The 144,179-nt window shown below is 35.3% G+C and overlaps 1 protein-coding gene across 5 annotated transcripts; it reads left to right on the top strand.

Moving 5' to 3' along the window:
* The first annotated feature begins 41,680 nt into the window (after window positions 1-41,680).
* LOC149550028 (transcription factor RF2b-like) lies at window positions 41,681-117,684 on the top strand. 5 transcript variants are annotated; one of them, XM_089793194.1, is made up of 6 exons: window positions 41,695-42,239; window positions 42,782-43,563; window positions 44,662-44,794; window positions 86,229-86,273; window positions 86,424-86,508; window positions 116,680-117,684. In XM_089793194.1, exons 2-6 carry the CDS (start codon window positions 43,034-43,036, stop codon window positions 117,030-117,032), a joined length of 1,146 nt encoding a protein of 381 aa, XP_089649320.1. In that variant the 5' UTR covers window positions 41,695-42,239; window positions 42,782-43,033; the 3' UTR covers window positions 117,033-117,684. The 5 variants fall into 5 exon arrangements, with proteins under 5 accessions (XP_089649322.1, XP_089649320.1, XP_089649323.1 ...); XM_089793193.1 differs by having other exon boundaries at window positions 41,772-42,183; XM_089793195.1 differs by having other exon boundaries at window positions 41,908-42,046.
* Window positions 117,685-144,179: the final 26,495 nt, after the last annotated feature.

Here is a 144,179-nt window from a genome sequence, read left to right as displayed (position 1 = left end):
AGAGTAGCCATGTCAAGAGACCTTTGGGAACCATGTTTTATTTATTGTAATCAAGACCAAGGGATCAACTAGATAGGATAGCAATGGGATAGAGCAGTAATAATAAAGCTCAAGATGGAGGCTATGAGTGAATGAGAAAGCACAATAGAGAATCTTACAGTTAAGATAGCCAATATGCAAAGATAGCTCAACATTGCCAAGATCAAAGAGAGAAGAGGCAATAGATGGATAATGGAAGAATTACGCATGATGCCCGTTTACCAAGTTTTCATCATGGTACTTATCCAAGGTGCCACAAGAAGTAGTTTTCACCATAGGATGAATTTTATTTCTCTTTACTTTTGCTACCAAGGTGCTACAAGAAGTGGTTTTCACCAAGGCACATTCTCTCTCTCTCTCTCTCTCTCTCTCTCTCTCTCTCTCTCTCTCTCTCTCTCTCTCTCTCTCTCTCTCTCGCTCTCTCTCTCTCTCTCTCTCTCTCTCTCTCTCCTCTCTCTCTCTCTCTCTCTCTCTCTCATTTTTATCTTCTTTCTTTTTTTGAATTTTTTTAAAGAAAGAAGGCAAGTTTTTAAGATAATGCTCCTTGAAAAGATAAACCATGATATGCCAAGGATTCAATGATATGCTCAAAGATATTGATAGGGAAAGGAAGATAGAAGAGAAAAATGGAGGATAAGGTTTTATGCAAAGCGAGTGAGATTGGAAAGTGGAAATGAAGGAAAGATCAATGTCAACACACACCTTGAAGGGTGGTGAGAGGATGGAGAAAATGTGAAAGAAGGAATACGTTAAGGAATATGGTGAGTGAATAGAAGAGGTTGTAGTTTAGGTGCATGGAATGGAAGAATGCTTTTGGAAGAAGATGAAGTGGAAGTATTTGAAAGCTTGAATGTCAACTTCACTTGTTTCTCAACATTAGACTCTTCCAAGAGAGACTTTGGAATCCGTATAGCTGTAGGCTTTTCATTTCTCTTTGATGATTTAGAGAGAATATCTTCAATGATGGATTATGGAACCCATACTTGTTTTGTAGTTTTCTTCTTAGATATATCTTTTGACTTTATGACTCTATGTCAATTAGAGGAGACATGGTGATCTTTTTTAGATGGATTCTTGTATTTCTTCTTTTTCTTGTATTGAACATTCAAGTTACTTCCAAAGACTTGGGACTTGTGGAAGGAGGATATGACTGGTTTAGATGGATAAATGGGTGAAAGTTCATCAAGGATGAGTGTCTTTGTTGATCTTGAGGTGCGATGAGAGAGATAGGGGATGAGCTAGTAGTGAAAGTAGGAGATGGAGGAACATACGGTCCTAATATGGATGGAAGGTTGGAAGGCTTTAGCTTAGATGGATAATGACTGAGGATAGACTTAGGAGATGCAAATGGATAGTGGAAAGGGATATCAACATCTTTAGAGTGAGCAACAAGCTCAAAGCCATCAATAGACTTACAAGTAGCTTTGATAGGAGCAACATCTTTAGTAGGAGCATTTAAAGCTTGAGCATATGTTTGAAGTAGATTTTGAAAAGTGGAACAAGAGGGGAAACTTTGATCTTGACAAGTGTCTTTAGATAGCATATGCATGGAAATTTTTTCATAATTTCCAGTAAGCTCAATTATAGTGTCATCGTCATACTTAGGAGGTGGAAGGATGACATTTTGGAGGATATGAGCAAGTGGTTGATCTTGATCTTTATCCTTTGGAGAGTCCTCTTGACATGAAGCCACTTCTAAGGACAAGGGGGAATGTAGAGAGAGCAGAGAATTAGCAGAAGCATGAGAAGAAAGCATAGAGTCGCATGAAGGTTGAGAATTTTTAGCTTTAGTAGCATGGAAAATGTTTGTAGCCAAATGTAGATTAGCTTAGTTCTCTTTTAGAGGTAACCCTTGAGGATAGGAATAGCTAGTGTGGAAAGCATTTGTTTCTTTGTTTGATGGAAGCATGTTGGGAAGCTTTGAAGCTTCAGGAGACACATTAATGTTGGAAGAAGCAGAGGTATCAATGAAACCACTACTAAACATAGGTTCATCAATATGATCTTGCTCAAGAGAAGTATCCTCATCATAGGAGTCATTAGAAATATCAACAATCCCATCATCAATAAGATCTTGGACTCTATGTTTCAACTCAATACAATCTAAAGTACTATGCTTATTATTTTGATGATAAGCACAATAGATATCCAAGAATGGGTTTCCATATGAGCTAGACTTAGGTAGCATGAGGAGCTCATTAGCAAGGGGGTATTTGCAAGATGTTATGATAAGAATATTCCAAGGGAGTAAAATTCCTCTCAAGAGTATGTCTAGAATCATTTTGTTGTTTCTCAAGTGAATAACATGCATCTATGTCTTCATCGTTGTCTTAGTTAAAGAATGGATTTTCATGAAAGTTTGGAATAGGCTCAAAGGGGACATCATTGTCTTTCTCTCTAAAGAGGTCTTTATATCTAGCAGATGAACACAATTGATGTTTTGGAGTAAAGCATGTAGACATAGAAGAAGATGATGCAAGAGAAGAGGGTGTATGCACATGCAAAAGCCTTAAGAAGAATTCATGAGAGAATTCCCTTCTCTCCTCTAGATTTTTATCCCTAGAGAGACTAGCATAAGTCCCTAGTATGTTCTCATTAGGTCCCTAGAGAGACTAGCATAAGCAAGATTATTGATCCCTTCTATTTTGTTGCGTTGAGTATACAACTATTGAAACTTCTTAGCAACAACAAGCAACTTAGGATCATCAAGAGGTATTTGTAGTCTAGTATCAAAAGAATAGAAGCCCATAGTGGTGGATAAAATATCAATTGTAACAAGGGATAAAAGGAGCTATTAGGTTACACAAGGTATCTTGATGTCCAAACTAGAAAGGGAGAGTGTTCATTTATCAAGTAAAGGTAGCAATGAGTGGTGGCTTGTCAAGCAAAGTGTCCAAGCATCTTATGACACTAGCGATTCAAGTCAAGAGCAAGGCAATAAGCCAAATAGCCATGTAGGAAAATTGATAGATAAGTAAGGACAAGTGAACAACTATCCTAATCAAAGAGTGTAGTCAAGAGATCAAGGTGACCGTTTCAGCCTAAATGAAGGTCCCAATATGTTGACATAGACCAAGAAGGTGGAAAAGACCCAGAGAAGTTAGACCAAAGAATCATTTTAAGCAAGTTCAAGCACTAGAGACATAGCAAAGAAAACCCACATGTTGAGACTCCCTCTAGTAAGCAATAATAAAAAAATGTTTTGACTTCAAGTGTTTTGAGATCAAGTTCATCAGCAACTTTGAGAGACAAACAGTAGTCAACAAGTATTTGGTTTGAAAACTGTAGGGGTAATTACATGTGACAATCAGTTGAACAAGGGACAAAGCAACCTTGCCAACATGCAGTTATGATATTTGAAAACAATGCAAGCCTATGAATGTGATCGTTGTGTTTGATGTTCAAGAACATTTACACGGGTCATTCACAATCGAAAACACATGCCAAGAAGATCTACCTAAAGGTCACGGCTCATTACTCAACAACTTGGCCCACGCTAAGTGCCCTCAAGGGATACAAATGGTCAGTGTAAAATCTTGGGGAGATCTGAGTAACCCACCAGGATCAACCTTGCACCAAGAAGTTGAGCAGATAAATAGGGTAGCTACTAGCCTAGGGTGTTTAGAAAGGATTTTCATTCATAGCACTCCTCTTTTCCTTGATATAAGACCCCTCACACTAGGTTAGACAAATGCTATGTCTACCAAAGTTTTGTGTCCTTGATAGCCTTGAGTTTATAGTGGGTTGGAATAGCCGGGTTCACTTGTCTCCACTTGGGTCATTCCTCTTGGTTGCCCAAGAGTAGGACCACTAAAGGATTTTAACTATAACATATTGGATCCACTTTTAAGGGTCAATATTTTTGATTCACCTCAAGGGTGAAGAGCATACTCTCCTATCTTGATTGTTTCTCCCAAACACACCAAAAAGATTCAATTATCCCCTTGCTTTTGAAAATTCAAAGGTGGGTCAAGATTTATGATTCACCACAAGGGTGAAGAGCATACTCTCCTATCACCAAAGAACCTCAATCATAGGTTTAATGTGCCTAGAAAATGAAAACAACTAGTAGAGTGTCACACATGAAAGTAAATTAACCCTCCTAACTTAGGCTAGATTTCAAAAATGAATGCCACAATTTAAGCAAAGACCAAAAGTTTAGGTGTACCTTGTTCGAAGCTAGCAAAGGCTAGGTGCATTTTTAAGGGTCTTCACCTTGTTTGCTTTTTTTTTGTCTTTGATGTGTGTTTTGCAAGAAATATTTAGCAAATTTGTTTAAGAGTTTTTCTTTGGCATGCATTCCCTTTTTTATTTATTTGCTTTGTGCTTGATGAGCAAGTAATGAGAAAATCCCTACAAAACAACATGGGTTAGGGCATAGTTACCAAATAAGAGTGGAAACACAAAGTGGTTAGTTTCCTCAAACATTAAAGTTATCCCTTTTCACCAAGTCTATGCAAGGAATTGCAAGCTAATCACAAAATGATCTCTTTTTCACTCTTTGTTTTTGACTAGTCAACAAGATTTGATTTATTTCTTATGATTTCGGATTCAAAAATAGAAGCAAAAAGAAGAGACCCCTACTAAAAATGAGAGAGGTTTCTAAAAATGTAAGAATTTCAGTTGTATCTACTCATTTGCTCATGTGGGACCCACTTTGTCAAAACAAACTATTTTTAGTAAATCGACTATTTGAGCATTGATATGACAAAGAAATTGAAAATTCAAAGAGACAACCCCCTCTATAATTTGCAGACCTATCCAAAAATGTAGAGTTTTTTTTAAAATTCATTGATTTGCACCCGAATCTGCATTTTGTGAAAAATAAAGAAATCATTACAAATCATGCAAATCAATGTGAATAAGTCTAAATTTCAGATTGGATTCTCTCTAGACCATCATCACTCCCCAAAAAAAATTTAGACTCGTATCACAAACGGTTTGGAAGATATTAGTTAATCTTTCAAATTCCTCTTGTTTTGATCCTCAACGAACCTACTCAAGAGTTGGTCTTAATAAAAAAATGAGAATCAAGCACAAAACCAATTGATTAGATCTAATGAGTTGCTATAAAAATCATAAATGAGAATGCAACTAACATTTAAACAAGAAAAATGGAGCTAGAAACTTGGTTTCTGCCCCATGGTGGGTGCCAAAAATGTACACTATATTTGTGTCACACTCTAAACCCTTCTATCCAAGGTATTCCATGAGATTGGAATGCTTAGATGCTGGCTTAGAGATCCCTATACATAGAGTGCAAGGATACATAAAATAACATGAAATGGGCTCTCAATTGAGCTTTAGAAATGCAACCCTTGCTAGTAAACCACGTAATGGGAGATTCCAAAGACAAGATGCAAGTATGAAAATATCCACAAGGAACTCCTCAAGGATAAAATGCAAAATGTAAACTAAACTAGTATGGATATGCAAGATGCAACTAGATTAAACAATATGAGAGTATTACAAATCCAACTAATTACTATGTGAGCTAAATTATTGCAAAATGAAAGCTAAACTATATGGATCTGTGCTAAAATTCTTATGGATGATAGAATGAGACAAGGAATAGAAATCCTCCACAAGCTCTTGAGAATTCAAATGAGAGACCAGCAACATAACAATATTCAAGAGTGTGTGTATTTTGCATATGAGGAGAGAGCCCTCTTTTTAAATAAAATTGGATGGTTGAGATCAAAAGACAAGAAATGCTTAATCAAGGGTGGAGAATAATCCTTACCTAATCTTTGACATTAAAATTTCCTTAGTCAAAATAAAAGGCTCCACTCATAGAAAATTATGCATTTTTGTAGAAAATGATTTTGTTTTGTCAAAATGGGAGGCTCTTTACACATGAAAAATTACACCTTCATGTGTAGACAAAATTTTTGTCAAAATAGGAGGCTCTACACATGGAAAATTACACCTCCATGTGTAGATAAAATATTTTGTCAAAATAAGAGGCTCTACACATGGAAAATGACACTTTCATGTGTAGATAAAATTATTTAGTCAAAATAGAAGGCTCATTTGTAGACAAAAATGCATTTCTTTTATTTATGAAAAAAGAAATGTGTGGATGGATTTTTGAGAATTATATTTGAATTAAAAGGGAGCACATTATTTTAGTCAAATATGTGTTTAGAATATGATGGTCAAACTTATAGGTTAAAATCAAATAAATTTATTTTACCTTATTTTTGAGAATTTGTGATCAAACATTTGATAACATTAGCAAGAAATGCTAGAAGGGGGTTTATGGTCTAGGTAACCATTTTTAGGTGATTACACATACATTTTACTACAACTCCTAACAGGGATTCAAAGTCTCCTAATAGGGACTCTATATACTAAATGTTGCAATGGACTCCTAATAGGTCCATCCTCTAACAAGGAATATTTATATTAGTACATTATCCTGTGGGCATCATTCCCACTAGAATTTTCCCTCTTATCAAGGGTATCCCTAGTTGACATATCTGGTATTTGGTGTAATTGTCTATTTGCATGTTTTAATTGTTGGATAATTGATTCACAACCCCCCCCCCCCCCCCCACCAAATTATCTTGGTGGAGTATCCTTTCTAAAAAGTATAAGCCCTTGTGTTGTGCCTACTATTTTAGCACCTTAAAAGGGGGGAACTTGGAGACTTTGTACTAATTCAAGAATTATTAATAGGATCACCATTAGGTATGGGTTTGTAATACCTGGGATTAAAGACCTAATGGATTGTTTAGGGGAAGCAAGGTACTTTACCAAGATAGATATCAAAAGTGGTTATCACCATATTAGGCTAAGGGAAGGGTATGAATAGAAAACAACCTTTAAGACCACATAAGGTTTGTATGAATGTCTTGTAATGCCATTTGGATTATCAAATGTTGCCTCAACTTTTATGAGGCTTATGAACGAGGTATTGAAGGACTACATTAGTAAGTTTTTTGTTTTTCTATTTAGATGAGATATTGATTTTCAGTAAAACTAGGAAGGGTCATATCAAACATTTTCAAATTGTTTTCAAGAAATTGCATGAGGAAAAGCTAAAGATAAATTTGAAGAAGTGTGACTTCAAGGAGCAAGAGCTACTATACCTTTGATTTTTTTTTGTCTCAAGGTAACCTCAAGATGGATCAAAGTAAAGTGGATGCCATCCTAAATTGGCCTACTCCCAAAGTTGCAATGGAGGCGAGAAGTTTTCATGGTTTGGCCCAATATTATAGGAAGTTTACTAAACATTTTAGTGCTATTTGTTCTCTCAAGCAAATAATGGGTTTGAAACACTCGAGAAGAGGATAGCTACTTAGCCTATTCTCAATCTTCCTAGTTTTGACAAGTTATTCACAGTGTAGTGTGATGCTAGCAATGAAGCTATTGGGGTAGTCCTAAGACAAGAAGGGAGGCAAGTAGCTTTTCATAGTGAGAAGCTAAATGATGAAAAGAGGAAGTACTCTTCATATGATTTAGATTTATATGGAAAGTAGAGGCATTACTCGATTCTAAAGGAGTTTGTGGTATATTTAGATAATCAAGCCCTCAGTTTCCTTAACTCCCAAGATAAGCTCAGTAGCAAGCATATGAAGTGGGTGGAATACCTACAATATTACACTCTCAACATCAAGCATAAGAAAGGAGTGCAAAACAAGGTAGCTGATCAATTAAGCAGAAGACTCCTCATAATACAAGAGGTTAATTTGCAAAGCATTGGTATTGATAGCTTCAAGGACCTATATGCTAATGATGAATATTTTGTAGACATCTATAAGGTATGCAAGGAATACAAAACAATTTCTGTTAGGAATAAGGTGTCTCAACCTTGGATGATTCCTAATCTTATTAATTGCTTTGTAAATGTATTTTTTGCAAATAATGTAATTAAGTGTGAGTGTACATGTCTAGTTGGCATGTTTATGTGTCACTCCACTTGCATGTGTTGGCATCTTGAACTATGACAGATTCCTATGATAGATTCCTATGACAAATTCCTATGATGGATTCCTATGATGCGTAAGAGCTATCTTTGGAATATTTAATTATGTGTAATGAAATCATGACTGAAACAGTTATGATAAATTCCTATGACACATAAGAGCTATCTTTGGAAGATTTCCTACTAATGGAAAGCACATTATATAAGTACTTTGAGGGCTTTAGATAGTTGTGAGTGTGAATAGTGTAATGTTGGTAGCTACTAGATAAGTCTTCTATGTCATGAAAGAGCTTGCACTACAAGTGTGTTGTAACCTTTGAGTTGAAGATAATACATTGTGCTGGTTTTGGAGGGGTGGGGTTGTTTTATTGGAAGGTTTTTCAACACTGACATATCTTTGTGTTTGTTTTTTCTTTCTCTATGTATTTTCTGTATTCATGGTTGACTATAATATTGTTGTTTTCATAATATCAAATCTAAAATTGTAAGGATTTTAAATAGAATTTGGACAATACTTTCCTTAAGAGATTAGTGTAGGAAGTTGTTTCCACACCTTAGTTTCCTTACAAGTGGTATCAGAGCTTGATCAACTTTTGATCCTAGTTGTTGGGTGGGGTTTTTTGAGCTAATCTCAAGTTTAAGTGGGAGTTTTGTGTAGAGAATTCTTAATCTTATTTGAAAATTGAGATGGCTAGTTCATCATACAGAAAAATGGAGGTGGAGAAATTTAATGGCAGTGATTTTGAGTTATGGAAACTCAAGATGGAAGACTTGCTTGAAGATAGTGATCTATGGGAGGTAACTTCACATGATGTGAGACCTACAACAATATCTCAAGCAGATTGGGATCTCAAGGATCAGAAAGTTAAGGGTCTCATTAGACTCTGTCTAGCTAATTCAGTTCTCTGAAATGTTCTTGATGAGAAGACTGCAAACAGTTTGTGGACATGGCTTGGGTCTGTGTATTAGGCCAAATCTCTGGTGAACAAGTTGCTCTTGAGGAAGAAGTTGTATTCTCTAAGAATAGAGGAAGGGGAATCTATTATAGATCATCTAAATGCTTTTAATTTATTGATTGCACAATTGACATCATTTGGTGTCAAGATAGAGGAGAAGGATCAATGTATGACCCTGTTATGTTCTTTTCCAGATTTATGGGACCATCTTGTGATGGCTCTTGGAAGTACTTCAGTAACTTTCACAATGGATGATGTGGTGTCTTCACTATTATCTGAGGAGATGAGGAGAAAGTCATCAAATTCAGCTAATGAAGCTCTTACTATTCATAGTAGATCCAATGATAGGGGCAAGAAAAATGACAACAAGTTTGGAAACGGTAGATCCAAATCCCATGGAAAATTAAAGACTCCTGGAAAGTCCAAGGTGAAATGTTGAAACTGTGATAAGATTGGGCACTTTTGTAAAGACTCTAAAGAACCAAAGAAGAAGAAGAAGGCCTTAGATTTAGGTTTAGAAAATTTTTAAGAAGATGGTGATGCTCTCATTACAGTCTTAGTAGTGCATACATCTGATGATGTGTGGTTAATAGAATTGGGTACTTCTTTCCACATGACCTCTCATCGAAGCTAGTTCTCAAAGTATGAAGTTTTTGATGGTGGAAAGGTGTACTAGGGTGATGATTCTCACCTAAAGATAGTTGGGTGAGGATGGGTTACTATCAGATTCCTTGATGGATGATTAAAGGGGATCAACAAGGTAATGCACATCCCTAGTTTGGCACGAAACCTATTATCTGTAAGTATGTTAAATGATGTAAGTGTGCAAGTTGTTTTAAGATGGATGTAAGATGATGAGAGGAGCTATGGTTCTTGCTAAGGGTACTAGGAGAGTTACTCTATTTCAGCTTGATGCATGCATTTCTTAGTGCAATAGTTCTTTTGTTTCAAAGAAGAGAGCAGCTATCACTTCATCCCCACCATCTGAACAAATAGTAGAGAAGACTATGGTTATTGGTTCCGATGGTAGTGTAATGTGTGTACCTAAGGGTGCAAACACATTGGAAGGAAAGCTTCTTGTAGAAATGACAATGTTGTGGCATATGAGATTTGGTCACATTAGTGAGAAGGATCTCAAAACCCTGAAGAACAAGAACCTCATTGAGGGGTTAAATGATTGTAATCTCAAGTTTGACTTCTGTGAACATTGTGTCTATAGTAAACAAAATCATGTTCAATTTTACTCTAGTTCTCACAAATCTTCTGATATTTTGGATCTTATTAATTCCAATGTATTTGGTCTTGTAAAAGTTCCTTCAATCTCCAAGTTTGTATTTTTTTTATCTTTGATATATGATTACAATAGAAGGATATAGATTTATTTCCTAAAAATTAAGACACAAGTCCTTAGTCAATTCAAGGAATTTAAAGTCCTTGTAGAGAATCAAACTAGTAAGAAGATTAAGTGTGTGAGAACTAACAATGGTGGTGAGTTTTGCTCAATAGAGTTTGAATAGTTCTATAAAGAACAAGGTATTGAGAGGCATAAGACAACTCCTTATATCCCACAACAAAATGGAGCTATAGAAAGAATGAACAGGACACTGATGGAGAAGGCTAGGAGTATGCTTAGTGGAGCTGGTCTTGTTCAAGGTTTTGGGCTGAAGTTGTGGCCACTGCTTGCTATCTGGTTAACAGATCTCCTACATTAGCTTTTGTTGGTAAGACAACCATGGAGGTGTGGTCTAGTAAGAAGCCTTCAATTAGACATCTTTGTGTTTTTGGTTGTGAAGTTTATGCACATGTTCTAAAGGAGAAAAGATCTAATTTGGAAAACAAAGTTGTCAAGTGTATTTTCATCGGATATGGTGTTGGTATGAAAGGATACAAGCTTTGAGATTCTGTGACTAGTAAGGTGTTGTATAGAAGAAATTTTATTTTTAGAGAGCTAACATCTTGTCCTATTGTGCTACAACCAGATGAAAAAGAAAAGAGGGAAGATATTGTTCAATTGCCTCCTACCCCTGAGAATATTGAAGAAAAGGACCATATTGGGTCTAATGATGAGGAGAGCTCTAGTAGCTTTGATAGTTTAGAAGAAGAGGAAAAGCAACCTCAACCTCAACCCTTAAGGAGATCCACGAGAGTAAGAAAGCAACTAGAAAGGTTTGGTTATTCTATGTTAGATTCCAGTTGTGCTTTTGCCTTGATTACTAACACTAAAGAGCCCAGATCTATGACAAAGGCTTTGGGTATGGAAGATGTAGGTTCCTCAATTGAGGCCATGGATGATGAGATGAATTCATTGGATTAAAAAAAAAAACTTGGGACCTTGTATCTTTGCTTAAAAGAGAAAAACCTATTGGTAGAAAATGGGTGTTCAAGAAGAAATTCTATGCAGATGGCAGTATTGAAAGGTACAAAGCTAGATTGGTTGTGAAGGGGTATTCACAAGTAGAGGAAAATATATTATGTTGAAATATTCTCTCCTATTGCAAAGTTGACATCCATTAGATTTATGTTATCTCTTGCTACATCATATAATTTAGAGATAGAATAGATGGATGTGAAGACAACTTTCCTTCATGGTGATTTGGAGGAAGATATTTATATGTCACAACCTGAGCACTACATTGTTAAAGGTAAAGAATCTTTGGTTTGCAGATTAAAGAAGTCTCTATATGGTTTGAAACAATCTCCTGGGATGGGGTACCTTGAGTTTGATGCCTTTGTGTTGTCAATTGGATTTGTGAGATCGAAATCACATCATTGTGTTTACTTTAGAGTTGAAAATGATTGCCTTCTTATTGTTGCATTATATGTTGATGCTATGTTGCTATTTGGGAAGGGTAAGGGTATGATTTCTAATTTTAAATCTCAGTTGTCAACAAAGTTTGAGATGAAAGATCTTGGGGTAGAAAGGTACATCTTGGGTATGGAAATCAATAGAGATAGGTCTGATAGAAAACTTTGGTTGAGTCAGAGTAAGTATGAAGTTTGTGTTGGAAAGGTTCAACATGGTAGATTGTAGACCATTGTGTGTTCCTATTTCTATGGGAACCAAATTATATGTAGATGATTTTCCAAAATCTCCTAGTGAGGTAGAGGACATGAGTAGAGTACCTTATGCTAGTGCAGTTGGAAGTCTTATGTCTGTTATGGTCTGTACTAGACCAAACATTGTCCAAGTAGTGGGAGTTATGAGCCAATTTATGGCTAATCTTGTATGGGTACATTGGGATATAGTTAGGCAAGTGTTCATATATTTGAGGGGTACATCAGATTACTCCATTTGTTATCATGGTAACTCTTCTGGAGCTCTGCATTCAGTTTGTATTTTTGGGTTTGTAGATTCAAATTGGGCAGGTGATATTGGTAGTAGGAGATCCACCAATGCTTATGTGTTCACTATGTTTGGTAGTGTCATCAGTTGGACAAGTAAGCAACAACCTATGGTTGCTTTGTCTACTATAGAAGCTGAGTACATGGCTACTACTCATGCTTGTAAGGAAGCCATTTGGCTTAGGAGATTGTGTTATGATATTTGTGTTCATGCAGGATAGATTACTATTTGTTGTGACAGTCAAAGTGCTATTTTTCCTCGTAAAGCATCCAACTTTCCATGCCAGAACAAAGCACATTAATGTGCAGTTTCACTTTGTGAGAGATATGGTGGAAGATGGAAAGGTAAATTTGGAGAAGGTAGATACTATAAAGAATGTTATAGATGCATTGACAAAACTAGTGGGCACAAAGAAGTTTAGATGGTGTTTGAAGTCTATGGGCCTTTCGGCCTATAGCGGTTAGTCCTTATTATGTTCATGTTGCTCTTACAATGTGTTCAACAAGTGGGAGAATGTTAGGAATAAGGTGTCTCAACCTTGGATAATTCCTATTCTTATTATTTGTTTTTTAAATGTATTTTTTGCAAATAATGTAATTAAGTGTGAGTATACATGTCTAGTTGGCATGTTGATGTGTCACTCCACTTGCATGTGTCAACATCTTGAACTATGATAGATTCCTATGGAGGATTCCTATGACACATAAGAGCTATCTTTGGAATATTTAATTTTGTAAAGAAATCATGACTAAAATGGTTACGAAAAATTCCTATGATGCATAAGAGCTATCTTTGGAAGATGCCCTAATAATGGAAAGCACATTATATAATTGCACATTTGTTCTTCAAAGAGGTGGTAAGAATCCATGGCTTACCTCTAAGTATTGTTTTAATAAAAAACACAAAGTTCATGACCCGTTTTTAGAAAACCCTGTGGCATAAGCTAGGAACAAATATGTCTTTTGGATCTTCCTACCATCCTCAGACAGCTGGTCAAACTGATTTAATAAATAGGAGTCTTGGAAACTTGCTAAGGTGTCTTACCAAGGAATATGGATAGGTTTGGGATCAACTTATTGGATAGGCTGAATATGCATACAATGATACAATCAACATGTCAACTAGTAAAATCCCATTTGAAAAAAGTTTATGGGTTGATTCCTAGAGGAGTATTTGAACTAAGGGATCTAAAAGATGATATAAAAGGTAGTGAATATGTTGAGGATTTTTTCCAATCCATGAGGGAAGTCCATGAAATAATGGCAAAGACCTTAACTAAAAATGCTTAGAAACTCAAGAATAAGGTGGATGATAGTAAAAGAGATGTACAATTCCAAGTTGGGGATCTTGTGATGGTTCATCTACAAAAAGCACAGTTGCAAAAGGGACTTCCTCATAAATTTCAGATCAGAAGGTTGGGACCTTGCCCAATACTAGCCAAGTATGGAAATAATGCATACAAGGTGGAACTTCCTAAAGACATCAAGTTATCAACAATTTTCAATGTTGCTGATATGATTAGGTAAAAAGGCCCTACTCTAGATGTTGATTAGATGCTTAAGGAGGTCATCTAAGATGTAGAAGACTTGAACTTAACTCCTCCACACCTAAGATAGTTGAGAGGTGCTTGACTCAAAAGTTTACAAGCAAACTTGGACAAAGACTTATTGGGAACATCTTCTAAAAGGGCATGGAAAAGATGATGTGGAGCCTACTTGGATCAAGGAAGCATACTTCAATAAGTTGGGCATAGACTCCAGCTTACTCAATCTAAGAATGGCTTGAACTCTTTGTTTTCAAGGGAGTATGATGGAGGAGCACCTAGGTTAACTCTTAGTCCTAGTTCTTTATTTTTTGTTTTGGCTTGTATTGACCTTAGCCAAGTTATTTGGGTGTGTTTAGACCTTAGAAGATCATGTGTATTTGGTCCTAGATGGATTTGACTAGGCTTAATCTATTCTAGAGGTTTTTTCTTACCTTGTATTTTCATTGTTGGGAAGCAAGATTAGGGTTATAGGTCTTATAGCCTAGAAGTTTGTGGAAAGAGTGGTTTTGAGCTTAATTTGTCCCCTATGGTATTTTTACATTTTCTTGCATAGGTTGGGGGGTCATACATTGTTATTTGATGCAAAGTTGGGAAAGTTGTCAAAAAGATGTCAATTGTTGCAAAAGTTGTCAACTAGGCCAATTTGATCCAAATTAGATAAGTTAATGTTCTAAAGGCCAAATTAGGCTTAGACACCATGAAGAGACCATCATAGGCTTATTTTGAAGTTTCCAAGAGTTAGATGCAAAAGATGCTAGGAGTTGCAAAAAGTTGTAAGATATTTTGAAAAGTTGCATGACAATATTTGACAAGGAAGTTGCATAGCACAAGGATGGATAATCTGAGTTGTGATTCTGGATTACAACACTTGGTTTGAAACCTATAGTATTTTTAATTCTAATGCAAATAACACAATTTTAGTACAACAAATTATGCAAGCCAAAAGTGGTTCCTTTCATTCAGAACTCGAGTTTATACAATGTTTGATGAGTCTAAAGGGTCACCAACATCACTTCAAAAAGAAATGGATATTTTACATATTGTTTATTACATAATAAAATAATAAATCTATTTCAAAACTATTTCAAATTTTGTGTCTACTTATAGAGATCATAACTTTCAACACATAGCTCGAAAATGTACGATTCTTACACTGTTGAAAAGGTAATCAATTTGTCTATCTCCATATTTCAAGAGACAAACCTCTTGGAGACCTTCAAGGTCTAAAAATGATCTAAAGGCCTTTGAAAATGAAAAATACTAAAACATAGAAAATTCTGGAAAAAACATTTTCCCATTTCTTCTTTTGTCGACCTCCTATAGATCATCATGGACCATTTTTTGATCAACGGAGTTGATATTTATAGTAATTGTCTAAAAACTCTTTTAAAACCTTTAAAACCATGAAGGAGACCCATTAAAATGGTTGGAAGTTGTAATTAGTGAAGTTTAAAAACTGAAGGCTACAAATTGTTGTTCCAAATTTAACAGCTTTTGAGTATTTTATTTCAGGAGTGTTTTATGTTTTTGTTGGGTCCTTGAATTTAATGTTATTATATTGAATTTTTTTGTAGATTGTAAGTTGATAGGAGTTCACTCAGTTGTAGTTCAAAAATCTTTTGTTTTTAGCCAGTCTGTTGTTCCTATCTTGACAGTTTTGTGGAAAATGGTTTCCCTATAAACCCTCATCGTGGAATCATCATGGACTTGAGGGATATGAAAGTGGAGTCTCTATAGTTTATATATAAAGGGAGGAGTTTGAACAAACCAATTTTCTATTTTTCAAGTGATGCCCTAGGCAAGCTTTTAATGCATGGCTAGGCGATCACAATGCTAGCAAGTCGATTTTGATGGATTGGATGTGTCAAAAAGTTCATATAAGAGTTGTAGAAGAAGGAGGGATGTATGAGGAAGTTATTTGTGGAAGGAGATGTTTACAAGGAAATAATTTCTATGCATTTCATTAGACCCTAGTGAATATTAATAGGAAATGCTTGAATCCCTTATTTTTAGGCATAAATATAGCATTGTGGTGTACTGAAAGGTTGGGGGTTAGAGACCTTTGAAATATTAAAGTAATTCTAAAAGGGTGTCCATATTTTAGCTTATTTTTCCATCCTATTAAGATAAATTTGGATTTATAGTCCAAAAACCACGTTTGGAGGCCTAATTCAACTAGGCTTAAATTTGGTAATTTTGTCAAATTTGAAGGAATCAAAAGGGATAACTATGGATTTTGGGCCAAAAGTATACTAGGAGCCTAATATCCCTCAAGTTAAATACCCCACTCCATGTTGAAGGTAGAATGACTAAGTTTGATGATTGAGAGGTTGAAGGGCAAGGGAAGATGTCTCTAGGAAGGGAGTAACTTGTAAAAACATTGGCATCCTCTTGAGTTACGGTGACAAAGGGGAACTCTAATAGGCTAGAAAAGAAGCCTAGGTGAGTCCCTAAAGAAGAAATAGGCTAGAAGTAATCCAATTTACATCACAATCCCTATGCTAGGCTCCCTTATGTCTAGCCAAAGTTGGAGCCTTCTCTTGGTTATCCCTCTAAAAAGGAATTCTAACTATAGATAGAATTAGGAGAATTGGATTTTAAGGGCCTTCTAGATGCCCCTTATGCAAATTGGCAATGGACGTTACTAACCATATCCTTTTGAATTGATCATATGCATATTCTATCTAGTATTGGTTGTGTAATAAAATGAACTATAAACTAGCCTTTCCTAATTTAATTTTATCCTTCTTACAATCCTGGCCTAAGATGAATTTTGGCAGCATCTTTGATGGTTTATGGATCATATCCCCTTATATCATTCTATGGGAATTGTGCAAGGAAAGAAATAAGAGAATCTTTAAAATTTTGAGTATGTCTTATGGCTTACTATCAAAATAGAGGTTTCCATCAATGAATTTGAATTGCAAAATCACAAGTCACAATGGGATAACAATGACAATGTCTCCTTGGGATGATAAGATGAGAAATCAATTACCATGATTAAAACTTCCCCCTTTTTATGGTAGGGGAGGTAAGGAGAGTAATGAGAAAAGAGCTCAATGTGTTTGGTCCCCTCCTGTAGAGAATCAGGTCAAACTAAACTTTAATAGTGCTTCTAGAGGCAATCCAGGGATATCAGGTATTGGATGTTGTATTAGAAATCACCATAGACATTTTTTTGTAAAATGTTCAAAATCAATGGGAAAGTCTACTAACAATGAAGCAAAAGTAAGAGCCCTCATAGAGGACCTTTGGATTTTCTCTAATTTGAACCTTAATCAGGTAGAAACTGAGGGTGATTTGGCCATAGTGATTAATTTTTTCAAAAATCAATCAATGCCTAACTAGAAAGTGAATACTTTACTAACCAAAGCTTTGGAGTTAGCAAAAAAAAAATTAAAAAGATAATAATTAATCATAAATAGAGAGAGAGAGAGAGTGAAATAGTATTGTAGGCACTTTAGCTAATATGGGGAAGATTGTATTAGTGAAACTATCATCTTCCCCCATCCATACTCACCTTAATCTCCAATGTCTAAAAATATTAATTAAAATTAAAATTTAACCACCTTTGAATTTTATTAAATGATAGTAATATAAAGAGTCAGTCCTTGGATTGATACATCAAGTGTACTTTCTCTAACATTTAATTCCCACTTAGGCCTTAGCTAGGGTGGCATGTCCTTGTTGTGCAATATTCTTTCCTTTCCATGTGCAAGTCTTAAATGCTCATTTTGTCTCAGACAAAGATGACATTCATTTCTATTTTTCATTCCCTATTAATAAGAGAATGTTGGCTTTTTTCTACATGTTGAAAGCCATGGACACTCCCATAAATCTGACTACCCTATCCTGACTCATGGCTTTGATAACCTAATTAAGTTGGATAGGATAAGGCAATTTGTGCACGTAAGAAATAAGATTATTTGGAGAGTACTACTCCAATGCCTAGGCACTCAATATAAAAAACTGACCTAGTAGATTTCACTCCTATGCAAACATAGTCACCATGTTCATAACAATAGCTAGGCATCTCTATGCTAACAATGCCCTTATTGCTAGTCTCTATTGAGAACTATTCAAAAATGAGTTATTGGGGGGTCTAGACACAATCCTTAAGAACATTTGAGGGGATGTTACAATTTTATTGGTAGCTAACTACAATGTGCTATATATTAGGGGGGATCCAGTTCCCATGTATCCCGTTGTCTTAACAGAAGATCCAGTGAGATTCTGGGAGGATATAGAGGTCTATGAATGAAACTTTCAATTCCTTCTCTTCTTGTTTGTCATATTGAAACCTATTGAGGAAGATTGGCTAGAAAGGTACATCAAGGAGGAAGGTATTTTGCATGAATACTCTTTACGTGCTACCATTGAAGACCTGCATGCAACCTTTAGGGAGGAGTAGTGGATAAATTTTTTTTATCTTTGGAAACTTTTTGTTTTATCACTAGTTTTTTTAATTTTAAATGAAAATTTCATATATATCTACTCAATTTTTTGATAAATTTTCAAATAATAATATGAGCATATTTACAAAGTATGTGAAGTATGAACAAATATATATTTACTTAATTTTGTGATAAATATTGTTGATAACAAAATGAACATATTTTAAGGTATTGGAAATGCTTCAAAGCAAAAGTATCATTAAATCTCTACGTGACTTTAATATTTTGGAAAGATTATCATGTTTATTTTAGTGGTTGAAATTAGGCTTAGGATGATTCCTCTTTACAATTTGAATATGTCAGACAGGTCTCTTTGACTTAACTAGGATTGGGTGTGCTTTAATTTTTTTTAGAAGGATATTTCTGTAGGTGCGTGGGGACAAATAGATCTTGAGAAGTAGAAGTTCTAGGTCATTTTAATTAAGACTTAATTTTTCCTTAATAATCATACCCTATTTAATATTCATTTAATTTTAAGCCTGTATAGATTAGTTTTCATTTAAAGCATACAACTAAGTCTTGTAAAAACATCATTTCTCTAAATAATGCTCTAGTCATTTTCCTCAATAAGAATAGGTTGGTTGCATAATGTTAGGATTGTTGATATTACAAAGTCTCTTTCTTTAGTGAGTGAACTTATTGTATGTTTTTATTGAGTAAAATCTTTTAGAATGAGTGGTTGGTCATTATCATTATGTCAATCGATAGATAAAGGCTCATCCTATGAGGGTGTTCTGGGGAGAGGGACATGTTTAAATTAAAAGAAAATGACCTTCATTCACAAAATCTCCTAAGCAATTTAAGATTGCTAGATACACTTCACTCTAAATTTAGATTCAATTTTTTTTTTAAAGATTAACCACAAAATCTTTAAAAAAATAATTTTTGGATTTTTTGGCTAAATTTTTCAATGTGAGAAGGAAAGTCAAGGGAATTACTAATTATATTTGATACAAGTTAAACTTGATAAATAGATATTTACCTATGGATTCCTCTCGGTGGATAATGCTCAAATAATGGAAGGATCTAACAAATAGCTTTTCTATTTGCAATTTCTCTAAGTTAGGATTTAATTTGTTACTCTAATAATCTATCTAGTTTGGAGAAAGGGTTGTTGTGGTTGTTACTTGATAGGTTTTTCAACTATGGATATATCTTAAGATCAAAAGATAGTTTGATTTGCTCAACAAGGCTGCAAAAATCTTAGAAGACCATATAAAAGATGTCAATTAGGGGTTAATGTCCTTGTTGAATATAAAAATTATGTAATTTCTCTACTAAGAGAACTTTGACTTTGCTAAGAGAACTTTGTAACATTACTTCTGTATGTACCCAAATCTAATTAAAAACTATGTATTTCTTTATAAAATGTAGAAGGGGGTATACCATCTTCAAGTTCCTTTACAGGGCATTTGTATTCGAAACAAGACTTCACTCTTGGGTTACACCAAGGATTTTATTAACTCCATTTTTTTTCCCTTTGGTTTCTCCACTTGAACATGATACTTTGTAAATATTTTTGAATTAATAAAAAGTGGGCACTTGCCTCTTATTTATAAAAAAAAGATACACAATAATATGTCTAGTTGTTTACTCAAATATATATTAACAAAGAATTTAATTTTATTATTTAAAAATGATGATTAAAATAATATCATTGAATTAGTTTACAGAATAAAAATCATGGAAAATTATTGCACTTCAAATGTGATAGAAAAGTGAGACTCACAGAATAGTGATAATGACAATGATAAAATTTTGGTATCTCATTAAAAATGTTACCATAAAATTTTGAAGTTATAATTTTGTAGTTTAGGGCTGAGATATTGGCAAAAAAATGTGACAAAAATGTATGGATTTCAACTTGTGAGAGATTGGAACTAACAAAGGCAGAAAGATAGAAAACTATGTGCACAAGTTGGAAGATATTAAAGAAAAATATATAGAAAAAGACATTAGGTAGCAATACCATAGCCAAAGATCAAAATGGACATATGCAAGCAAATTCTAGTCCTAGCAACTAGTAATAATCACAGTGAATCAAATTAGATGAAAGGCACATGAAACATCTATTTATGAGAGGAGCTAAGTGTTGGAGACTACAATTGGACCAATTGTTATGTTGTCATTGATGTCAAACCTTACTGGTAAGACATTTGCTAACAATGTAGAGTGCCATATCTTTTGATTGATGAAGAGCATTTGTAAAGAGAGATAAAAAGATGAACTAGTAAAGTTATTGAGTAAAGATGAGCGAGTATGATGGAATTACAATACATCAATTAGTATTTTACATTTTAATGTGTTGTTGTTGGTATCTCTAACTATCATTCTCTATTAGTGTCAAACACTTAGTCATATATTAGGCAGAGTCAGAAGATCATCACTGCGACCAAGCTACTCTATATAGGTCAAGTCATATAAAGACTTGTAAATAAACATGTATATGCCAAGCTCTATAAGAGTTGAGAGAGTCTTTGGTCACTGAGAATTATCAATTTAAGCCAAGACTAATGATTGCTAAGCAATTCAAACACATCAATGTCGAGTTACACAAAAGGTGCCAAGAATAGTCGAGATCAAGCATCGACAATGTAACAATGAATGTTGAGTACCAAAGATAGTAAGTGTCGAGTAACGTAGAATTGACATTCAAGTCAATAATGATGCAAACTTTGAGGTAAACCATTTTAGGCCAACATGGACAAGATATTTAGTACTTGTAGAGGTTGTTACAAAGTTTATTGCATGTTTTATGACATGGATCACATATCCCTATGTGTTGCAATCAACCAATCAAATGAAGAGGTGAAATAAGGAAGCATCTAGAAAAATATTAAAGAAATATTTAAATAGAGCAGATCAAAACCCTATTTGATATGATGATGGTGAAAATATGTGAGCAAGCTATTCATGCAATCACTGAGTAGATCAAGTGTGAAAGTGTGAACATTGCAAAGAAGGAAAAGAGTTGAGTTTTATTATTACAAAACGGAGGAAGCAACCTTATCAAGAAGTGGCGAATAGTAAAGCTATATCATATTAGAGATTAGATCATATTGAAGAGAGGAGATCCAAAACCAACTTTTTAGAGAAGACCAAGGATCAAGTACTGAATCAGTTTTAACAGATTGATCAGGGATAATCTCTTAAAAGAGTTATCTTAACATATCTTTGTAAATCTCTTAACCGAGTCCTTACTTTATTATAAGTGAAAAATCCTCTCACAAGGTAAGACCTAACAGCTTTAACAACCTTTAACAATAGATCATCAAAAGTGATCAACATGTAATCCTAACAGACTAACTTTATTACTGCAGTATTGAAGATTTGTGGGTGTCATCCCCACCCTAGTTTTACCTTCACCTTGGAGGGTTTCTAGGTAGTTAAATCTTTGTCTTATGTGCTCAAATTTCATGCATGTGATTGATATATTAGATCTACTTGTTACTACAATTTGATTTTACAAGTTATGTTATGTCTGCATTAGATATGAGATGGAAAATGTGGTGAATGCACTAAAGTTGCCAGAAAAGTTAAAAGTGTTACAAATTTTGATTCACCGCCCTCGCCCACCTGACCCCTCCCACCCCCACCCCCAACTCTCAGTATCCTAGTTTCCCAATTAAGGCTTCTAACAATTGGTATCAGAGCAAAGGTTCTCTTATAAAAGTCTAACAGCCTGGGAGTTCAAATCATGGAAATGGAGGCTTATAAATTGGGAAAAGTTATTGACAATCAGATGATTGACATCCAACTCATACTGCAACAACTTGAGATAGCAAGACAAGAACTTGTGAAATCTATAAAAAGGATAAAGGAGTTGACCATTCAACTAAATGAGTTGAATTATGAAGAAGTTGATACGCATGGCCTATTTGAAACTGGAAACTTAAGTGAGATTGATGCAATTGTTGCAGATCTACTAGAAAAGAATGATATGAAGTCAGAAAGGGAACATGAGATTCAGTCAGTGAGGCTATGTGAAGTGATCGAACAAAAGAAGAAAGTTGAGGAAGACAAGGTTTTCACTAAGGAAGACAAAAGGCAAATGACAATTAGACTTGAAGAAAGGTCATCTGATGTGCAAAATCTTACAAATGCTCAACTAGACATGATGAATCAATTGATGCTTGAAAATCAGGAGTTGAACAATAAGGACATGGATATAGAAAATTTGAGATCACAGAAGGACTTATTGAAGAATGAACCAAAGACTGAGAAATAAATTGTGGAAAAATTCAACAAGCCTAATGAAGTAATGAAATACTTTGAAGAACTAATGAGATCATCTAGTAGCAATTTTGGATCAGGTCATGCAAAGCAACATTCATCTACCAAGCAAGGTGAATAATCCAAGATTGGAGAATTGAGAAATGCGAAGTCAAAAGGCAAGCCAAAAATCATGTTATCACTTTGGAAAACTTGGTCACACTGCAAACATCTGCAGAAGCAAAAATTGTATACAAAACACTAAACCTAAGTTTATTGGTTATTGTTTTTACTGCAAGATGCAAGGACATTAAATACATGAGCGTAGATTAAGAATGAAGAATGCATCTACTATACCTAGATTTGAAGGCTATTTTTATAATTATCAAAAGTTTGGAGATAGAGCATATGGATGTAGATCAAAGACAAAGCCCTATCAGACTAACAAAAGGCAGAATTATGCACCTAACAATGTATGTTCCAAATGTCACAAGTTTGGACATTCAAGCAAAAACTATAGGATCCAAGTGCCAACATCAAATCACAATCACACCAAGGGTAAAGGAAAAGTGGGCATTGAAAAAACAAGGAAGGAGATGAAATAAACCTGGAAGAAAAAGGTAGAAGATGGAAACAGTGGAACAAATGGAGTTGAGATCACCCAATCCAACGGGGGAGGTGATCATATAATCTCAAACTAGTCAAGAAAGGTATGTAAGAAACTACACATTAAATGATATATCTTACATTGGTTCTAAACATAAAATGAGCTAGAGTTTATATTTGCATTAGTAAAGATGCATAAGAATAGATCTATGAAAAGACTAGTGCAAAATAATCATTTACATAGTTAGTGCCAAACATTAGGAAAAAAAATTATATATTGACCAGGAATTGCAATATGGACAAAGTACTTCAGATGCTAGACTAGAGTATAGGCTGAGTTAGATGGAATAGACCTAGCTATATAGTGAAGACCTAGTTCAAAAGATAAAAATTCGACAAAGACAGTTGGATTCCACCCTACTAGTGACCACAACATTAATAAGGACCCTAATTCAAGTAAAATGAACTATATATTGAAATTTTAAGACATTGTTTCACACCTTACATACATAATTCGAGAGCACAGAGTAATTTGAGCAATTTGCAAAAGAGATCTTAAGGTGATTAAGAGCAAATTTAGAACAAAAAATTCATCGAGTGAAGATTTGAGTTGTCCTAAGTTATTTAGATAAAATAAGTTTCAAACCCTAATAGAGAAAAATGACAACTTCATCATCCATAAGAAAGAGTCAAGGAATAGAGGTAAGCAACATCTAATTGGTGAGGAGTGACGCTTGTCCTCCACTTAAATTTCATGTTATTCTTGAGATTGTGATGAAAGATGACTCAATGGGTGCATTATATTTGATACCACCTAAAGTAATCATGATCCATGATGTATGAACTTTTTAAATGTGTAAGACTGGAGAATTTGGTGACTATGGGATTTAAGAGGCATATGAAACACTGTGCGATAAAGGGATTCTGAAGGATGAACTCAAAATTGTTGAGAGGAAAGGGCTAACTCATGCCCTATACTTTCCAAGGAACTTTAAAATCGAATGGATCAATGTTGTACTGAGCAAGATCCATGATATGAAGTTATGGCTATATAATAGACTAATTGAGATAACCAAGAAAATGATTTACAAGGTTATAGGCTATCCCCCTCTAAACAAGAAAAAAGACCATGCAATGTCTAATTCATGAAGAGATTGAGGCAAATACATAGGCTGAGTGGAATGGATGAGGGTTTTCCATCTCAAACATCACTAATCCATTGATTGAATTTGTAGTGAGTAATTTCTCACAAATTCTATCAATCAAGTAGACTAAACAGTGTGATGTGTATGGCAGTCAACCAGGCGTGGAAGATATTCATGAAAGATCGTGAATATGATCTTGCCAAGTTGCAGAAACTTCAATTGGCAGAAAACCTAATATCCACTAGGAAAGTAAATAATTCTATGTGTAAGTTTGGATTGCTTATTATGTGTATTTTCTTTTATATTCAGAAGTATTTTCATGGCATTGACAATATTATTTGGGAACAAAATAAACTAATGAAAAGACAAATCAGTGAATACATAACTCAGTTAGGAGAAAATTTTGAAAATGTCATAGACACATATTTTGAAGAATTTAAACATAGAATAAAGGTAAGGATGAGAATACCATAAGCCTTGGCAATGAAATACTTTAGTGATGTATTCTTTTTAGTGGAGACAAATAACACATTTTTGCAGGTAGTGAAGCCAAGGAAGCCATAACTAAAAGCATTTGACTATGAAATTGATAGTGATACAATAAGTGCAAATATTATTGCATTACTTAAAGATGAAATTGATACTGAAGCTAAAACTTTTGGAAAGTATGAAGAAGCTAAGGTAATAATTACTATTGATATCAAAATAGCTTCTAAGGAGAAGAAAAGAAAGAAAATGATTAAAGACCTAGAGGAAAAACTAGGCACACAAGGCAAAGACAAGGAACCTTCGTAGTTCACACAAGGTCTTGGAGAAGATGAAGAGAAAGATATTGGTGATGAAAAAGAGGAAGAAGAAGAAGGAAATCAAGGTAAAGCCCTAGTTGTTATTACACTACCCACCAAGAAGGTTAAATCTGTTAATTCTAAAGCAAATAAAGTTACAAAGAAGACAGTGGTGGTGCCTCTCTCTCCTCCACCACCAACCAAACCAAGGACCAAGGTAGCAATAGTGAGTGTCAGGCCATCTGCAAGAAAAGGAGTAGTAAAGATTACTAAACAAAGTGGCTCAAGTGTAGAGAAGAAGAAATCACAAGCATTTGTGAGCCAACCAAAGAAAAGAATATTAGAAAAGAAGCAAGAAATTGAAGAAGATGATGCATAGAGAACAGAATCAGATGAACTAGCTGTAATACTTGGAGGAGCAAACAATATTGATAAGATATGTGTCAATCTATGAAGCTTTGTAGACTTATCCAGTTTTAGATTTGTAAAATATGACACAGTGGATACTGCTAATAGAATTGGAGTTGAGGAGGCCATGGTAGATATGATAGAAAATAATAAATTGGGTCCTAATGAAGCAGAGAAGAATATTCCTATTGATTTACATAATAGACTTGATAGGAGATGGCAACATGCATTGACAATAGAGAAAGACATTAGAGAAGACACATTAGCCAAGGTTATGCTTGATTTATCAAAGGATCAAAAGGATTTTTTTTGGAGAAGTATAGGAACCATTTTATTCCTAAGTTCAGAATCTTTATGATTTTACAAAATAAGATTGAAGCTGTAGTTCAGCTAAATGAGTTACTATGGAAAAAAAAATTTGTTCTTGTCACTAAAGAAGTGACACAAGAGAAAGAAATTGAGATAGTAAGCATCCAAGATGATCAAAGCAATGAAGTGAGTTCAGGTATGTCGAGTCTACAAGGCAATATTTCACCTATTCATGCCAACACTCCTGACATTGTAGTTATCAAGAAAGAGAAGCCCGCATATGCAAAGAAAGATAAGCAATAGGTAGAGGAAACAAATAAAGACACAAGTATAGACATTTCTACCAAAGGTCAAGCAGGACCAAATGTGTTCGAACCTCAAATTGAGGAAAATGAGGAGGAATTTAAAGTAGTTTTGAGTGCTACTATTTTTGTTTCAAGCAAGACTAAGTGGTGATACCCCCTCACCAACTCCAAAAGCAGTGCTAAGCAACAACACTCTGTCCCCAAGTAAAGATAAAGTAATAAAGGATAGCTCTCCAAATATTCAAGTTAGTCTAAATGAAGTTATTGAGATGCCAAAATGGGATTTGGAAAATCTTACTCTTGAACAAACAATTTTGATGCAAGAATTTTTTGTGAAAAAGAAGAAATAGGAAGAGATGAGAAGGGAGCAACAACAGAAGCAAGTGTTGCATGATATAAAAGACATTTTTATTGATGCTTTTGATATACAAAATTTTGATGGGCAAGCCCCATTCATTTCTTAGCTTGTACATATTATTGAACAATAAATGCTGGAGACATTGAAGCAAATAAAAAGTCGATGGTAGGGTCAACCAAGAAATTTGAGAATAAGGTTGTGGAGAAAGTCTCAAAAACCATTGTTGAGCAAAAACTTGAATTACAAGAACATGTATAGAATACAAAGGAACTCTTACAAAATGTACAATATTTGTTTAACATTTTGTGTGATGTGCTAAGATTCACCAATGATCTTTAGACAAACATCTAGCGGATTCAAGTTGACATGCAGCAAACAAGTAACACCATTTCATAGTCAGCTGAATCTAGATCAAGACATTACAATAAATTATTGTTGTTTTCTCAAGGCAAATTGGTCGAGCTTTAGACAACTAATAGTAGCACAAGGTCAAAATTGATCTCTATCCAATTTATGTTGATACCTCAGTTGGAGGTCATGCAACATGAATTGAAGTCAACACAATATCTTATTCAAGAAGATCACAATCTTTCAATTGTTGATAGTTTGATTGATTTGGAAACTAGATTGGAGTTGAAGAATTACATTTTGGAATCAGCTAGAACCACTTGGGATCATGCACTTGCTATGATTAACTAAGTTCACAAACCATTCATTGAGAAATATGGTTTGATTCCACCTATTCAACCCCAACATTAACCATATCTGACAAAAATAAGGAGGAATGTAATGATGATTACATATTTTGAATGGACAATCAGAGTTAGAATTCAGAAGACAAACATGGTGGGACACTGAAACAATCAAACTACTTAGAGTCATATACATATATATGTATTGTTGCATTGTTATATTGTTTATTCATTCGACAAAAGTCAAAAGTTTTGTAGTTCCATAAGAACTAAGTCCTAGGCTTAGGGGGAGTACTCTTATTATAATTGTAACAATGTAATCATAAGAAAGTGTTTTTGCCATTAATGTCAAAGGGGGAGATTGTTGGTATCTCTAGCTATTGTTTTTTATTAGTTTCAAACACTTAGTCATATACTAGGCAAAGTTAGAAGGTCATTACTATGATCGAGATACTTGATATAGGTCGAGTCATATAAAGAATTGTAAATAAACATGTATATGTCGAGCTCTGTAAGAGCTGAGTTGTTGTGATGTGGAGCCTAATTAGACTCAAAGGTTTATTTGGTGTGGTTTTCTCCTGATACTATTTCTATAAGGGTTTGCGGGAAGTGTCCCCAAGATGGGGTCAAGGGGTAGTGCCCCTGCAGGATCTTGGGGCAGTGCCCCAAGTGCGCTCCCTGTCGCAGTATAGGGTGGGGTCGAGGGGCAACGCCCCCACAAGGGTTTTCAGGGGTAATGCCCCCAAAGTCAAAAATGCCCCTATATTGTAAAAGGTGTTAGTTGATATTTTTCCTATTGGATGACTTATTCTAGCCCTAATTCTGTAAGCAACAAAAAAATTGTATAAAAAGGCGTAGGGTTAGGGATTTCATAATGTAATGGTGATATTGTAGCTTCTTATGATGATATTGAGCTGTAAGGGGTTGCGAATTGTAATCACTAGATAATAATAATATTGGATTTGTTGTTGGTGGATGTAGCCCAAGGATTGGGTGTACCACATTAAAACTTGGTTTCTTGTGTTCTCTTTTATGCAATCTACTATTTTTTGGTATTGGTTATATTTGCATGTAATTGTTATTTCTGTCTGAGGTTAATTTATGGTATTGATTATATTTGCATGTAACTGTTATTTCTGTTTGAGGTTAATCCTAACATGAGCAAGTCTTTGGTTGTTGAGTATGTTTAGTATAAGTTGAGCTTAATGATTGTTGAGCAGTCCGAACACATTGATGTCAAGTTACAAAGAAGGTGTTGAGCTTAGTAGAGATTGGGCATCAACAACGTAAACAATGAATGCTGAGTATCAAAGACAATAAGTGTCGAGTAACACATTATTAAAATTCAAGTCAGGAATGATATAAACTTTGAGATAAACCATTTTGGGCCAAAATGGACAATATATTTAATACTTATATAGGTTGTTACATAGGTTATTACACATTTTATGACATGGATCACATATCCCTATGTGTTGTGATCAACTAATCAGATGAAGAGGAAAAATATAGAAGAATCTGGAAAACTCTTTAAGAAATCTTTAAATAGAGTAGATCAAAACCCTATATGGTATGATGATAGTGAAAAGATGCGAGCAATCTATTCATGTGATCATTGAGCAAATCAAGTGTGAAAGTGCAAACATTGCAAAGAAGGCAAAAGAGTTGAGTTTTGTTATTGTAGAACAAAGGAAGAAACCTTATCAAGTAGTAAAGGATAGCATAGCTATATCAAATCAAAGATCATATCAAATTGAAGAGAGGAGATCCAAAACTAGCTTTTCAAAGAAGACTAAGGATCAGGTACTGAATCAATTTTAATAGATTGAGTCAGGGATAATCTCTTAATAGAGTGGTCTTAATAGGTCTTTGTAAATCTCTTAACTGAGTCCCTACTTTATTGTAAGTGCAAAATTCTCTCACAAGGTAAGACCTAACAGTCTTAACCACCTTTAACAGGGCAGACCCCTCACAGGATATATCATCAAAAGTGATCAACATTGTAATCCTAACATATTAACTTTATTACTGTAGTAGTGAAGATTTGTGGGTATCATCCCCACCCCAATTTTACCTTCACCTTGGAGGGTTTTTGGGTAATTAAATCTTTATGTTATGTGCTTACATTTCATGCATATGATTGATAGATTAGATCTACATGTTACTACAATTTGATTTTACAAGTTATGTTATGCATGCATTAGATATGAGATGACAAATGTGGTGAACGCACTAAAGTTGTAAGAAAAGTTAAAAGTGTTACAAATCTTGATTTGCCCCCCCCTTAGTATCTTAGTTTCTCAATTAAGACTTCTAATAGTTGTTTGATCATTATATTAAGTGAAGAAGACAATTGAGTTGAAGTGTAAAAGAGATGCTTGATGAAAAACAAAATGCAGACTAAAACACTAAGCTTAATTGAGTGAATGTTTATAAGGTCAATGAAGAAGTCAAATTATAAGATTACAAAACTTAAGAGATAACTGAGCAAAAAATATCTGTTGAGTGATGGTAATGACTGAGCAAAGTAAAGAGAAGATAATTGTAGTAGCGACCAAACATTGTGAAGGCTGAACGAGACAAGAACAGTAGAGATATAGCTACTTAGTGATGACCAAGATGAAGAACATAGTAATGACCAAATGTCAACATTTTATCATTTTGTGAAAGAATTAAGATTTGAGGCCAACATAGTTAAATTAATGAATTGGGAAAAATGCATAAATGATAAGGATTAATGAGTTAGCATATTTAATGCATGAATTGAGTTTGTCCAATGATATAAAGTGAGGATTTAATGTGAAGTTTCTAGAAGTTTCAAGAAAGAAGAGGAAGGACTAAATGATGGACAAATTCAATGAATATGATCAAACCCTAAGATCTCTGATGATGTTTAAGCAACAAAAGATTAAAGCTATCTATTTAAGAAGACACGAGATGTTTTATGGTTGTTGATTGAGGAATTTATGAAGGATAAGTGAAGAACAAAGTAGCAGAGGAAAAGTGAGAAGTTGTGATAGAGTGATTGCTTGAAGGGTTGCCAAGTAGATTAGAGATTGAGAATGTGATAAAGTCTAATCAATGAACTAGAAATGAGTTGAATGGAGATTTGAATTTGCAAAATGAGTTGTATTTTATTAGATCAAACATAGTTGTTACCTTCTAACCATTGTGATAATAAAACCTTTAATCAAGGTTGATCTAATATTCATATTGTAAATCTCATAATCAAGGTGACATTCTAACGGAATGATCTAAAGACTCTACCAAGGCCACTCTTAATAGGGTGATTAAATCCTTTAATAGGGTCAAGCCTAACAATGTGTTTTGTAACCTTTAACGAGGTGCAATGCTTGCCCCTAGTTTACATTTTGTTATTATTGTCGAACTCTTTTAGGCCAATTTATGCTTGATGATTAGTAGCATTTTCTTCAGATTATTAGATATTGTTTCACACTTGGTTGATTTTATGATAAGACTACTTGGTACTAGTGACTTCATGTATGCATGATTATACCTTGATGATGATTATTACAATGATTTCAGATATTTGATGATGTTAGTTAGATAAATTATATTACGCATTTTCTTATGTATACTTATCCCATACTGAATGTGTATGGTTTGTGTGTATATTTTCTTTATGTATGATGTTTCTGATGCATTTAAGGAAGGAAGTCGTAGTCACCTGCTAGTCAGGATCTACACGATGCACCACTTCTTACCATTCCCTATTTAGTTTAGAATATATGTGTTTGTACATGCATGGATTTTATGCAAATTGCAAGTACCGAGTATCGACTTCCCTAAATTGCTAGGATAAGCGTACCTTATCGCAATATCTCAATGGCAAGAGAGAGGAGATAAATTCTTGAGTCCAAATCCTAACCTTTAAACCCATTTGTCTTAAAGGATTAAGACAAGTATCTAAGATGATTACCCTTCCAAATGCATCATATGATGTAAATTCGTGATTACAACCCTAGAGTTTGATCTTGTATGTGGTATTTTATGATGAGTTTTCATATTTTGTCTTATAGGTCTTTGGTGATTTTTCTATTAATTAAGTCAAATTAAAAGATTAATTAATGATTTAATTCAATGGAAAATTATTATGGTATTTTTAATATTTAATTATATTTGATTAATTGGAAAATTAATCAAATAAAAATAATTAAATTTAAAGAGAAAACTATGATCTAGTTTGAGAGCATAATAATATTTATTTAATTTAATAATAATATATTTAAGAGATCATTTTTAAATAAATGTTGAATATTATTACTTAAGTTATTAAATATTTTATCAATTAACGCTTTGAAAATAAATTAAAGAGTGAATTTTTTTTTATATTAAAGATATTTAAAATTACATAAAGTATGCATGAAATTTCGAAAAAAGATAGTAAAGAGTTAAAAAGTTGTGATCAAGGAGTTCCCTTAGGTGATCACATAATTAGTGCCCCAAATTTAGGAGAGAACTCCTTATTAGCATTTGAAGGTCCATTTTCTAAGGATCGAAAATTTTGGATGAGGAAAATTTTCAGATAGAAGGTTTTGAGAGAAGAGATTTCTCTTATAATCTTTGTGTGTTTGCGAATTAGCATCAAAACCAGGTAGATACTTGTGTTTTGTTCACCCAATTAATCATGTAATTTAATACTCCTATTTTCTTTGTGTCTGTGAATTGTTTATCAAAATTTTATTGTGACAAATCTTTCAATATTTTTATTTTGAAATTACTGGCATGCATATTGATTTCTTCTGTATACATGAGGAGTAAAAATATAATTAAAACCCTGGTTCTATAGATTCAAAGTTGTAAATTAAACTACGAAGGGTTTTGAAAGAAATGTAAATTTGATTAGTTTGTCATATTTTTTCCTATTAAAGTATTGATAGAAATTTTGTGTGTATATATATATATATATATATATATATATGTATGTATGTATGTATGTATGTATGTATGTATGTACATACATACATATATATATGTACATACATACATACATATATGTACATACATACATATATGTATATGTGTGTGTGTGTGTGTGTGTGTGTGTATTGAAAATTTGATTAGTTTGTCATATTTTTTCTATTAGAGTATTGATAAAATTTATATATATATATATATATATATATATACATATATATGTGTATATACATATGTATATGTATATATATGTACATATGTATATGTATATATGTATATGTATGTATGTATACATATATGTACATATATATACGTATAGATATGTATACCTACATATATGCGCGTGTGTGTGTGTATCTATATATACATATACATATATGTATATCTATATAATATATATATATATATATATATATATATATATATATATATATACATACATACATACATACATATACATATATGTATATATATATATATATATATATATATGTATACATATGTATACATATACATATATATATGTATACATATACATATGTATATATATATATATATATATATATATATATATACATATGTATACATATGTATACATATATATATGTATATGTATACATATGTATATATATATAATATATATTATATATATATATATATGTATACATATACATATATATATATACATATATATATATATATATATATATATATATATATATATATATATATATATATATATATATATATATATATAAAATTGAGTTTGGGAGAGGGGTTACACACACACACACACATACATATATATACATAAAATTGGGTTTGGGAGGGGGGTTGTTTTATTTAATATAAAATGATTATATATATAATAATAATAAACAAAGGAGGAGAGGTGGGCTTTACCCCACCTCCCCCCTTTTTTCTTACCTCTGACGGCATTGCTATTGACTGTAGGGTACTATGACAATAGTGGCCACAGGCTCCTATGACAGCCACATGACCCTAAAGACTGGCAGGCCCTAAGCGCATTATATCATGCATTTCAAAATGTTTTTTATAATTGTTTTAAATTATTTTAATGTTATTAAATTCAAATTGTAATTTATTTAAATTATTATTTATTAATAAATTTTATTAATATTTAATAATTTAATAAATATTAATATAGTTGTTTATTTTATAATTATTTATTAATTCAATTAAATTTAGTTTAATTAAGTGTGATTAATAATGAATATCGTTTAATGAAGTTTTAAATTTATTTTATTATTATTATTATTGATTTTAATAAAATTGTAATTATTTTATTTGAAAATCACTAATTATTATTTTAATAATTGAATAAATAATTATATTTAAATTATTTTGGAATAATTGACTTATAATCGAATAAGGGTAATTGTGCATTTTATTCAAATATAAGAAATGGGTTAATTTGTAAGGGTAAACTTTGAATCTCACCTACTTCAAACATACAATGAAACAAATACTTAAACCTTATTGTTAACTCAATTATGTGTTCTCAAAATCAAACCAAACTACAAAATTACACTGTTATTTGTATGTTGTCTATGTTTTGGGTTTGGGTTGACTAGAGTGTCGACTAGTTATAAGACATCTACCAGAGGCTTGGGAGTTCTATGTTTGTGGTATTATGATGATTTGAACTTGATCTTTTAAAACTCAACTATGGTAATGTGTTTGGTATGCACTATGATGAGTTTGGTTACATTGTTCATTATTGCTTTTAGTGTCCTTGTATGATTACGAGATAAATGGTATGACATACTTGTCTTGACCTTTGAGTCTTTGATTAGTTATGTTTGGGATACTCTCTAGTTGCTTGTAAAGAATTGAGGGATCATTGTGAATTATCTTTTGATGCTTCCAAGTCACTTGTACAAGACTGAGGGAAATACTATGATTCTTTGATTTGTGATTTTATGAGCTTAGGGTAGGTTATCTATATGTAAGGTCGAGAAATGGCTTGCAATGGAGGTCAGGGCCCAAAGTAGTTGCCAGGGTAACCCATTGTAAGTTGTTTAATAAGTGAAAACACTACACTAAATGAGAGTAAAATGAATCTAATACGAGTCTTTGTATGTTCTTGCCCATGCCTTGAGTGCTAGTACAAACTCAGATGGGAGTAGAGAGAATGCTTGGTTGCGACCATGCATCATTAGTATGCCTTGTCAGTACAAAAGGATACTAGTGCCACATAGAGTCACTAGGGGGCTAAGGTCAAGTTAGGCTACTAGAGTAACTCTAGCGTTGATTCGTGCGATGACACTTGCCCACTTACATAGTAGATTCCCTACGTGTCTTTGTTTGCCTCTAGGTCTAGATGTCAAGTTATCTTAAAACCTTTGAGTTAGATTACTTTTAGGGTTTTCTTGACATAGCTATTACTTTTGATTTTGGGATTGATATCTTGTTTGGGACTTGAGACTATCTCCTTAGTGCGGTGGGAGTGGACCTTTTTGGGTTACCATGAGGTCGGGTGGTAGTGCTTTTTACTCTTACCATTGAGATCCATCCATTGATGTCGTGATCAGAGTTCCTTGTCTGCATTTCCTTTCATTCTATCTTCGTATATTATGATGGATGATTTCACTTATTGTATTGTACTTTGTTTTATGGATTTGAAAGGGATGATGTAATCTATTTATATATATAAATGTATATTCTTTTAGCCTTTCATCCCCTGTAACATATACAATGGATGATTGTGCATTCCTAATTTTATTGCCAAGTGGCATTCAAAACAAATGTATATTATATAAGTGATATGAACTTGTAGTTGTACTTTCATGTGAATCTGTTATTTATTAGACTTAGTATTATTTAAATTTAGATGTGATTCAACATCTTGGGATCCTTAAGGAATGTAATACGTTATGTTTGTTTATTTATGGTTGGATGTTATTGCTTCCGCTACTTTATGATTGTTATGTATGTTATTCTTTAAAAAAAATGTTTGGCAAAATTAATAAAATTTTAGGTTCAATTTTTTGGATCCCTTGGCGAGGCGTTACATGAGGTTGGCTTTTAACTGAGTTCACTTCAGAAGAGTGAAAAGTGGTAGCATGTTACTTGGTGGTTTTTCCCAACATGGATTTCCATGTTAAATCCCTGTGTTATACTTGTGTAAATATTGTTTTATGATGCATGCTATTTACTATTATTTGTTTTTGTTATTCAACATATACTAAACAAAGAGCTAGTAATGAGATGAATGAGTTGGATTACTGATGGATTATTATATTGTCTAAGTAAATTTATGAGTTTGAATAAGTGGTATGAAGTTGTTAAAAGTTGAATTGGTACATCTGGACTTGAGGAAAATTGATTCACCCCTCCTCACAGTTATTTTAATCACTCTAACACTAAGAAGCATACCTATAAATAACCACATTTTTTTGAAAACTCCAAGCACATTCTTGATATAAGTTAAAATGTGCAACAAATATATAAAGGGTTTTCGTAGAATATACACAACTATAACATAGAAAATGTAAAAAAAAATAAGATTATTGTAGCTAGTAAATAATTTTCATATATCCTCAAGCATTGTCACCATCAATGACCATGGTTACATTACACAAGTAGGCTATAGAGGATCCCCATCGTTTCAAAAAATACATGGATAATATATTTACTAACAAAACCCTTGATGCCTTAATACAATGAGAGGATCTACATATATGTATGTAGTTGATCTTGTTTCCATTGTAATGAGTAAGGATAAAATAAATGTTTGCATTAAAGACCACTAGACAATGTGCAAATAATGAATTCAATAAAAACCAAAGACAATTGAAGGCATAGAACTTTAAGACCAAAATGCAAAAATATGCTCCAAGATTTAACTAACAAATTCCATAAACATTCTATTATTAGTATGAAATTGAAAATATCATATATAAAGAGGCCTTACCTAAATCAAAGAAAGATCGTAGAAAAGAAAATTGAAATAATCCAAAACAAAATATGTGTATCCTTTTAGAAGAGAAACCCCTAAAGCTTTAAAATGGTCAATACCAAAAAAATCGTTCCAAACAAGTCATAACTAATATTTGATGAGGATAATATTTACATAAAGATTAATTCAAATTTTACCAATATTTATGTTCAAATATACTTAGTTAATAATTTTACTTTCAAATAAATTTTCATATCAAAATAATGTAAAATAATTTTAAATAAATAATTTGCATAATTTTATTATCTGAGACATTAAAATAAAGTAACAATAATTCATGCATCAAGCTTGTGAAAGAGAAAATGAGCAATTTTTGAACACAATGACAATAGCCAATATAAATAATAATAAAATAATAGAAAATTGTCTAACCATTCTCCACATAAAAGAGAGGGATATTGAAATAATGAGTGTTGCACACATTGCATAATATTGTTATATTACATTATTTTATTTTATTATGTAATGTTGCACCTATTTAGACATGCAACATGTAAAGATTCCCATGGGATATTCTTGATGAGTTGTATTGTAACAATGTGATAATATTTGATGTAATTATTTAATATTGGAAAAAAGAATTAAACGACCAATATTAAATGTGGGGTCAATGGGTTAGACAACACATGATTTTAGCACGTGGTTTATGTAATAACACTTGGTGATTTTGTGGGACTTGCTACTATATAAGTAGCCATGACGGTAGTTGTAGAGAGAAGACAGAAGGCAAAAATGGAAAGAGTCGAGTGAGAGAAAGTTTAATAGGTTAGCCAAAGGGAGCATTTGTGAAGGTTGGAAGCATGACATGGGATGCGTGGATTCACGCTTGTTCACATGGATTGCTTGGTAGTGGCTATGACTTTGAAGGCTTTCATGGTTGTATTGCAATGGTATTTTTGATGAATAATGCATGGTGATGGATGCTTTTGGAGGTTGAGTTTTTTCCTCAATGAGAGTTTCCCAAGGTATATCTTGTGTCACAATTTTTGTGGGTATGTTGTCTAGTCTCTTGCATGTAGATATTAATTACATATTTATTTCAGATCTATTATGAGTTATGTGGAAACAATTATATTATTTGTTGCAAGTTTCCTTACAAGTGGTATCAAAGCTATGGTTTTATTATTATAACCCAAGATTGAATCTATGGGAGTGCACGAAGGATAAAAGAAATGACAAGATATATAAGTTGTTTATTGTAGATTTGAGAGTTTTGGATTTGTTATTATGATGAGATTTTGGTATGTGAAATTGTTGGACAAAAGAATTTTTTGGATGTTTCATTTAAATGAGGGTTTTTAGGGGGGAGCTTGCAGAGATGACCTCCCGTGTAAAAATAGACCTCACCATTGGTTTCAAGTTGATGTTTCCATAAATTTTGATATATAATATACCCAAGTTTGACCATGCTTAGAGGAAATGAAAGAGTTTTTTAGTTTTACCCTGTAATGGAGAGAATTTTCGTCACCTAAAAAAAATATTGCAGTAAAAATGGTAAAAAGACTCTTGATAAAACGGTCATAACTTTTTCTTAGGATATTAGATTTTAGACTTCTTATATGCGTTGGAAAGCTAATTCAAAACACTACAACTTGGTGTAGGTTTGGTTCTGCGATTTTAACATTGTCAGATGTTAAGAGCCCGAAAGTCAGATGTTGTTTATTTTGACCACAAATTATGACATAACTTAGGCATATGGAGTTAGATTTTAGACTTTGAGTAGTCAACAAAAATCTCTTGGAGAGCTCTACACATTGGTTCATATTTGACATGGTTTATTTGGTGACATAATAATCTAAACATTTTATGATATATATTGACTATGGTAATATTGTAAGTTTATGACATTGTATGTTTGGAGATTTAAGATTTGATGTCATTATATACTCAGTTCATATTTTAAATTGGTCTCATGATGATATGGTTATTAGTGTTTGATTTGGATATGGATGATGACTTGTTGGATCTACAAGTTGTGCAATGTTGTAACCAGTCTATACTTACAAGTTGCATTTATAGATTGGTTATGGGTTGTCTTTGCCCATTGATCTTTCATTATTGGTAGATATTTAGATTGGTGACTTGAATTTGAGTTCTTTATGTCCTGAGTCACATGATTTGTTGATTTTTTCTTCATGTAAAAGGGATGAGATTTTGTTACCAAGTACAATCATGATAGAGGATTGTGGTTTACTATTTAATGCTAATATTTTGGACACTTTGAGAGTTAGTTGCTCAATTCATTGATGTGATCATGGTACCATGGATTTTAGTATGACATGATTGGATATATAGGTACATTCTTGATGTTCATTGGTTTGGATTATTGACTTGGTTATGGTGGTATATATATCTTCTTGGTTGAGGATCATGGTTATTTGGTTTCTTTTTAGGAGCTCATGATGTGCACTTTGAGGTCTTTGATGGTTTGATGTCTTGATTGATTCTCATGGTTAGAGGATGGTTTTTTCATCATGTGTCATGGATAGCGGATACATGATTTAGTGGGAGCTTGTGATAGTGATGAGGTGATAGTGTAAGATTAGTTCCTGGTTTAGTTTGTATCTTCTTGAGTCAAGAGATCTTGGTTTCACTTGGTACTGACTCTTTGGTTGTGTGAGTGTAGATCTGGAGGATCTTCACATAAGAGATGAATTTTATGATGCCATGGGTTACTCGATACCACGGTTGAGTGAGAGTTCTTGGAATTGCTATAACGATTGAGTGTTTGCAGATGTTGGCGATTTGTCTTAGATCCTGTTGCTACATAAACACCTTTGACATTTGCATGATGCACTTGTTATCTTCATGGTGTGTGAAGATAGTTAGATTTTGAGGACTCATGGGGTTCTTGGTTATCTTTATGGTGTGTGGAGATGGTTGCATCTTGAGGACTTATAGGGTTCTTGGTAAAGATGTGGTTTATGCTTTCATTTGACATGTTATCCTTGGTGTTAGGATGGTTTCATTATTATGTCATGGTATACTCTTGATACACATTTAGAGTTTTGACATGTTATAGTACATTCATATGGAGCGTGTTATCTCATTGGTTGAGATGGTTAGATCATGTTGTCGTGTTTATGTTCCTGTGGCCATGGTTGGACCTTTGACATTGATCTTGGTTTAGTTTTTTGGTATTGAGTATATTGATCATAAGTTGGATATTTTATGATATTGCTATGTTGCATTTGGAGTTGGCATGGATTGATTGGTTACAGGTGCTTATGGATACTTAAAGATAGTGGTGATATTGACATCTCTTTGATTAGAGAAGTATTTGTTAGGACGATTGATGCTTTCACCAGGAAGTCCAAGGGGCATTCACCTGATATGGACTTGAGAGGAGATTGTTCTTAGATGAGTCTTGGTTGGAGACTTGGATATCTTGATGAGCATTCTCATTCTCCGCTCTTGGTCTATTCGGCGATTTTTCTACTTGAGAGGTATAACCCATTGTTTCTCTCAAGTGCAGTTTTGGAGGGTTCATTTGAGAGATGGTTTAGCATTGGTTACCTCCATTTACATATGTTGTTATGTTGGTTGAGTTTGGGAGATAGTTTTATATTGGGCATTTTTCTTGGATTAGGAATGATATATGAGTTTGATCTTCTTGTGAGAGGCTTACATCCATAATTAGTTATATGGTATGGTATGGGTGTTGGTGAGGCTTTTTGGTTGGAGTTTTATGGAAGATATCATACTTGCACAATTTACATCTAGAGGTGTGTGTAGAATGACATGATACAGGTTATGATTTGCATGGTTTATCTTTGGTCTTGGTTATCTTCTCGGATGTTTCATTTTTCTTACATTGGATTTGAGATTGATTATAAATTGTAATAACTAGTTTGTGCTCATGTATTTCATGTGAGAGACGACATGGTTATTCCTTTATCTCTTTCCTTTGTTGGTTGTGGGGAGCTTGGGAGACTGTTGGAGTTTTTTTTATGGGAGTTGTTCTTGCAAGTTATTGGTTTATGTGTTGTGGATGTCCTTGAGACTACATGGATTCATTTATTTGAGATGTTGTGAGTGGATTTGTTATATATTTGACATTATCTTTTGTAGTGGGAGCTTCTTGGTATATATATGGCAGGTATTGCTCTTAAGGCTTGTGATTACAAGTTACAAATTGGATATGTTAATGATGTGAGATTCACTTGGTACACCTTTAGAGGTATGGATAGTTGGATGGGTTTGACACTAGCTATGGGTGCTATTTCAGTTATGGATATTTTGACAACTATAGATACATAAGATTAGCTTTGGATCAAGTTTTTGTGCTTGACATTTCAATTGGTACATGATTTTATGATCTAATATAACAAGTTAGGTGGATTTCTCTTTGGATGGCTTCTATGTATGTCCGGTGGTAGTGATATAATAGAAGGTGGCTTCATTCATGTTTGAGATGCTAGATACTTCGATTTTGTTGTAGGTACCAGGATGGAGCACATGGTGTACTTTGATCCATGATGGTGGATGTGCTGGGACAGAGTATTCCCTTATTTATTTATGTGGCTATAGATTGACCCTATGCAATGTATACAACAAGTGGGAGATTGTTGAGATAATGGGTGTTGCACATATGCATAATATTGTTGTATTATATTATATTATTTTATTATGTAACGTTGTACCTATTTGGACGTGCAACATGTAAATATTTTCACGAGATATTCTTGACAAGTTGTATTGTAAAATTGTGATAATATTTGATGTAATTATTTAATATTGGAAAAAAGAATTAAATGTCCAATATTAAATGCGAGGTCAATGGGTTAGGTAGCACATGGTTTATGTAATACTACTTGGTAGTTTTGTGAGACTTGTTACTATATAAGCAACCACAAGGGTAGTTGTAGAGAGAAGACAAAAGATAAAAAAAAAAAGAGTCGAGCAGGACAAGGCTTGACAGACTAGCCAAGGGAACATTTATAAAGGTTGGAAGCATGACATAGGATGTGTGGATTTATGCTTGTTCAAATGAATTGCTTGGTAGTGATTATGACTTTGAAGGCTTCCATGGTTGTATGGCAATGATATTTTTGCTGAATAATACATAGTGATAGATGCTTTTGGAGGCTGAGTTTTTTCCTCAATGAGAGTTTCCTAGGGCATATCTTGTGTCACCATTTTCGTAGATATATTGTCTATTCTCTTGCATGTGAATTTTAATTACATATTTATTTCAGATCTATTATAGGTTATGTGGAAATAGTTATATTCTTTGTTACAAGTTTCCTTAAAAGAGATTAACAATTATCTCCACCTATATAATACAATAAATTTTAAATTTCATACAACATTTCAAATTGTAAATAATGAGAATTAGTATTTTTAAAATATACACAAGTCAATGACAAGAAAATACATTTTTCCCATCATACAATTTTACTTCTATCACATCCAACATCTTCTATTTTCTAATATGTACACTTGCACTGCTATTAAATTTAAAAATAAAATAAAAAGTAAAGAACATTGTAACAATTTTTAAATCGTAGCTATATGACAGGGCTTACAATTTTTAGTAATGATCTTAAAAAACTTATAACTTTCTGTGATATACCCGTAATTAGAGGGTGTTCTGACCAATAGGAGACATCTTTCTTATTATTACACAATTTTCCTCCCACAATGCCCAACATCTTCTTAGCCTTGTCACGTGACATTTTGTATGATTTCCCAGAGCTCCCTTAAAAATCAATCAGCTTGATGAGAACTTTTAAAAATGATGGGCTGCATCTGATTCCCGATTCACACGATCGGACCTTACATCTCTGATGGAGTCATATTACAAGAACTGATCTTCTTCAATAGCTTTTTGCATGCATTTATTTTATGCCTGCCTATATTCAAGCTTCACCTAATTTATCCAGTCGCTTGCCATCCCATTAATTCCAGTTCTTCTCCTTTTGACTCTGGATTCTTCTTTTCATCTCTCCCATTCCGATGTATATTCGTTCATTACCTACATTCCTTCCTGTCATGTCAGATTTCTCATAAAATTCCTATTGAAGCCAATACATGTGGTTGGTATTCTTTCCTGCTGCAGTTTATCTTGTTATGCAAGCCAACAGAAGCAATGTAAGACGCTTCTGCTTCTGTTGGGTACATTACATGCTCACATGTAAAAAATAGCGGTCTTAAGCTTCGGAGCAATTTGGAGGTCCGAGGCATTCAATTCTTCTCGTCTGCCAGCAGCTTCTTGTACTTGCATTAATTGTAGGCTTTAGCTCATTTAGTTATGTCGATGAGACTTGGGTGTTTCTATAGTCATTCATTTGTATGTGTTTTTAGTGGATTGATTGTGTTTGATATTGAATTTTCGTAGGTAAAGTTATGTCTGATATTGAAATTCATGGGTAAAATAATGTCTGATATTGAATTATTGTGGATTTCATGAGCATTTTGAATTTATCTCAGCTGTATGCGTTCATGCATTGTTGATTCATGTTATTATTTTATGTTGGTATCAGACGTTTTAAGGGTTTTCCACCGGGTTTTACTGCGTGGATTCTCACCGATAGATCTATTGATGTATATTAAGGCTGAAAATTCAAGTCGTCTTTATTGCTGATTGCGTCTTACAGTTTATTTAATGTTTACAAAGATGCCAGATACAGAGTCTTTGGCTAGATGTGCTGATGCTTATTTAGATTGTGCATTTTGAGATTTGTGTGGGTTTTAGAGTTTTGAATTTTGCTTCATGTGGTTATGGTTGGATCTTTTAATTTTCCTCATGGCTTGGAATGGTTGACTTGCAGCATTTCCTGTCTCGAGTGGAGGGCTAAAGTGATGGAAGGTGCATTTTGTGGAGCTTTTAGTTTGATGATTCATATACCAATTTGATTCCCAAAATTGGGGACGTATATGATTTTGTGAATTGCTATTTTAAGGTAAGGTATAAGCTAGACATCACAAATTAGTACAGTGATATTGAGAGGGAAACCGATCTTACTAAGTGAAACATATTCAGAAAATCATCCTGGTACAATATTTGGCCAGAGCCTGTAAAAATGAATGGACCGACCCACACTTCCAGCATGGATGTTAACAAAATGCCTGAAAATCCTGCTCGAAGATGTACCCACAGAAGAGTTCAGTCAGAATTGGCATTTCGTCTACCTGATAATATTGATATCGGGTTAGTTGGAACTGAAACGCCTACCCTCTCTGATGAAATGGGTGAAGATTTGTTGCCCATGAAGACGGATGTGAATAAAACTGAAAATGATTGTTTGGTTCAAGAAGGAGATATGAATATTAATACTACCGGAGTTTCCAATCATTGGAGAAGCTTGTCTGTAGATGACGATGCAATGTGGGGATCGAAAGATAAGGCTAGTTTTGGAACAGCAGATGGTTATGGGGCAGTTGAAGTTTCTCCAGACCATGGCCGATCTCGGCATCGGCACAGCTATTCTATGGACGGAGCAACGTCATCGCTCTCAGATCAACTGTTTTCAGAAATGCCAGAGTTAAAGAAAGCAATGACTGCTGAAAAGCTTGCAGAACTAGCAGCTGTGGATCCTAAGAAAGCGAAGAGGTCTCATGCTTCTTATCTTATTTCTATACTATCTAAAACTTTTTTCTCACACTTCCGATGTTTTAGAATGTATATAGTAATATATGTGATTCCAGTATATGGATATGTCTATCAGATAGACACATTGTCTGAATTTTCTATGTTTAAAGTTTGAAAACACCTTTATCTGTCGTTTTTCTGCAAGTATTCAGGTTGAAGCCCTAAAACTATTTCAGCTTAAGCAACCTAAGTTATTTTTCTCCTTTTTATCCTGATTACAAACATATGATAAATATAACATCTGCAAACAATAACATTCAAGCCTTTTCTTTTTTTGAAAGAGTAGTTTGCATCTTCCCTTCTCGCGTATTCGCCATCAAGCAAAGAAACTATACCTGCCTTTCTGTGTTTTAAAGCTTTATTTTAGTGTGTCTAACTCCAATTTTAGGTCAATATCAATCTGAAGGCCATCCTTTTTGTTGTACAGTTGGAAATTGTATAGCGTGGTTTGAAATTAGAATCTTCCTGTTGTGGGTATTAGAAATGACACCATGGGTTCTGCATATTTTAGCACTGCTTAGCAGCTAGAATTTCCAAACACGTTCCCTATTTTGGGTCGGGATACATGTTCCTGCTGCATGCAATGCGGTATTCTGTTAGTAGCTTTCAAAGATCTCGTCAGAGTTGGGGAAGCTATTGTGCTTATGATTAAATTAAACTCTTTGGTATTAAGAAATGTGACTCTGAGTCCGTAACTATAAATAATGAAACATTTTAATGCCAATATTTCATAATTCGCTGTGGGTAGCGGAACTGTATTGAAGCTTTTCCGATGAGGATTATATAATAACAATAAAATGCTTTTAATGCTGTTTTTTATTTGTTATTTGTTGTGTTTTATGTTTCATTTTTCCTTGATTTATACAAGATATCAACAATTTTTAAAATCTTCTTAAACTTCTGTCCATTGCTTTTTATTGGTAGGCATTCATGCTTGCTACATGTTTGCATGTCTTTATGTGCCCTCTAGGTTGAGGGAGATGGTGGTATCTGCTTTGATTTTCTTATGGTTATGTTACATGTATATGGTAATATAATGTTGAAAAGCTATGTTTATAGGATTCTGGCAAATCGGCAATCAGCAGCTCGATCAAAGGAACGGAAGACACGATATATATCAGAATTAGAGCAAAAAGTGCGAACACTACAGGCAGAAGCAACTACCCTTTCAGCACGGCTTACGCTATATCAGGTGAACACAATTTGCTAAACTTTTCTATCTATTATATATGTAATATTTACTTTTTTTATTTATCACTTGCTCTGCATTTATGAGATACATAATAGAAGGACTAATACTGAATACAAATCAGAGAGGCCCTGTTTTGCATATGCTAGTACTTTTAGGTTAAATTTTCTTTGTTCAAGGTAGCCATGCTTTATGTAGATACAAAACAAATGGATGTATTCATACGCAGAGTATTTGTGTATCAACTTTTTGGTGATAATATTATGTGCTGCCATTGCGGCCATTTTTATTGACTTCATAGCAGAGAGTAGTTATTTTATTCTTATTAGATCAGGATGAAGTTGCATTTCAACACATTCTTATTAGATCAAGATAGAGCTGCCTTACCAAGGCATAATACAAGGGTTGCCTTGCTAATAAATCACTATTTGTGTCCAAAACAATGATATCTTAAATGGCAGTTTGCAGTTGTTCTCTAATCTTTGAGATATCATGAAAACTAAATAAAGTAATCAACCTAGTAGCCCTAGGATACAAGTGCTGCCTCACTAAGGGATCACCATTTGTGTGTGAAACAATGATATCTTAATCGGCAGTTGTCATACTCTAATGTTTGAAATGGGGTGAAATAGGTAAGGCAATCAACCTAGTAGCCCTAGTAATTCCTCCAAACATATTGTTGTAAGCATCAACTTATCTAATTGAAGGGGCCAAGCACCTCAAGTGAGGGTAAAAGAAGGTAGATAGGAAATCATCTGAGATTCTGTTTAAGAGTCTATTCACAGATTTCATGTCAGACACAATAACTGATAATAAAAATACTCTACATTCTCCTCTTTGTAAAGAGAACAAAGATGGCAAATCTTAACCCATCGTGATGATTATGGATTGTCTCAATTTGTAATTAGTGGAATCGATCAACAACTTGCCTGGGGAAATTCCCAAGCCATGCAACCAAAGGTGACTGGCATGGTTTGGTTTGATCACAAAGTCATTTATAAAACATTCTCAACATGGAATCCCATCTGTGGGCTAAGAGGTTATGGAAGATGTCCAACTGAGCCAATTGTATTGTTTGCTCTATATCCTCTTTTACAGCTATACTGATTAAAATTTTGGATGAACTATTGTCGAGGAACATCTAAGGAGCATTAAATGGAGGAAACCAATTCATAGAGATGCTAAGTTACGAGTTTGAGTTCGGGTTTGAAGAACTGGTTCACTGTTACAGCAAAATCTTGAAATGGGGTGTGGGTTCTTTAGTACAAAAACAGGTAAAAATTATACACACACATACAGATATACATACATACATACATATACACACACACACACACACACATATGTATATATGTATATACATACATACATGTATTTGTGTATGTATGTATGTATAAATAGACATACATACATACATACACACATACATGTACGTATGTATGTATATATACATATGTATGCAGCCTAGAAAAATGAATTAAGATTAGAATCCTTCTTAGTATCATAAAAACAACAAAAACACTATAAACTTGTAATCTTAGCATCATATCTGTTATCAACACCAAAATAATAAAACAATATTGAGTTCAAGTATATCATTGTTTAGACTTTCAAAAATTAGAATTTTATGCTAAGTTTCAATCATCTAATGGATTATTTAAATCTTTATCTTCTTCTTCTTCATCTATTGCATTAGTTAGTTCACACACATTGTCAATGTTATTGGGATCAACTGCACTGATAACATTCTGACTTTCCAAATTGTCCAACGCTTATTGCTTTTTCATTGTACAAAGAGCTTGTTTGTTTTTAATTAACATCCTACTTGAAAAATTAACAAGTAACTGGCAACTCCATTTGCCTATTGAAGATGTTATTTAATGTTTCAAATATGATTATCACTATACAAAGCTTCCAATTATTCAGACAGGGGTCATTATCAGCAATTGGATTTAAAAATTTCACTTGAAGAAATCTTGAGGGCTAGTTTAATTTGATGTAATAAATATTTGAACTTCATCAAATTTTGTTTTGTAATGTTAAAAACTTTTATTCAGATTCTGTAATAATTGTTTTCTGCACTAAATTATAGAATGTTCCCAATGGAACTGTACCTGGTTTGCACTCGGTCTACCTGGGAGGAACCAACCTGCTTGGGTTCAAACTCAAGTGGAACCCAAAAGGGAACCAGGACCGGGATCAAGAACCAGCTCGAAATTCGCACGGTTCAAAGGGCCAAGGGGAGAACTGGGTAATTAAGTAGATATGTCAATAAATGGGGTTGCTCTTCAAATAATAGAAACATCGCTTCCTCAAATGCGAGTATCCCTCTTACTTTTGAGGTTGAAATGGCATAGGAATTGAACCTATGAAGAGAAAAGATGAGCTTGAAGATATTTTTCAATATGAATGGGTTAGGTAACAAATTTTAACTTGGACAATTCCCTTCAGAGTGGTTAGTTGCAATGAATTTTCTTGAAGCACCACAATCTCATCCATTTGAGAGCATACCCAATCATTATACCTTATTTTGGGTCCTCATTCTTATAACGACTTTAGAATTTTAGGTTTTATGATTATGTTCAAGAGATTTATCCTCTAGGGGATATCTTGGAAATGAAACAAATCAATGGTACTGTGTAACAAAAAGGGAAGAGAATGGCATGCAAAGCTGCAGTTGAGAATCAAACTTTTAATTGAGAGATAGGTTTGTGAATTGGAGCTCCAAATTTTTTTTTGCAATTTTCACATGCTCATAGGAGAATTTGAACTTGGAAAGGTGCTGATGATGATGATTTTTTTTGATGTTAACCCACAAGTTGGTATAATGACTAGTCCACAGAAATAAGAAAGTTTATATGGCCAAGCAAACCTTTAGGGAGATGAGAAGGGCCACACTGTCAATGATGAGTGGTACAATATAAATATGTTTTAATATACAGCCATCATCAACAAACGTGTTCTATTGAAGGAAATTGTCAAGTACACCTATGTAAATCTCAAAGAGATTTTTCAAGAAAGTATGGCTTATTTGATTTCAATGGTGCACTTGATAGTCAAATGTTCCTGAGTAGTTGAAAATTGATCGTGAGTGCCCTAGGGCCTTGTGTAGCAGTGATAACTATCTTAGAATAACAGTAGCATGCAACCTCATAAACACTAAATGTCCAAGAGGACAAAGACAAGTTAAGATCTACAATGCAGCAAATTTTTTGTAGTCCCTTGACAGGTCTCCTCAATGATAGCTGAGAGAGTAAATATGCAATCAATATTGCAGAATACTGTCATGAAGTCTTTGATTGATTTTTTATTCTAACTGTTCATAAGCCTCATTTCCAGACTTGTTATTGGGTCTGAATTATGACCTGTCATTTGTTTAGATGAATGAAATATTTTAGCACAGAAATAAACTAAACATTGCAATTGTTCAAGATTGTTGTTTCAGAATGAGCACAAAATAATGCTTTGCAGTTCTAATTTATTATTGCATAATAAGTATGAAATATAACAACTTAAATCTAACCTGTAATTCCCAAATGAAGATATCAATACCTCCTCATTCATATACACAGATCATTATAAATATATCATACAACCAGACACTAATAATGCGGAAGTCTGGTCAAAATATAGAGATAGATCTTTATTTGTCTAATACCCATAGCAAACAGATTAGAGGGCCACAATTTAGTGCATACAAGTCTGGTTCTTGATTGTAAAGCTGCTGTAGTCTGATGACATAAGTTGATAGAGATGAGCGCCTTTAACCTCTACAATTTCTTCAACAGTGAAAATTTATTATGCTTTAGTTGATTCTGATTAACAGATGGTTGTTCAGATAGAGTTTTTCATCCTAGCTGTGATCTCTCGCACTGGGGATTCCATCTCAACCTAGGCGCACCCTGAGCAGGGACCAAATAGACTAAATTCTGTGATGCTGAAAGAAGATCAAGATCCCTTTACATAGACATCATATTGATATTTATATAGGTTGGTCCAAGATAAAATGCATCATTTATTTTCAACTTGCCCATATCAGCCTAAAACAGTAATATTTATTATTTAATTTATTATGCTTTAGTTGATTCTGATTAACAGATGGTTGTTCAGATAGAGTTTTTCATCCTAGCTGTGATCTCTCGCACTGGGGATTCCATCTCAACCTAGGCGCACCCTGAGCAGGGACCAAATAGACTAAATTCTGTGATGCTGAAAGAAGATCAAGATCCCTTTACATAGACATCATATTGATATTTATATAGGTTGGTCCAAGATAAAATGCATCATTTATTTTCAACTTGCCCATATCAGCCTAAAACAGTAATATTTATTATTTTTAGAAATATGCCCTATCTTTCTACCAGTTCATGCATATATGTCCATCCTCTGAAAGTCGGCCTCCTGATAAATCACCACAAGTTAACCAGCACACAAGGAATAGAGGGATTCAGCTTAATATATTCAATAATTTTGTTTGTTCAATTTTATTTTTATTTCCTTTTAATTTATTTAATTAATTAAATTTGTATGCCAATTCTCTAAAAATTGGGGACATTACAATCTTCCCATCTCAGAGATAGCTTGACCTCAAGCAATCAGTACCTATGTTCCAAGACTAAATGCCAGGATCCCATATCAACCTAAAAATCTTTGCTCCACCAGTCTGCTCTGCTATTCTGAGATAAACTCTCTTTTAAATCCACATTGAGCTTTTACAATCTTGATTAGAGCATTTCTTGGCCCACCCCCATGGAGTCAGAGCGCATAATTGTGAGACCTTCTAGATAAATCTGCAGTTCTTCTTGGCCTTCAGTCATCACAACATCACAACAAATATATTGCACTGTATCGTACAGGACAATCATTCTCCTATGCTGAGAATCATTATTATTACATGAAGCAGTTATATTCATGCCTAAAGTCCTCGATTGATGATTCCTCTACATTATCTTCTGTTATTGAGGCCTGAAATTTTGATTCTTCTTTCTCCCTTTTATCATTATATCTTCCTTAACCCCCTCTTGTGCTATTGGATTCTTCTCCATCAGGTTCCACCCTTGCTCCTGTCGAATTTTCCTTTTCTCTTCTTATTTGTCTTATGTCACCATGAAGTCTTCTTCCCCTTGGACTTATCCAAAATCTAGATAACTCAAATAATCCTCAAAAAGAATGTACAGATTTAATTTGAGAAAGCATGTCTGAGTGGTTGATTCATTAGTGATCCCCGTGGATGCTGAAATTGAAACTGGCGCAGATGCTGAAATCGGAACTGGTGCATATGCCGAAGGAGGAATAGGTAAAGATGTGGAAGTTTGAACGAGTACAAAGACTGGTGCAGATGCCGAAGCAGGAATAGGTACAGATGCTGAAATTGGAACTAGTACAAAAACTGATGTAGATGATTTACTTGAGTCTGATGCCATTGGTGTTAAACTTGGATAAGATGTTCTGAGGGGCACCTAATTTGATGCCTGATGAAGAGGCTTTAAGTTTTATTTATTATTTTTTGGAAAACCAATTTTCTTTGAGCTTCATTAGCAGATTTCATACCACTTTTCTTTATGTTTAGATCTGACATGCTGGTATGCTTTAATGCTACTAACTGTGGCTTTTTAACATTAGAATTGTCTCCATGCTCATTCTAGGCTGTAACACTTACCTTGTTTTTGACCATTTTATTCTGTCATCATATATACTACTAGTAGTGCATTCTAGTCCAGAATTTTATTGACGGTTGTGGTTTTGTTCATAAATCTTACTGTTCATTTTTACCACTTATGAAACCACTTTTTTTTTGATGTGTCATTTATGCATCCATCTATAGTAATTTGTTGTGTTCATTCCACAAATCCATAGCAACTAATTAAATGGGCCTGTTTTGTTCAACAGATCACTACTAGATTTAACCAAGTAAACAAATATAATTGATGGGATCTTTTGTTCATGTTTTGAATAGACTTCCTTGTTCATTGTAGTTGAATAGACAAATCTGTCATCACATATCATCATCTTGCAGTTTTCCATTTTTTTAAATTTCTGTTATTAGTAGCTTTGGTATTTATTTCATGTTAACAGATCATCAGGAGTGGCATGCAAATTGTTGATTACGTCCATATTTCATTACATGAATTTTTTGATTTTATTCAATCAGTTGATAAGTCTAGTTGACAGGTAGAGGACTCCACACTTCCTCTCAACCCCATACCCTCCTATTTGGCTGGTTCAATGCTCTGGTCACTGAAGTAACAAACTTTTGTGGCTATGTCATCACATTTCTCTGACATGCTGAATGAGATTCTAATGCATCTAACCGCAAAGTATTGTATCTATTTAATTGTGTTGATATTGTGACAGTTGATGCAGCTGATTTTTTATGGCCTTCCACCTTAACAGTTAATGAATTCTGTATGACTGCTCGGCTTCAAGAGGGAATTGGTCCATGGGAAACTTAAATGGGTGGGGGGAATGGAAAGGAACCTTAATAGAAACATTAAATGGGTACATAGTTAATTTATTGGACACATTCATTCATTGGTGGAACATTTCCTCTACATTGCCTTGTATGTCCACATTGTTCCTTTTCTACCACTTTCTTGATTCCTATGAGCTAGTTTTAAATGAAGTGTCTGGTTCTAGAATTTGTTGGATGGAGTGACCTCATATATTTAAATTGAATGAACACAAATGTTCATAATACAAATCCTCATTTTATATTTCATTTCTTGTTCACTTTGTAGTAGAATCATGAAATTGATGCAGGATAAAAAGTGGTGTTTATTCTTTGGACTTCCTGTTGGATGAACCTTTTTCTTAAGTAATAATAAATACAAGGAAATGACACCTTCCTACAAATGTGAGAATTTTCCAGTTTATCTATACGGTTGACCATAGGTCCACATATCTATAAAGAGTTTGTCAAAAGATGACAGACAAATGGTATCCTTTTGCCCATGTCTACAAGCATTCAATTTTTAAGGTCCTATATAATCTACAAACAAGTAATTTAATAACTAATTATTATATTGAATACAGAAGCAAGTAGTTGTTATTCTCTGGTAACCTCAGTGGCAAGAAGCTGAAAGCAAAGAGATGGTACTGGCAAATGTTGAGGGCAAACTAATTTAGTGAAGTCCTCTCTATGCCAGTAGGACTGCAGTATGATTGGTGTGGTATTTTTTCTTTGATAAGTGATTATTTATTGATTTTTGAAAGGATTACATTTCATTCAAGTCAGGCCTAAAAGCCTTGATTTTCAGATTCCCCCCTTACAGTGCAGCCATGAACAGGCCCTTCATGCTTGGAATTTCAAATCCCACCCTTGACAAAACAGCAAAACAACTTCTTGAAACCCCAACAGACACGGGCATTAACACCCAAACGACAAGTTGACACCGACAAAAACCCAACCAAACAACACACAGAGACCAAAGGAATTACAGGGAATGCAACTCCAAATAGACCACAAGAAAAATGCCTTACTACGGAAAATGGGCAGCCGAGTGTGAACCAGGTGTTGGTTCACCCATTACTCCTCCAGTGCGCCATTGTGTCCTCCCTCGACTCAGCGAGCATCACACCTCCCACCGTTGGCATCTTTCCCATCTTCTGACCCGGTGGCAGCACCTCTCTTGCCATTTTCCGTGTGTCCCTTTCCCTAACCTTGCTTGGTCTGAACTTTCGTTTGCGCCTTCTCTCCTCAGTGATGTGCCTTTGGTCTTTCCATTCTGCCAAATAATGGGGCAAATCCATCCAGGCTGTGCAAGCCTCTCCCGTCCTCTGCCAAATTGGAACCAATGTACTGAAAATGAGGCATGGTTGCACACCTTCCTTCGGTCCTTCCACCCGACGCAAAACACCCTCGACAGTTCGGAAATTCACCATGTCGGGCCACCTCTGGTAACTCTTGCGCCAATCTGGTTCCACACACATTTCTATTATTCTTGCAGCCTCCTTGTTCTGGGCCAAGAGGAAAGTTCATGCACAGAACAGGGATGAAATGTCCAAATTTGTTCGTATGCGAAAATCTTTGCCCATGAATTCCTTGTCATGCAGCTGCGTGATAATGCTGACAACTCCATCCTCATCAATGTGAAACACGTCACCCAAGTAGCGTGGCAAGTTCTTGCTGCTAAATCCTGGCGTTTGTTTCTTCTTAGGGGTCGACAGGTAGAGATTTGTCTCTGTCTGCACTTTAAGCCTTAAGCCTCTGTTCACTGTGGAAAGACAGTGACATCTTGACAGAGATTTTATTTAACCTTTTCCAAAATCTGGAAAGTTCGGCAGACACCTATGTCACCATAATTTATGCTTACTCAATGTGACTTCTGCACACATTTCCCATAGCTTCTACATGTGCCAAAGGTAATCTCTTCAGCCATCAACATACAACCACACATTTCCATAATTACTGGTGTTGTATCGTTCACATAATCAAACATTCACAAACAAAATTTTAATGATGATTTACAGGTCATCAACACAAAAAAATGCAGAGATAATTGGAGGGCACCAGACTCCTTGTTCAACTGAGCCTTTCTGAACCACTTCAGGAATGTATCGGTGTTGGATGTCAATGTGCTTAGTCCTGCATGGAACACTCAATTTTCTAATTATTTGAACAACACTTTGATTGTCACAACTAAACATTGTGATTCCATCCGGGAGCTGCTATGAATCCTGCAACATTCTCCACAACCAAACGACCTGACAATTAGCAGCAGTGGTAGCTTTGTATTCAGCTGTTGCGGAACAAAGAGATATACTGGGTTGCTTCTTGGATATCCAAGAAATGAACCTAGAACGAAGACTAGATGTATAATTATGAAGTAGACATCCGATTATCTATAGCTCAGTTCAATCAGAATCAGTATGTCCAACCAACTTACTTGGAATGTAGAAAATAGGTAACATAATGTACTGCCCCTCAAAGATACTCGATAATTCTCTTCGTAGCATTCTAATGTGTCTCCTTAGGTTTGGTGATCAGAAATAAGTTGGCATATTAGATTTAATGATTAATCATATATTTTAATCAAATTTCTCTTTGCAGTCAACTGTAATAACTTTTCAATTCTGGACTGTCCATTCAACTTCTAATAAGGATGTCGATGCAGTGTGACCTTTCAGCTTCTTTAAAAATGTATAAAGAGAATCAATTCGAATTCAATAGCCAAAGTGATGGACATACATCTCATCTGTTGGGATTGCCAATTTTTATCAGCTCTCACATATGGAGTTCATGGGCATACATCTACACCACAAGCTTACCTAACTTCTATGAACCCAGGCATACATCTCTTCTATGAGTTTGACCAAATTGGATTGATATTCGGGCATACATCTCTTTTACGAGATTGTCCAAGTTGTATGTTTTTTTTCATAATTTGAATAAAATTGAAGTTTTTTGTATTTCTTTTTGTGTTTTACAATACCACTGTTTTTTCTTTTGGTTTTGTCCCTTGAGTTCACATAATAATTCAGATCAGTGGTATTTGGAGCCTAGTTTGATCATTTAAAGTGCATCTACAAGCATCCCCTAGAATGGAGGTGTGATTTATAGTGGAATCAATATCGGGTTTCACCAATACAGAAATGGTAACTGCTCTTTAGAATGACAGTGAACTTGCATGAGTGACTGCTTCATGATGGATCTGCTGGTTCTTTTCAACTGTCTTCTTGAATGACACTTCATCTTCCTTATGTGGTAATAATCTATGTAGGTGGCTGTAACATATGGCGGAAGCAGAAGTGGTAGAGCTATAACCATAGATGTACTATTGGCTGAGTTGCAAAAACTGGCCAAATTTTTTGGCCTGGCAAGTTTTTGAAACTTTTACTGGCACCCAAAATTCTCTGATTTTTTGGTAAAAACTGGCCTAATACTCGTCGAGTTTTTGTTAAAGACTTGGATGTAGTTTTATAACAAGGCAATAAGTGCCCCAAATTAATTTCATTTCTCATTTCTTCACTTGTATTTTGCTAAGAGGGTGAAAATATTCTTTCAAGCCCTTGTACTTCAAACACTTGCAAACTGATTTCTATCGATTTAAAGCAGATCTGAGGTGGATTTGTGGTGGTTTTTGAAGAAGATTACTTCAATGATTTGGAGAGGCAGGCTATGGAGGAGGGAAGTGGATTAAGTTTCACATTGGATAACATTGAGTTGAATTAGTAGTCATTGCTAGTGCCAGGATAAGCTAGAGGCAGGGCTCATTCCAGGATGGATGGGAAGCCACAGACTGAGTTAGACATACTAAGTGAGGACACATAGTCATGCCCATTCAGACTTCTAGGAATATACCCTCTACTTCTATGCCTCCCTTAGTTTTTACTAGAGCTGGGAAGAGGATTTCTACAATTATAACATTTAAGTATAAGTTATACTTTTAGTTGTATAAGCACTGCCAAGATGTTTGAATACAAATTCTAGATTTTGGGGGTTTTAAAAAAATTCCAGGTTTAGCCAAATTTCAAGATTCAACATGCCTTGAGTAGTGTCATCTCCCACAAAACCTATCTTGGTTATTTGAGGTCAACTTGAAGCTGAAACAAGGATTTTCTAATGATTCTTACTCATTTTCTCATAAATCACTTGGTTGTAATTCTATATTCCTGAGTCCTAATAGACTTAGCTCAACCACTTGCTCACACCCAAGACAAGCATTACTTTCCAGCAGGCCAAAATTGTTCAAACTCACTCTTGGACTATTTTGCTATGATGTATTTACTTCTAGTTTATAGAAACTATTTACTCTGATGTATTTACTTCTAGTTTTTTAGAAACTAATTGCAATGATGTATTTACTTCTAGTTTTATAGAAATTATTTACTATTTTGCTTTTTGCTGTAAAGATTCTGCAAATTTCTTTTCTCTGAATCAGACTTTTAATCCAGTCTTCAAATGCTGAGAATGGTCTTCTAAGAATTCTGAATATTGATGGAGTTAATTCCTAATTTTATGCAGATCCAATAATGAATATTCGACTTTTGATTGTGAGTAAGTATCTCTGATATTATTTGCAGGATATAGATACTTAGAGGAGCAGACTTTGTTGTAGCGGTGTGTCCTTAATCTGCATCCATAACCTCCCTATATATCCTTCCTAAAGGGTATGCCTCTCAAAGGGACATAACCCTTCCTAAACTAGCACTAACTAAACTCCCTCTGAGTCGGCGATTAGAGAAGACAAATTAATAACACCTAACTAACTATGTGTTAGTTTAGTTAAGCATCATACTATTACTTCCTGAAAAGTTGTCAGCTCCTAGGAAGAGTTATATATATAATATACTGCCAGTTTAGAGATATATAATAAGAAGAGAAAGTATGGTCTGTACTATCAGACCTGTAGGTTATCTGGTTAATATTCTTAACTCTCCCTCTTAACCTGATAATCCTACAGAGAGATATTACATCTAGCAACACCAATATAGATGAATAAGCAAGAATTAATACTCTATATCTATCTGTTTCTTCTTAGTATGTGTTATCATAGAACACATGATACAAAGTCATATTACTAAACCTGTGATATGACAAATCACTGCTACTAGTGATATTATACAGCATAAATCTGAAGAGTAATCTCTTCATTTATCCAAGGTGTGATTTCATAGAAACTGGTATTTCTATATCACAACAAGCTCCTAAGTTTTAAGATCTACCAGAATACAGGATAAACCCGGAGAATACTAAGGTTCTTCTTTTATCCAATTTGTGACCCATGAACATAGCAATGTCAATATCACATTATGATCTAAAACTCATCTAGATCTTACAATAAAATCTATTGTTTAGAACATTATCTAAGAGATTGTCATCTCTCATAATGCCTTTTATACAAGTGTTCATTATTTCAGAGATCTTCACCTCTTTAAATAATGAATACACATGGTGGAGCCCATAACAGTCAATAGCCTAACAAAATAAAATTATTTTATTAATAATCAAAAGAGTACAAATAGATTACAACTCAACCATACCAAGTCTCCTCCTAAAATTTTCTATCTTCACTCTAGATAGAGGTTTGGTGAGTATATCTGCCATCCGATCTGTAGTGCAATTGTATTCCAATTTTACAGAATTCCTGTCTACCATATCTCTTACATAATGGTAAGGAATTTCAATATGCTTAGACCTATCATGGAAAATTGGATTTACTGAGAGCTTGATGGAACTATGATTATCACAATGAATAATTGTAGGATTCATGGCTTGCCCAAATAATCCCACAACTAACTTCCTTAGCCAGACTGCTTCTCGAGAGGCCATCATTGCTGCAATGTATTTGGCTTCTGTGGAGCTCTGAGCTACTGAAGACTGCTTTCTGCAAATCCAAGATATCATAGCTGATCCTAAACTGAAACAACATCCTGAAGTACTTTTTCTGTCTTTAACCCTTCCACCCAAATCTGAGTTGGTAAATCCATGCAAGTCTAAAGCAACTTTCTCATATTTGAGTCCAAAATTAAGAGTGCCTTGTAGGTATCTCATTATGTGTTTAACTACAACTAGGTGAATCTCTTTCAGTTCACACATAAACTGACTTAAGGCATTAACTGCATAGCAAATATTCGGCCTTGTCTTTACTATGTACATAAGGGACCCAATCATTTGTCTGTAGAGAGTAGAATCTATGGAAGGTGATTCTGCTGCTTCCTTAAGTTTATGTAGATTAGTTTCCATTGGAGAAGACATAGGTTTGCAATTCCACATTCCAAATCTCTTCAAAATGTCTGATGTATACTTTCCTTGATTAAGTATGATACTGTTAGAATTCTGTCGTACTTCCAGTCCTAGGAAGTAATGAAGGAGTCCCAAATATTTCATTTCGAACTCTCTAGTTAGATCTTTCTTGTACTGATCTGTGAGATGATCATCACGTGTTATTAGTAAATCATCGACATACAGTATCAGAATTACCCATGGTTACCAGGAGAGCCGTCTCCTACACCTGGGGACGCGTCTCGGAGACCCCCAGTACCGGAGACACATCTCTAGGCACCGGAGACGTCCCCAAAAATGTTTGGATGCACGAGGTTTTGGTTGCCATCTCCAAAGTCCCCCAACTAACAATTGATGTCTTCCACCAAAAATATTGAGCATAAGGCATCATAAAAACTCCTAAATCTTATCCTTTATCATCACTCCTTAAAAATTTGTTATTACATATATGTTAGTAATTATAATGATAGCCAGTATAGTTTTCCAATCAATTTGCTTAATTGCCTCTAGAAAGACTAGTCAATGATGTATAATTATTTCCTTTTCTTGTGGTGTTATGATCTACTAACAACTCTTCATTTAAAGAGATCACATAAATGGTAATAAGAGATATTAACATCAACTCAATTGTTGGAAATAATGGAAGCCATTGGGTATCTCCAACCTTCTCAAGTATCTTACAGGGACAAATCCATACAAACCTTCTCCAATTTCAGAAGAACAATACAAAATTTCTCATAGTCACACATCTCATATCCTTTGGCATCTAATATAAAATATACATTGAGTTTTGAACTCTTTCACCCGTCAACACAATGACTTTTGACTTTTGTGTATCTAAACTTAATGTTATAATAACACTATTCTTGTTTTCAGAGTTCTATGTTATGATATTTTCTAGAAATTATTAAATTATATTAAACAATAATTAACGTCTCCAAGTACCCTCGTCTCCTATTTTTGAAAATTAGCCGTACCAGTACCAGTACCTGTCTCCAAGGTCTCCAAGTACCCCAGTCTCCTGGTAACCTTGGAATTACCATATCATCTTTATCTCTTTTATAATATAAATTTGGATCAGCGTCATTCTTGGAGAATCCTAAGCTAGTGAGATACTTATCAATTCTTTCATACCAGGCCCTGGGAGCTTGTTTAAGCCCATAGAAAGCTTTCTTGAGGCTGCAAACAAACACGTTAGGATTATGAGTTTCAAATCCTTCCGGTTGCTCCAGATATACTTCTTCTGAAATCTTTTCATTTAGGAAAGCTATTTTTACATCCATTTGATGCACCTTCCATCCCTTTGATGCGGCAATTGCTAAGACTGCTCTTACAGAGGTATATCTGGCAACAAGAGCAAAGGTTTCTTCATAATCAATCCCTTCTTTCTGAGAAAATCCTTTGGCTACAAATCTGACTTTATACTTCTCAATACTACTGTCAATAGCATGCTTTATTTTAAATATCCATTTGGAAGAAATAATAGATTTTCCTTTAGGTCTTGGAACAATTTCCCAAACATTATTTTTCATAATAGATTGGTATTCTTCTGTCATAGCTTCTTTCCACGTTGTATGTTTAATAGCATCAGAAGGATTGGCTGGCTCTGTTTTGGATAAATCACTCATGTTTGTTGTATAACCAAAGAATCTTTTACGTCTTTTGCTTTCTCTGTCTGTTCCGGAAGGTGCAACAAAGCCTTGAGCTGCTTCAACTGTTTTAATGGCCCAAAGTGGTCTTTTCTTTGAATTTTCTTCAAGGTTTATATTTTGAATTTCATCTAAGTTCTCCCTTTGGGACCTAGATTCACTATTGCTTTCAGAACTAGATAAAGGAGAAGGTTCATCAGAACTTATAGCTCTTTTGAATGCAAGATCTTCTTCAAAAATTACATCTCTGCTAAGTTCAATATTTTTCTGTCCAGGTATGAAAATCCTATATGCCTTAGATGTTTCACTATACCCTACAAAAATACCTTTCCTCCCGAGGGTTCTAACTTGGTTCTCTTTTCTTTTGGAACATGGATATATATAGAACATCCAAAAATTCTCAGATGACTTATATTGGGTTTTACTTTAGTAAATACTTCTTTAGGGGTTTTATCTTTAAGATGTGAGTGAGGACTTCTGTTTTGAATATATACAGCAGTACAAGAAGCTTATGCATGAGAATGTGATTGTGTAGCCACTTTGCATTTATATATATATATCTAAGTTCTGTTTGATTCTTTATTATTCTCATTAATTAACTCATTGGATGCATCTTCTCGTTGAATTTTGCAAAAAAATGTACTTTTATTTAAACTCAAGTTGTTTTTTAGGTTCTCGAGTTTTCCCTGAGTTTTTTCAAAAATTGGCCTAAGTTTTGAGTTTTTTTGGGGCTCAATAAGTTTTTGCCGAGTGAGAGTTTTTTGTCTATGACTACAACAACTCAATGATAAGTTCTCAGTGAAGTTGGAGCACCAAGGTTGAAAGATATGGGATTTTTTACTACACAGGGTTTCATTAAATTCACAGCATAGCATGGCAGTACAAAAGACTAAGGGTCATACATATCCTTTTTAGAGCTAGCTAAGGTTTTCTCATAGCAATTGTTAACACACCTCGCATAATTTCTTCCTTATCTAAGAGCCCAAGTTTACACTTCATGCAAAGTACATGACATTGATATCCATCATGAAGAGCTTTCCTTTCCAAGGGGCACTGAGACTGCTTTCTGATATGGGGAACACAAATTTTTTGCCTTACAACCTCATTTTTCCTCCTTGTTTATAATGGTGAGCAGCTCGAACAACCTGATGCAAGGCAGGTTGATGATTAGGGCCAAACGCTCACTTGATCACCAAGCAACCTTGCGCAAACAACAACACAAGGAGAGAGAGAACTGCAAAGCCAATGTATTTCATTCATTAAACTTTATATATGCCAAGCTGTGAGGCCTTCCCACTTGCAGTCAATAAAATCAGATTCTATTATAGAATAAATGCTCTTTGTGTATGCTAGATTCACCATTCGTGGCCTTCAATATGTTCTCTAGAACTCGCTCTCTTCACTCTCTTCCCCTCTCTTAAGCCTGGAACAATTTTCAACAAACCTCGCGTAATTTCTTCTATATCTAAGAGCCCAAGTTTACACCGCATGAAAAGTACATGACATTGATGCCCATCGTGAAGAGCTTTCCTTTCCAAGGGGTACCAAGGCTGCATTTTGATATGGGGAACACAATTTCTTTGCCTTGCAACCTTATTTTTCCTCCTTGTTTACAATGGCAAGCAGCTTGAACAACCTGACACAAGGCAGCTTGATGATTAGAGCCAAATGCTTACTTGATCACTAAGCAACCTTGCACAAACAACACAAGGAGAGAGAGAACTCCAAAACCAATGTATTTCATTCACTAAACTTCATATATGCCAAGTTGTGAAGCCTTCCTACTTGTGGTCAATATAATTAGATTCTATTATAGAATAAATGCTCTTTGTATATGCTAGATTCACCATTTTTGGCCTTCAATATGTTCTCTAGAACTGGCTCTCTTCACTCTCTTTCCCTCTCTTAAACTTGGAACAAGACTCGTTATTTATACTGCCCAAAATAACTTACAGAACTTTCTAGATCCAGATTGGAGAAAACAACCCTAATATAGGTCAACACGCTTCCCATTGATCGATCCCTTTAATAAATCATGACCACAAATTGAATGCACAAGTCGGATCTCAAAGAAGAACCAAACAGAACAATTTGGTGAAACAAGAAACAAGACATCACCGAATAGATTCAACAACAATCACCGAAGTCACTCAGTGAACACATAACATTACATATAAATTGAGCCAACTCGGTGAACGAAGCCAGGAACCTTCACTGAGCCAACTGCCTTAACGGCTACCAAGCAAAACCACCATTATAGTTGGGCAAAACTATCAAGAAGGAATGCTACCCATCCCAAGATGCTCTTGCATCAGATACTTGGGGTTAAAAATAAATGATTCTCCGCATCATGAGGGTGTCACTACCCGAGCTGAATCCAATTCAGATTGAGAAATTCATGAAAAGTCTTCAACTAGTTTGTTCTTCCACTTCACCAAATACTCTATGTAGTCTTGTTCCTTTGTGCTTTTACAAATCTCTATTCCAAGATTTATCCAACTTCTTCTATTTGCTTCTTAGGATAATCGCTCGATACTGTCACTTCTTCGTCATGTTCATGATACTCATACAAATCAGCAATGTTGAATACGGGTGATACATCCATGTACTTTGGTAACTCAACTTCATAAGCATTTCTATTGTCAAACTTCTTCAGTATCCTGCAAGGACCAAATTTCTTCATCTTCAACTTACTACATGTTCCAACAGGAAGTCTACCTTTCTTCAAATGAACCATCACTTCATCACCAACCTCAAAAACCTTGTCTTCTTGACTTATCTACATTATCATTGTATGTTTGATTACTCTATTCCAACTTATGTTTAACCTCATGCAATGAGTTCATATATTCAGCAAATGCTTTCCCTTCAGTTCTCCTCTTCGCTTCTCCACCACTTCTCCTTAATTCTGATATACCCCTTGGTTGCATGCCAACAACAATTTGAAAAGGTGTTTTACTAGTTCAAACACTGCTTGTGCTAACATTAAATCCCAATTACTCAACTTATCTCCAACTAAGCATCTCAACAAGTTACCCAAGCTCCTATTTACAACCTCTGTTTGCCCATCAGTTTGCAGATGAAATGTAGAACTATACTTCAACTCTTGTATCCAGCTTCTTCCATAATGTCCTCTAGAAATAACTAATAAACTTACTGTCTTGGTCGAAGATGATACTCCTAGATAATCCATGCAATCTGACAATCTCCTTAAAGAAGTGATCTGCTACATGCACCACATCTGATGTTTTCCTACCTGGTATGAAATGTGTCATCTTGGAAAATCTATCCACAACCACAAATATAGAATCAATACCTCTTGTTGTCCTCGGCAAGCCCAGAACAAAATCCATGGTGATATCACTCCAAGGTTTCTTAGGTACAGAAAATGGCGTATATGATTTAGTATTTTGACTTACTCCTTTTGCCTCTTGACAAACCCTATGACTCTTTACAAATTTCTGAACATCTTTATACAACTGAAGCCAAAAATACCTTTCGTTGAGCAAACTCAATGTCTTATCAATGCCAAAATGTCCAATCAAATCACTACTATGCTTTTCCTTTATCATATTAGTTTTCATTGATCCCCTTGGTATCATATATTTTAGGGAAAATTAATAAGCCTCTTCTATGTTGTCCACCTTGACTAAACTAATCTCCTCCTAGATAGAAGTTCTTAATCCATTCAGGTACCTTGCAACCCTTTCCTCCTCATCTTCAATATATCTAGATTTGATATCCAATTTGTAAAATTCCCTGGTGTAATCTTTTACAGATCCATCTTTCTGCTTTAAACTTTGCAAATTCCTCACTAGGTTAATCTGATAATCACAAGGTAGAGACTTCCCTTTAACTTGTTCACCATCTTATCTCAAACTTTGATTTTGGTTTTATCTCTCTTGTCGATCTAATTGTAGATGCTCCCACCACAAGGATTCATGTCCTTTCAATTTTGTGCTTGCAATCTTCACCTTCTTTTCATTAGCTATATTCTCATACTCAAAGTATTTCTCCATCTCAGTGATCCAATCCATCAACTCATTCGAGTCTAATTTCCCACTATACTCAGGACTGTTAAACTGTGGTGTAGACTTCAAACTTGTCAATGCTTTCAGGAATCTTTCATCTTGGATCCATCATAGGTTTAGGTGTAGTAGTAGCATTTACTCCTTCGGCTTCATCATCACTCACACCAGCAAATATCTACCTCGGTGTTGGGTTGTCTCAACAACTTCCAACCTAGCGGCAATTTTCCTTAGTATATCAACCAATCCAGGTTCTCCGCCTCTCCTACCATGAACCATCTTGAAAACCGCTGCTATTGTAGGTCAGATAGCAATCTGCCACCCCACAACAAAGCAACCAACTAGGGTTTACAAGAAGGAACCCCAATCGAAGATCTAGATTTGCAATCCTAGATCAAAACGTTGCTTTGATACCACTTGAGGCAAGGTGGGTTGATGATTAGGGCCAAATGCTCAGCTAATCACCAAGCAACCTTGCACAAATAACAACACAAGGGGAGAGAGAGAGAGAGAGAGAGATGTTGGAATTCTTTTAGAATAACTGAGAGGGGGGGTGAATCAATTATTCAAGGTCCAGATGTACAAATAAAACTTTCCACAATTTAGTGAACCCATAAAACATTCATACCCATGCATGCATTCATTGTGTATCAACTAAGACTTATATGTTACTGTCAAATCAACTTGCAAAAATGTAAAGCAGGAAACACAACACATCCATCAGTACATTTGACACAATGATTTAACGTGGAAACCCAATTTGGGAAAAACCACCAATAACATGCTACTCCTTTTTCACTCTTTTGAAGTGATGCCTTGTTAAAGGCCAATCCTGTTAAAGGTTACAATACACATTGTTAAATATGACCTGGTTAAGGGATTTCAATCACCCTGTTAAAAGTGAGCCTTGTTAGAGGACTTTAGGCCATTCACTTGGAATGCCACCTTGTTGAAGGATTTTTCAGTGACTGTTAAGTCAACCTTACTCCAAAGGATTTACCCTAGACTGATACAATTGTTAGAAAGTAATAGTAGAGCTTTGATCTGATACAACTTACAACCTTACTTGCAGATTACAGATTTCTGTTCAGTCCTCAACTTTGTTTGGCTTCTAATTTTTGCAGTTCTAACATCTTGTTCACTCTTCAAGCATTCATTCACTTAAGCCTTCTTGCTTAGTACGCCATTGCAGACTCTTCTCTTGGGTCACTTGATGAAGCAAAACCCCTTTCTCCTTCTCCTTATCAGATTCTTGCCTCAAACTCTCTCACTCTATTTCTTTATGACCAAACATTCCTATATATAGGAAATTAGAACATTTTCCCGCTCATTATCCATTGTCTAAATTAGGGTTTTAGATGGATTAGGTAGGATACAATTTATCTACCCCATATCTTGTCTTCTCTAGAAACTTCTCTTAATATCCTTTTGAATTCATCTCTAGAACAGTTTACATAAGATTCTGTGCCACCAACTCATCAATCTTATCTTTCTCCTGATTCACAAATTCCAATAAAACAAACTTGTTGGCTTTTATTTGGTGAATCTTCGATCTTTGTCATAATGCAGCAGCTCGGCATTATCAATCTTATGATGCTCAGCACATACTGTGTCACTCGGCATCAATTGTAAAATCACTGGGCATCAACTAGATTTTACTGGTGCTTGGTGATGGAACAAAGAAAGAATCATCATTTATGATTATATGCAAATCCCAAATACTATGCTAAATAGAGAATCTTAGATCTTACCCACACTTATATTCAAACAATATGCTTTAAAACACCTAGAACCTGAACCAATTGGAAGGAAGTGTGAGAATGCATTTGTCTGCATTTTAAATTCAATATACTTTTGTTTTTATCACTCCCAATTTGTTTGGCATGTGAATCAACCAAAGTAAGACCAAGAAAAGCAATTGATTCCACACCTTGCCCTATCATGTGCAAATTTTCTAGGAACAAATATCAGATTTCTATTGGATGGGTTGGACACCTCGATGTTATTCAACTTATTTTAATTTGTACTCCTACCAAGCACCTACATATTCATATGCTGCCTAACCAATACTGCAAGATTGGAAGTTAACACTATCTCTCTAAACTATATACTTTTGTGCAAAAGAAACATTTGGATAAAAGCTTGTACAACTCTATAAATAAAGTAGTTGGACATATGAATCACATTTATAACTGCATGAACCAAATAAGTTTTTTGTTGAATCATGGAAAGAATACAATATGGGGGACGTTGTGTTGAAGATTTGTTACTCGTTTGCAACATACCATAAATTTTCTATACAGATGAGCACGTTTATTGCTGCTACTGCACTGATGGATATAGAAGAGGTTGGTGTGGATATTGTAATACTACAATACAAATGGACAATTGTCACAATGATGTCACAAATGTTCCAATGCAAATGTAGTCCAACTCTGTGTGGATACCTACAATCTTATTCACAATCTAATTGAAGTCATAATATGCTTCTATAGGCGTACAATGAGAACCAGTTTCTTGAGCAAATACTCATAAAATTTGAAGAAGATAGGCCTGTTGAATTTGGGAGGCATCGTTGAAGTGGGATTCTATTTGGAGGCTTATACTAGCATTTGACTATGGATTCTTCATAGACTTTTGGATACCACCTGAAGTCACGACACTCTGTATTGAGCGGCAACTAGAAGTAATCAAGGATTGAGTTAAGATCTACATCGAATCGAAGAAACACATAGTATGTCAGTCTAGACCAAAACAGTGATCAATATAAAAACAAAACTTGTGTATGCGGATTTTCGAGAATTGTTAAGGACTGGCCTTATGTTTACACTCTCCATGTCAAATTGCAATCTCCAGTTTGTATAAAGAAGTTGCCTTCAAATACGCCCAGAACCTAAAATGGCTCCAAACTTGTGAATGATTCAAAGCGGCAGTACAAAAATTCCATTGCGCACCTTCAATATCATCCTTATATTCGAAACAAGATTATAATATTTATATTTCATATTAATAAATAAGAGGCTCGGGAGTGTGGAAGAGAACAAAAATAATCAAAGCCTTGTATTAATCAAAGGAAGAATAAATTTAGGATCCAGATTAAACCTAATATTCTTATAAGCTAGTGTAATTAATCGGCCATAATAAAATAAGGTTGTGATTATATTTGCTTAATAAAGAGATCTCATGATGTTATAAGAGATGTCTCTTTTCCAAAAGACATAGCTCTTTTAAAAGATATATTGAGACGATATTTGTTTGTAAAAAAAGAAGACATATTCGAACATCCATTTAGATTTTCAAAAGAAGCATTTTTATATTTATATATTTTGGTAAGGAGGAACAAGGGCTCAATATGGCTTTGTAATGTAAATTCCATTATTTTATTTTTAAAATAAAATAAAATGTCTTTTGTTTATTTTTAAATGGCGTGGAGATTTAAACTTCAGGCGAATCGTCTTTTGTAATTATTTTTGGAATTCTGTATACAATTCAAATGTCAGATAAGTGGACATGGTCATTTAGCATTTAAATTCGATAATCATAGATAGTGTGAAATAAATAATTGTTTCTATATTTGTGTCCAGTTTGTCTCCCAGAGGAGTTAAAATTCAATTTGGACTAATTTAAGATGGCATAATATTTGATCTGTTGCATCTCGATTATTTAATTGTTGGCACTAAAGTGTGTAAAACATTATAAAGTTGTATGTGATAATTCATTGAAGTTGATTCTATTGCCTAGATGAGCAGAGGCACTGGTCTTTTTATTGAAGTGAGAAAATCTATAATTTCCTTCCTGCAAATATCAAATCAATTATTTATAATCTTATACAAAACATTCAACTATTATCCAGCATCCAATTTCATTTTGATCGAGTTCGAGGACTTTGCCTACCAGAGAACTCTCAAAGTTTAAATTTGCTTTAGAAAAGCTCTGAACTAAGTAATCAAGTTCGAAGAGAAGGTCTACCCACCTAGGTGTAGCGGAGCCTAAAGTGTAGGAGAATCAAGAAGTATTCCCGTTCGTTGGCCAAAATTGATTGAGAAGTCCTATCGGAGAAGTGGCAGGCTCTTGGATTTCTAATTTGCAATTTTGGGAATCAACACTTGGCATCAATTAAAAATTACTTGGCATCTACTAACTTGCTTGGCATCCAATAGAATTTGCTTTCACTTGGCTCCAACTGACTTTTTGCTTGGCTTGAACTAACTTTGCTCGGCACCCACTATCCACTTGGTCAAGCTTGGCAAATGAACTTTGTTTAACTTATTCTTCTGAACTTTCTAAGTGTAGCCAGCAATTTTGTAACCTCAAGTAGATCATCAATACATTATGTTATCACTGTCTAAACTGATCCTTGTACTTCATTACATAATCATAACTCAACCTTTCCTCTAGCACTTTTGTTACATCTTGTTGATCAAATCTCCCTCATCAATCAACTAAGTGATATTACTTGAAACATATAAGTAGTTGTCTTGCCAGCAAATAGCAGGTTTGACATCAGTGACAAAACAATTATTGAAACATAGTCTTCTTCAACAACCTTTCTAATCAATGATCTTTTTAAGCAGATATCAACAATCTCCCTCTTTGGCATTGATGGCAAACCAAACTGATCAACCAAGTCAATCAAATGATGAACAGCTTGTTCCATCAAACTAACTAGGTTAAAACAGTAAGAAAATACCAAAAAGAAAACTTGTATTTGAAATTTCTCCCTCTATCAACAACTTCCACCTTCTAATTAGTTTACAAAATATAACTCCCTCTGAGTTTCTTCTTAATTCTCTCTTTCAATGTCTCCCTCTTTGTTTTGATCTTTTCTCTAATTGCTTTCTCCCTCTTTCTTTCTAATCAGTGATCTTTTTAATCAGATATCAACAATCTCCCTTTTTGGCATTGATGGCAAACCAAACTGATCAACCAAGTCAGTCAAATGATGAACAACTTGTTCCATCAAACTAACTAGGTTAAAACAGTAAGAAAATACCAAAAAGAAAACTTGTATTTGAAATTTCTCCCTCTATCAACAACTTCCACCTTCTAATTAGGTTACAAAATATAACTCCCTCTGAGTTCCTTCTTAATTCTCTCTTTCAATGTCTCCCTCTTTGTTCTGATCTTTTCTCTAATTGCTTTCTCTCTTTTTCTTTCTTGATCTTCTGATGATGTACTTTCTCTATTGTTCCTCTTGCACTTGATCAGTTTAATGTACTTTCTCCCTCTTTGACAACAATGGCAAAGACATGTACTCAACACTGACATCTTTAATATATGTAGATATAGGCTTTTGCAGGTTTTTCAATTTCTCCCTCTGTCACCTTGCTTGTGATTGATTTGTAGTTCCAGTTCTGTGATTACTTAAAGCAATTCCTAAAGTAAGATCCACTGTATCAATTTGTATTAAATGAATGTCAGCTTGTTTGATGCAGGCATAGTTGGAAAACTCGCCAAATGCAAAAACTCGCCAAGCCCCCCCAAAAGTTTAATCGGGAAAAACTCGGCGATTTAAAAAAAAAAACTCGGGAACCTAAAAAACCGCTGAAATTTAATTAAAAACACATTTATTTTGCAAAATTTAACAAGAAGATGAATCTAATAAGTTAATTAAAGACAATACAAAAGAAAGAAACAAAGTTTAGATATATATAAATGCATAATGCGTACAAAATTGCATTCTCATGCAGAATGCTCATGGTAGGAAGCAAAATAGTAAATTACTAAATAGTTTCAATCTGTCAAACTAGAAGTAAATACTAAAAGTCTAAATACATCAATACGATGTCAATCACATCTTCCTCTTTCCACTTGCACTAGCAGGAAAGCGAGGGGGTCTAGTCCTAGAAGAAGTGCCCCGCACTGGGATAGGGCGTGAGCTGCGTGACTGTGAACTCTGTGGCTGTGCCCTCTAGCTCGACGTCCCTACTGATTGGCTCGGCGTCCTAGAAGAGGATGCATCTCCTCCTAATGGTAATGCCTGATCCTCGCCTGAATCATCATCATCTTCGTCCTCATCCTCAATGTCATCCATAGTGAACTGAAAATCAGTGTTAGCCTCCCCCTCCATGGCCTGCCTCTCCAAATCAACGATCTCATCTGGTGTAAACAATGGACTTGGCTCCTGTGCTGTCCAATCAGAATAAGGATCTATCTCATTTAGATCAAGCGGACTAGGTAGTTCTAAGAGCTGTGCCTTTTTTATACGCAACTTAAGATTATAGTGCACATAAACAAGATCATTAAGCCGTTTTTGAGTCATTCTGTTTCTTTTCTTTGTATGGATGGACTCAAATATGCTCCAATTGCGCTCACAATGGGATGAGCTACAAGGTTGGGATAGGACTCTGAGAGCAAATTTCCTTAAATTGGGGGTATTGCCACCCCAACTTGCCCACCAAGCATCTGCAAAACAAAATTAAAAAAGTTATAAAGCAATAAAAAAAAAAATCAGAAGCACAACTTATCAATTAGCAAAAGTTTTAAAGTTTGATGCTTTACCTGGTGCTTGAGTAGATCTTGCTCTCTTTGCTAGCATAGAAGAGAACAAAGGACCCCTTGATTCCACATAGATTTGTTGTTCGGTCACAATAAGGTCTCTCTCCTCTTCACTTGATATCATTCTCTCAATGCATTCCATGACCTCTCCATTAGAATCTGAGTAGGAATCATCAGCCCTAAAACAAATAGAAAATGATATCAAGTCTTACTACACAACCTTAAAAAGTAAAGTAAAATAAAGACTTATTAAAATCCCAACTTCAAGGACAATCAATTATCATAGTACCTGAATTTGGGATTGAGGAAGTAGCCTGCTGCATGAATAGGTTGGTGGAGCATATTGTTCCACCTCCTATCAATTATTTCCCAAATGGGGTCAAATTTGAGACTGTCCCCGTGATAGTAATCTCTAACAGCCTCTTTTGCCCTATCCATGGCCTCATAAAGACCTCCCGTTGGGGATTGCTGCCCATCACATGTGCGCAAGACTAGAACCAGGGGCAGAGACATCTACATTTGAAATTTGAAAAATACAAATTAGTTAATAACATAGTAAGTTATGAATTGATAATGAAACTTGAATAAACTAAAAATATAATGAAGTTACCTCCACAATCTCCTTAGCCTTTGCAAAAAAGCTATCATCAAAGACTATTCGTGCCACAGCCTCTCCTTCGGGCTTCTTTGAGTAAGGTGAAGCAACCCAATCAGCACACACAAACATTTGCTTCAAAGCCAATATGTGGTCAAGAATACTTTGCAACGTCAAGAAGACTGTTGCAAACCTTGTCATAGTAGGTCTCATCAAATCTTTGCCTTTAGTGGCTTTTCTCATCAAACTGAGAACCCATGGGTGATTATAGATATATTTCGTGACTCGCCTATCATCTTCCACAACTGGACTCACCCAATCAAGTTTTCCTATGTCCTCCAAAAGAAGGTCAAGAACATGTGCTGCACAAGGTGACCAAAAAAGTGTGGGATGCCTCTCTTGGAGGATTCTACCTAAAAGATTAGCAAAAAATCAATAATCAGTAACAAACTTTCCATATTTAGTATTTACAAATTACATCAAATCTAAATTGAATAATACCATAGCATTACATTCATGATTCATATTGATTCAAATATAAAAAATTAAATCTACCTGCTGCCACATATGTTGCTGCATTATCTGTGATTATATGCACCACATTCTCTATTCCCACCTCCATGACGACATTCTCCAACATTAAAGCCAATGTGGCTGCATTTTTCACTTTGTTGGAGGCATCGACAGATTTCCAAAACACCACATCATCTTTACAAGCAATCAAGAAGTTAATAATGGTTCTACTTCTTCCATCTGTCCACCCATCAGATAAAATGGTGCAGCCATACTTCTTCCACTCTTTCTTTTGGTCTTCTATCAACAATGTTGCCCTACCAACCGCTTTGTCAAGCAACCTACAAAATTTAGGTGTAATATTAAATAAAGTGTAAGTGTTAGTAAAAAATTAGGAAATAAGTTATAACAATTAAGATTTAAAATATAACAATGAACTAAAGTGAATCACAATTATTTACAATTACTAAATAGTAAAATACTAACCTTCCACTCATATCTTTGCGATTAGGCGGCTTGTACCCTTTGCCTGATATTGTCATTGCATTCACCATATTGACCCAATAGGGACTATCAGCGGCATTCATTGAGATATTGTTGAAAAACCAAAAATCAGCTGCTGCAATATCAGTTTGCTCATGCACCTCCTTAAACCATGCAGTGCCCTCTAATGATGATTGTGCTCCAGGTGTGTTCCTGGGCACAAAATAACCACCTATCCCTGATGGGGATCTGGATGGTGATGATGAAGAAGTAGGAGATGTAGAAGAAGTGGAACCGGTAAAAGAGAAATTTTGTTTGCGGATCCGTGGGCCACGAAGAGATCCTGGTATGTTCTCAAGTGCTTCTTCTTTCTCTTGCATATCAAAAAGAGCTCGTTCAGATTCAGCTATGGCTGCCCTCATAGCTAATTTTGCCCTCTCCCTATTCAATTTTTTCTCTTCAGCAGCTGTAAGTAGGGCATGGATGAATTTTTTTCTTCATCAGTTACCTTGAGACAAAGATTTGAGTCATGTTTCTTTATGCTTGCAAGGTGGTATTTGAGGCGGTTTATGCCTCCAGAAATAATTCTCTCACAGGGAATGCATATCACCTTCCTAATATCATTTGGACTTGGAGCTTCATAGGCATACCGCCATGCCTTATCTCTTGCATTTTTAGGCCGAGTGCCTATATATCCAGATGGGCATGGTGTTTGTGGCCACTCTTCTTGCGGGTTTGTCATGTTTTCTTAATGCTTGTCCGCTGCCCTACACATAAATAATTAAATTTATAGAAAAACGAATAAACAAAGTTAGAACTTAGAGTTAGAACTTAGAAGCTAGAAGTTTAGAACAACTAGGGTTTCAACTTTCAAATGATTTGAAATCATTTACAAACAACAACAAAAACAATAAAAGCTTTGCTTAAAACTATAAAAAATTTTCAAACAATGATAAGATGAACATACCTGGAAAGAAATTTCGCTTCTAAATTCGGTTAGGATCCTCCAAAATCCACTCCAATCTGCCTTTAATCACTTGCAATCAGCTAAAACCTTCCTTGCTCCACACAAATGAAAGAAACAATGCAAAAAACAATGCATTTTGACCTATTTAGGTGTCATTGGCCGCGGATTCCCTGAACCGCGAGTTTTTTACATTAACTCGCCGAGTTTTTTGATAGGCGAGTTTTTGGGCGATTTACTCGCCGTCCCAAAATACTCGGCGAGTGTTTAAAACTCGCCGAGTAACCGGCGAGTCTTCCATCTATTGATTCAGGGCACTCCATTTGTCTTTTACATAGCCTTTGATAGGGGTATCACCCCTAGTTTACCTCTTAGATACTCATAAGCATTTTTAGGTAATGCTTTTGTGAAGATATCAGTAATTTGCTCTTTTGTGTTAATGTATTTCATCTTCACCTCTTTATCTTGAACCAATTCCCTTACATAATGATACTTGATTGCAATGTGCTTTGTCTTTGTATGCATCACAGGATTCTTTGATATATTGATAACACTTGTATTATCACAATAAAGTGTCATTGGTTCTGTGATTTCTTCCTTCATTCCCTTAAGTAGCTGTTTGATTCATACAATGTGTAGTTAATAGCAACAACAACATACTCTACTTTAATAATAGATTGGGAAGTACAATTCTGCTTCTTGCTAGTCCATGTAACAAGTCTTTTACCTAAGAAGAATGCTCCTTCACTGGTGCTTTTTCTGTCATCAATGTTTCTAGCCCAATCAGCATCAGTGTAGGCTCTCAGTTCAAACTTCTCATTCTTTTTATAGTATAAACCAAACTCTTTTGTTCCTTTCAAGTATCTCATTATTCTTTTCACAGTCATCAAGTGATTCTCTTTGGGATTAGTAGAGAATCTTGCAACTATCCCCACAGCTAATGCAATATCAGGTCTACTGTGTACTACATATTGCAATTTGCTAATTATGGATCTGTATAATATTTGATTTACCTCAGTTGAATCATCATTCTTTGATAGCTTTAGTGCTATCACCATAAGTGTACTTATTGGTTTGGAATCCTCTAGTCCAAATGTCTTCAATATCTCTTTGACATATTTTGACCGAGTGATATATATACCATATTTCATCTGATGTACTTGTAATCCCACAAAGAATTTCATCTCACCAAACATTGACATTTCAAATTCATGCTTCATCTGATTTGCAAAATCCTTACACAAAGCATCTTGTCCTCCAAATATGATATCATTAACAAATATTTCAGATAACAGTATACCTTTGTCCTTATCTATCTTCATGTACAAATTGATGTTATCATTAGTCCTTTCAAATCCAATCTTCACAAGATAAGTATGAAGTCTCTCATACCAAGCTCTTGGTGCTTGTTTCAATCCATATAAGGCTTTTTGCAGTCTACATACCATATTCTTATTATTTTTACCAACAAATCCTTCTGGCTGTTTTATGTAGACTTCTTCTAGTATGCTATTCAAAAATGCAGACTTAACATCCATCTAATAAACTTTGAAACCCTTGTATGCAACATAAGCAAGCAGAATTTTCACTCCTTCCATTCTTGCAACACGAGCAAATGTCTCAGCATAGTCAATTCCTTCTTGTGCATATCCTTTTGCAAATTAGTCTTGCTTTGTTTCTTGTCACTTAACCATTCTCATCCAATACTCATTTGGTGCCAATCACATGCTTGTCTTCTGATCTAGGAACTAGACTCCATGTCTTGTTCTTCTCTATTTGCTAAATTTCTTCTTCCATAGCCTTGTATCAGTCATCATCTTCCAATGCATCTTTCACTGTTTTAGGTTCCTTTATGCTTAACAAACATGATTCACTTCTCAATCTATTTCTTGTCATTGGCCTTGCATCTTTGTCTCCAATGATTTGATTTGCAGGATGATGTCTTTTCACATATTTGGACAATCTTGACTTAGTTCTTGTAACTACATTTTGTCTCTCAGCTTCAGTGTCATCGTGTACATCTCTGTAAGGTGTTTTAACATCTCTTTCATGTGTAATGATCTTAGAATTAGAATGTGCATTTTCTTCATTCTGCAACTTGGCATCTAAATGCAGCTCGGTTCTTGAATGCAACTCGGAATTCACAGGTTGTGACTCAGTAGTTATTGAGATTTGCTGTTGGTTTGCAACTTGATTTGTAGCATCTTCTTCAGCAGGCATTCTTTCATAGAAGTATACAAATGATTTGTATTCTTTTGGTTCCTTTGTAGGTTCAGCCTCATGTGCTTCTGTAAACTCATCAAAATTCACATTTACACTTTCCACAATTTTGTTAGCGTTAGTATTTAAACACTTGTAAGCTTTACTTCTTGTGGAGTAATCAAGGAATATACCTTCTTCACTTTTTGCATCAAACTTTCCACTCCTAACATCTTTAAGAATATAATATTTGCTTCCAAATACTTTAAAGTATTTCACATTAGGTGGATATCCATACCATAGTTTAAAAGGTGTTGAATGAGTACCTTTTTTGACTTGCACATGGTTTAAGGTATATACAACAATACTTATAGCTTCTCTCCAGTATTTCAGAGCAACATTCTTCTCCATCATAAGTATTCTGGCACAGTCCATTATAGACCCGTTTCTTCTTTTAGCAATTCCATTTTGTGGAGGGGTTCTAGGTGCAGATGTCTGTTTTTTGATTTCTTTGTCATTACAGAACATCTCAAACTCATTTGAAGCGAATTCTCCTCTGTCTGATCTCAAGCATTTCAGACTTTTACCTGTTTCGTTTTCAACTCTTGCCAAGTACCATTTATACATTTGAAAAGCATCAAATTTTTGTTTTAGAAACATGATTGTCATCATCTTAGAGTAATCATCAACAAATAGCATTATGTACTTATCTCCTTTGTAGCTTTACACTTCAATAGGTCCACACAAATCAGTATAAACAATTTTTAGTATTTCTTTAGAGGTATAAGCTTTACTTTTAAAGCTTGACTTTGTCATCTTGCTTAACTGACATTGTTTGCATATCATATTACCAGGTTTCTTCAACTTAGGCAAAACCTCTAACTCTTTTCATGTTATTGATATTAATTAGATTATCAAAATTAATATGACATAATCTCTTGTGCCAAAGCCATACATTATCAAATTTTGCAATAAGACAAGTAGCATCTTCTATATCTAGATAGAACAGATTACTTCTAGTTTGATCACTTTTTCCAATCAAGTTTCCATTTGTGTCATATATCTTGGCAGTTTTATTTTCAAATTCAACTTTGCATCCCAAATTATTCAATTGTGACACACTTAACAAGTTATAATTCAATCCTTCAACATAGTAAGCATTGTCACATGAAATCTTGTCAATGAATTTGATAGACCCTTTTCCTTTTATCAAACATGGTGCATCATTACCAAACCTTACACTATTTCCATCATAACAAGTTAAGGTGACAAACTTACTTTTGTCTCCAGTCATGTGATGTGAGTATCCACTGTCAATAATCCATTTATCATTCTTATTCACACAAGTCATAAGTGCAGTTGCCTTATTTTCATCATATTCATCCTGCATTGCAATATATACCATTTCATCATCATGTTCATCATAGTCATGTTCATCAGCAATGTAGTATGACTTCTTGCCTTTCTCTCTGTAGTCTTTTCCATCATCTTCTCTTCTGTTTTTGTGCTTGTTTCCTTCTCTGTAGTTCTTCTTCTGTGTACATCTTGCAGTAATATGACCAACTTCATTGCAATTGAAACAAATGATGGGTATCTTACCTTTGAACTTGCCTTTTCCTCTGTGAAATCTTCTTGCCAACAATGCTTCCAATTGTTCAATGTCTTATTCATCTGTTTTGCTGTCACTAGATGCATATTTTATCTTTCTTTTCTTCTTCTGCTTTACCTCCTCAGAATCCTTCAATAGCAATTTTGCTTTGAATCAATACTCTCTAGTTTTTAGTTGTCAAAATTAGATAGCTCAAAAGTAGTGAGTCTACCTACCAAACCTTTAAGGGTTAGATCATTTCCTGTTATACATTTTAGCTCTTGGATTGCAAAAACTCTAATGGCATAAATAGGCAATAATGTCCTCAATACTTTGCTTAACACAGTGTCATCATCTATTTTACCAATAGCACCTTTTATTGCACTAACAACTTCTTTTATCTTAACAACATATTGAACAATATTCTCACCTTCTTCGATTCTCATGTCATCAAAAGTACCTCTGAGACTCTCTGACTTGGCTCTTTGAACATTTTTGTCTCCTCCATAGATGGTGGCCAGGGCATCTCACATCTTCTTTGCACTGTCAAGGCCTTTGATATCATCAAATTCAGCATAGCTTAGGGCTGAGGCAATCTCCAACATCCCCTGATTGTGTTCTTTCTTTTTCTTCATATCTTTAGCAGTTAGGGCTCCTGTTGGATCAACATGCTCCATTGAAATGCAAGATTGTGCATGATCTCCAAGTCCTCCAATGTGTAGCTTCATCAAACTTTGCCATGCAGGGAAGTTATCTTCCTTGAGCTTGGGTACCTCTTTTTTCGACATTTTGATCTTTGTGCTTCTAGTACCTTAAAACTAATCCTTTTAAGCAGATGGCTCTGATACCAATTGTTGGAATTCTTTTAGAATAACTGGGGGGGGAGGCAGGGGGAATTAGTTATTCAAGGTCTTGTTGCACAAATAAAACTTTTCACAATTTAGTGAACCCATAAAACATTCATACCCATGTATGCATTCATTGTGTATCAACTAAGACTTATATGTTACTGTCAAATCAACTTGTAGAAATGTAAAACATGAAACACAACACATCTATCAGCATATTTGACACAATGATTTAACGTGAAAACCCAATTTGGGAAAAACCACAAGTAACTGCTACTCTTTTTTCACTCTTCTGAAGTGATGCTCTGTTAAAGGCCAACCTTGTTAAAGGTTACAATGCACACTATTAAATATGACTTGATTAAGGGATTTCAATCACCTTGTTAAAAGTGAGCCTTGTTAAAGGACTTTAGGCCATTCACTTAGAATGCCACTCTGTTAAAGGATTTTCCAATGACTGTTAAGTCAACCTTAATCCAAAGGATTTACCTTAGACTGATACAATTGTTAGAAAGTAACAATAGAGCTTTGATCTGATACAACTTATAACCTTACTTGCAGATTACAGATCTCTGTTCAGTCCTCAACTCTGCTTGGCTTCTAATCTTTGCAGTTCTGACATCTTGTTCACCCTTCAAACATTCATTCACTTAAGCTTTCTTGCTTAGTACGCCATTGCAGACTCTTCTCTTGTGTCACTTGATGAAGCAAAACCCCTTTCTCCTTCTCCTTATCAGATTCTCGCCTCAAACTCTCTAACTCTATTGCTTCATGACTAGACATTCCTATATACAGGAAATTAGAACATTTTCTCGCTCATTATCCATCGTCTAAATTAGGGTTTTAGATGGATTAGGTAGGATACAATGTATCTACTCCATATGTTGTCTTCTCTGGAAACTTCTCTTAGAATCCTTTTGAATTTGTCTCCAAAACGGTTTACATAAGATTCTTTGCCACCAGCTCATCAATCTTATCTTCCTCCTGATTCACAAGTTCCAAGAAAACAAACTTGTCGGCTTTTATTTGATGAATCTTCGATCTTCGTCATAATGTAGCAGCTCGACATTATCAATCTTCTGATGCTCAACTCATACTGCGTACTTGGCATTAATTGTAAAATCACTCAGCATCAACTAAAAATTACTTGGCATCTACTAACTTGCTCGGCATCCACTAGAATTTGCTTTCACTCGGCTCCAACTGACTTTTTGCTCAGCACCGACTATCCACATGGTCAAGCTTGGCAAATGAACTTTGTTTAAGTTATTCTTCTGAACTTTCCAAGTGTAGCCAACCATTTTGTAACCTCAAGTAGATCATCAATACATTATGTTATCACTGTCTTAACTGATCCTTGTACTTGATTACATAATCATAACTCAACCTTTCCTTTAGGTACTTTTGTTACATCTTGTTGATCAAATCTCCCTCATCAATCAATTAAGTGATAGTACTTGAAACATATAAGCAATTGTCTTACCAACAAATAGTAGGTTTGACATCAGTGACAAAACAATGATTGAAACACATAGTCTTCTTTAACAATCTTTCTAATCAATGATCTTTTCAATCAGATATCAATGAGTGAGAGAGAGAGAGAGAGAGAGAGAGAGAGAGAGAGAACTGCAAAACCAATGTATCATTAAACTTCACATATGCTAGGCTGTGAGGCTTTCCTGATTGCGGCCAATATAATCAAATTATATTATAGAATAAATGCTCTGTGTATGCCAGATTCACCTTTCATGGCCTTTAATTTGTTCTCTAGAACTTGCTCTCTTCACTCTCTTCCCCTCTCTTAAACTTGGAACAAGACTCCTTATGTATACTGCCCAAAACAACTTACAAAACTTTCTAGATCCACATTGGAGAAAGCAATAACCCAATATAGGTCAACACACTTCCCAATGATCGATCTCTTTCTTATATCATTACCACAAATTAAATGCACTTGTCGGCTCTCAAAGAAGAACCAAACATAACAAATTGGTGAAACAAGAAACAAGACATCACCAAATAGATTCAACAATAGTCACTAAAGTCACTCGATGAACACAAAACATTATATATAAATCGAGCCAGCTCGGTGAACGAAGCTAGGAACCTTCACTGAGTCAACTGCTCAAACGACTACCTAGTAAAACCACAATGATAGCCAAGCAAGTCTACCAAACAGGGACGCTACCTAACCCAAGACACTCTTGCATCACAACCCTTCAAGAACCTTCTATGATAGCTTTGTGAAGGCAGCTACCCACCAACATGCACTCAGAGCAACATGCTCTTGATTGGACTTTACATTTGTAATTGGATCGGTGACATTTATAATGATGGGAACCTTTTGTGGTGACTTTGTATTCTCTATCAATGCATCTGCTCCACAAGAAAACAAACTCCAATGTGAAATGGAGATTCAAGGACTTCTATGTGTGTGTGGAAAGGAATTTTCTAGTTGAAGACGCGGAGAATGAAAATGGTGTGGTCTGGCATATTCTAGATTGACTTCTGGTTTTGGTGGTAGAACCTGTAGCAATCTCAAGGTAGACTATCCATCAGACCTCAAAAATGCTACATTGGCTTTGCTTGAGATGCTCACAAAAATCACCAAAATATCACTCCAAACTCAAAGTGAATGCCAACCATCACAATCTGCTGCCAAAGATTATGCTGAATGTATGCGAGGAATTGCAGGTCCAGAATGCCCCAAACAGCAAGTATAACCTCCTCAAAACCCTAGATGCCCAAGTGAAAGTTTTACAACTACCTTTGGGGGATGGCAATGCCAGCAATTAACAATTAAATCTTCCTTCAGGCTCGTCCAATTTCATCCTTCACAAAATTGATATAATACCTCTGTAAACTATTATGGCCATCTCCACAAATAAGCACAACTGTGCTTCTTGAATGAAACTCCAAGAAATTCTCTATATGGTGTCTTTCAATTATGTAAAGAATCTTTATTTGCAACAGTTCACATCTTCACAAACCTGAGAAGAACAATCTCCTCCAGTAACAATAGCAGTATCAGTTTCTCAAACTCAAGGTATCCCCAGACGGGAGTGTCAATCCTCTTATAACTTTTGAGGGCTGATTTAGGAAAAAACATTTTTTTCTTTTTGGTTGTGTTAAAAAAATGATCATTACTTTCTAGAAAAGAACACTTATTTTCTTTTTCATTATTTAATAAATCGCCTTTACAGTCCATTCAACAAATTAGAATGATGATAAAGTTAAATCTTTAATTTTAATTCAACTTTATTAATTACTAATTTATCATTATTGAGTTTAAAACCTCTGGACTATTTAATATGCTGAGATAGTCATCAAAACTGAATCCATTGACAATATTAAAAATAATAATATCTCCGCCAGTTAGCCAATTGCACTAAAAATTAACTTTTATAAATTGCAAGTATCTAGTAATCATCCCAAAATTACTCTAGAAAAAAGGCATTCTATTCATAATCCCAATGAGAGCTCAATTGACCACTCAAATACCATCAAGCTGTTAGATAACTGCCTCCAACGTTCTTTACCCTTTACTCAATAGCTTACAAAAACCAACAAAATAGGCTAAAAGTCCACCAGCTCCACTGTTTAGGAAGGGGATATTACAGTCCACCTTTACCAAAATTGCTTCTCCTCAAGCAATGACAAAACAACTTAATAATCATTAAACTTATCCAGACTATAACCAAGAATGGTCCCTGGGTCCTAAGTCATTTTTGAAGATTTTAAGTACCATGCACTGAAGACATTATTCTGCAAGGTGCCCAACCTAGAGACCTCATGTAGACTTCCTTTAAGAAGAACAATCAAATGCTTCATAAACTTAGTCATCACTTCAGAAAATTGCTCTTCTATAGAGCCAAACTAAAATACCCATAGTAATAGACCCTAGGAAACAAACACTGACCATCTTCAACTGCTGAACTGCAAGCCCGTATGATCCTAGGGTTCTGAATCAAACTCAAAATGGAACTAGTACGCTGACCTACACCACTCCAATCATAATTGACAAACTATCTTGCCCAATTGTGCTCTCCTTGCCTAGAACCGAAAAAAGTAATTATCATCAACACCAATACCTATGTTACCCAGGGATGTGTTTCCACCTCTAAACCTGAAGTTTAAGAAATGGGGATGGTTTCGGGGATGGGGGAATGGCAGGGGATGTTTCTTCAACGTCCCCACTTAGAGAAGAAAATAGGAAATGCGTCCCCAAAACTTTGGAAATAGTCAATGAGTTTCCGAACCATGGCTGGGGACTGCATAGAAAGTTTCCTATAAAAATTATTAAACTCAAAAAAGTCATTAAAAAAATGATTTTCCAGTCATCTGTGGGCCTGGACTTGTGGAAGTCAATTTTTTTATAAAATATATTATAAAATGAATGATTAGGGGCAGCTGTCATATTATCTTTGTTTTCATTTAGAAGCTCGGGATGATAGTGATAGTGACTTTGATATGGATGATTAGGGGCAGCTGCTTTAGTATCTTTTGTTTTCATTTTGACTTTGATATTTCAGACTTCGGAGTGTTTTGTCTTGACATTATAATATTATATGAGCATTGATAGTTGATACATTGATGGAATGATTATGTATCAATATGATCATTGATACACTATAGTTGATACTTTAAAAGTTTAAAACTTTAAAGTTTGAGTCTTTATCTATTCAATGTTTCCATTTTATTGAGAGTTGATGTTTTTCATTCTCTTATTTGATTCATTTCGTTATGTACTAATGGTATTTTAAGTACTTAAATGATGATTGAAAATGATGCTATTTAGAATTTTCTATGATGATTCGATTAGATGCTGATTGCTACGCTTTATGATCATTGATGAATGGAATTGATAATTTTAAACTATGTTGCTGTGATGAATGTAGAATTGATGAATATATTTGAAAATTCAGATATATGTGTGTGTGTGTGTGTGTGTGTGTGTGTGTAAAGACGTCCCCTGCCATCCCCTGTTCCGGCAAAACAAAAAATCATCCCGGAAACCCGTTTCCTCGTCCCCCCATCCCCTCGTCCCGGAAACTTGGGGTAACATAGACCAATACTGAAATATGTAAGAAGGCTGAAATTAATGCCATGAAAATTGAAATATGTCCTGGCAAGGTATCTCAGATAAAACCACATTAATAATCTTGTAAGAACCCCGCTGGCTCTACCCCTGAAAACTCAATTCTGATCTTTTGAATATGCTGCCCAGAATTCAGAAAGCAGTCCTATAAACATTGGATGCTGCCAGAAATGATGATTTGCAGCTCTGAATTCCCAAATGCAGCCCTTTCCTGTAAAATGCTGGCCCCCAAATGCAAAATGCAGACCCTTATAGACCAGGCAGTCTGTAATTATGATAATCTCCAGCCTTTGCAAATTGATACCTGTAACTAGACGCTGAAATACTTATGCCAGTCAACCACAAATTGTAATGATGGATGACACTGAATGATGCCTCCTCCAGGCACAATTTCACTGGATAGTTTCACCAGTTCAAAGTGCACAACAGCAGTAGAAATTCACAATTTTTAAAAAATCTTCATTCTGAAAAACTTGTCTCAAAACCTTTCACCATTTCACAAAATTCAATGCACAATAGAATGAAACAATTTTCTCATTTGAAGGCACTTATATTTCTCTATAGCAAACTGACTTGGAATCTTCAAGCTTACACTCCCCACATTTTAAAAATATGACTTCACTTTCCAATGATAGTTGCTTTTGATGTTTGAAAGATAATATTAAATTATATTTGCCTCCAACCTTTTGAATATGCTGCCCAGAATTCAGAAAGCAGTCCTATAAACATTGGATGCTGCCGGAAATGATGATTAGCAGCTCTGAATTTCCAAATGCAGCCCTTTCCTGTAAAATAGTGTCCCCCAAATACAAAACGCAGACCCTTATAAACCAGGTAGTCTCCAATTATGATAATCTCCAGCCTTTGCAAATTGATATCTGTAACTAAATGCTGAAATACTTATGCCAGTCGACCACAAATTGTAACGATGGATGGCACTGAATGATGCCACCTCCAGGCACAATTTCACTGGATAGTTTCACCAGTTCAAAGTGCACAACAGCGGTAGAAATTCACAATTTCTCAACTTCTTCATTCTGAAAAGCTTGTCTCAAAACCTTTCACCATTTCATAAAATCCAATGCACAATAGAATGAATCGATTTTCTCATTTGAAGGCATTTATATTTCTCCATAGCAAACCGACTTGGAATCTTCAAGCTTACACTCCCCACATTTTAAAAAATATGACTTCACTTTCCAATGATAGTTGCTTTTGATGTTTGAAAGATAATATTAAATTATATTTGCCTCCGAGACTTAGGCGTCTAATACATTAATTAAATAAACATTTAATAATAAGGTCAATTATTAATTAATCATGACTTAATAATCATTAATGAAATCAAAAGCTTATTAACTCCTTCGCAAGAACAACTCTTAATGCTGATACTCATTGTTCGTGTCTGATGCCTAAGTGCCCCGCCGAAAATAGCAACTGGCTAAAGATGAGTTATTATAAATAGTAAGTCCCTCAAACTAAGCTAATTAATGAATGGGTCAATCACTCTGCATACCACAAGTCTGGGTGCCCCTGCCAGATATGGAAAGTCTTTAACAATCAGTTAGTACAAATTGTAAGTCTCTGAATAACTGCTCCAGCCAATGATACTAAATATAGAAACTCCGGCTATCTCGAAATAGTCAGTTATTGTAAATAGTAAGTGTGCCAATTTGGCTAAAATATAGAGCAATCTTGACACCGCTAACCTTTGGAGTGGGAATATAGCCTTTGGCTTGACAACTGAGACCCATATCCACTAGACTTAGCCTATAAGGGCCAATGATGAGCTATCCAAACAAACTTTGATGCTCACAAAAAGGTGACATTACAATTCTCACTTCCAAATTTGATCCTAGGCAGTGTAAAAAACAGTCCACTCAACCATAAAATATAAATCTCAAATTCTTCCAACATGAAGTCCCAAACAGGAAATTGATCTATAACTGTGGAGTGACTGGAATAGAAGAAATCAGCATATCCTACTTTGAAATCAACTGACCAAGTAGTTCTTCTATGATCAACCATTGGAACCATATTACTGATACTTAACATCCAAGTGTCCAGGGAAGAAACTTGAGTACACCAACAAACCCACCTCACTGCAATCAACTAATCATGATTCGAAAGAAGACATATTAAGACCATGAAACAACTCAAGTGACCAAAACTCTTCCTGTGAAAATTAACTGAACTACTCCTGAGTCCTAGAGGATCTCCCACAGCTGACTGCACTAAAGTCTGCAAGTGCTGAAAATCAAACTGCTCAAATACTAAGGTCAATGTAAATAATGTGCAAAAACTAGACAATAGTTAACAATCTAAACGCTCACTGAATACATAAAAATCATAAAAATGGGAATAGCTAAAAAGCCATCTTGTACTACCAAATCTCCTTTACCATCAATCCTCAACCATCAACTACTCATCTATTAAATTGAAGGAACCATCCAACTTATCTACAAATCTGAACCTGAACTCACGTGTAAGTTGATTGGAAAGTGAAATAGCAGTGTTAATACTCATTCTAACAAGCTCCAAGGGCCTCTGAAAGATGAACCTTAGCACACAGAAGTTTGTTGTCCCAAACCAACTCCAAGGGTAAGTTGGGGCAAAGATTACAACACAAACCTTCATAAGATGAACTCCCGGAGTTTGGGAAGCCTGAAATAAACTATAATGACTACTGTACATCACTGAAAAAAGTAAAGTACAATCTGTTTTAAATTCTCTACAAAGAGCACAACAACAGTACCAATGGATTCCCTGAGTATAAGCATTTGTGAAAAAACATAGAGCTACACCAAATCACCTTAGAAGTGCTCAGAAAACACCTTCAAGCAATGACCAACTGAAAATCCACTATGTCTTGACAAAGATAGTGTGCCAACTCTCTTGAATGAGAGCAAATCATGATGTCAAGTGACTGATCTGTAACCAATCAGCAAGCTCAAATCTAAAAATTGAATCCATTCTTCACCAAAGAACACTCTGAAGAGTATCCATTTGATCAATTGTCCAATCTTTACTTAAGATCTCTCTCTAATCCACTTGTAAATGATCCAATGGAAGCACACAGGGCTGATAAAAAAATGAACAGCTCCTTTTTGTCTTAAATTTGAGCTTTATCACTCCAAAGATCACTCCTATGACTCTCAGTAATCTCAATCAATTTTTACTGAGAATTCCAAGCACGGATACACCAAGAATAATCTATAGCATAAATAGAAAGGTACACATCAGAACTACAAGTGCTATCAAAAACATCATGCTCAAAATGGAAGTTCAAAACCCTTTTGATAGTCTCATTTGATCCATCCAAGAAAGCATAAATATCTAAGGAGAAAGGATCTATTGTTGTCCTCAAAACCATCCCCAAAGAGAGATTAGTAGAAGATAAAACATCTGCCAATCCAAAGGGTAGATTGTCAAATATGTAGATGTCACATTTGAATCCTTCTTTTCCGAAGCTACATAAGTATCAGGCTTGTAACCACCCTTCCTTGCTGCTATCTGAAGATTCCAGCAAGCTCAATAACTTAGTTTGGAAACCTTTCAGAATCTGAAATGTAAAAGTTTTCACAAATCACTGCAACCCATGAAGAGAATACATCTCCGAGTACATATGAAAGGCATGCATATTAACTCAGGTAAGGTATGAGATGTCCCACTTGTTGGCCAACTCCGAAACTCAAGGCCAAATTTAATGCAAGAATGAAGCAACTCAAAGTGCACCAACAAGGTAATAACTTTCAACTGAAATCATCAATGTGCATACCCAAGTCATCTTCCTGATTCTCTTGTAGTTGTGAATGATGATGCCTTCTAGTGTCATATCACTTCCTATGCTATCCTTATTTGCCTTCTTTTGCACATCTCTTTTGGCGGTTTCCCTTGACTGTAACCAATCACCTTATATTGTGAACAAAAATTAGCACCAGACTAAAAACCATACTCCATATTTCCAGAAATGTTTTTGCTGATTTTACAAATCAATTTTTCATAAGTTCAAATATCAATGCACATAATGCATTAATTTATTTTTAAGTAAGGATTAGAAGGGATTTCAGGGGAAGTTTTTTTTTGAATGATTTCTTGATATGTTGAGCAAAATACAGTAGGCTAATCTTATTGGCAAATATTAGGACAAATAATCTGGGACGGGTTCTTAGATATTGTTAACAATTGTAGCTTTGAGATCAAAAGGAGGCATGTTGAACACACAGTAAAAGCTCTAAATTTGCTTGCAGATATCTGTAGGAATGAGGGAAGTGGAGCTCCAACAATTTTTGGGGGTTTGGTTTTAGACGTTAATTCTTCTTTATTACTTTAGAAGGTTCTGGGAATATATGCATTACTAATCATTTTCTTTTAGTCCCATCTGTGAGCATAACTGCAAGGCCGACAGTGGATCCCTGATATATTTGGGTGTTTTTTCTGTCCAGAGAGATACTTCAGAATTAACTTCTGAGAACAGTGAATTAAAATTGCGGTTACAAGCAATGGAACAGCATGCACAGCTTCGTGATGGTAAGTTTGTTCCTTGATTCAGTCCAAGGGCTTTACTCAGATAAGGTACTATGTTCTATTTGCATGGTCTATGTATTGTTTTATGAGGATTACTTTTCTGATCATTTACAGCTCTCTGCTTTGTTTAAAATAAAACAAGCAATAAGTCAATTTTTGATGAGGTGAATTTGTATATCATACAACATATATGTTTTCTTCTTTGCATTTGTTTGCTTATTCAAATTGGTCCTGTGGTCTACCTAGGTGACCATTCCAAAGATAGTATTACCAACTCTCTGAGCTTGGAATCTTTCCTATTGTTAAGTAACTCAAGAGCTGCATGCAAATTCCTATAGCTCCCGATTGAGTGGTCCATCCACCTCATCTAATGAATAAGTTTAGTGGCTCAGTTAATGATAGGAGTAGAATCTGAGAAATGATGTTTGCCATATATAATTGTATACCTATGTAGACCTACACCTACTATTAACTAAGATTGTTGCCTCTTTAGTCTTAAGATAGTGTATTGAACCCTTGCTGTTCATCCCACTCGATAACATTTGGCTCTGAGAGCTTGACTAGTTTTGCAATAGATACACTGGAACATTCACTAGGTTAGATTGTGAGCTAAAGAGACATGCATGATTATGAACCAAATAAATACTTTGCTTGCCCTTGAGATGAATACGGATTAGGACTGGTATTATGGTTTGTAAGGTTCTAATGTGGGCCTTGGGTTGATAATCTCCTTGGATAGGAGAATAACTTGGCCAGAGGAAAATTCCGGTAGTTGTTCTTTTATTGAGGCAGGTTGAAGTATTATCTCCTACTCTATCTCCCATAGCAATCTCCAAAGAGAGTGGGGTACAATTTACAAAAGTAGTTCCTATCATAGTGTGGGGACTCTTCTTGTCTATTTATAGTAGTACTTTTCTTTTGGATGTTGAAGTATCATCTCTTATTTCTTCTGTTGTCTTTGTTTGGCAGGTGAGTAGATATTATATCAGAAAACTCTCCCTCCTTTTGAAGGATTATTAAATTAAGGCTGATTTCTATTATTGGAGATTTCTTCTCTAATACACTTTCTCCCCCTGCTGTGGACTTTGTCTTCTTCCTCTTGCCATGTTTACAGGCATTGAGTGTTGAGATTAATCTGGTGTTCTCAAATCCGTGCCTTCAGGCTGCATTCTCAAGCAGAGGGCTTGCTGGTCGTGTTTGCAGACAGTGGCTTTGCAGGCAGTGTTGCAGGCTGCATTTGTAGACAGTGGGTTTGCAGGCCACATAGCCAAAGGTTTTGCAGTTTACAAACAAAGCATCTGGAACAACGATCCAATGTGCTATTGTTGCATTAGGAATTGGCTGACAAGGTAGAATTGTGTGACATTATTGGGGAATGCATGTTGGGCTCCACACAGCATTTGACTTAGTGTAAAACACAAAAGATCCTAAAGCTCAACGGTGTTCATACAACGTAGGACCTTCCAAAGTGACTTATGGGACAAGGGTCCATTGAGGCTTTTTCTTAGGGCGGGCCTTCCCTCAAACCTTTGTGTCCTTGCCTTTTTGATGCTACATTTGTTTTTTCTTTCATTTGCATTGGGGCAAACAAAGATCTTCAAACATGTCAATCGTGCAAGATATTGAAACAAACCACTTAGTCCAAGTGGAAATTTCTTCACTTACAACTGAAATAGAAAAAACTTTGTAATGGGCAGAAAAATAAGAACACCAATGCAGGTAAGCAGAGTTGAGAGGCAATTGTGACTCTTTTGTGCCAAATAAATAGCAATCAATGGCTGCCCAGGATCACTTGAGTCTTAACCATAGTTTGTTGGAATTGTAGGGGTTATCCTTGGAGTCAGGGACTTGGGATAGGGCCTATTACAGAAGGAAAGGTTATAGTTTGTCTCAGAGAAACTCATGAGCATGAAAGGTGCAAAACTTCTATGTTTGAAGGTCATGTCAAGTTGGTGACGGAAATGAGGCAACATAAAATGGTGAAGGGCATGGTGGTATAATTGTCTTACTGAAAGAGAAAGGACACATTATTCAGTTAGCAAGAGAAAATTCAATTAAATGATATATTTGATTCAAATTTCAGGAGAAAATAATATTAGGATTGCAGCATGTTATTTTGCCCCACAATTCTTAAAAACTGAGCTGGACAGTAAGTATCATTTTGCATTGTTAAAAAAGGATATTGTTGAGTTCTTTCAGCAAGGAGAAATCCTTTGAGTGGGAGACTTCAACTATAGTACGAGCAATGAACAAGCTAACATTATTTGTTCTAAAGAGGACTAGCCAGTGATACCCCTTTTCAAGAGGGGTGACATCAATAGTCCTTTCAATTATAGAACCATTATGATAAATTTTTCGTTTGGAAAGCTATTTGGTAGTATGATAGAAAACAAAATCAGCACATGGGTAAAATAATCGAAAGATTATTTTGTATTGAATAAACAAATAAATAATTACAATGAGCTTACAAGCTCATATATACAAAACGAAAATACAAAAATTAGAAGCTATCAGAAAATAGAAGCTATCTACATACGATAGATAGAACGTTATTAGAAATATTCTAATACCCTCCCATAATACTTAATCTATCAATAACACCAATAGCCTCCCTGAATTTTACAAATTTATCAGAATCGAGAGACTTGGTGAAGATATCAGTAGACTGCTCTAAGGTGGGAACATACAACAATTGAATAGATTTGTCTTCAACCAGCTGACGAATGTAATGACAATGTGTTTCGACATGCTTGGTTCGTTTATGGAAGACCAGATTCTTTGGCAGTTTGAGTACTCCCTGATTATTATAGAATATAGGAGTCGGTCCTGATTGCGGAACATGCATATCTGCAAGCATCTGCCGAAGCCAAACTGCCTCACAAGCTGCCTTAACTACTCTCTGATACTTTGCTTCAGTCGAAGACAGGGCCACTGCCTGTTGCTTCTTACTAGTCCATGTCACAACAACAAATCCTAAAGTAAACACATATTCGACGGTAGACTTACAATCATCAACAGATTCGGCCCAATTTGAATTTGTGTAGCCACATAGTGTAGAATCAGACTTCTGAGTGTATAGAAGACCATAATCAAGAGTACCACTCACATAGCGTAGGACACGCTTTGCAGTTGTCCAATGATCAGTCTTGGGTGCTGTCATATAGTGGGAGACATAGCTTACAACAAAACTAATGTCAAGTCTGGTGGCAGTAAGAAAAATGGGACTACCCACTAGTTGTCTAAACAAGGATTCATCTACAACAGGTGAATTAGACTGAGCGGATAATTTGAGCCTGGGTTCCATAGGAGTGAGAGCAGGTTTGCAATCCTACATTCTGAACCTATCCAAAAGACTTCTAGCATACATGGACTGAGAAAGAAAGATATTGTGTTTAGTCTGCCAAACCTCAATTCCGAGACAATAGTGCAAGAGTCCCAAATCTGTCATATCAAAAGTGTTACACAAATCCTATTTGATTTCTGCGATCAAATGTGCTGAACTTTCAGTGATGATCAAATCATCCACATAAACAACGATAAACAAGACATCATTACCTGCATGTTTGATATATAGGTTTGAATCTGATGGACTCCTCTGAAAACCATGGCTGGTTAAATATTTATCAATTTTCACATACCAAGCCCGAGGAGCTTGTTTTAGACCATAGAAAGCTTTGACAAGTTTATAGACTTTGTGTTCCTGACCAACAACCTTAAATCCAGACAGTTGCATCATGTAGACCTCTTCCTGTAAGTCACCATTCAAAAAAGCACTCTTGACATCCATTTGATGAACTTGCCAAGCGAACTGAGCTACTAGAGCAAGAACAAGCCGTATGGTACTCATTTTACTTGTAGGAGCAAAAGTCTCCTCATAGTCAATACCTTCCCTTTGTGAGAACCCTCGAGCAATAAGATGAGCCTTATACTTGTCTAAGGTGCCATCAACTTTATATTTGACCTTGTATATCCATTTGCAGCTAATAGGCTTCTTCCCTGCAGGAAGATCAAAAAGAACCCAAGTTTGATTTTTTTGAATGCTTTGAAGTTTAGCTTTCATAGCTTGTTCCCTTTTAGGAATACCTTTGGCCTCAGAATAAGTCTGGGGCTCAAAAATACTATGAATGTTAGCCATAAGAGCAAAATTAGCTGTTTGTTTGCGCTTATTTCGAGAAACTCTACCTTCGATGAGCTCATCATCCCTTAGATCACTATTAGTTTTAACCCACCATTTAGGTCAGAGAGTAGAAGAGCTGACCTCTGGAGGAGCTGGAAGAGGTTCAAGAGCAACAACGGGAAAAGGGTTAGTCTCAGGAGCCTCAACAGGATCAACATTAGGTGTCCCAGGATAGGCATTATCTATATCATTCTGCCCATCAGATGGTGCTAAAGGAAGAGGAACACTGTGAGGCTGTTCCTCAGAACATTGCGCAAAAGACGACAAAAATGGTCCTTGAGTTTCATCAAAAACAACATGACGACTAAAGATAAGATGATCAGTATCGATATGTATCAATCTATAGGCCTTATGGTTGTCACTATATCCTGTCATCACGAGTCTCTGAGTCTTGGAATTTAATTTGGAACGTTTAGCATCAGGAATCTAGACATAGGCAAGAGAGCCAAAAATCTTTAGGTAGCTGATTTTGGGCTTACAACCAGACCACAATTCTTCAGGAGTTTTGTTCTTGATAACCTGAGTAGGGGAATGATTCAAAAGGTAAACATTAGTAAACACTGCTTCTGCCCAATACTTATTAGGAACACTTCTGTGTTGTAACATAGAACAAGCCATCTCAACAATCGTACGATTGCGACGCTCAACAACACTATTTTGCTGAGGAGTGGTGAGTTGGCGCGTGATGCCATGTTCAGTACAAAACTCGGAGAATGCATGAGAACAAAATTCCCCCCCATTATCTGTTCTAAGAGAAATGATACTGTAGCCAGACTTGTTTTCAACCAACAACTTAAAATTCTGAAATGTACTAAGTGCATCTGATTTTTGTTTAAGAAAGTACACCCACATTTTTCTACTAAAATCATCAACAATAAGAAAAAAATATTTGCAACCAATAATTGAAGATGTATTCATAGGACCACAAATATCAGCATGAAGTAATTGAAGTATCTAAGATGCATGCCAAGAATCTGCATCTTTGAAGGGAGTCCGATGTTGTTTGCCAGCTTGATAGGCATCACATACTCCAAGATGTTGCGGCTGGATCGAAGGTAGTCCAGAAACAAGTTCCTCTCGAGATAGTTGAGAGAGATATTGGATGTTGAGATGTCCATATCTCTGATGCCACAAAGTGTTGAGAAATAAATCACGAGCTGCCATAGCTATTTCAGGAGAATCACCAGTGTCAGTAAGCCGATATAGGCCATGATCCTCTAGACCAGCAACAACAGTAAGACAAGTCTCTCGATCAATAACAGAGCATTTGTGAGCACTGAACACCACATCCAATTGAGGAGAATTTCTTATGATCTAACTGACAGAGAGAAGATTAAGTGCCATACCAGGAACATAGCAGACGTTGAGAAAGATGAGTTGACACCCACTAGACTGTATTTGAACATTTCCTCTGCCAATAATTTTGAACTCCTCTCCTCCACTAAACACAACTGAATCGCTATATGGATGGAAATCCGTAAACTAGTCACGCCAATGAGAGAAATGATGTGAAGCACTAGATTCAATATACCAAGCAGAGGATTGGGTTGAATCAGAAGGGCTTTTAGCCATAAAGGCGTAGAACACAGACTCCTTTGTCTCAGAATGTTCAACAACATTGGCGTGTTGATTGGACCCTCCCAGCTTCTTCTATTCGGAAGTGAGTTGCTGATGACAGTCTTTCTTCATGCGGCAATAATGACACTGAACACTCTTTTGCTGAAAACTGCCTGAGGATTGATGGGAACTACCTATGGAGATGACTGAGATGGCTGAAACTTAGTTGCAACGGCTTGTTCTGACGAAGGTGAGGAAGCACGGCTGCTAAACTGCTGCTTCCAGTGATCCTATTGGAGGAGTTTGGTGCACAACTCTGGGAATTTCAGATCAACATTAGTTGAGGTAATGTTGAGAGTCTCTATGAAATGCTCATAAGATGTTAGCAAGCTTTTTAGGGTAATAACTACCATATCTTCTTCCTCCATTATCCGATTGATGGCTTCAAGCTGATCACAAATGTCTTTAATCTTCGTGAGATGTTCTTGTAAGGACATACGTTCATCCATCATAATGGAAAACAATTCGTTCTTCAGAAAGAATGCTTGACTCTTGTTGGATGTTTCATACAACTCCTTTAAATATTTCCAAATGTCTGCAACTGACTTGCCAGAGGGAATCTGAGGTAGCCGATCATCTGTGACAGAGAGCTTGAGAAGCATAACAGCTTCGCGATTCCGATCATCAAACCTATTCTAATCTATGGTAACGAAGGTCCCACCAGGCGTGCTAGTGGGGGTAGGATGAGTCTTTGTGCCTAGAACAAGTGCATCTAAACGACGATACTCGAAGATGGTTAACATGCATTGCTTCTAGTGGTTGTAATTGCTGCCATTAAATTGTTGACTATTTTCCAACATTAGGTTGGTCAAGGATGCCATTTGCACGAAGTTCAAGGCAATGCTGAGGCTGACCCAAAAAAATGACAAGTACCTAGAAGAGTAGACAGAAAACCCAGAAGGAATCTATTGTCATTTTTTGGATCTGCTGGCTCAAAAATTGAGGCACGAAAAACAAGGTAACTAGAAAAATGGACGACAATCCAGTTGAACCCTCGAAAAACACACCAAGAATTTGAAATGAAAATATTTTTTTGAACCCTAAAATTAGGATTTCGAGCAAAAATATAGTCGATAGCAATGAAAGCTTGGATTTACAGAATAATGGAGTTTTGGAAAAAAAATTGGGCGTTTTCCTTAGTAGAGAGAGGCATCGATCTGAGGCGGCTTGGAATATGAAAATCCGCGATTTGGCGCTCCAAAAATACTAGTCGATCACGATTCTGGATGGGAAAAAAAAACACAGGACCAAGAATTATTTGCGAGTTCCTTCCAGATGCGATTTGTAGAGAAGTTTGGCCAAGGAAAAAAATCGTGATTTGCAGTTACTAGTCATGAATCTGCAATTTTCCCAAGAATAGTTACGAGTTGTAAAAAAACTTAGTTCGTGATTTTCAAATTTCTCTAGATAGAAAACCCTAGGCGGTTTTTACAAAAAAAATTAAGTATTAGCTCTGATACCATAAAATAATTGAAAGATTATTTTGTATTGAATAAACAAATAAATAATTACAACGAACTTACAAGCTCATATATACAAAACGAATATACAAAAATTAGAAACTATCTACATACAATAGATAAAGCATTATTAGAAATATTCTAATAATGGGTAGAAAAGGAAGATAAGCATTCACTTTGAGGCAATTTGTTGATGTTTTTGTAGCTTTTGTTCGATAAATCCTATGAGACAAAACTATTGAAGATATATTATATATATATATTTAGTATATATGAGATATGATATATATACTTAACACATTATATATATATATATATATATATATATATATATATATATATATATATATATATATATATATATATATATATATATATATATATATATATATATATATATATATATATATATATATATATGATGAAGGGCCACACCACCCTACCAACTCATAACCAAGAATGCAACAATATGGAGACAAGAGAGATAAAATGCTTCCCAAGAAATTTTATTATACTCGAAAATCCTTACAATATTCTCCAAATAAAAGAACTCCAAATTCTTACAATATAAGAGAGCTTCTTCACTAAGGGCTTCCAACTAACTTGCACACCAAGAGCTTCTACAAGAAGAGCTTACACTTCCCGAACTTCCAACTAAGAGCCTTCACCTCCAAAGCTACCACCCAAGAACTTCTACTTGAAGAACTACACTTTAAGAGCTTTCACACCTTGAAGCTTGACCTTCCAAAGCTTGATTAGAAATGCTCATATGCCTTGCTTAAATAGGCAATTACCACCCAATGCATGATTTTTCCACAACCTTCTAGAATTCCACCTACACAATATCCACAACTTTCTAGGATTCCACCTACACAATATCCACAACCTTCTAGAATTCTACCTACACACCTTGATAAATGGAATGACAACCATTTTCTTATTTTTTCTATTTACGCCACCTATGCACCTTGAAAATAGAAATTCCTCTTTTCTCCTTTTTTTTATTTTTTTATTTTTTATTATTTTCTTTCTATTTTCGTCACTTTCTCTCTCCTCCACAATTTTTTTTATAGTTTTTTTAAATTTTACTTTCAATATGCCCCCTTTATTTCAGATGCAAGATGCTCTTGCATCAATATATATATCTAAAATATAATTATTATGTAATGCTGAAGAAATTAATATAATGAGATATTATGTGCATATACATATACATATACATACATATACATATACATAGATACAAACATACACACAGCCATACATAATTGTCATTATATTAATCGCATAATAATGAATAGACATGTCTTATAAAGGGACATGTCTATCCTTGACTCATCCTCAATATACATGCAAGAGAGATCGCTGCCTTTCAAACACATATAAAACACAGGCAATGCTATTACATTTGCAGTGATCCTACCTTAACGTGGTATTAGAGCCAAGTTGGGAGGAACAGACAGAGTTAGCAGTAAAAAAAAATTCTGCGAGGAATAAAGCTAGAAATAAGCCCATTGCACAGGGTCACCAAATGTTGCATTCTGGAAATATAGGATGCTGATCACCAAAGGGATTCAATATGATAGTAATTTAAATATCTTACAGGAGGAATGTAGTGCTACGAGCCCTAGTTAATAATTGTTTGCTTATCAGTATTTGTTTAATGATGAAGTTCATTGATCAATGAGGAATGAAATAAGATATTTACTTGGAGAAAATTAAGAGCTGGTCTAAAGAAAAGATCCTATCAGATTAATTGAAGCAGTTAAGACATCTTTTTATCTATCTCAAAGCATCTTTGGTATCAATTTACTTTCATTGCGGGGGGGGGTCTTGAAGACTCGTGGCTATTCTTCTGCAATTGAGACCCCTCTATATCTATTATTTATGTATCCTTGAAAGTCATCGATTTTTTGTGGTGTAGACAGCCTGTCTGGCAGTGTTGATATTCTCTTGCATAAGCTTTATATCTTTTTGTTTTCTCGTATACAGTGTGTGAGGAGGTTTTGTACTGTGAAGTCAGTGATTCTATCTCTGCCAGTATATTCTTCTTTGGGCGTGATGACATGGATGTTCAAACAATGATTTTAGTTGTGTTAATAATAGAAGCAATGCTGCTATTTGAATAAGAATGTGATGTTATTCACTTAAAGGTTGATAATAAGGGAAAAGAGTTTGATTGAAGCATATCTTGTTTGCTTATTAACAAAAAAAGCTGATTCAGATGAAGACAACAATTAGTTATATAGTGATTATGGACAGCGACTAGCAAAAGAAATGTTTATACAGAAAATTTAAGGAAAAAGTAGTAGTACACAGCGAACCAAATAAATTAGGCACAAGTAAGCGGTTCAAATAAAGACAAAGTGCTGAAATATAAGAGAAAACTTCTATATAAATAAAATGATATGTATTTCCAGGGCTTAATGAGATACCATTAATGCAAGAATGCAGAAAGGCATTGATCTATAACTAGAGCAGTAATCATAAACAAATCATTAATTACATATGTCAACAGCAGCGATCAAAATGATTGTCGTCCAATATGAAGTCGACTGTCTCTTGGATTGTAATTACATTCAACAACTTTGAAGAATATAATGGTTAGCAATTCATTTTGCATCAACTGACTAAGTGACATTAAGACAAGAAACATCAACATAAGATGGAGCATGACAAACAATGACTATAATAATGAATGGGATTGTTAGTCCCTGCCTTGCATAAGGCAGGGAACTAATGTTTTCAGTAGTGGTAAATTATTAACTAATTTGAATTAAGACACATTATCTTATTCTAAAGTCTAATCATGATAAATGTTTAAAAAATATTTTGTATGATCTAAAACCTAATTTTCTATTGGTTGAATGAAAGTTGTATTAATTACAACCACCTCCATTGTCAGAATCTATCAGCTCGAATCATTTATTGCTTCAGATTGATGCGGCAAATTTTTATTACTGTGGGAATCAGACAGAGCAGACATTTTGGAGTGGATTTCAAGAAGAGCAAGGAGTCGGTTTTCCTATTTCAAGAAGAGCAAGGAGTCTGTTTTCCTCCTACATCTTCTCAGACCTCAGTGAAATAGACTGAACGTTGGATGGTAACGTGTCACTATAGCGAGAGGGGTTCAGGCAACCATGGCAGTTTGGAAGCTTGAATGAACCAGTCAAGTGTTAGAGAAGAATTCTCCCAGTCTTCCTGGCACGTTATTCTCATTTTGTATTTGGAGTGCTTGACAATACAGTACTGCTTCTTTGTTGTTCATGGTAAAATCAATGAAATGGATTTTGGGGCATCAATGACCATGACCGATTAGTCCCTATCACAACAAAAATTCACAAAAATGGCGGCACATAGAAGTTGGCTTCATTATTCTCTTGGGCTGAAAGCGAGGACAGAGAGAAGAATGTCCCTTTATTGTAATTGCAACGCCATGGATGATTACTAAAATTGCAATGCAGGGAAATCTTTGGTACTAAATTTGCCCCAACTAAATGTGGAGTAGAAAAAAGAGCTTCCTGCAATTTCAAACCCTTCCAATTGCAACTGCAATCAAAAGATTGTTTACTCCCTTTCTGAGCACAACTTTCTTTTCTGAAAAAACCTGGAAAAACTCTGCCAGATGCTGACACGTATGAGAAGATTACATGCTGATGTCGATTTTTGTTAATTATATCTCTCCTTTTGAATCACAAAATTGAGGATAGATGTTCACATTTCTAAATATGATATTTTTGAATAGCCTACCACATATCGCCACGTCTATTCTAAGTACCTCAATGCATATTCTTGAATTATAAGCATTTATTATGTGTAAGGAAGTTCCACTTAGATGCACGCCAAATTGTGTGGAAGGTTGTGGATTAATTAATGTTTTACATTTATCAAAACATTTATGGACTAAATTAAACTTGTCGATTAATCATTTTAGTGTCTTCCACTTTGAGCTTTGACAAATATACTTATTGCCAAATGTTTTTCATTTATCATTAATTTATATTAATTTATTTAAAATTTAAATTATTTTATCAATTTCACTACTACTATATTAAATATAATACAAATTATTTTTAATAAATAATCTTGTTATTGTTAGTACTTATATCATTTCTATGATGATTTCTTGATAAAAAATAATTTGATATTACTTTTACTAATATTTTATTTTATATGAAGCAAATCTAAAGTAGCCATAGTAATTAATTTTGATTAACAAGATTACAATACAGAGGGAGCTGTTGCATCGAAAGAAATTTACTCTATTTTCCGTTTTTCATTGGTCATGCAAATACATCTTTTTTGTGATCTTGCACACCACTGAAACATGTGATTTTTTTTCCCCATGCTCCACTCTCAAGTAGACAAAAACTTTGGGATATGAGATATCCTACGTAGATGATTTTCTTTATCACTTACTAATGCTATTTACACAAAGCATTTGTTAATTGAATTCTTTATCACTTACTAATCCTATTTACACAAAGCACTTGTTAATTGAATAAAACAATTCACAATATACTCATTTCAATATAATTTGGCCATATGCTAACATTTGAGTGACACACATAAGGCTGTTAAATCCCAATTTTTGACCTAGCTTGAAATATGACCGTTAAGGTTCGCATGAAGTTAGTTGGCAGTTTAATTTGATATAATCTGGCAACATGGATGCATGTCGAAGGGGGTGGAAGCATTGTTAGAAAAGAATTAGGCAGGGCATCACCATCACTGGGCAAACAGGTAGAGGACCTACCGATTTGAAACAGGATACATTTGTGGAACCGCATGAGTTATTTAAATAATTAATTTAAATAAAATAATTAAGTTAAAATATAAAAAACATCCCTCAAAGGATTGTAATTTATCTTTCATCATTATTATTTTGATAATAATTTATATTCGTGCATTTAATGATTTAACAACATTATAATTTAATAATTTAAATAAGCGATTATAATTATGTTCAAAATTATAATAATGTTTGGAATTATAATATTCAAACTATAATTTCTTACTTTTAACCGATTAATTCTTGGCATGAAATCGATTTAATATTTGACGATTTGATTGTATAATCGTTCAACTTTATTTCCAACCTTTTAATTATTTTTCCCTCCCTTTTATTTCTTTCTAGCCAATTGAATAAAGAATCTGAATATGATCTTGTAACCGATGGAAGCCGTAAGGAGTAGCTCTCGTCTATATTATAAGAATTTCAAACCTAACTCGGCACCATGTTCACCTAGCCTTTGGCATTCATTATTGCTTTCAGCCCTGCAGTCCATAATTCGTTGAAACCTTCAACTAAGCTTACAAAATCAATCGCAGAGGAGACAGCAAGTAAATAAAAGAGCATACGGCTGGAGTATTGCCGTGGGTTGGAGACTTCTCTCAAGAACCTGAGCCACATAACCATAGGATTAAGTCATGTAAGATTAGCTATCGTATTCCATTAAAATGCTTTCACTTTCTTGTCTTGTTTGATATTAATTATGCAATCATTCCTATAGGTAGACGTATAGGATTCCTCATACATCTTGGCAAATATTATGATTCTTTGTGTCATTGAATTGTGCATAGAACCAATCGTAATTCATTTTGCCTTTATTTCTTGCTATGATATAAGACCCGAAAGAAGCCGTCCATAGTATTTTTTTCAAATTCATTGTAACCTGTTGAAGATCAGCAGATTATCTTAGCCATATTTTCTATTCAAATCAGTTAACTGATTGATATCCAAATAGGCAATTTCTCTGAATATTTCTTAAAAGACTACCTTCTTGGATAGCATATATTATGCAATTTGAAATAATGTTTAAAACAAAGATGAGTCAATAAATCAGAGTACCAAAGAATTCGCTAGGCTAAGAGCCAGAATATGGTGAAGAAGGTACAAAACATATCAGTAAAGATAAGTTTATGGTATTACATTACTTGTTTCATTCCATGCATTCTGTAGAGGTATCTTTTGTTCCTTATTATGGCTGCACATAAGCTTAAGTGTTGAATAGTCAGATATAAATCAGAATATTGATTCCATAATAGAGTATAAAATTTATATCAGATCTTGTTAAAAGAAGTCGTAACAGAGCAAGCCTATACAAAGTATATTCCATATGTCTATGAGATAAGGGATAGTGCTCTCAAGAAGAACCGGTAAATAATTAAAAAGCAATTGTATTCTTTGCTAAGCCATAGACCTAGGTCGGACACACTATAGCTGTGAATATAAAATGTATTTGTGTTCTTATGAAAAACAAGTATTATGAATCTTAGATTGAAGCCAAGAAAAACATTGTACGGATCCATAACCGTTACATCGTTTGGATATTAGACTTAAACAATCAAAACTCTAGAATCTTAAAAGAACATGAGTATGTAATCATAAATTGTGAAATGCTGGATGCATGTAATCCTCTTGTATGGCTGATAGAGACGTCTGCTCTAAGAATTCCGATTACCTGAAACTCACCTGGCTGTGTAGCCAACAAGATGGGTGATGAGGTGAGAGAAAGGAATCATCAATAATATGACTCAGAATCAGTTATGACATTTCAATATTTATCATTTCATATGAATTAATCAATAACTCATGTATATTCTTGTTATTGTGATCTGCGGTTGCCAAGTCGTATAGTGACTTAATTACCAGGAAGTCCAGAGGTTGGCATGATGACCCCTGCCTATTCCGGGTAGGGAGGGCCTGTCTCGTTAGAGATTGTGTGGGGATATGTTGTGGTCCAAGGTTGGGTGGTTAAAGCCCTTGACAATGTTTCACCTCACTCAAGATGTCGGATTTGCATCAGACAGATATAAGCTATGCATTCAATTGTTAATCAAAAACAGGTATTATCATTTTTAGTTATATAGAGGTAAGATTAAATTCAATTAATTTATTGTTACCGTTATGGAATCGTGGATTGTTTTTCATATCAAATATAAGTATATTTCTAACCTTGAGTTACTGTCACAGTTAAGCAATTAGAAGGAAAGGAACCTAAAGTCCTATGTGAATTCGTGGTCGCGTAAGCCCTAAATTGAATCCGTGGTCGTAGAAGCCCTAAATTGAATCCGTGGTCGCAGAAGCCCTAAATTGAATCCGTGGTTGCGAAAGCCCTAAGTGATATAGCGATATCAGAAGCCCTAAATGAAGCGATGGTAATTGATGCCCTAAATTGATACAGTGGTTTGTGATGTCCTAATTTTAATTATAGTGGTATTTAATTGTAATCATCATATGTTTTTTAGATAGCGGATTTTAGATGATAGTCGACTTGTGAAATTGTTATAGTGTATTTGTGGTCTAACCCGGGTGGTTGCAGAAGCATCCCTAGTTTGATTTTCGATTTCAGTTCTCCAAGGTATGTGATTTTCAATTTTTGAAGAAATTTCATTCCATAGTATTTCAAATTTTTAGTTAAGAAATTTTGTTTAGCTGATTTTAACGGTGAATCTTATTCACATGAACATGAATGATATAACTGTCGTCCTATGAAATTGATGTTGTAACTATATGTTAGATGTTAATTTAGACCCGGGAAATCCGGATGTTACAAAGGTAGGGACTAAAGCTTGTATAGAGCTCTTGTTTATAATAGGAAAAAGGAGCAGTTAATGAAATAACGATGTATGTAAAGTAGTTGCCTAGTGTGGAACTCAAATAACATCAACATGAGAAGACACAATATGAATAGAATTTTGGAACATCATCAAGCAATTTGTTTATGCACCAAAGAAACAAGTGCGCAAGGGGGATGCTATGACAAGCATCAGATAGAAGAAGAGCCGTCAAGAACCGACTTTAATGTGCCCACTATTAAGGTTAGTTTGGGACCATTATGACTACAAAAAAATTGGTAAGTTCATAATAAATTTAATAGAATAGGTAAGTTCATAATAAATTTAATAGAATATTTTATATCTTAAATAAGATGTCTAATTTGAAATGATTAACATTCGTAACGAATGTTCTCCACCAAGCTATTGGATCGTACTATGACATTCACAATGAATGCCCTCCACCAAGTAATACTCGGATCATTCCACGACATTCACAATGAATGCCTTGCACCAAGTTCCACTTGGATCATTCTCCACTAAATGCACTTGGATCGTAATATGACATTCATGGTGAATATCCCCCACCAAGTCTATACTTGGATTATTCTACGACATTCACAAGGAATGTCCACCAAGTTTATACTTGGATCGTAGATAATAGATTTATTTGTTACTTCAATTATTGATTTCATCATTGACATATATATATGGACTTGTACCTATGTTCATTATTTCATTAGATTAAGGAAACTTATTTCTTTACATATATTTGTTAGTTTATTAATAAACTGATTTCACAATATATATGACATATACATACCTTTACTTGGTAAGTGGGACTAGTAGCCTTTTTATATATAAGAGAGGGAGTTTGTATATATAATATTTGTTATGAGGGAGATCCCACATCTATACCTCCTGTGTCAGGCTCTTGGGCCACGTTGCCAACCACATCCCCTTAGGATTGGCTTGTGTGTTGACCACTTATAATTGGCCTCTAATAATGTACTTTCGTCGATGTCAGGTCCGATGATCCCAATTACCTTGTCACACCAGCAATACTACCTCACCGTGGTCACTATGCCCCTTTCCTTCTCAAGACCGATGCCTTCCTCGCTGCAATATTATTCTGTCCGATTGTACCTTTAATTGGATGTGTTGGAGGGATTTGTTTTATTATCACCTTGCCTCGTTATGCGTAAGTATTTCATAAATGTTCCTATGCACCCCTTCCTTAGCTGATTTGTCCCCTTATATAAATAGGTTCGTTCTATGGTCATGGGTCGTGACACTTCGACCCTTGACTCATTTAGCATAAAAATAGAATTATTATATTATTGAATATTATTATGAATCAAAGGTAATATATTATTATTATCATTTATCATTTTTCTATCATATGTATTGGTAATAAATCAATATAATATATTGAGTAATGTTATGGATCTATATTGTGTCAATGTAAATGGTTGATAATAAATGATTAATGGTTTATTAAGAATGGAGCGAATACACATATTTGTATAAAAATAAGATCTATTTTTACATTAGTCATATGTCATTATGTAGTTATGACATTGACTAAGTTGAGTCAAATCTCATACTTGTTTGGAATGGGATAATTTCAATCTAAATCCAATATAACCTCTAGCATAGGATTTGCATACAAATTCAGAATATTTGGAATAAGTGGGAAATTTACATTGTAGGGGGAATGATAACCAATGTTTCATTCCCATTTGAACCATCCTTAGAGGGGAGATATCAGAGAAGAGATATTATCTTAGTTCAAATTTGAACCATCCTTAGAGGGGAGATGATTCAAAGGGGAGATGTCTCCCAAACAATCTGAAAGTGTGGTTGCTTCACAAATAAAGTTTTTTAAGAAATCTTTATAATGACAGATGGAGCACAAACGATGTACTCAAATTGTTTGACAAATGCTTATATGGAGGCAATTTCTAATTTAATGCAGTCGAGCAACTTGTATCAAGGATGTTGATGTTCAGACATGTATTTATTATCTTTGAGTATTACATTTATTTTCTTATTGTAGTCTCTTGCTTATATGTATGAACAATAAGAGCCATTTGTCTTGATATATTCTTGTTCCTTTCCTTTGTCTCTAGGGACGTTCTTCCCGGAAGAGAAGAATGGTGCATTAGGAATGTCGCTGAGGCATCTTTGCGGGTGATAACATGTGGGATCATGAAATATAATCAAGAAAAGGACTCTTATAATGAGAGAGAGCAGACTATGATGGGATTTTGCTCAAATATCATGATGGTCATATAACTATTTGCTCTAGGACTTGATCTTAGAATAAGTGGTCTTAGATCTAGCGTCTTCAGCCACACATGAATAATGTCAAGAATAAGAGACTCTTGAAGCAAGATATCTTTGATGATTGAGATTATGAGTACCATTCTATATCAAGTGGGAGTTTGACATTTCTTTAGAGGCAACCTTGGATGAAGAGGCTTGGAGGTTGATACATGTACTGGAGGCTATTTTCGATTTAATGCATTGGAGTAACTTGTATCAAGGAAGTTGATGTGTAGATAATTATTTATTATCTTTGAGTATGGCATTTCTTTGCTTATTGTAGTCTCTCACTTATATGTATGAACAATAAGAGCCATTTGCGTTGATATACTTTGGTTTTTTTTATTGTCTCTAGGGATGTTCTTCTAGGAAGAGAAGAATGGTGCATTAGGAATGTTGTTGAGGCATCTCTTGCGGGTGATAACATCTGGGATTATGAAATAAAATCAAGACAAAGAGCTCTTACAATGTGAGAGAGCAGACTGCGATGGGATTTTGCTCAAATATCAAGATGGTCATATAACTATTTGCTCTAGGACTCAATCTTAGAATCATTGATCTTAGATCTAGCACCTTCAGCCACACATGAATCATGTCATATAATAAGAGATTTGTGAAGCAAGATATCTTTGATGATTGAGATTATGAGTACTCTTCTATATCAAGAGGGAGCCTGACATTTCATTAGAGGCAACCTTGGATGAAGAGGTCAGGAGGTTGATACATGTACTTAAGATAACCACATTATTTGAAATGTTGTCAAGCCTGAGGATAAATTCACAATTTTGTACATTCACTCGCGTTACTTTGAATCAAGTTATGCTTTCATAACAGAGGGAGTAGATAGAGGATATGCTTCAGATGACTTTTATCATATTTATTTAGAGGGAGTAGACTACATCGAGATGGATTTCCCAGTGATAAAGAAATTGTAGCAATTAGAGGGCTATGGTTCATGAGATGAAGTTCCATATGTGTAGACTAAAAGGTCTTTATGCAAATGCCTAAACCATTGATGGATACTTGGAATGCTATTCATTTAGAGTACATTATCATTGAAGATCCGACAACTGATATTTTCTCCAAGTCTTCTGCCAAAGTGGAGTTGTCACACTATTGAAAACAAGCTTGAAGTAATGGATCAAATCCTTCAGTAAGAGGGAGCCTTAGCATCACTGATTACATAAGATGTACTATGATGCATCCTTCTCTGTGAGAGAGAAGTTTGAGGTGAAAACCTTTGTTCCACCCTCTGGAAATTTTCATGGTGGATGTAATGTGAGTTACTACATGACTTTGTGGAAACATAATGGAAGGTGATGATCTCTCATTGATGTTTATTTGTGGTTACTATAGTTAGGCGGAGATCTTACAATTGTCTAACCTTTTATCATGATGGATATCATATGGTTGATGTCTAAGCAGATCATGATAGACTCTATCTCGGAAATCAATATCAACTGAGAGATAGATATCATCTGATAATATATGTGTTGTATTGTATAGATATATATCATGGTGGATTAACATCTGTAAACAAACCATGATTATAATGTTCATATGGTAAGTATCATAGAGTAATACATGTGCACATACCTTATAAACATTTTGAGTGTTTGGTGAATATCATATGACTTGATATTCGGAGGCCATTACTCGGAGTACTTGGTGATCATGCAACTTGATATTTTGAGGCCATTACTATTGATATCATGAGATGATATCATTATAATGAATATCTTCTAACCAAAGATATCCATAATAATGCCATTCTTGATATTACATTGAAGTAATATGAAATCATGTGTTTATCCTCCCTAGCTAAGAGGGAGTGTTGATGTTTTTGTAGCTTCTGTCGGATAAATCCTATCGGACAAAACTTTTGAAGATATATATATATATATTTATTATATATGAGATATGATATATATACTTAACATACACACAATTATTATGTAATGCTGAAGAAACTAATACAATGATCCAAGAGATTTTATATATATATATATGTGTGTGTGTGTGTGTGTAAATAGTCATAGACAATTGTCATTATATTAATCACATAATAATGAATAAACATGTCCCATGAAGGGACATGTCCCTCATTGGCTCATCCTTAATATAAATGCAAGAGAGATTGCTGCCTCTGGAACACAGAAAACACAGGTAGTGCTATTACATTTGCAGCAGTCCTACTTTAACACAATTAATCAGAAATGCTTTGGGAAAAAGGGGAGGACACCTTTTACTGTTCTATTGATTTCAAAAGGCACATGGTTCGTAGGGCTAATCCTAGGGCTAAATTATGGCATAAAATGGAAGATCATGGGATTCCTGTCAGTTTTTTAGGAACAAAAACACAGACAAAAACACCAATAGTTATCCTTCCAAAACCAGAATATAGTTTCACCCAAACAGCGCAGAGTAATGGATACATAGAGATTGTTGCTCTGTTATCCATTTACACAACAAAAATCAAATCAAATGGAGACAATAACAGAAGTGCTGGAGTATGCAGGTTATATTCTTGCTTATTATTTAATTCAGAAACAAACTAATACAACTGGTAATCTGAAAATAAACTTCTACAACAAAAAGTTCTGCTATTACAGAACAAAATCTACAGCATTACATGGCTGCAAATAAACTAGCCTTGCCTGGAGCAATCAATGCAACTCTACAGGGCAATAGTATCGAACACGATTAATATTAAAACCTCTATGCCAAAACGGAGTACAAAATAAAACTATTTGTTGCTGCAAATACTACTGTGGTTATCCTCTGTTACATGCTCTGTGCTGAGCTTTGTACTTGGTTGCATATGCTTGAACTTGCTCACTATTTATAAATCTGGGAACTTCACCATGAAGTAAAGGGGAGGAGCTTCAAATCTTAATTGGCAAGTTGTAGAAAGGAACAGGGGATAAGATTTCTGAACAAGAATTAATATAGACGTGTTGAGAAAAAAGATTAAATCAAATTGATGGTTTTGGGCAAAAATTTGAGTGATTAAATTAGTAAATTCCAACACTCCTCCTTTGTCCTGAGCCGACAAAACAAAAACAATCACACATGATCATGCTTGATCAACTATGCCTAAATTCTTCCTTAGCTGCTGAAAACTTCTTTTACGTAAAGACTTGGTGAACATGTCAGCTAGGTGCTATTTAGACTTGCAAAACTCCTTATGTATTTCACCATTTTCAACCTGCTTATGAATATAATGATATCTGATTTCTATATGCTTACTTCTACCATGAAAAACTATATTCTTTGTTAAAGCAATGGAAGAAATATTATCACAAAATATGGTGGTTGCTTCCACTTGTTTTTCCTTCAAATCAACCAAGATTCTTCTTAGCCAAACAACTTGACATGTTGCTGCATCTGTTGCTATATATTCAACCTTAGCTGTAGATTGGGCAATGATGGGTTGTTTCTTAGAAGCCCAAGAAATTACACCAGATCCCATATGAGAAACATAACCAGAAGTACTCTTTCTATCATTTAGACTTGTTGCTCAATCACTATCTGTATAACCAACCAGCCTAGAGTCATTTTCAACAGAACATAAAATACCACATCCTTTGGTGCCATTCACATACCTTAGGATTCTTTTACCTATTTGCCAATGGGTGTTCTTTGGAGTTTCCGAAAATCTGGAAATCAAACTTACTACATGCATTATGTTAGGCTTGGTTGTTGTTAAAGACATTAAACTTCCAACCAAGCTTTTAAGCATAGTTGGATTCACATTGCTACTGCAATGTTCTTTACTCAATCAAAGACGTACAAATGTTGGCGTTGGGGCTGCCTTGCTGTTCAACATTCTAAACCTTCCCAAAATCTGATTTGCATACTTCCCTTGAGCATGCATTTGTTTAACTTCTATGCCTAGAAAGTATTTCAAGATTCCTAAATCTATCATTTCAAACTTATTCTTCATAACTTTTTCGAAATCAACAATAAGGCAATCATCATCCCTAGTAAAAATCACACCATCAAGATATAAGGAAACAATTAAAATCTTACCATCAGCTGCCTTGAAGTAAAGAGTAGCTCACCATCACTTTTGCTGAAACCATTGTTCATTAAATATGAGTCAATCTGGCTGTACCATTCTCTTGGCGCTTGTTTTAGCCCATAAAGAGCTCTCTTTAGCCTATACACTTTACCTTTTTTACCCAAAACTTCATAACTAGGTGGCTGTTCCACATAAACTTCTTTTAGTACACCATTTAGGAAGACAGACTTCACATCCATTTGAAATACCTTCCACTTGTGCTGGACTGCAATTGCTATGACAACACCGACAATTTCCATCTTTGCAACAGGTGCATGTCTCATCATAATCTTTACCAAACGTGCTTTATGCTAATGTATTTTTCCGTTGGCATTACACTTGGTCTTATACACCCATTTCACGCCAATAACTTACTTGTTGGGAGGCAAATTAGTTAACTCCCAAGTTTCGTTTCTTTCTATGGCATATATTTCTTCATCCATGACCTCACACCGTTTTTCTTCTTTCACAACTTCTTCAAAGTAAATTGGATCACTATGAGAAAATAATGCAAAATTGGTATTCTCATCAAAATCATTATACCTTTCATCCTGATATATCTCCCTTTGACTTTTAGTCTTTCTTGGAAGAAGAGAGGCGACAGTAGGATCAAAACTCTCACTACTACTGTTGTGTTGTGTAGGTTGTATTTGGAGCTGTTTGGAACTATCAGAAACTCTTTGTGTATTAATCTGGAGTTGTCCGGAGCTATCACAAGCCGACTGTCTGGCTATCTTTGGTTGCTTCCCTTTCTGCCCATTTTTGTTAGAGCTGTCCGGAGCTATTCGGAGCCATCAGTATCTATTGCTACTTCATCTTACTAATCATCAAACTCATCATCTTCATCAATAATAGGCACTTTACTTGAAGTGGTAGATGATGCATCCGCCAAGCCATCCCATGACTCATTTTTTATGAACTCAACATCTCTTGAAATGAAATGACGATCTTCTTAGTTTTTAAACTATAATGCATGAAAACCCTTATCATCAAACTTTTGTTTTTGCTCCTTTGGTACGTCTGCATATGCTACACACCCAAACAATCTTAAGTGTTCAACTGTCCATCTCTGCCTTGCCCATGCCTCAAGAGGTATCTTGTTACAAATTGCCTTTGTAGGACCTCTATTAATCAAGTAAACTGCTGATGCTACAGCCTTTCCCCAATCTACTTTAGGGAGACCTTTTTCTTTCATCATACTTCTTGCTATCTCAACAATAGTTTTATTCTTTCTTTCAGCCACTCCATTTTGTTGTGGAGAGTAATTGGCTGTAAGCTCCTTCCTGATACCATTTTGTCTACAAAAATTCACAAAAAATATTGGAGTTATACTCTCCTCTATTTGACCTTAGGACATTGATGCAATGTCCACTTCCTTTTTCAGCTTGGGCTTTAAACTCTAAAAACCTATTAAAAACTTCAGATTTTATTCTTTAGATAATACATCCATGTTTCTATGGTTGAAATCATCCATAAAGGTCATAAATTAAGTACTCCCTCCTATGGAAGTAACTTGCATAGGGCTAACCAAATCAATATGCACCAACTCCAGTGGTGCTCTAACCCTTGCAGAATTACCATAATTAAAGGGGAGCCTATGTCACTTACCCAAAATACAAGCCTCACACTTGCTACTGGACTCTACAATACTTGGCAAATCATCCACCTTTTTTTATCTTGGATAATAAATTTAAATCAGCATAGCCAAGATGTCCATACCTTAAATGCCATAACTTTGAAGGGTCTTCAATCATGCTTCTTGAAGCTGATTCCTTTTGTATGACTGAACATACATTCTTGGGAGGTGCAACAGCAGATTGAGAGGTGAAAAATGTCTTTATCTTTAATGGAAACATTCGGTTCTTTGTCATTTGAATTGCTGCAACAACTTTCTTACTCCCATTTTTCTAATGAATGACACACTTGTCATCTTCTAACAGCACTTTGTATCCATTCTGAATGAGTTGTCTAACACTTCTCAGATTGTGCTTTATACCAGGTGCAAAATAAACATTCTGAATTTCTTTCTTCTCACCTTGCTTGGTATGTATTATAATAGATCCTTTACCCACAATAGAAACAGTTCCGTTGTTCCCAATCTTAATTTCAGATTTATAATTCTTATCAGTGAAATAAAACATACTTTTATTACGACTAATGTGGTAACTATAGCAGCTATCCACGTACCAAACTTCAGGGCTGCCTTCTTCACAAATATTGCACATGAAGGCTGTATTGTTGTTTCTTTCTCTAACATTTACATCAGCTATATTAACATTTTGTTGTTGCTAATCATTCTGTTTCTTTCAGCATTCATTTGCATAATGCACAAACTTGTGACAATAATAGCATTCAACATTGCTCTTATTAGAGCTGCTGTTTTTTCTTCCTCCTCAAGGGCTATTTTGAGACCTGCTTGTCCCTTCACGACCAATTGCTCTTGCTGAGCTTTTTCCTCCAGCATTTCTTTGTGAGGAACTGACACATCCTCTTCCTCTAGAACCATGTCCAGAGTTTTTTATTTCTCTCCCCTTGTCTCTTCCCTTGGTATGAGCTCTGAAAGTTAGCGCTTGAGAAGAATTTGCAGACCTATTGATGCGATAGTCATGAGTATGGAAAGAACCCATCAATTCATCAACTGTTAGCTTGGACAAATCTTTTGATTTTTCAATCGCAACCACAAGTGTATCAATTTTTGGAGGTAAACCACTCAAGATTTTCTTCACTACTCTTTGTTCTTAAATCTCTTCTCCATTAGTCTTCAATTGGTTTATTAAACTGGAAACTCTAGAGCTAAATTTTGAAACAAATTTATTTTCTTTCATAAAAAGAGACTCAAACTCTCTTTGAAGCATCCACAACTTCACAACACAAACTTGATCAGTTCCTTTGAATGTAGTTTCAAGAATATCTCAAGCTTCCTTGGAATAATTAGTTGCTGCTATTCTTGGAAATATTGTCTTTGTTAAGGCTGCTTCAATTTGACTCATTGCCTTAGCTTCTTTCCTTCTTGTTTCTCTCAGCCGAGTTTTCTGATTATTTGTCAGGGCAGAAAACAGAGCAGGTTTTGTAGTATTTGTGAAACTACTTTTCACAAGATCCCACAAATCATTTCTTATCATGATGGTCTTCAGTTTTCTTTCCCAAATATGATAGTTTTGTCTATAAAGGTCGGTAATTGCTACTTGTAAGAATTTGATATAGCTCTGATACTATGTAAGAATTTGGTATAGCTCTGATACCATGTAAGAATTTGCTTAAGGCAATAATTCAACGCCAAGATCAAGAAGCTCAATAGATAACACAAGAGAGACTAATGATGATCAAATGAGAATGGATATCAGATGATTGGATATGACATAATTGGATAATTGGATATGAGATGAATACATCATAGAAGTTCCTTGTAAATAAAGGCAACTAGAATGACTAGGAGTCAGCAAAGAGATAAACATCACAACTAAGCACATTTCCACCAAGAGTGGATTATCCTCCATTGAGCACAGCAGTTTGTGTGATGATAAGAGGATAAGTTTACATAGGTGTATCTCGTAAAGAGATGTAGACACCATGTGCTCTAATAAGTTGCTAACTCTTGTGTTGTCAACAAGACAACTCATATGACTATGCATATTCCTAGGTGTCTACATGACAACTAATATAAAAATGCATTATCTTAAGTAAACTTAAGTAAAGTGTAAATAGTAAAGACTTATTTACACCAACACTATGAAACATTTCTTTCATCTCTAGCCATGTTGTCTCTTGCACAATAACTTCAAATACCCAGCAAACACAAATGCCCAAACTCACTAGGATTAAGGGCTTAATAACTTTGATACCATGTAGAGATGTTAGGAACAAAAACACAGACAAAAGAACCAATAGTTATGTTCCCAAAACTAGAATATAGTTTTGCCCAAATAGGGTAGAGTAATGGACGCACAGAGATTGTTGCTTTTTTATCCAACTACACAGTGGAAATCAAATCAAATCGAGACAATAACAAAAGTGTTGAAGTATGCAAGTTATATTCTTGTTTGCTATTTAATTCAGAAACAAACAATATAACATAGGGACTCGCACCCCCCTCCCAAAGCTCGAAGTACTCGTCCCCGAGCCGTCCCACACTGGGTACTTCAGTACTTAAGTACCCCCACCTCCACCATTTTGCAACCATGCCGCTGCTAGGATGAGTACTTGAATTTCTATTTGAATTTTGATTTTTGAATGTTATTATTGGGTATGTAATATGTTAGTATGCTGAATGTTCAATGGTTCTAGTTCATGTTGCAATTTTGCTATATTTGAGTATTTCATTTGGTATGTTCTGCTTAAGCATCATTTCGTAACTAGCATTTCAAGTTCTATATGTATACTATACAACACCCCTACCTATCCCGTCCACCACTTGCCGTCCTCCCCCCACCTTCCCCCCACCATCCTGAAAATGAGGCCCATTTCCCCCCGTACCAAAAACTTGTCCCGGTGTCCCCCCATCCCGACATGTCCCAGTACTGGTGTTACAGTGTAAACAAATCAATACAATTGGTAATATGAAAATAAACTTCTACAGCAAAAAAATCTACTACTATTGCGGAACAAAATCTACAGCACTACAGGGCTGCAAATAAACTAGCCTTGCCTGGAGCAATCACTGCTCTACAGGGCAATACTATCAAACAAGATTAATATTAAAACCTTTCTGCTGAAACAGAGTACAAAATAAAACTATTTGCTACTGCAAATACTACTGTTGTTATCCTTTGTGACATGCTCTGTTCTGGGCTCTGTACTTGGTTGCATATGCTTGCACTTGCTCTCTGCTAATCAATCTGGAAACTTCACCGCTAAGTAAAGGGGAGGAGCTTCAAAATCTTAATCGGCAAGTTATAAAAAGGAACAGGGAATTAGATTTCTAAACCAGAATTAATATTGACCTGCTGACATGCTTAAGTAGCTTAAGCATCTGGAAGCTCGTGGATTATAAATGACCTGCTGAAAAAAAAGATAAAATCAAACTGACGGGTTTGGGCCAAAATATGACTGATTAAGTAAATTCCAACAATTTCTTTGCATCTTAGAGCTGCTGTACATAGGCTTAATGAAGAGTGTTGTTATGCTTCTGGGCAAGATAGTGTGTAAATTTTAAAGTTGATGCCTAAAATTTGCACACTATCTTGCCCAGAAGCACAACAACACATTTCATGAATTGTGGAAATATTTTTTCTTTAATCTTTATGAAGAGGTCAAAAATAAAATCAGATCTTCAACACACGTCTCAGAAAGTTTTACGAGTGACATTGAGGCCAAGCAAGGATGTCCCTTATCCTGCACTCTTTTTCGTCTCAACATCAACAAGCTCGAGGAATGGGTATATTTTCAAGGTGGAAAAGGGGTTGATTTGGAAGAGTTTGTGATTAGACTTCTCTATGCTGATGACCTTTTCTTGATTGCAAATTCGGCTCATGGGTTGAAAGAGGACTTATTTGCCCTTGAGCATTTTTGTAGTGTAGTGGGGATGCAAGTTGATATCAACTAGACTAAAATCGTGATAAGGAGTATAAATATTTTGGCTTTGATTCACCAACAAGTTAAGTTGGGAGGGCTGTAGAAAATGGAGAACTTTGGGTGGACGGAAAGTGCTGTATGCTCTTCAAAATAGGTTTAGAGAGGCTGAACTATGGCATTGGAAAATTATCCAAGTTCTTTTTGGGCTTCTACTGCTGCTAGTTGTGCTTTATGGATGTAAATTGTGGGCTAGCAACACTTTATTTCAAAATCCAAACAAATTGAGAGAATTCAAAAGCGCTTGATTGCAAGCAAGTTTAAGATTAAAAGTTCAGTTAACTATGATATTATGTTGAGTGAGGTGGGGGTAGTCCCTATTGGAGCAATTGTTATAATGTGCCTCATACATTATTTGAAAATTAATTGAAAACATGGAAATAATTAGATGGACAAACATTGATTGTTTTCAATGAGAGTTTGAGCAAAAGGAAGATGACTTGGATGAGACAAGACAACAAATGGATAAGTAAATGGAATATATAGTTAAATGCTTTGCCCATTGATGGAACATTATTATTCACAATTTGACACAAAAGCATATCTATAACCACAAATGGTCTGTAACTCACTTTGCGGTGGCTCTGTCTGTGTATGTTGTTTCTGTCTCTTCTGTGGTTGTGTTTGAGTGGTTGAGCGACTATTATGTGAGTTTCTTCTCCCTGGTTTGGGTTCTGGTTTTTTCTGTTCCCCTCTTTTGTGGCAGTGAATGCCTTTCTTTATTGAAAGTGTTTGGTCTGCAATATTTGGTCTTTCTGTTTCCACTTTCTTGAGGGCTAGTTTTTGTCTCTTGAGTTTCCTCTTAGTGGTGGTTGTTTCGGGATTTATGGGGCTGTGTGGGCTTCTGTGTTTGGTCACCTCTTCCCCCTTCCCTTTGTTTCTTTGTTGTTTTCTAATGTATGATCTTTCATTATGACCACTTATTTGAAAGTGGACACCTCTGCTGGTTTTTTCTTCAATTCCAGTTCTATAGCTGTAGATGGTTTGGTGGAGGTTTTTTCTGCTGAGAATAATGAAGTTCCTCTGTGGACGGTGAGCCCATTGAGGGGTTCCACAATGTTGTGCTTGGAGTGGTTTATTTCTGGATGGGACGAGCTCTTTCTTGTCCTGTTCTATCTCTACAAGCACAACCGTTTGTAGTGACTTTTGGAGCATAAGGTTGGAGGATGCCTTTCAAAACCTCTTGATCTCCTATTGTAAAACTGCTGACAGCAGACCTATTGAGGTGGTCATCAATGCTTTGTCAACAGGGATCATTACCAGCATAATGCTTAGGGATACCTTTCAAAACCTTTTGAAGTTATTTGAGCCTGGCTATTCTCGTGTTTTGTATAACATCTTTCTAGAATGGCCATTTGATTCTACTATCACAAGTTTCCTAGGTGTCTTGAGCTATTTGTGGTCTCATTCCTTGTTTAAGATTGTCTCTGTTCAAGGTGGTTTGCTCAAGTAAAAGGTTGTGGAGAGCCATTCAAAATCCATTATTATTTCTCTCTTCCCATGCCTGCTTTGTTTCCAGCGTATGGGGGTTTTGCGGTATGATGGTTTGGGATCCTTTTCTAAAACCCTCATTATCGACCTGATTATGTGATTTTTTGGGTTAGGACCCTTGTTTCTGTCAGTTGTTGCTCTGACCAAAAGCTTCATTTTCAGTAAAGATCCTTCTCTTTACTGGTGTTGGTGGTCTCACTGCTTGCGAGTTCCACTCAGTTTTCACCCTAGTTGGCTGTTTGTAAGGGTTCAGGCCCTCTCCCGATTGATTTAATGATTAATCAGAACAATTCTTTCTTATATCAAGGTTCACAAGTGATAGTGCAACTAGGAAGCAAGCAGTGTTCCACAGGGACGCGAGCCCTGTGATTTTGGGCTAGTACCCGTATCAGGGACGAAATGGGGACGGATTTTTGCCATCACCAAAGCTCTCTCCTTTTTGCCAAATTTGGAATCGTCTCCGAAATGGCAAAGTTTTTGGGCAGGAAACTTGGGGACGGCCAGCAGTACCAGGGACGGCTTTCCCCTAGCCGTCTTCAAAACTTCTGGCCGTCCCCTCCAGTCGTCCTCAAGACTGCTGGCCGTCCCCTTTTTCCCAGATAGTCGGGTAAAGGCAAAATACTAAATTCTTACTTTTTGTGTGGGCTGTAGTTGTCTTAAAGACATAATAAAAATATGCAAACCATATTTGATCTATTAAAACACTAAAACAATAACTCTTCTACTCATTTTAAGATTTGACGTACTTGCTAAGAGGAAGAAAAAAACATAGAACAACAGTAGTGAGGAAAGATTGCAATTAGTATTTACTACTTGCTATTTTAGTTGGACTTCTCTTTATTCCATTTTGATTCCATTCACGATACTTGGAGCCTTTAGGCATTTTGATTTTTGCTATATATGTATGTGATATTGTTATAATGGAAGTACTCAGTATTTGTCATTCGATAAATTTCCATGTATTGATCTTCTAAAATGTCTATGGTGAATGGTTTGTCAATGCTATGATATGCATACTTGAATTTTATCTCTCTTTACAAAAAAATCCCCTATGTTTTTAATTGCCATCTCTTGAGATCTTGTCCCCTAAATTTTGGCTTTGACTTGTCCCCGTACCGGAAACACATCCCCTGTCCTAGAAACTCCGTGGAGCATAGGAAGCAAGATAAAAGTACATGTAAAGAACACACTAACTTTTCCATTCAGTTTAGGTTTCATTATATTGGGATGAATCATGCATATTTCACAATTTTTGGTTTTTTGTCACTTCAGAAACCCTTAGTCGTTCAGTTGTCTGTGCTTATTGAAATAGTGGTTTTTTTTGGATTTAGCTGAGAATAATGTTGTTGAAAATCTTACTTTTCACCGAAGTGCTGAATATGTATAGGTCGAATTAGAGCTTTGCTGACTTTCAAAATTGAATCTGGTTTCTTTGTATGCTTCTAGAATCTCATTCACATTGCTTTTGCCAGTTACAAATCCAAGAATCCAGAAGAGCTTAGTTTTGTAAGCATTATCTTTTGTATAGACTGATAGTAATTTTATTCAAAAGAAGGGACAGCCTGGAAAAATCCCAGCAGGATATTTAGTGGATCCCCCTTTTTGGTCCCATAGACCTTTGGTCTCGTGGACGTTAGTAAAAATCATTTCATTTCATTTACATAAATGTATATTTTGTGAGACTTGTTATTTGCAGAGATACTTTCTGTCAAATTTGTTGGTTTGGTAATATTTGGATTGGGAAATTATTTGCATGGTAGCGATTTCTGATATTATTTGAATTTAATCTGAATCATAAGACACTTAGGCACGGTAACTATAAACACACGAGATGATATATTCTGTAATAAGCATTGTTATGGATGAATTTTCTAAGTGATTGAAGGAAAAATGCTTTTGTTGGTGTACAGCTTTGAACGAGGCATTGAAGGATGAAGTACACCGACTAAAGATTGCCACTGGTCAATTTGTGCCAAGTACTACAAATCCTTACAGTGGGGAAGTGCAGCAACTACCACTTGATCAACCAGTCTTCTCTTATCCCCGGCAAGCATACAACCTGACTGCTCAACAATTTCAACAACTTAAGCTATCTCGACCCATGTTCAACAATGATCAAAATCTGGTACAATTTCAGCCATGTTCTGATTTCATTCAAAATACTTCTTCTGGGAGAGTGCATGGACTTAGTGAAACTCAAGGTGGATATTTTGTAAAGGGCTCTTCTGTTGCCATCAGCCATAAAGGTCCGAGGCCTGGTTAGAGTGTGGTTTAGATAGAATTATTTGAAACTTCCATTCTACCAATGTCTTCATCAGACTACCTATTTTAGGCATGTCATTAGTGTCGCATCACTCTTTGTTGAATCTAAAGAAGGGACTGAACAATTTAAAAGAAAAGCTTCGTCACTGTAGCAAACACGTAGTTTGCATTATCTGACCATCTTGAATTTTTGAGCATTAGTATCACAGTACATGTTGTAGGATGTAAAGTCACAATTTTGCCATTGTTTAGATTTCTGGAATTTTCTATCTGCAAGTAAAACTAGCCGTGCGCTCGAATCTAGAGGAGCTACCTTATGACAGGAGAACAGACATTTTTTGGTAAATGAGTGTTTCAGAGGCCAAACATATGTATTCTATCTGACTGGGTTTTTTTATGACCTCAATTTGAAGAACTAGTTTATGAGGAACAGTTCCCAATACTTTATCGATTGTTGATTTCGTGGGGGCTGTCCGGCATTACTTTAGAGGAATTCTATACTCGAAAATGTGGGTATATTTTTGCTGTTCTCTTTCTTTTTCCTCTAATAGATGAAATTCTTGAGACGCCCTCCGAGGCCATTGAGAAGGGAAAGACTTTCGGAGCACTCGTATCCATTCATATATCAAATACGATTTTCTTATTTCCGTTCATACTTTTAGTAATATGTGGGAATTAATTTGAATATATTTTAAAACAATTTCTCTTATTTAAATGATAACTAAATCCTAATCAGATTGGTATCTGCTAAATGTGATATTTCTCTTTTCATATCAAATTTTTATCCTTTTGTTTTTGTATTTTGGGATTTAAGATTTTCTTAGTAAGGAGTTGATTGTTGATGAATAAAATAATTATATATTTAAATTGAAAATAATTTGAATTTAAAGAAAATAAATTCTATTATACTAAATATTATTAATTCAAGTCTTTAGATATAATTATTAATTTGTGTAGATGCAAAATGCAATCTTATTGAGGTTACAAAATAATTGATTAAAATGTTGGCATGCTTTGAGTTATGCCAGGGTTTTGGGTTGTGTACTACTCTATTTTGAGTAATCCTTGTGTATTCGCCTTTGTCATACAATATTTATTGTGTGACTAGTAAGATTTATAATGGTCCTTGCTGACTTAGGCCCAACAATTATTGTTGGTGCTGGAGTTATTGCTTCAAATACTCGTGGCATCGTTGCGAACAAATGCCCTTGCAAATTCGTCCTGAAATTGTTTCATGAGGTATACCCTCATATTATTTTGTGTTTCTTATTCAAGATTTTGATGATGCTTGTGAATGACTAGAAAAACATACTTTGATAGGCTATTTAGTAGGTAGAATCCCTCTTGAAAGCATGTTGCGAGGGTGGGTGCTAACGCTTGGGCTCATGGAGTTTGACACGATAGTGTCTAAGCCTTTATCAAAGTTTTTTTTTTCTATTTCATGGGCTACAGTCTGTCCAGATTTCCTTATTTGTTTTCCAACGCTAGTCTCAAGATTTTTCTATCCAAGATGACAAGAAATAGAGGGTTCTTGTGTGGGTTGAGTTCATTGGTCTGCCCCTTGTGCAGGGGTACCTTGAGACATAGGGCCCTCACCACTTGCAATTTTGTTGTCCTATGCTCTAAGAGAGCTTTGTAATTAGAGTAAAGGTCTGAGGACCTAGTTGTGTGCTTTGGCAACATTGGTTAGGGGATAGGAAGTCATAAATGGCCTTAGAATCAAGTTATTCCTTGTCATGAAGTCATAAGTGGCCTTAGAATTAAGGTATTCCTTGTCATTGAAGTCCTAGAACAAGTCTCTAGTCAAACTAAGGCAAAAAAAAGTAGCAACTTTGCAAAATTGCTGATCATCTTTGCAAAACCCTTCCAAACATGGTGGAGACCAATGGCAACCTTAATTGTGCGGGGAAAAGACCTAAGATGCAATATATAAGCCTACTAAACCCTAAAGTTGCTAGAGTGTGGGTGTCAATGTACGGACTATATACTAGAGTGTGGTTTTTGAATGTAAAAAGACAACAATGAGCAATGAAGGCTTTTGAGTGCTAACTTAATTGCTGCATCACCTTAACATTGTAATTAGGTTTGTTTAGGATAGTTTTGTTTTAGTAGATTAGGTGTGTGTTGTGTTTCTTTTCAGGTTTGTAAATTCTTTCATTCTTGCCAGTTCATTGTCCTGAACTAGGCAATTAGTATTGAGAAGCACGTAACTCACTATCCCACCATTGAAACAATATAACCTCTTGGGGATAGTGAGTGTACTTTATGTACTTCTTGCATGCAGAAGGAAGACCCCTCAAAAGCCATGGAAGCATTTTTGAGCTCTTGCCCTAGGCAAGCCAGTGCATGCTCGATTAGGGAAAATTGATATAACAGAGCTTGTAACTAGCAGGGTTGTGAAGATCATTAGCAAAGAAAATATGGAGAATGAAGGGGAGTGAGTTAAGACTCCTTGGGAGGAAGGAGAGATTGGTGGCAATCTTGCAAGGCACTAAACCCATCCATACAATAGACAGGCCTAAGAAAGGTCAAGAAACCCTCAAAATCCTCAGTTTGGACAGAGGTGTTGTAAGGTCTTTTGGAGACCCAAAACCTTGAAAATCTGAGAGGGTTAGTGAATTGAATGGGAGTCTCTAAAGGAAGTTTGCATTGGCTAGTGGAAGAAATTTGAGTAATTCCCTGATTTCTAGGAACAAGAGGGCTTATTGGGGCTCTTTTCTAGTAGCCCTATTTTAGGGGAAAAGTGTGGAATTGGTAAGAAAGGTAAGTGCTTTGAGTTGCCTTGTGCAATGGAAGAAGTGTGTTAAGAGGTCTTTCATAGTCTCCATAACCTTGCAAGTTGTGTAAGGATTAGCCAAGAAAGACCTAGATCAGTTAGGAATCTTGAGTGTTCTCCATCTAACATGAGAACCTAGCAAGTGTCAAGAAGAGGAATTTGTTCAATATAGAAGAGTGGGGTTTAGGATTGGGGGATTTTTGCATAAGAGGGGTCCTGTAGATCCATTTGGTGAACTTGGGAGTTGCCTTAGGTCTTAGTGGCAAACTAGAAGCATGAACAAGTGATTAGTTCATCCCCTCTCCCTATCAAGTGGTATTAGAGCCTTATACAGGTGTGGGAAAAGCAAGTGAAGAGCAAGGTGAATGCTATCACCTACTGAATCTAGTGGTTCTAGCAAGATGGTGACCAATGCTGAATTGGCCAAGAAGGTAGAAGAACAAGAGGAAGACAATAAGTCTTTGAGGGAAAGATTAGCACAACTTGAACAATTGTTAAGTGATGTTCAAGACACTGTAGACAAAGTCGAGGACAAGATGGAATAGAAAGAAGAGCATGAAGCCAAAGAGAAGGAGATTGAGTTGGAGGAAGATGCCCTAACACCAAACCTTCTTATACCAGAGGAGCCTTTCTTGAAGGCACTAAAAGCAATAAATAGCAAAGCCTTGGAAGACATCCCTTTGTTCAATGACAAGATGGATCCAGATCTCATCATGGAATGGATTGAAGGAATGAAGAACCATTTTGAGTGTGATGGTGTCTCTGATGCTCAAAAGGTCAAGATGGAAAAGTCAAGGTTAAGAGGTACTACTCTAACTTGGTGGAAGTTTGTTCAAGAAGAAAGGGAAAAAGAAGGAAAAGGCCCCATTGTCACTTGGAAAGGAATGGTTGCTAAAATTAGACAGACTTATATTCCTAAAGATTATGAGATACAACTGCATAGGAGAAGGCAAAATCTTAGACAAAAGGAGATGGATGTACACTCCTACATTGAAGAATTTCAAAAATTATGCTTAAGGTCCAAGGTGGTGGAAGATGAAAGCATTAGATTAGCAAGGTATTTGAATGGGCTCAAGTGGTCCATCTAAGAAGACATGAGTCTTATTACCCCTAAAGCAATCCATCAATGCTACCAAATTGCTCTAAAGGTGGAAGAGAAGGGAAAGAGGAAGCAACAACGTTGGTCACCAAGAGGAAGGGGACCATCTTATTTTCCTATTATGAAATGTTACCACTGTTAGCAATTGGGGCACCCTACCTATAGGTATCTTGAAAAGGGATTAGCATCACAAGGGGAAAAGAAAGTGGCCTATGTACATGAAGATGCTTTAGGTGTGAAGTCACCTCATATCTTGTTGGATTCAGAGAGTGGTGAGAATTTGATGATAAAGAGGATTTTGATTAAGGAACCAGTTAAAGGATAGCCCAAGCAAAGGAGGTCACTCCTCAGAGTGAGGTGTAAGATTATGGGAAAGATCTGCAAAGTTATCATAGACTCAGGGTCTACTGATAACATAATTTTAGAAGAGGCCATAGCTAAACTCAAGATTCCCAAAATACCTCATAACACTCCTTACAAAGTCACTTGGTTAAAGAAGGATCAACATGTTTTAGTGAATGAGCAAAGATGGATTGAGTTCACCATAGGAGGATATAAAGACAAGATTTTATGTGATGTTTTACCCATGGATGCCTATCACCTATTACTAGGTAGGCCATGGCAGTTTGATAGAAAGGCCATACACAATGGTGAGCTCAACTCATACACCTTCAAAAAGGATGGAGTGAGTTATAAAATTCAATCACTACTTGAATTAGATGGCCAAGGAAATGTTGAAGGGGAAAGAGTTCATGAAAACCCTTGACAAACGAGTGGGTTATGCTATTGTGGTGAAACCCAAGGAGGAAAGAAAGAATAAGGAGGACATACCACATGAAGTGCATCAGATTTTGAAGGAATTCAAGAGTATTATATCAGAGGGAGCACTTGCAACCTTGCCACCTCAAAGATCAATCAACCATCAAATAGATTTGATCCCAGGGGCATCTCTACCAAACAAGGCACCTTACAACCTGACTCCTGAACAAAATAAGGAAGTTACAAAGCAAGTACAAGAATTGATGGATCAAGAGTTAATAAGGAAGAGCATCGGCCCATGTGTCATGCCTATTGTTTTGGCACCTAAAAAGGGAGGAACATGGAGATTGTGCACAGACTCTAGAGCCATTAAAAAGATCACAATGGGTATAGGTTTCCCATACCAAGGATTGAGGACCTAATGGATTGCCTAGGAGGGGCTAAGTATTACACCAAGATAGACCTTAAAAGTGGCTATCATCAGATAAGAATAAAAGAGGGAGATGAGTGGAAAACAAATTTTAAAACCATCGAAGGACTCTATGAATGGCTAGTCATACCATTTGGCCTCTCCAATGTTCCAAGTACATTCATGAGGCTCATGAATGAGGTGTTGAAAGACTTCATAGGTAAGTTTGTGGTAGTCTATTTAGATGATATATTAATTTTCAACATGAGCAAACAAGAACATTTAGAGCATATTAGGATTGTGTTATCTAAGTTAAAAGAGGAACACCTAACCATCAATCTAGACAAGTGTGATTTCATGAAGCAGGAACTAGTCAATTTAGGCTTTGTTCTATCTCAAGGAGATCTTAAAATGGATGAGACTAAAGTTGCAACAATACTAAGTTGGCCAACTCCCAAGAATGCTAGTGAAGTGAGGAGTTTCCATGGCCTAGCACAATACTATAGAAAGTTCATCAGGAACTTCAGCGGGATATGTGCTCCCATGATGGATACTATTAAGGGTGGAATGAACAACAAATTTGTGTGGAGACCGACAACAGACAAGGGATTTGAGACATTGGAGAAAGAGGTAGCTACTAAGCCTATCTTAAGGTTACCTACTTTTAATGAACCTTTTGTTGTGGAATGTGATGCTAGTAACATAATAGTGGGAGGAGTTTTAAGTCAAGGCAATAGACCAGTGGCTTTCTTTAGTGACAAGCTCAATGCAACAAAGCAAAAATACTCTTCCTATGATTTAGAACTTTATGCACTTGTTCAAACCCTTAGAAAATGGAGGCATTGTCTTTTGCCTAAAGAGTTTGTAGTGTTCATTGATAACCAAGCTTTAAGTTTTCTCAACTCCCAAGAAAAATTAAACCATAGGCATGTCAAGTGGGTGGAGTATTTGCAGTTTTATACCTTCATCATAAAGCACAAGAAAGGGCAGCTAAATAAAGTAGTAGATGACCTAAGTAGAAGGCTACTCACTGTTCAAGAAATCCAAATAAGGAGCATAGGATTGGATAACTTCAAGGAACTGTACCAAACTGATGGGGATTTTGCAGCAACATACAAGGTGTGTCAAGAGCATCTAAATCACTTTCATGGTGAGTTTGCAGAATGGGCTACTTTTCAAAGGAGGGCAATTTTATGTGCCAAAAGGACCCATGAGGGAGAACCTCATTTAAAAAAAACATAATGGGAGTTTGAGTGGCCATGTTGGTTTAAACAAGACCTTGGAATTGGTTCAAAGATACTACTATTGGCCTAAAATGTAGAGAGATGTCAGAACTTATGTTGAGCAATGCATCATTTGTCAAAGAGCAAAGAGCACTTCTACAAATGCCGAACTTTATCAGTCTCTTCTAGTACCAAATAGACTATGGGAATGTGTTAGTATGGATTTTGTGGTTGGTTTAGCTAGAATAAAGAGTGGCTTTGATAACATCTATGTGGTAGTGGATAGATTTAGCAAAATGAGTCATTTCATTCCATGTAAGGTCACCCATGATGCAAGTCATATTGCTTATTTATTTTTCAAGGAAGTTGTGAGGATTCACAGCTTGCCAAGGAGCATTGCATCTGATAGAGATAGCAAATTTATGAGACACTTTTGGAGGCCCTTATGGCAAAGGCTAGGTACTAATCTAGCATTTAGTTTAGCCTACCATCCTCAAATTGATGGTCAAGCTGAGGTGGTCAAAAGGGCACTTGGAAATTTGTTGAGATGCTTGACCAAGGAATATGGTTTGACATGGCACTTAGTCCTTCACCAAGCAGAGTTTGCCTAATAATGATAGCATTAATAGGACTATTGGAAAGAGTCCCTTTGAAATTGTCTATGGGATACATCCTAGGGGTGTATGTGAATTAAGAAGTTTGGATGGTCAAGTACCTAATAGTGGTTATGCTAAAGATTCCAGTCAATCTATGAAGGAAGTGCATGACCAAGTAAAACAATCCCTCATTGACAACACCAAGAAGATTAAGGACAAGGCTGATCCAAGAGAAGAGAGGTATAGTTTCGTGTAGGGGACTTGGTCATGGTTCACCTAAACAAAGCAAGAATGGAAAAAGGAACTTCCACAAAGCTTCAGACGAGAAGACTTGTACCATGTCCTATATTGGCCAAGTATAGGTATAATGCTTACAAAGTTGGCTACTAGATGATCTAGCCATCTCTAGAGGACCTCTTACTGAGGTAGATCAACATGTTGAGGAATATAAGCAGGAGGCTCAAACAATAGCTCTACCCCCTAAGCCCAAGCTACAAGTAGAGAAGATATTGGACTTTCAGGTTCATACAAAGACCAGACATGGAACATACAAAGAACACCTTGTCAAGTGGCAAGGTAAGCCAGACTCAAAGGCTACATGGATCCCTGAAAAATCAGTTCAAACTTCAAGGCATATATCTCCACCTTTTGTCTCCAAAGGGGACTTAGCTTCTTTGGTGGGGATTATGGTGCAAGGGCACCTTGAGACATACGGCCCTCACCACTTGCAAATTTGTTGTGCTATGCTCTAAGAGAGATTTGTAATTAGAATGAAGGTCTAAGAACCTAGTTGTGTGCTTTGACAACATTGGTTAAGGGATAGGAAGTCATAAAAGGCCTTAGAATCAAGGTATTCCTTGTCATGAAGTCATAAGTGGCCTTAGAATTAAGGTATTCCTTGTCATTGAAGTCCTATAATAGGTCTCTAGCCTAGGAAAGGGTCTCTAGCATTGAAAAGCTAGGAGGTAGCCAATTTGGTAAGAAAAGATGTAAACAAAAAAGTTGCAAGGCAAAAAAATGTTGCAACTTTGCAAAATTGCTGATCAACTTTGCAAAACCCTTCCAAACATGGTGGAGATCGATGACAACCCTAATTGTGAGGGGAAAAGACCTAAGTGGCAATATATAAGCCTACTAAGCACTAAAGTTGCCAGAGTGTGGGTCTCAGTGTACGAACTATATACTAGAGTGTGGTTTTTGAATGTAAAAATAAAAAAATAATGAGCAATGAAAGCTTTTGAGTGCTAACTTAATTGCTGTATCACCGTAGCATTGTAATTAGGTCTTTTTAGGATAGTTTTGTTTTAGTAGATTAGGTGTGTGTTGTGTTTCTTTTCAAATTTGTAAATTCTTTCATTCTTGCTAGTTCACTGTCTTGAACCAGGTAGTTGGTATTGAGAATCATGTAACTCACTATCCCACTGTAGAAACAGTACGACCTCTTTGGGATAGTGAGTGTACTTTATGTACTTCCTACCTATAGAAGGAAGGGCCCTCAAAAGCCATGGAAGCATTTTTGAGCTTGTAACCAGCAGGGTTGTGAAGATCATTAGCAAAGCAAATATGGAGAATGAAGGGGAGTGAGTTAAGACTCCTTGGGAGGAAGGAGAGATTGGTGGCAATCTTGTAAGGCACTAAACCCATCCATACAACAGACAGGCCTAGGAAAGGTCAAGAAACCCTTAAAACCCTCAATTTGGATAGAGGTGTTGTACGATCTTTTGGAGACCCAAAACCTTGAAAATCTGAGAGGGTTAGTGAATTGAAGGGGAGCTTCTAAAGGAAGTTTGCATTGGCTAGTGGAAGAAATTTGAGTAATTCCCCGATTTCTAGGAACAAGAGGGCTAATTGGGGCTCTTTTCTACTAGCCCTATTTTAGGGGAAAAGTGTGGAATCGGTAAGAAAGGTAAGTGCTTTGAGTTGCCTTGTGTAATGGAAGAAGTGTGTTAAGAGGTCTTTCATCATCTCCATAACCCTGCAATTTGTGTGTAAGGATTAACCAAGAAAGACCTAGATCAATTAGGAATCTTGAGTGTTCTCCATCTAATATGAGAACCTAACAAGTGGCAAGAAGAGGAATTTGTTCAAGATAGAAGAGTGCGGTTTAGGATTTGGGGATCTCTACATAAGAGGGATCCTAAAAATCCATTTGGTGAACTTGGGACTCACCTTAGGTCTCAATGACAGACTAGAAGCATGAACTAGTGATTAGTTGATCCCCTCTCCCTATCACCCCTTGCCCTATTGGCCTTCCATGCAAACCATTGCGTAGTCTTTGGGCAAGGTGGTTGGTCTTGAAATCGACCATTTTTTAACACTTTTTCTAAGAGTGTATTTGTTGAGGTTGACCTTAAAGAAAATCTAGAGATTCAAATAGGTGATCACACCTTCACTTAGAAGGTGCTTTATTTAAATCTTCTCAACAATTATGATAAGTGTCAATCGATGAAGCATAAGATAAAGGATTGTTTTTTGGTTGTGCTCCAATTGAAGCATCCTCTTAAGGAGTGTGGTTCTCATTTGGTGGAAGTAGGAAAAAAAAGTGTATAGTGGATTACTTGTGATTTGGAAAGGGAAGAACTCTTTTGCTTCAACCCAAAAGCAATCAGTTTGATTTCTCTTCCAAACTGATTTTGGAACCTTTTCTTCTCCGCAGTGCTTGCGCCCATTTCAAACCTTGGCCAACATGGGAAGGAGGCTTTTGTTTCTTAATCCTCTTAGGTCCCCACTCCACAAGCGACATCTATATTGGTGCTTCATAGTCCTTACATTGGTCTCACAACCCTTCTAGGTGTGTTGAGACTGCCACTGGTGATTTGAAGAAGCAAAGAGACATCTCAAGAAGTGATTCTCTACATTGTTTCAAAACCAATTAGAGGTATTGCACAATAGTTTCTCCTCTCTAGGGGATGAGGATGAAATGCAAGATATTTTTACGTGAAGTTTATCTCATGGAATGTTTAAGGTCTTATTGACCTCTTTAGTAAATACTATGTTAGAGATGTTCATCAAAGGGTTTCTAGCCTAGATGTCCTTTACCTCCAAGAAGCTAAAATTGTTGGTTTCATGCTTAATAATGCATGTCATGTTATATGGATAAATACCCTCATTTTTTTTTCTTCTTAGCATGAGATTGGTCAAGGTGGAGTCACTACTCTCCTTTCCCTTCTTTTGTGTTCTGCAATTTCACTTGAGCTTCTAATCCCATGCAAAGAATTATATGGATTTTGATATCATTAGACAATCATTCCTTTGGTATAGTTAATGTTTATGCTCCAAGGGATGATGTTGAAAGATCACATCTGTGGCGATGGACTGCAAACCATTTGCCATCTGTAACTTGGGTCATGTATAGTGACTTCAATATGGTTGATGTAGCTTGAGACAATGACAATATTTTACCTTTTTGATGGACAATGAGAGAGAGGGAACCATGATAATACATGTGTAATATTTTTTTTTCCAATTATTTTATTCCAATACAAATCATTGTTGTCTTGGTGGTTTTTGGCATACTTGGTCTATTTTTAGAGCTAGTTTTAATAGAATTTTTAAAAGGCTTGATCGTGCCATGATTACAGTTCAATATTTTTAAACCTTTTTCGAGAAGTGGGTATTGCTTATCATTCCCACGGTTGATGTGTTGTTGTCAAACTGCTTTCCTATTCTTTTTAGCATTGAATGTCAGACAACTAATATGCACATTTCAAAAACACAATTCTTCTTGAACACATCATTACTTAATCATCAACCCACTATATCCACATTCATTGAGTTTGGAATTTGGAGCCTAGCCCACATTAAGCTCTTGGCTGGATTAAGTAGTGGAAGGATGCCATGACTCACACTATAAGATTCCTGTGCATTTATGGTTGCCAACTTGTCATGTATTGCAGGCAATCCTATGATGCCAATACCAAAGATCTGTATGCTACCACTGAAGCCTTGAATTGGAATCCTTTTGATGTAGATCTTCAAATTAGGTTAGCCCACCTTTGGCATCAGAAGCAAGTTTGTGGCACCTACTTAGTCAGAGGTGCTCATATCAAAGCTTCTCTTCACTAACTTAAGGTTGGTGACAGGGCCCCTAAAGAATGTTTCTTGGCTTTATAGGCTTGACATACCTTTGTGGGAATTAAGAAAATTAAAGAAGGGAAAATAGTGCTTATCAAGCTTCCTGAAATTCTTCAAGCTTCTATCTAACATTATGAGAAGGTGTTCATAACACATGGAAGTTCACTTGCTAGAGACCAAGCTTTGAAGGATTGTGTTGCCCTTATGCCTCAACTACTTTGTGAGGAGCAAAAGATTTTCTGTGATCAAATGCTCACAATTAATGACCTCAAGGAAGTTGTCTTTTCCATGGCAGATGACAAGGCCCTTGGTTGTGATGGCTTCCATTGTGAGTTTTACAAGACCCTTTGGGACCTCGTTGACCTAAGCCCTCATAAGGTTTACTTGGAAGCTTTTCATTCCTAGTCATTAGGGATGATTATCAAAAGAGACAACAATAAATTCATACCTAAAGCAGGGGATTCTAAAGACATTTGTAATTGAGGATCAATTACTTTGCTCAATGTCTTCTACAAGATCATTGACAAAGATTTAGCTCTTAATATATGCCATATCCTCCATTTGGTGGTTAGGCTTGAGCAAAATAGCTTCATTAAGTCTCGATTCATTCTTGACGACATTATTGCTATCTAGGAAGGTATGGAATGGGCCTAGAAGTCCAAAAAATCTACAATATTTTTAAAAGGTTGATTTTGCTAAAGCCTAAGAACATAGTGAATGGCCTTTCATTTTGGCTATGCTATAAGCTCTTGGCTTTGGACTCAAATTCATTCAAGTTGTGCAAATGCTCTTTAGGGATGCTTATGCTTGCATTGCCATTAATGATCCACTGTATGAGGCATTTGGCCTTTTTAAATTTATTTGCTTGGATTATCCTTTGGCACCTACCTTATATGTTATTGTTGTAGAAGGCTTCAGTTACTTGTTGGTTAATGTAATCTCTTTTGGTCTTGTCAGAGACATTTCCATGCCTGATTCACCTGCTCAACTTGTCAATGGACACTTCCTACATGAGATCTTTCTCATTCTCATTAAGGACAAGGTTAATGCTAGAGCTACTCTTCAATGTTTGAAAACCTTCTATCTTGCTTTTGGGTTGGAAAATTAATGACACAAGACTTTATGTTATAGACAATCCTTTCTTCTAGCTCTACCTTAGATTTCCCAATATGGCTGGAAATAGATTCAACATGGGGCAATCTTTTGCTTCTTAGGCATTCCTTTTGTCTTTCAAGCTTCTCTAGTGGACCTTTGGAATTGATGAAGGGTGCTCCACTTAATACCATAAACCTATAATAGAAACAAAGAAAAAACTAAAAATGCGAGAACCAAACCAAATCGAAGACCTCAAGCTTACAAGTTTATCCAAACACCAAACACCAGAGGCCGGTGATAGTGATGGACTTGTTCATTTGTGAGACAAACAATTGTGAGCCCAACCCAACCTAGTGGGGGCCCCTTACACCACGTGGCCCTTGAGCACATGAACCCGATACCAACCCACATGGCGGGGGTGGAGTAGAACGAAAAACCTCAAACTTACAAGTTTGTCCAAACACCAAAACACCAGAGGCTAGTGATAGTGATGGACTTGTTCATTTGTGAGATAGACAATTGTGAGCCCAACGTGATCTAGCAAGGGCCCCCTTATGCCACATTGCCCTTGAGCAGGTGAACCCGGTACTAACCCATGTGGTGGACGGGGGGAGTAGAACCAAAGACCTCAAACTTATAAGTTTATCCAAACACCAAAACACCAGAGGTTGGTGATAGTGATGGACCGATTCATTTGTGAGAAAAACAACTGTGAGGCCAACCTGATCTAATGGGGCTCCCCTTATGCCAGATGGCCCTCGAGCGCGTGAGCCCAATACAAAACCATATGGTGGACAACGTTGTGGGGGGGGGGGAGTAGAACAAAATATGGACTTCTTATTATCACCATAAATGTGAAATTACAAAATTCACAAGTACAATATGCTAACCCACATGAGCACCTTCATTATAGTAATCTACAAACTACCACCTAGAGTTGTTCTGGACAATATTCAGGCCTTTCTTAAATAGGCAATTTTATGCTGCATGGGAAGGTTCTAGAAATTCAAACTTAATACCAAGGGTTGATAGACCCTAACAATAGATATAGAGTCAGCCAAATACATCTTTGACAATTATTTTAGAAATTTTGGGTAGCCCAACTTTGGAAGGCCATAACTCTCTAACCATTGTTCCGATTGGCTATTATAACCACTTTTCGGAAACACCAGCTCTTGATCTACAGGCTTCAAAATGCACAAGTACCCTTTTGTCAAGTTTTTGGACCTCATCTGGACACTCTAAGGCCTCCAACAATGAGTTGAAAGATTTTTCTCCTAATTTTTCCACCAAAAATCCATAATGACTTCTCCGATACTTAAGTTGGAGCAATGCGATTCTTATGGTAGGCTTATAATTCTAAAAAGAACCTTCATATAGAAAATCTGAACATTCCGAGATCATATGAAAAACTTACTAAAAATAGTAAACTCCTAGAAATAGTAACCACCCTATCTACCAGTCCTTATTAAAGTAGAAAAGACTGAAAATAAAATATTTTTGGGTGATACAAGATTGCTCTTACACCTAGGATGCCCTTGCATCAGGAATATGGTCCTTGCTAAGATAGAGAAAAAATTGGACTATTGGATCACCAACCTCTCTCGCTGATAGGAAATTTCCAGTTTTTCTCTAAAGATTTGGCTGCTACCCATGTGTATTATTCTTTATGTTGGCCTCCTTCCAAGACCTCTTACATGATGCTTGAAAGGCTCCTTAGAGATTTTTTCTGAGCCTCTAGAGCAGATCATCATGGGTTACACAAAGTTGCTTGGGAATATTGTTATCTTCTCAAAGAATTTGGAGGGTTCAACCTGCTTTCAACTCAAAAGAAATGACTTGCTTTGTGTGCTAAATGGATTTTCTATGCATTAACTATGGGTGAGGCCTATAATGTTCTCCAAATTTGCATCTCTTTAGGCTTTTCTAGTTAATAGACCATTTTGGAAGGAGATTGGCTTTACAACCCTTCTTGTTATGCACTGCCCTATTCAAATCTAAGACACCTTCATTGCCTAAAATATTTGGAAAGCTTGAGAAGCAATCAAGTCTTGGTTTGAGTGTGCTAGAGACCCTTCTCTACAAGGTGTTCCACTTGCCAAGATTTAGGGGGTCAACTATTTTTGTTTTCACAAATAAGGAATTAACATACCCAAATATCTCTTTCCTAGATACACTACGAGTCTTTAGACATGGGATAATCTCCATGCTTGATTTCACCTTGGTTGCCCTGATCGACAAACTTTTCATCTACTTATTTAAGCCTTGCCTGCACATTTGCTTCACAAGTTTGGTATCCAATCATTCAAACCTTGATGGAAGGATTGGAAGTGGTATCCTTGAATTCCTCTATCCACTTACAAGCCTAAAATGGGACTGATTTTTAGCACATTTTCCTATGGTTACCATTCTCAACCAACATTAGCATTATAACTCTTCCAGAAAGCTCAGTGACTTAGACTTTTTAATGTTTGGTCAGCTACCACAGAACCCAAGATTGCACAATTTTTGTAGTGTGTGCTTCTTCAAGGGTTGCTCTTGAGTTTGAGACCTAAACATTTTGGGGGTTTTAGATCCCAAATGCCCCTTTTTGGGTAAACAGAAACCTTTCTTCATATTTTCTAGGTTTGTCAACGAGCTCAACAATATTGGAGCTGGATTCATGATTTCTTTAGACCATTTAGGCTTGAACCATTTTCTTGGAATTTACTAGGTAGTTCACCCAGAATCCCCTTCAAGTTCTCTCAAATTTTGCATGCTTTCAAGATGGCGATTATATTGACTTAAATGTTGTTCTTTCTATTCATCGCTTTCTCGACATTAATGTTGAACTATGTATACTAAAGCTTGTATATGTAATAATGTATTGATGTAGATTTAAGTTCAAGCCAATAAAGTGTCCTTGAAGGTAGCTCATTTGTAGGAGTTGCTACAACATGGACCTAATGCCCCTTGTACAATTGCAAGTGTTGCTAGACTTTACTTCTTCTAACCACACTTTGGTTCATGGGCACCACCACGGCCACAAATCTTCTAGCCACTAGTCCTAGACCCCACAGTCCTAGTGTCATCGTCAGTCTGCTAGTGGTGGTGGTGATGGGTGGAGGCATTATTTGACTTCTCAGTAGTGTCACGACTTTTCCATGGGGTGGTCCTCGCTTGTTGTTGCTCACTTTTTTCTTGTTGCTTCCAGCTAGCTTGATGTCGACAGAGATTCAATTTAGCCTGCTACCACCTCTTCCAAGGGGTTTCCTTGCTTGGCTTTGGCAATTTTGCCTCCTAGGAGGGAGGAAGGAGAAGATAAAGAAAACAGATATGAAAGATGGGTGGTATATTTCAGATCCTGCCCTTGGTTCTGCTGATGTCTGGGCTAAAGATGATCACCATGATATTTCCCCCTCAACTAGTACTGGTTAGGCCGCTTAAGGTGACTTTCTCTAGGTTCTGCCATTTTTTATTTATGAATAGTTGATGTTTTATGCTTCTGGCTTGATGTTGTGTGACTCTTGTAGGCTGATCCTATATCCCTTGACCTTTTTCTTTTAAATGTGTACTTTAATATTTTAATTTAATAGCAAAGGCCTATTCATAAAATAAAATAAAAAATGTTAAGGATTATTTGGTTGACAATATTTGTTTAAATTACATGATTTAATTTTAGGAATTCATTTGTTATTTATATTTACATATCAAACAAAGTAGTCTTATGCCCATAGAATTTAATATCTTTGTCTGTGCAATAAATAAGTGAATTAGCTCATGTTATTTATGTTACCTAAAGATTAAAATCAATTGACAATTTTATCTTATTTTGTGATCTATTCATTCTTCTCTTATAAACATGGTTCATGACCATTTTGATGTGTTTTCTTTTTCTTTCTCCCCCCTTTTTATCATAACCCTAATCCACCTTGAAACCTATTTGAGTCATTCATTAGCACATTAATAAATTGTGACCTTCCAATTTTATAGAGGCAATAGCTATTGTGTTATCACACCCTATATAGGAGTGCCAACAACAAAGTGCCTATAGTTGAACTCAACTTTTCTTATTTTAAACGACGAGTCCTCTTTTAAAACTCTAGCCTTCATTCATCCATAACAACTAGAAATGGGTAGAAAAATCTCACAAGCTTAGAGAAATAAAATTTAATTTAAGGCTAAATGAAAAGTTCTAAGCCACAAGATATCTTGAGATAGTTGGTAAACTAACTTACATGGATTTGACGACTTGCTCTTGGCTTCAAAGGTGATAAATCATTGCAAGGTTTCAGATTACTAGGTCTTGGTACATAGGAATATTTAATAGGGTGTTATGAGTCAATACAAGAGGCATATGGGGATTAATCAATAATCATGTTGGTCAATTCTTGCCCTCATTGGAAGATATAAACATGTTCAAGCATCTCAAGAAATGAACATCTTTCAACAAAAAAGTATTCATCATGATATGTTTACATTATTGTTTGTATAAGTTATACAACTGTTTTAAAAAAAATTGAAAATAAATTAAAAGAAAGCTTTCACTACAACAATATGCAATAGTTTAGTCTTGAATGACATAGGCAAATATACATTAAAAATCAAAATATAATAAAATTGATAGATGAACAAGGCTAAGTGTTGAACAACCGTGATACCTCACAAGGACATGTTTTTCATATTAAAAAATAATTTCAAACTTCAACTCATTAGATTCACTCACTACATAACAAAAGATGATGAAATTATTTTTTCGATCATATTGACATATTTATTTATTTTTATTTTCGTTTACTTGTGCATTTATATTTCTCCCATATACATGTATAGTGTTTTTCTTTGTAACTTTAGATTTTTTAGTCTAAATTAAAAAAATGACTATTCTTCACATTTTTAAATGGTAAATGACTGAAGCCTTGTATTATATTAGATGAAAAAATAAGAAATTATAGAGTACTCCGTTCAAATGAGTATTGGTAGGAAAGAACAGAGGAAGATAATGTTAGAATTGATCATCTTTCTTTGGTTGTATTTATTTATTTATTGGGATAAACCAAGGTATCCCTTATGTATTATTTATTTGTCCTCTAGTCCACATGTAAAGGACATGTCATTCTTGTCCTATTTTCCACTTGTGAGGACAACTCATTTTTGTATTTCCTTTAATAAAGAAAATAGATATTCCTCCTTAAGAGGAACTTGACACTTTGCACACACCTTTTATGAATGTGGCATTCATAGAAATGGGAGTTACACCTGCAAAGACATGCAACTCCTTTCTCATCTCTTTAAAAGAGGTGCTTCTCTCTCTCTCACATTTTTAGCTAGTCTCCATTATTCACATCAAGTTTTTGATGCTATTGTAAATGAGCTATTTTGCTCCATTTCCTCTCTCTCTCTCTCTCTCTCTCACACACACACACACACACACATTTTTAGGCATTTGCCTCATTCATAATACTCACAAGGGGTTTTCTTTGCTTTCCCCTTATCAAATCCTTGTCTCTTGTGTTGCTTCCTCATTGGTATTGCTCCATTGATCTTGTATCATTTGTATGGTAAAACTCTTCTTGCTCTCTTGGATTAAATCTATTATTTCATGCTATTTCATTTTATTATATTTTATCATTTCAATCACTTTTTTTCTTACAGAGAACCTCCAGTCTTGCGTGGGACCGAAGTCCTATATTATACCGATTTAAAAGGGGCATACCTAGTAAATATGAAGCTCTATTAAAATTTATAAGAAACATTTTATTACAAATAGACTTCCAAGAGAAAGGCAATTTTCTTAACATATAACATCAGGAATCCCTCATGCAAAAGTGATCTACCGACCATCTGCATGATAAAAACAAACTATCTTCCAATAGAGGATTAGTAACCCAACACAAAATGATAGGAAAAATATGGGAGGAGAAAAAATCCAATCAACATACTGAGATGTGCTTCATAATAGAGCTCTAAGACATGATTCCATATCATTCCTATTCTAATTAATTGCACCTCAAAACTTCATAGTAAAAGTCTAATCAAATATTTATTGTTGGTTAGAATACATAAATTTAATCTATCTAATGTTAGACATTAATCTTAATATAACTAAACATATTCACTAAGTTTCATATACTGTATCAATGGAATTTTTAGGAAAGTTTTATTTTATGCATTATTTGTATCCTTATCTTGATTTTCGTACCGCAACTTTTTCAATTAACAAATTATACTAAGAGAGGATTATGTATTCAGGGTCCCTTCCTAGCTTGATTGTAAAATAAACATGATGATATTCAATAATTTGATATATTCATGGATCCATTTGATTATAATCTCGTGATAATGAGATATAGAGGAGAAGTCCAAACAAACCAATTGCCAACATGAAGTCATACATGATCCAATCTAAGGTTAGCATAATGAAGAGAAAACAAAACCAGTAAATAGAAGGAAAAGGGGAAGAAAATAGAACACTAGGCAACATACAAAACTAGGCGTACAGACCCAGATAAATTGCACAAAGATATAGAGCGACATAATCCTTTAACCAAGCCACCTTCATCTTATATTGCAGGGGAAGTTAAACCACATAAAAATTGCTCATCAATTGTAGCTAAAACCTGTTGGAATATTCAAATATGGAAAGAGTACTTATGAGAGGGGAGGGTGAATCATAAGTATCGTACTTTAGCCAATAAAACGTTTAACTGAAAGTAAGTTGCATGCATGTAAATACATCAAATAAATATGTAACAAAACACATGCATCAATAACACTTAACACTGGAATTTGGTAACCCAGAAACCCTCCAGGAATAAGAAGGTAAAACTAGGGTGGGGATGATACCCACAAAAATTACTGCAGCAATATTGTTCAACCACTTCTGATGGTTTTCCCTGTTAAAGGTTTTACACTGTGTCAATAGTGACCTGGTTAGAGGCTTTTAAACACTTAACATGAAGTGTTACCCTTTTAAAGGATTTTATCACCTAGTTAAAAGATTTATCGAAATAGCTGTTAAGCTAACCTATCACCATAGGATTTTTATTCTAATACAATTGCTAGAAAGTATTAGGTACAATAAACCTGATTGATTACAATCCTTGATTGCTAATTGCAGACACTTGTTCTGCTTTCTCTGATCTGGATCCTTTTGTGATTTGATAATCCTCACTTCTGAAAATAGAATTCCTTGCGAACCCTTGTATATCTTCTCACACCTCTCATCTCTTTTTCATTCATTTTACAATGAAGTTTCGTCTTCCTTATAAAGACATTTGAAGATTTAGGGTTAGGTATGGATCTACGATCTATATTCAATCTTCATTTTTTGCTCAATACTTATCTTTTGCTGATTGGTTGCATGCCTTTAGCATTTTTCTTATTGGCTGCATGCAAATTTCATAAGAAAAATAAAAGATTCGATCTCATCATTAAATCCTTCGAGATTTACCTTATGTCGGCTGTGAAAACTGTTTGCATCATAGTTTGTGCAATTAGAAACTCTTATGCTGATATACTGAGTTACTCGGCTCCTGAAGTATTGCTGATGCTCGGCACATGCTGTTTCCTGGATAGCTCGGCACCTAAACAAAATTGTATTACTCGGCACCTTATGTTACTCGACACTTGTTAACGCTCGACACTTATTAACACTCGACACTTGTTAACACTCGACACCTTGTATTGATCGGCACTTATACTTCACTCGGTAACTGATCTTTACTCGATATCTGATTTTCACTCGGCAACTAATCTTCACTCGGCATCTGAAAACTACTCGGTACATGAAAATCACTTGGCATGCATGATGTACTCGGCATCCAATGTGGAATGTGATTAAGTGTGTTGGCACTCAAGTGTCAAAAACATTATGATGTTAACAAAACCAACATCATTTGTTCATTTATAAGTATTATCTACCATAGAAAATTCTGGCATAGTCCCAATGATATATGCAAGACTCACATTCTCTAAAAAATAAATTAATCAACATAATATGGTTAGACCTAATCTTTAATGATTATTTTCCTTGATGCCTCATGATTTTTTAAAATAGCTTCTCCTTATAAAAGTAATTCTAATAATTACTTCTTTTAATGATGCAAGATTGATTTTCTGATTTGCCTAAATTCTTGGCCTAGCTTTTCTAAATTTGCTAAAATTATTTAGTTTTTTTGATTCTAATTAGCTATATCAAAAAAATCTTCTCCCTTCACTCCTTGGTTAGCTAACTTATCAACTTCTATATTTCCTTCATGATAAATATGTTGAATTCTAATCTCCTCTATTTCATCAATTCGACTAAGGACACTTTCAAGTTTCAAATTTAACTTCCAATTTGGTGTCTGTCTCTTTCTAATTGCATTTAAAATAATTTGCGAATCTTCTTCAATGATTAATTTTGTTATTTTTATTTTTAAACTTAATTTTAAGCTTTCTTTTAGTGCCTCTAATTCTACTATATTGTTAGTTATAGTGCCCAATGGTTTAACTCTTTCTATTAGCCATTTTTTGTTATCTAATTTCACTATACATTCCAATCCCGCATTCCTAGGATTCCCTCTAGATACTCCATCAAAATTTAATTTCTTCCACCCTATTAGGGGTGCTACCCATTTGCACTCTTTTCTGGCAATAATATCCTTTTTTGGATAAATTAAGGTGGGGTTTATCAAATGATGCCAATTTTTCCTCATAATCCCATCCCACTTTGAGAATGTCCCTTCAATTTGAAATGTACTCCTGAGATGACAATTCATAACTTCCATGATGGCTGCCTCAACTTTATTAAGAAATGATGTCCTACTAAATTTTGTGTTTTGAAATATTTGTGTGTTTCTCTCCTTCCATATTTCCCACATAATGATTGCTGGTGAGATATTCCAGAGTTTATCATAAATGCTAGCCTTATTCTTAATAGGACATCCCTTGAGAAGGCCCTATAGATCCATAGGGAGGGGAGAAGTCCAATTCAACATGTTCTTAATCCAATACAAACAATCTTGTGCAAAAGGGCACTTAAAGAAAGTACGCTCCATCGTTTCTAAACTGTTCAAGCATAGGCTATATCTAGGACCTTCAAATCCCATTTTAGTGAGTTTGTTGGTTGTAAGAATCCTATATTGGACAACAGCCTAGAGGAAGATACCTGCCTTGGGCAGACAAGCTGTATCCCAATATAACTCCAGGGGGATATCAATATTTTCCCACCTTTGTGAGTTAATGATAAGATGTTGGCAATATGTCCAAGCAATCAAATAAGGTAAATTATGGTTGTCATTTATGGCAACATATTTGTTTTGCAGATTAGTCTCATTCAGTTGCAGAAGAAAATTGTCTAAGTACCAGACAATGTTACAACAACAAGACAGTTTTAATGATAATAGAATATTCCCTTGTGCAGTTGACCAGAGATGTATGACGTCTTAATGATGATGTATACCCATGCGCATGTCTGTATAGTTAACTAAGTTCGAGTTATGAAGGAAATAGTGAAGCAGTAATGACATAGCGTAGGACAGAGCACATCAGCAGAATGCATTTAACAAATTGTTTTATTGTTTTTAGTTATAATTTCTTGTTGAGCTAACTCTAGTAATGTTTTATGAGCCGACTAAGGAAGAAATTTCTAAGATGTCTTGTATAAGTAAAAAGCTTTATTTGCGAAGTTAAGTGTGGAAAAGAAAGTACGAAAGTGGATGATGATTTAGTAGATGCAAAGTCAGTATGATCTTGTCAAATGCGAGTAACAAGTGAATGCGATACTTTTCTATATGATGCGAAGATATGATACAGATTAATATGTGCACAGTTGCTCTTGTGTGAAGAATCATCAATCAAAAGATTTGCGAAGTACTACAAATAAATCATTATTGTATGTATACCTATTTCCTAAAGAACTTATTGTATAGTTGCATGTTAGGGCAGTGGGCTCTTCTTGCACACATTTGTATGTGATTTACCAACTCCTAACAGGGTTGAGGCTTTTAAAAAGGCCTAGTTCTTAATAGGGACTTGAGACACTGTACATGCTTCATAGACTCCTAACAGGGTCAATATCCTTAACCAGATTCTTATATAGTGAATCATCTAGTGGGTTCCATCCCCATTGAGGTTTTCCCTTGGCTAGGATTTCCCTAGTTAACAAAATATGGTGTCATGATCTCTCTTTATGTATAGTTGTTTACATTGTTTAACATTATTGGTTTATTGTCTTATGCACATGATAAAGTAATTAATAATATTCAGTTGTGGGTTAAGAGATTGAAAATACTAATTCACCCCCCCTCTTAGTATTATCTATTTCTAAAAATTGGCATCAGAGCTTGGTTATTCAGAAGAGGCTTAACAACTTGAATAAGATCCCTATGGATATGGAACAACTGAAGAAAAATCTTGAAGAAACACTTGAACAGATTGATCTTCTTATTGATGAAAGAGATGACCTCAAAGATAGATACAAGGATGCTAAAGCATACATTGGTGAATTAAAAGACAAAATAGATGACCTAAAGTAGAAAAGATTTACTAATCAAACTAGTGATGATAATATTGAAGATCTGAAGAAAGAAAATGATATCCTAAAACATGAATTAAAGATAGTTGAACTTAAGCTAAGTCTTAAGAAAAATGGAGGAAAGATTGACTCTGAGATAAAAGCTTAAAATGTAGATCTGAGATCCCAATTGAGCAAGGTAACATCAAAACTAGAATCTATTAAGTTAGAATATGCAGAATTAGAAAAATACAACACCATTGTGAAAGGTGAGTTAGTACAAACCAAGAAGCAACTTGAGAAATTATATACCAGCAGTGATAAAATTGAAGAACAAATATGTACGCAAGGACCCAGTTATGATAAGACTGGACTTGGATTCTTTCTTGGTCAATCCACCAAGAAACCTATTGAAACAAAAGAACCTATTACTCCTGAAGTCAAGAAAGACCTAAGCAAGAAAAATGATACATCTAAAGACAAAGTGAATATTGCCCACTCTGAGAAAGTCAAAGAATCTGATCAAGATATGAATACCAAAAGAAAGGAATCTTTTACCTAGTGTGATGAACTTGAAGACACTGAAGTTAATAGTGAAGGTAAGTCTTTTAAACCTATTTCCAATTTTTTTTTCATAATTGTCATGGATATGGTCATTATGCAGTAGATTGTGAGAAACCTAAATTTGATAATGATAATGCAAATAGTAGGATGCATAGGAATGCTAACCATGTAGGAACTAGAAGAACATCTCACAATAATGAAAGTGGAGAAAGAAGATAGATTATTTTCTACAGATGCAATAATCATGGACATATTGCAAGGAATTGCAGAAAACCTGATGACAAACTGAATGAACATAAAAGAGATGTACCTGTATGTCAGTTGTGTAACAAATTTGGACATACAATAGAAGAAATGAAGCAAGAGAACAACCAAATGAATTGAAGGATTCATTTGTGAAGGCAAAGGAACTAGAAAGCTCTCATACAACTATAGAAAATGCACCCAATAGGACAATAAAGTCACTTATTATTTGTGACTCCTCTCACTAGAATTGAGCATTCTTAGTGGAACAGAGTATCAGTTGTTGATAAGTGATGCTAAAGGAAATATTAAGGGTTATGCAATTAAAAGTAGGTAGTAGACATTGAGAAAAGTCTACAGTAAAGTGCGCATTGCCTGATATGATCAGGATGAGGATATATGAAAGAATCAAACTCTCTATTGCACAGAGACAATATACTAAACTAGTGGCAGATATGCACTTATTGTGCATACAAGGATGTAAACTGATGTGCACACATCATTTTCTTGTGCAAAGTTTGTGTGCAAGATTAAAGCAAGATTTGGAGAATTAAAGAGCCTTGCAAGCACGTGAAGTCACCGAAAACCCTAGCACACAAAATTAACATATTTTTCTAAAATTGTTGAGCATAATCCTTCAAGAATGGCAAGGTAAGAAGTTTATAATGTAAGTAACATGCCTAGGTATAATTCTAAGAAACACCCATTTATTTCTTTTCTCGATGACCCCATTGGCATTTTTGCAAGTTTCAAAAAATGTTCTTCATATGGAAGATATCAGAGTTTATATTCACTAAAAGATTGAAAGTATAAGAGATTTAGAAATTCACCAGGATTTGGAGAAGATGTGCAACAATGATTTATCATTGGAATCTGAACATAGATATCCAGAACGTCTTAACCTAGTTAAGCATATGTTCTACATGGATTTTGATAATAACGATTGAACAAGAATAATCCTTAGTAGAGTACATGATGATCTTCTATGGTTGGGAGATTCTATCATTAACATTGATAATGACCTAATTCATAAGGTCAGAGGATTGAGCAATCATGCCAGCAATCCAGTAAACATAAAAAATGTGCGAAAACTTGTTGAGGAAAATCTCAACACATATTTTGATGGAAGGAACATGAAAGTCAATTCAATCCAAGATGATTGAGTGAGACTTATTTGCAAGATTTTGGGTTACAAGTATAATCATGGATCAAGAATAGACTCAATCTCTGCAAGATTTCTTCATGCAGCTTACTAGGTAGTAAGAGGTGAAGAAGTGAATATATGTGATATTATCATAACACAATTATTGGATAAAATCTCACAAATCAAGAAATCAAGAAGTGCAGTATTTAGATTTGACTCCCTTCTGACACACATATTCTTCTATGCTATCAATAGGTTTCCTAGCATCACAGTTTGGAACGAAAATGAGTGCACTATGCAGCATATCACTCTAGCTTATAGGTCAAGACCTGAAGCAGTCAGAGATAATGACTTGGATAGGATCATGAAGTCTTTCCAAATAGAAATGAAGAAAAGGTATAGAATACCTCTAGTACTAGTGAAAAAATATAAAGATGAGTTGTGTTTCATGGTTGGGACATATTTGACATGCATGGAGGTAGTAGTTCCTAGGGTGAAATTTATTGAACCTATGCAATATGAGATGAGTGAGGATCTAATTGAAGGATATGTGTAGATAATCCTTCATTCTAAAGTTGATTCTAACTATCCCAAATGGGGAACTTATACTGAGAAAATGAGAGAAGTAAAGACTGATCAAGTCATGAAGGACTCTAAGAAAAAGGTGGAAAGAGTTATTGATTCTATCTTGAAAGAATTCAGAATGACAAGAAAAGAGTTTGATGAGGTTAAGGGAATAGTGATGGAAATGAAGACTAGTAGTCAAACTGAGCTCTTATCCCCTACAACCATTGTAGTGGCAGGACCTACTGAGGAGGTCACAGTTGCCCAACCAAGTGCGCATACTTCTTCTGTGCCTTATGTAGTAGTTGCACAACAACAACCACCAAGTAAACCAGTAAATACAGAGGAAACATCCGCATCAAGGAAATCTAAAAGGATAACAAAACCTCCTAAAAGAAGAGTAAAGCAGACCATCAATGCCACAAGAAAAAGGAGGAAAACTCTACAGATTAGCTCATTTGAGTCTGAGGAAGAGACTGGTGATAGACTAGTTCAAGCAGCTAATCAGGAAGTCAAGACATTAGTAGGACGAAGAGCATGGAAGCCAAAGGTAGGAAACCTTAACATGCAAATTATTAATGATAACAATTTTGTATAGTTAAATAAATATTATGACTTGTATAATAACATGGATAGGAGATAGATAGAAAATGCTTTAGTTAAAAACATGATTTTGAAGGATTAAAGGTTTGATAATATAAAGGGGAAAATACCCAAAGATTTGTACAATAGATTTCTAAACAGGAAAAGCAGAGTTATAGAAGAAGATAAACAAATAAGAATAAATATAGTGAGAAAGTTATGCACTGTAAGTAGTGAAGAAGACATAAAATAAATTTTGAAAGGAATAACACCATTACTAAGGCATAAGAAAAGATCCATTCTTATTATGGGAGGAAATTATGAGGAAGTTAATAAAGAAACTCAGGAGGCTATAGTTTTTTTCATGTCCACTATGCCTAAGAATAGAGTGCAGACCAAGGAGGCAAGCTAGATGCCTAGAGACAGTGTGTAGATGCCTAAAGTTAGTGCACAAATGTCTAGATCAAGTGCACAGATAGAAGAGGCAAGTAAGAAGCCTAAGGTAAGTGCGTAGTTAGTAGAAGCTAGTCAGACACCCAAGGAGAGTGTGTAGACAAAGGAGGATAGTCCTACAACTTACTACCCTTCTCACAGTACTGAACCAGTAGCTACACCAAGCTCTCCTCCTCACATCACCATTGGTAGTGACTCTATGTAAGTAGACAACACCAAAGTGACTATTGATAAATCCAAAGATCCATTCAAGGATTTTGGTCCTAGCATTGTTTGCAATATTGTGGATTACAACAGCTCTAATAAAGAAGAGGATCAAAATACTACTGAAGAAACTACACAGAAGATGGAAACTAGTACTGAAGTAGCTGCCACAAGTGCACCTTTGTCAGCAAAAATAGTAGTAGGAACTTTCACTCCTCCTACCCAAACAATATCAGCAACAGATCCAACTCAATCTAATGAAGAAGATGAGGGGAAGAACCTTATATCTTCTTTGAGAAAACCTCTTGAAAAGAAGAAATCAGTCAAGTCACTTGAGAAGATTTTGACCACAATTTTGGATAAGATGGAGAAGGTAATAAGCCCTGTCGACACCCCAACTGATATTCAATAGTGTGCAACAATTTTATGCAAGGCTTTTGATGATGAGTTTTCTACACTCATGAATGTGGCTACCATTCAAGCATAGACTAAGCATGATGGTAAACTTCTAAACACCATGTGCACTAACATGAGGAATCATATAAAAACTCTAAACATTTGTATTAAAGCACTAAGGCAGTGCATAGAGGAAGAAAAACTAGTATATGCTAAGTGTAACCTAGCATATATTCATAATATGAGGACTAGATCAAGGAAAAAGTGACTGAGCTTCAGACAGTCACTGAAATTTTTTTGAAGCAGAATCAGAAAGTAGATACCATTGAGCCTACAATTTAGCTACTTCATGATAATATAAGGGAATACAAGTGGAGAAGGAGAAAATCCTAGAGAGGTTCACTCTTTTGAGAACACATTTATTCCCTCATATAACATTGCTAGAAGACCAATTGCAAGAATGTTTGTCTACAAAATATTCATATGACAA

The sequence above is a fragment of the Cupressus sempervirens genome, chromosome 7 (assembly GCF_028749045.1).
Source record: "Cupressus sempervirens isolate cs-2001-9-10 chromosome 7, ASM2874904v1, whole genome shotgun sequence".
Lineage (NCBI taxonomy): Eukaryota > Viridiplantae > Streptophyta > Pinopsida > Cupressales > Cupressaceae > Cupressus > Cupressus sempervirens.
This window is presented reverse-complemented; position numbering and strand designations above follow the sequence as displayed.

Coding starts and splice junctions, on each gene's coding strand:
- LOC149550028 (XM_089793194.1), top strand. CDS start 43,034: ATGAATGGACCGACCCACACTTCCAGCATGGATGTTAACAAAATGCCT. Junction 44,795..86,228: donor CACGGCTTACGCTATATCAG/GTGAACACAATT, acceptor ATTTGCTTGCAG/ATATCTGTAGGAATGAGGGA. Junction 86,509..116,679: donor GCATGCACAGCTTCGTGATG/GTAAGTTTGTTC, acceptor GTTGGTGTACAG/CTTTGAACGAGGCATTGAAG.